We start from the raw sequence: 144,179 nt of genomic DNA, 5'->3' as shown, positions 1-144,179 counted from the left end.
TTCTCCTTGCTAGTTCTTGGGCATGTTTTAAACCATATAGATATCCATCCATTTTTCCCCTTCCAGGCAGCATGTGTAGTGGAGAAAGTATAATCATTTGGATTTAGACTGAACCTGGCTTGACTTCTACATCAACCACTTTCCATCTAGATGACCTTGTGTAAACGACATTCTTCCTTGAACTTCATGTTCCCATCCATAAAATGGGCACAGTAATAGCTGTTCTGAAAGAATTTTTGAAGGATTAGAAATAGTATAATTCATATACCTCTCACAGAAGGAAAACAGGCTTTTACAGTCAGCAGATCACCAGGAACAGAAAAATACATTTCTGGAAGTTTCTAAGGAAAAAAATGAAATTTGTGCCTGGCCCCTACCTTAAACAAACTACACCAATATGAGTAGGTTTTTAAAACTTTTTGTATTTCATATTAAATCTGATTATGCAAAAGGACAGATTTGCCAAACAAAAGTATGTTGCCTCCTTTTTAAATTCTCTTTATAAAAATGAATGCAGTCTGACTACTTGAAAGAAGGAGTCCATTTTCAGTTTTGTTTGTTGCTTTTCCAAGGAAACATATAGCTCATAATGAAGTCTACCTCTGGATTTTGGATGTGTGCATGTCTCTTACAGAACTGAACATTACTAACAATGATAAAGGTAAAGCGTCTGCAGATGACAAATGAATCAGAGGTGCAGAAACAAAACCAACTGATTAAGTCATATATCACCAGGAAAACTTGGGGCATAGAATAAGAAAAACAAGTCAATACCTCAAACATTCAAAATGGGCCTCAGGGTTCGTTTGTCTAGAGAGGGGAATAAAAAGAAGGACTTAGTTAAATTGGTGAAATGTCAGAGCTCAAAAGGACCTAATGATCACATGGCCCAACCCCCTGGTTGGACATATGGGGAAACTGAGGCCCAGGGAGTCAACAGCTTATTTATGGGGCGATGCTAGTGCCACCACCCATGATTTCTGACACTGGAGATATCTCCATCTTATTCACAGCAACATCAGGTATTTTCCTAAGAGAGCCACATGGTTTTGATGGTATAGGACAGGAATTTCAGGCCTAAATCTTCCTGCTCTGCTGTTGTTCAGGAGAGGTGTGGCCTATGGGAGAGACATTTCCTGTGAGATGGACTCTCCCTCTCCCCAGTTTTCTGTGTGGCTCACCATGTCTTCGTGCTACCATGCTGCTTAGCGCATAGTAGGCAGTTAGTAAATCTTTACTAGATGAACAAATTTTGAGTGTGCACTTTCAAATCTTATTAGGGCAATGATGATGAATATGGACTATTGCTGGTTAGCAAGAAAAGAGAGCAAAGACGAGGGGACAGTATACAGTACACATATAAGTAAAAAGATTAGGGGTTCGGCAGCCAGAAGGACTGATTTTTAATCTTGGCCTTAGCCCACACTGCCAGATGACTCTGTGAACTCGGTTTTTCTCAATTGCAAAATAGGATAGTAATGTCTATTTCACATGGTTTTATGAAGGCTTCCCATGATAATATTTATTAATTGCTTGGCATCATACCTGGCATAGAGTAGAAGCATAAGAAACAATAACTGAGACAGGAAGAGAAGAAGATATTGTGGCAAAGTGTCCTATTTAAAAGAATGGTGTGCAGAGAAGTAGCACTGTCTTATAGCATCGTATTCCAACAAATCGGACACATCTCCACATCCAATCGAATCCTTAGGTTTAATATGAAGTGCCCACTCCTACCCACTTCTGGTCTCAAACCACTTCACTTGCTTTCACTTTCTCCTTTCACATCCATCATGATGGCACTTGCAAGCTTGAGTGCTCCATCTGATCAGGTGTCTGGATGTACACCATGCTCACCATGATCAGGGAACAGAGACAAAGCCTGGGTCCTAGGCCTGTCCTGTCCTGAGGACACAGTCATGGTCAAGTCTTGATCCAGAGGAGACTCTTCCCCAAGGCATAACAGTCGCACATCTCTGCTAAGGACTCAGGCTGGGAGAGGCTCAGGGGAAAGTCCACAATGTGGGTACCACTCAGAGGGCAGAGCCACTGGGACAAACATCCAAGCAACTCAGTATTCTTTTCTAGTGTGACCAGGGTAAACCCGAGCCACCAGGCCCACCACAAGCCATCATTCCCACACCCCCCAAGTAGTCATCTACTGCAACGGCTTGTAGATGACTCAAAAGGTAGAACCTCAAAAGGTTCCCTGTTTAAGAACTCAGGTTTGAGAAAGCACTCTAAAAACAAAGCAGAGGGAGTAGCTTGTGGCAGTGAGTGAGCCACAGTGACAGCAGGCCATCTATAATAATAACAGCATAATATGCTAATTAGACCGGACTTTCTTCCGATGACCTCCTTCACGAAGCTGGGTTTGTGAGGGAAGCCCAGGTGCTGGGTGCCTGCCGGCAGCTGGAGGGAAGCCCGGGTCCCAGGTGCCAGAATTGAAGCCGGTGTCAGCAGCCAGGGGAAGGAAGGCCTACTCTTGCATGAATTTCATGCATCGGGCCTCTAGTAAGTCTATACTTGCATAGTACCAGCCACTCTGATGAACATGCTCAGGGAAGACACAAACCACAGCTGGTAATACCACACGCCTGGCCTGAGAAACCACATTGGAATGGAAGGAGAGGCTTGCCATGAAACCCACCCTAGCATAACAACATACAAGCAAGGGGGGCTCACAACTCCCGCTTCTTCTGAGTTATAAGGATTTGGACCCAACATCTAATGCCCCAACTTTTAAGAGTTCCACTTGAGGGAAGGGCCCCCCAAACACCTTGCTCTGAAAGCCAGTGGGACTTATGTCCATGAGACCAGAAAACTACAGCAAACATCACAGAATTCATGGCTAGCAAAGCTAGAATTTAAACCCAGGTCTGACCGACTCCCCGGTTCACATTGTCATCACAATACTGGGCCTTCTCCATTTCCTTGGACTTAATTTTTATTCTCAGCAACAGGGGGCAGCTGTAGTATAGGTGTTTGAATGGTGGCTCCCCCAAATAATATGTCCACTGGAACCTTTGATTATGACCTTACTGGAGAAGAAGGTCATTGCAGATGCAATGAAGTTAAGGATCTTGAGATGAGATCATCCTGGTTTCTCCTGACTCCTAAGTCCAAAGACAAATGTCCTTACAAGAGAAAGGCGGAGGGTGATTTGAGACAGACAGGAGAGGTGAAGACACACAGAAAGTAGTGTGGAGATGGAGACAAAGGTTGGACTGATGCAGCCACAAGTCAAGGAATGCCTGGAGCTGGAAAAGACAAGGACGGATCCTCCCCTGGGGCCTCCAGGTAGAGCCTGAACCTGCTGACATGGATTCAGATTTCCAGCCACCCTCACTGTGAGAGATAAATTTCTGTTGCTTTAAGCCACCCCATTTGTGATAGTCTGCTACAGCAGCCACAGGCAAGTGAGAAAGCTCAGGGTTTCCACTCCCCGTTTTGTACATGCTCAGGCCTCAGGCACAGAATGAATGCAGGGCCCACTGGGCCACCAGCTTCTAGACCAGCGATGGCGAACCTATGACACGCGTGTCAGAGGTGACACGCGAACTCATTATTTTGGTTGATTTTTCTTTGTTAAATGGCATTTAAATATATAAAATAAATATCAAAAATATACATCTTTGTTTTACTATGGTTGCAAATATCAAAAAATTTCCCTATGTGACATGGCACCAGAGTTAAGTTAGGGTTTTTCAAATGCTGACACGCCGAGCTCAAAAGGTTCGCCATCACTGTTCTAGACTAAGCTGACCCCTGAGTAAGCCCGGTGTTGTCATCGGCAATGTTGCCTGGAGAGAAAGCTCTCTGTGGGTGGGGCAGGTAGGGGCGAGGTGGCCCATCCATGGCCCTGGCCTAGGGCTGCGCCGTGGCTAGGACTGGACAGATCTGGGTTGTTCACAATTGCACAGACTCTTCAAGGACCAACTGACCAGAGAAAGGAGCCATGGAGACTTAGGGAGAGAGAAAGCACAGGATGGCCAGCAGCACCTGGATGCTTCTCAGGAATGCCCAGCTTGTCCCCTGCTGGCGTGTGCACTCTGGATAGGCCCTGCTCTCTGCTGTTTGGTGGAGAGTTCACAGCGGCCAAGCAAGTCTCTTTCTGTAAGAGAACACCTCAGAAACCAGGGGACTGCCTGCGTTGCCAATGGCATCCTGTTGGAAAGATCCACAGCTCTTGGCAGAGAAGCACTGGAAATGCCTGTGAGAACGAGGGCCCTCACGCCAGAGCTCTGTTATTTCTCAAAATCCACAAGGGAGCCCTGTTTCCAGACCCAGGGCTCAAGTGCTGGCTGCAGCTGAGCGTGGCCCAGTTCCCCGGCAACCCCAGAGCGTGGATCCGCGTTTCTCTATAGTGTGTGCTCTTTATATGACTAATGGTCCTCAGCTTTTCTGTGCATTCATAAGCAGAGGCACCCCGTCTCATATTCGAGTTCATCTTTCCTTTTTAAAGCTCTCCCCTCAGCACTGTGTGGTCCTCATTCAGACTCACAGTCACCCTGGCAATAACAAGGTGGCAGCGGGGAAGAGCTATGGTTTAATAAAGCCCAGGCCCAGCGTCCTCCCGGTGCCCACACTCAGGGCTCTAATAAAGCCCTTTCATCATCCCAGGGCTGCTGTCTCCACCCCGGTGCTGGGAATGGCTTTCCCAACTGCCAGGATATGCTTTATTAGGATTCAGGACACAGCTGAGAGGGGCCACAGATTCCAGCCACCCTGAGCACGGTGGGAAAGGGCATCGGTGTGGTGTGGGATTGCACTCTGAGAACCTCCAACCTAATCAAGTGGAAGGACTTCCTGGCAATCATGAAGGTTCTAGAAGTTTCTAGGGTGGCTCCTGTCCAAATTTGCCTCCAGTCAGTAGTCTAGGCGGGCTTCATCACTCCCTTTAAAACATAGCTAACTTGTTTCTCCAACTCTCTTTCTGTGCAGAGAACAGTCTATTCCCTCCCCCTCTGAAATCAGTAGACTGGAAAGGAGCCCCCCAGGGGCGTACCTTTCTCCAGATCCCACAGCATTTTATAGGATGCGAGCCAAGAGCTTTCATCGCCCTTGTATATATTTACTCAGGGAGTCGCTTGTGCTATTACTATGTATGTTTTTGTGAAGTGTTTTTATGCTGTTTTTATAAAGTGTTACTTTTTAAATTACAAAGTCATTCATCACATTGGTTAAAAATTCAAGTGTTCATGAAATGTTATGAGTTAGAGACTGAAAGAACCCTATAATCACACACTCTGGAGGTCTGTGAGGTTTTAATTTTAATTTTCCATCTTAGTCATGGGGAAAACAAAGGGATGGCTGCCGGATGGGAAATGGACAGGAAATCCACACCAGAACCAGGTAATTCTCTTTAGCACAGCAGGCTGAGCCTGGGTTCCTGCAAAGGAGGTGGGTCCTGATTCCTGTAAATACTTTACCCGCCAGGTAACACCACCTGCCTTCAGCTAGCAGGACCCCCAGGTTCTTGGCAGGAGTGAAAGAAGGTCAGTGTAGTGTTAGATTGTGTGCTGAAATTGGGGTACTACAGACTGAATTATGTTCCCTCACATTCACACGTTGGAGCCCTAACTCTTATGTGACTGTGTTTGGCGATAAGGCCTTTATAGAAGTAATCAAGGTTAAATGAAGTCATAAGTGAAGGGCCCTGATCCGACAGGGTCAGTGTCCTTATAACAAGACACACCAGAGAGCTCGCTCACTCTCTCTTCACTATGTGAGCGCCCGGGAGAAGGCGGCCGTCTTCCCCCAGGAAGAGGGCTTTCACTAAAACCTGACCGTGCTGGCATCCTGACCTTGGACTTCCAGCCTTCAGAACTGTGAGAAAATAAATGTCTAGTGTTGAAGCCACACAATCTATGGTGCTTTGTTACAGCAGCCGAGCTGACAAAGACAGAACAGGAGAGAAAGCATTGCACTCAGCTTAGCTGTGCCTCAGCCCAGCCTCTGCTGTTATTGGTCCACTCACATGTCCTTCCTGTGGCCACCACGGGGACTCTGAAAATGGGACTGAGGAATGGGAGTGTCCTCTTACAGACACGTATGTCTCTGGACTAAATCTCCTCCTCCCAGTGGAGGCTTCAGCTTCTCCTTTCTCTGCTGCAGTCCAGGGGCCAGATGGTCCCCATGTGACACGGAACCTGACTCCAAGGGGAGACAAAACATACACCAGACACCTCTGAATTGTATCCACAGTGGGTTCCGTGTTCTCAGCCAGCTTAGCTCTGATATACATTCACTCAGCAAAGCCAATTCCCATAGTGGCCTTCGTTTAAAGTTTAAAAGTTCTCCTTCTAACTCTTGAAAATTCCAAGCCTGTTCCAAGACCAAATTATTGATTTATTAATTATTAATTATTTAGCTTCTCCACCTCCCTCTTGTTCTCACAGGATCAGTTGTGGGCTCCAGTTTGCCCCATCAACTTTGGATCATGCAAACTCTACAACCAGCTCCTACAACGGGGAGCCCACATGGAATTTAGAAAAGGAAGTAAATTAAAGCCCAGGAGGCATATAGAATTGAAAGAAAGGTTTCTAGCTTTTGCTGTCAATCTCTAGTAAACACATCACCAGTACCATCTAGGTGTATTCCAAGATGCAGGGTATCTTTCTGAAGTGTCAATGAGTGGAAGAAACTCAAGAAAGTTGAGTAACAGCAAGGAAAGGCCCCTAAATTGGTGCTGCTCAGGCTTTCTGCTGTGACCCACAAAAATAGACTTTATATCACCATCCAGTAGTATGTACACACCACAACAACAACATGTTTCACAAAACCTTACTACCTTTATTGCCTGGGATGAAGTCTAATATCTACTCTAATTTAGTCTAGTCCAGTGGTCGGCAAACTGCGGCTCGCAAGCCACATGCGGCTCTTTGGCCCCTTGAGTGTGGCTCTTCCGCAAAATACCACGTTCGGGCGCACATGTACAGTGCGATTGAAACTTCGTGGCTCATGCGCAGAAGTCAGTATTTTGTGGAAGAGCCACACTCAAGGGGCCAAACAGCTGCATGTAACTCATGAGCCACATTTTGCCGACCATTGGTCTAGTCTATTCTTGAAAATGTTAGGTGGAAACTAAATTGATGTGATAGCTAATTTTATGTCAACTTGACTGGCTAAGGAATGCCCAGGTAGCTGGTAAAACATTATTTCTGGGTGTGTCTGTGAGGGTGTCTCAGGAAGAGGTTAGCATTTGAATTGGTAGACTGAGTGGAGAAGATCGCCCTCATCAACATGTGTAGGCATCCATCAACCTGTTGAAAGCCCAAATAGAACAAAAGGTGAAGGGCAAATTCCTCCTCTTTGTTGAGCTGGATGTCCATCATCTCCTGCCCTTATACATTGATGCACTCAGTCCTGGGGTCTTTTGGACTCAGACATCACCCCATAGACTCCCCGGGTTCTCAGGCCTTTGGACTCAGACTAAATTACACTGCTGCTTTCCTGAGTCTCCGTCTTGCCGATGGTGGGTTGTGGGCTTTCTCGGCTTCCATAACTGCACAAGCCATTCCTATAATAAAGGCCTTCTTGTGTATCTCTCTATATACCCTATTTGCACTGTTTCTCTGGAGAACCCTAACTATTATGAGATTTTATCCATAGACAGCAGCACTGGTTAGCATTTGCAAGGATGTGGAAAAGAACTGGTGTACATTTTAGGGACATACTTTGGTCAGAGGGAGCATAGTGCAGTAAGTTAAGACCCCTTTCTTTGGAAGCTAGTGGTGGCTCTGGGTTTGAGTCTCAGCTTTGCCCTTTCATCAGCTGCACAGACTTGGTTGGGTCCTCTAACATCTATGTTCAATATTTCCTCACAAGGCTGTGATAAGATTTTGAAAGATAAATTACCCAAAATGCTTAGTACAGCTCCCCACAAACCACCTGTGGGCAAACTATGGCCTGCGGGCTGGATCCGGCCCGTTTGAAATGAATAAAACTATTGAAAAAAAAAGACCGTACCCTTTCATGTAATGATGTTTACTTTGAATTTATATTAGTTCACACAAACACTCCATCCATGCTTTTGTTCCGGCCCTCCGGTCCAGTTTAAGAACCCATTGTGGCCCTCGAGTCAAAAAGTTTGCCCACCCCTGCCATAAACAGTAAACTCCTGGTGAAATAATTATTATTATTAACTAGAGGTCCAGTGCATGGATTCGTGCACAGGTGGGGTCCCTCGGCCTGGCCAGCAATCAGGGCTGATTGGCCAGACTCCAGCAGCAAGCTAACCTATTGGTCGGAGTGCCTGCCCCCTGGTGGTCAGTGCGCATCATAGTAACTGGTTGAGTGGTCGTACACCTAGCATAATATGCTTTTTTTATATAGAATGGGCAAATGCCTCCTGGGTCATTCAGACATTTGTGGTGTACCGACTCCTACAGGCTCCAAGTTTCTGCTGCAGGCCATTAGGTCCCATGTGACAGGGCAGGCAGTGAAGTCTCTTATAGATGGGCTCCCAGGATGTGGGTGCTGCAATGCTTATTAATAATAATAAATAGATTGCCATTTTGTTCGCTGCTAAGAGACTCGAGAACATGTGAGTCTTAACTCTTGGCTCCTGCTCTGCCATTTTGGGTCCTTTTCAGATACATGATCTCGTGGAGAATGGACATCAGGAGGCTGAATTCTAATTTCTCTCAGATGCTAATGTGTTACGTGAGCTTGAACAGGTGTTTTGTTTTTCTGTCGGTTTTTACAATAAACGGAATCTCAATACCTGCCTACCCTCTCTCACAGACAGTCTGAGAGGCATGATGAGTACATTTGAAAATACGGAAAAAGGCATTGAACCGCTCATGGACAGGCATATTATCAATACAAAGGTTTTGCTATTTATCACTACTGTCTGTCTTTCCTGGGGATTCCATTGTGAAGATTTGTGGTTGGTACTTCATCTTTTCTTTTTCCTTTTTAAAGGATAAAATTCATTTCTAACTACCTTTTGAAAGCCAATTTATGCTTTAGCCCTTTGATTAATAGGAGTGGGAAGACCAGCTTTCCAATCAAAGTGCTTGTGAATAATTCAATGCCTGATATTAAAAGAGGGGCGTTGCTGCCTGACACGGTTTACATATTTGTGGAGCAAATATGAGCTGCCCTTCTACCCAGAGGGATGCCTGGCCCAGCCTCTCCACCTTCATTCTCTCCCTCTCACTCGTCCTGAACTCTCTCCCAGTCCCACAGATGGCTGTGCAGTTTGTGCATAAAAAAGAGAGAACAGTCAGGGCTACCCCAAAACCTGTGCCCTGCCTGAGGCTCGGGTCACAGATCCCAAGGAAGGGGAGTCTTTCTCTAAGTGGTCCACCCAGAGGGGGTACCTTTTACAAATTGGCACAAAGTCACTCTATAGAGTAGCAGAGGCCCAGCTACTAAGTGAGAAACTTTGGGAAAATGCAAGTCCAGGCAGTTGCCTGCATAGACTCGATGGGTCATGACCACAGATGCCTGCATGGAAGGGACCATGTACACTGCAGAGTCCTCTTGCCCACAGGTATCCCCCAGGCCTCAGGAGAAGAGGGCAGAACTGCTCTCCCCTTTGCCTTTCACAGGGCAGTGCCTGCAGCGGGTCAGACTGTGGCCTCAGGTATGGAGCCCATCTAGGTGTCAATCGGGTTCAGCTCTCACTGGACTTGGAAGTTTAGCGCTTCAGTGTCTTCATTTCAAAGCGTGTTGTGTAGATTGAGTGAGCGATGTGTGTCAATTACTTTCCATCAGTGACTACAGTGCTTAAGAAGTGCTAATGGTTGTTTCTTTCCCTGGAGACACTCCCTGTCCATTCTCAACACTTCCCACACCAGTTCCTTTGCCACTTTTCTGCCTTCCTCTTCCTGTTCTTCCTCCTCTTCTCTCCTTCCCATGCTCAGGCCGCTGAAAAGTTCACATAGACTGCAGCTGGGTCCTGCATCTATAATGATATTTGTACCTCAATATTGTAACTTACTTCATCCTCCCTAAGTTTTCTGGCTTTCTCTCTCTCTCTCTCTCTCTCTCTCTCTCTCTCTCTCTCTCTCTTCCCCTAACTTCCTTTAGTTTTAAGGAATAAATGAGAGTACAGATGGTGATTTTTTTTCTCCTCCTATTGCGAGTGCTTCAGTGGATAATATCCCAGGGTATTCAGTATATTTTCCTAAGATTAGGTCAAGGTCTCCAAAGCCACACATAGGGTGATGTTGGTGATGGTGGCACCAGGCCTTCTATGGCTGTGGAATCCCCAAATCTGGCTGGGCCACTCTGGAAGCTGGTGATGAAGTTCCGATAACACTAAGCCAACTTGGAAACAGGAGGGTTAGTCATGGTCGAAATCTTAGTCTTCAATATCGTATGTTTTGAGGCATAGCTAGAAGTCTGCTCTTGTCATTGAGTTCTTCCATGACAATTAAAGATTGTCATAGAGTGTCTTGTTTTACAATTAAAATAATCTATCACACTTTACTTTGGCTTCCTCATTCATCAGATTGTAGAGATTGGGACAGACACTTCAGTCTAACGATGACCTATTTTACCAGAGTGTAAACTCCTAAGGGCAAACACTACTATCTTTTCCACAGTTGTCTTAGCAGTATCTAGCAGAATACTAGATATCTAGCAGAAAGCCAGCACATATAGCTTCTTAACAAATGCTTGTAGAATAAGTGAATGAATCAATCAATGGGTGAATGGACATTTTGTGCTTAAAATGGTGCTGAACACCATGGTGTACCAAGATAAGGAGGCTCAGAGTCCTCTTAAGCCAGCAATGGAGGCCACACAGACACACACCCACAGTCTGTTATAATAACTGCTGTGATTGTGTATATGAGTCTTATGGGAACATGAACGAGGATACTAAATTAAGTTGTGTGTGGAGTGGAGAGAGAGGAGGGGGCTTAAATAGTCCATCTTTACAAGTCACATATAAATTTTTTAACTGAAAGAAAAAACATTTTAATTTGGAGGGTAAGTTATTTACAACACAATTCTATTCTCAAAATACAGGTAAAAGCCGGAAAACCAACCCTGTGCCATACCTTGTTGATATGAACAGGGAAAGGCTGCTCCGTATGGCTGTAGACCTCTGTCCATTGTCAGGCCTCAGGGCCAGCTCCTGGGTCCCAGCCTCATGATGGAAGTTACACTCTGCTGCACTGACATCCCAGTGAAAATACACTCCACACTTCCTCTCCCATTCTCCTTCATTAAAACTGCAGCAAGACTTCAGGAATCAGCATTGTTAATCAGATGGGTATGGATGGATTTTTCTTTCTTCTTTTTTTAATTTTAAATATATTTTCTTTTTCCCCCCTCCCCCCTCCCCTTTCAATTGTAATTTACTTTCAATATTGTTTTGTATTGGTTTCAGGTGTACAGCGTAGTGGTTAAACTGGTTAGATTTTCTCAGATTGTTATTCGAGCCTGTGGTAACCCAAAGCATCAGAATCACTCAGGATGCTTAATAAGAATGAAACTTACTGAATTAGAAGCCCTGGACACAGAACCTCAGAATCTACATTTTATTAACTCAAGTGCCCTAGATGAGGTTCTTAAATTAATGGACTTCATGTTTAGATTAAAAAACAAAACAAAACTGAACAGATAGCACTGAGTTTCCATATAACGAAACTGGTGAAGAACATTTAAATAGTTTATCTTTTTTTTTTTTTCTGTTTTGCTATTACAGATTTGCTAGGAATACTTCCCTCTGCATATTTGTGACTGTTTCTTGCAGGCATTGTGTTCATGTGCTCAGGCAAAGAACCACAGTAGAACACTATTGTCTGACCGCTCTGGAGGCAGAAAGTCCAAGATCACGGTGTCAGTGGCAAGGCCATGCTCCCTCTGAAGCCGCAGCCCTAGCCTCTGGCAGTTCCTTGGCTGTGGTAGCACAAGATCAATACGGACGCGGTGTTCTCCCTGATTGTCTCTGTGTCCAAATTTCCCTTTTATAAGGACGCCAGTCATGTTGGGTTGGGGGCTACCCAAGTCCAGTATCACCTCATCCTAATCACATCTGCAATGACCCTATTTCCAAACAAGGTTACATTCTGAGCGACTAAGGGATTAGAACTTGAACATATGAATTTGGAGAACACAACTCACCTCATAATAGGCCTTGATCTCTAAACGGACATGACCATGCAATCCTATCATACATGTACCAAAATAAATGTGCACTTAAGTATCTTAACATTATATGTATGTGCTTATGTGCTAATGTGGTCCCTCTGAAACTTCCCTAGGTCAGTTCCCCAGGAAACGGACACCGAGGCTCTAAGGTTTGCATGAAGAACTTTCCCAGGGAAAGCAGGATGGAGCCTAGAGAGGGAGAACTGCAATGTGGTGGCCCGAGGGGGCTCAGCTGGTTCCTCAGGAGTTCGGGAATTGGGAAGGCCCGTTAGAGCTTTCTAGAATTTAAGCGAGGGGTAGGCTGAGTATGTCCACACTGACCAGTCGCTGGATACAGTTTGCTCAGGGTGGATGAGGCAGCTCTCCTGGGCCGAAGACAATCCCCTGGGAGTTTTGAGCAGTGGGTCCTGCCTGCTGGGGAACCGGTGCCTCTGCCCTGACAGAGCATCCAGGTGGCTCTACAGCACCCTCCACACAGACTCTCCAGAAGAAATTTAAAAGGGTGGCATAAAGTTAAATATAAATAGAAGTTATCGTATTTTCCTTAATATTCAATGAGTCTTACATATCCCCTGGGCTATACAGACTCTGTCTTCTAGATCACTGCTGGGTCATAGAGAATATGTGTTTTAAACTAATAGACACTGACTACTGTCTTCCTAACTGGCTATACCATGTTAGACTCTCATCAAAAGTATACGATGGTACCTGGTTCATTTCCTCATATTCTCACCAAAACTTGATAGTATAAAACTTCTTGAATTTTTACCAATGTGGGACATAAGAAAACATCTCATCAGTTTAATTTGTGTTTTCCTGATTCCCAGAAAGTTGGAAATCTTTCTCTCTTGTAAGTTGTACCTTCTCTCTATCTCTCTGTCTCTGTCTCTCTGTCTCTCTGTCTCTCTGTCTCTCTCTCTCTCTCTCTCTCTCTCTCTGTTCTGTGTCTTGTTCTTACTGCTTTATAGGCATTACTTAGATTCCTTAACATCGTACCTTAAGTCATTCTTAAGCATAGTAATATCTGATAGCCACCCTCCTGTTCTTTCCCTCTCTACCCTCTTCCCGGATTTGTGTGACACTTTTCTCCATGAGTCTGACCAGACAACTCTGGTATCGTCTACATGGAGCTTAAAGACTAGGAATCTCAGTCCTAGTTTTGTCATATACGAGTTGTGTGCACTTGGGTGGTTAATTTGATATTTGAATCTCAGTTTTCATATAAGAAAAATGGGAATAATTCCACCTCGCAGGGTTGTTTGGGGGATTTAATGACATTCTATATGTGAAAGTCTTTTTTATTATGGTTTATTTTTATTTTCCTATCTAATAATAGACAAACATGGTGATTGACGGTACCTTCGCTAAGCCTCCCATTGGCTAATCAGTGCAATATGCAAATTAACTGCCAAAAAAAGATGGCAGCTAATTTGCATACTGCAGGCAGGATGAGGCAGCGCCAACCGCCAGCGTGCCACATTCCAGGGCAGGCCAGCCGCCCGGGAAGGCATGCCCACCCCAGAAGCCCCAGCAGCCGGCTGTGCCTTGCCGCCCCGGGACCCAAGATTAGCAGGTCCCGGGGCGACAAGGCACGCCAGCCCCAGAAGCCCCAGCAGCTGCCTGATATGGTAGTAACTCTATCAGTAAGCACCCTGAAAGTCAGTGGCATAAATGCACCAATTAAAAGACAGATTATGAGGGTGAATCAAAAACAAAACCCACTTTAAATATAAAGACACATATAGATTAAAAGTAAATGAATTAAGCTGCAGCCTGTTTTGCTCAGTGGATAGAGCATTAGCATGAGGACTGAAGGGTCCCAGGTTCGATTCCAGTCAAGGGCATGTACCTCAGTTGCTGGCTTGATCCCCAGTCCCTATCAAAGCATGTGCAGGAGGCAACCAATCAATGTGTCTCTCCCTTTCCCTTCACTCTCTCTAAAATGCAATGGAAAAATATCCTTGGGTGAAGATTAACAAAAACAAAGTAAATGGATTAAGTAACATTAAAGAGATTATAAGAAAAATATATTCCAAATTTTGTTAGTTGTATAATGGTTATGTTTAAATTATTAACACCTAAGAAATTGGGTGAAGGGTACATATAATATGCTGTAGTATTTTATAGGTTTTTTTTTTACATGTATGAGATTATTTTAAATTAAAATATTAAAAAATTGAAAATTAATAAAATATTAATTGAAATGTGTATGCAGTACATGAAAAATCCCCTTATCGCTTCTAGCATAATTTATTAAATTGTGCTAAAATTTACAAGTGTTCAATTAAAAAATATCTTAATTCTAAATGATATAATAGAAAATATATAATAGTGCAGTTATAAGCACTTATCTGAAAATAAAAATTTAAAGAAGTGAATTTAAAGGGATTAGCCAAAGAAAATATATGCACAACCCATGGATACAGACAACAGTATGGTGGTGGCCAGAGAGAGTGGGAGGCAAGAGCTGGGTAGAGGGGGCAAAGGTGGGGAAATAGGGACATCCTATATAATAATAATAAAAGGCTAATATGCATATTGACTGAACGGCAGAATGACCGGTTGCTATGATGTGTACTGGCCACCAGGGGTCAGAAACTCAATGCAGGAGCTGCCCCCTGGTGGTCAGTGCACTTCCATATGGGGAGTGCCACTCAGCCAGAACCTGGCTCATGGCTGGCCAGCGCAGTGGTGGTGGCAGGAGCCTCTCCCACCTCCGTGGCAGCACTAAGAATGTCCAACTAATGGTTTAGACCCGATCCCTTGGGGGCCTAAGCCTTTAGTTGGACATCCCCCAAGGGCTCCCTGGCTGCCAGAAGGATGTCTGACTGCAAGCTTAGGCCTGATCCCCCGGGGAGTGGGCCTAAGTTGACAGGTGGACATCCCCCAAGGGGTCCTGGACTGTGAATGAGCACAGGCTGGGCTGAGGGACCCCCCCCTCCCCACAAGTGCACAAATTTTTGTGCACCGGGCCTCTAGTAAAAATATAAAAGTCATACATTCTCTCCTCTCTGCCTAGGATTCATTCATTCATTCATTCATTCATTCCTGTATTACTCACTAAATGGAAATTATTATGGCTAACCACTGTTGTATTAAGCATTGGTAGATAATATGTTTCCCATTCTGATGGAGAGAGATATGGAAAATATAAAAAATAGAGTCCACTTGTTAAGGATAATGGGGAAACTCTGCATTTCTTTTCATGTTTTACTCTTTGACTCAAAGGAAGATACTTTCATCCTTCCAGTCTCGGGCTGGAGGAAGGGGGGCATATTCACACATGCCTTCAGCATTGTGATGAATCAAAACTTGAAACATTCCCCGAGCTATGCCTTAGCCCTGGGCAGGGTTACTGTGCTATCAAAGGCATATAGGGAACGCTTAACACTTCTCAAACATCCAGTCTCCCTGTAGCTAACAGTTGAGGTAGATTGGCCATCTTTCCAGCTCTCTCTTCCCTTTTCTGCCAATAGATAGGTGGAGAAGGACACTGACTGTGCCTGGACAGCTGGCTGCTTAAGGGGTTCTGGCATCTGCTCTGCAGGTCCAACCTTATCCTCTCTCTGTACGTGCCCCTGGGTGTGAAAGCCATACATCAGGTATTTGTGATGGAAGGGAGCACAGATTCAGCCCTGAAAGGAAACCTTATATTCTAACAATGCTTGTATCAGAGAGCCTTGCCTTTTTGGTGAGCAGGGTTTTGTCCATCTCTTACTAAAGGATTGCTTTCCCATTTCTCTATCGGTCTTACATTAGTGCTCCACTGGCTATAAAGGCATGGTCTGTTCAGGAAATGGTGAGGAAATCCATGAAACTGAAGGTTCAATAGGGCCCACAGGGTGAAAGTACTAGACAGGTAAGTTTCGACCCAATTGTGGATGCATTCGTATGCCAAACAATATAGTAGTGGAAATCAAAGTGTTTGCAAATGAGGTTTATGCGTAGGTTTATTTTTTGAGAAGAGAAAGACAGCATTAGTGTCATGAGTGACAGGTGGCCAAAGCTTCTATTGTCAACTTGTTCTGCTCCCCTCTCTGAGCCCCCTTCTCTAGCTGACCACAACCTTCTCCTCGGTTGAGCAAGCCCAGGCATATTGAAACTGTGCAAATAAGCCTGCCAACTCTTGCCAGCATTCTGCCCACAAGGTTAGAAATAGGAAATCACACATAACAAACTAAATGGCAAGAAAAGAAGTGCAAAACCTGTTTTCCTATGCAGCCGAGGGTCTAGTTTTCAAATGTCTTTCCCTTCACTCACAGTGGCTGAAGCCCGGAGCTGAGCTGTGCGGGCAGCTCTCAGGGCCTCTGTCCCACACTCTCTCCAACTGCACTGTTAAACTCCTGCCACTCCTCTGAGATTTCAGTCTCTTCTGTTTTATTTTCCTTCTGGTCTGTTATAATCTTCCATTGATACATGTATGTTGGAGATTACAGATTTGAGTGACATTTAAAAAACAATCACTATGATAGTTTATTTAAAATGCTGATTTTATTATTATTCAGGTATGGTGAGGCCAACAGATTGGGAGACTGCCATTGAAAAAATTGCTTATTATTCACAGCTCCCAAGAGGGGTGAGGCAGGGCCTTCCCTGCCACAAGGCAGGGAGGGGGCACAGGGAAGCACCAGGGTCTGAAGGAGCCAGAGAGAGAAAGAGAAAAACCTGGGCAAAAGTCCTCATTGTGGTTTCTGTGGGAAGAAATGGGCGAGGCAAGGTAAGCAACCTGGCTGTCTTAGTTTGAACTGCTGCAACACAACACCATAAACTGGGTGGCTTACACAACAAACATTTCTTTCTCACAGTCCTGGAGGCCAGGCGTCAGGGATCAGGATGCCAGCCTCCTGAGTTCTAGGAGAGCCCTTTTCCAGGGCTGCAACTTTTCCTTGTATCCCCACGTGGCAGAAAGAGGGCAAGCTGGCACCCTGTACTCTTCTTGACGGGCATTAATTTCATTCCCGTGGGCTCTACTTCATGACCTGATTCCCTTGCCAAAGCCCCTCCAAATATCACATTGGGATTAGAATTTCAATATATGAACTTGGGGAGGGGAACACAAGCATTTAGTTCATGGCACTTGTCATGGGGTGATTAGGGCACGGGATAGCAGCCCAGAGCGTGAGATCACCAAAAAGGAGGTGGTTGGGGATGGGGTCTGGACTGCTTGGTTTGCATATGAAAAGTGTACCCCCAGGAGAGTCCTTTACTATCTCTGGAAATTGGCTAGACCTAGACCAGGGAGGGACAGTGAGGCCCCAAGATGACAATGCATTAGAATAAAAAGAAATTACTATACCCTTCTTATGATTACTACACTCAGATTCTTAATGGAATGGAGTTAAAGGGCAAGTACTTTTGTTTATTTGACACTGTTTCTCCTTATGGGCCACTATCTTTCCTTTCTTAATTTTTTTTCTTTATCAGCCACAAAGTTAATTCTCTTTTAGAGGGTCCCTTTCCAACCAGCTCACGGCCTCCATCTCAGTACCATCTCTGTGCTGACTGTCTCATGTGACAAGACATGAGCTTGCTGGGTATATCTGTTTATGACTGTCGTTAACAACCATTTTTTTATGCATTTGCCTTTCTCTAGATTAAGGGCAGAAGCCATGACTTGTTGATTTTGGTAACTCCAGCACTCTCCACAATACCTTGCATGTAGTCAGGGCTCAATAAAATTGGTTAAAATAAATGTTGATTAAATAATACGTCATATAGTATCAGGCAAAGTTTCTTTTTTTTCTTTCTTTTTTTTTTTTTTTGACCAATCCTCTAGCATTATTATTGAAAATAAAGTCTTGGAAAACACTGGCTCAAGGTTGTACAGCAGACGATGAGAGGTGATCGTAGTAACCCATGTCTGTTGGAGATTACAGATTGGAGTGACATTAAAAATGATCTTGCCCTGGCTGGTTTGGCTCAGTGGATGGAGCATCAGCCTGCAGACTGAGGGGTCCCAGGTTCAATTCCAGTCAAGGGCATGTACCTTGGTTGCAGGCACATCCCCAGTGGTGGGGGTGTGGGAGGCAGCTGATCGATGTTTCTTTCTCATCGATGTTTCTGACTCTCTACCTCTCTCCCTTCCTCTCTGTAAAAAATCAATAAAATATATTTAAAAAATAAATGATCTCTATGGTAGTTTATTTAAGTATTTTTATAGTGTTTTAGCCAGACGTTTTTAGAATACGCAAGTTCTGTCCTCAAGTAGTCTTACCTCTCTACACGGCATGGAAAAATGATATGCAAAGCTAAGCAACACTTTGTTTTCAGCTGAGATTTTAGTCCCCAAACCACAGTGTACCGCGATGGGCTGGGCCAAATCCTGCCTAAGTGCACTCTGCCTGGAACCACAGCAGACAGAGAGAGGCCTGGTGTCATTGTTTCTTTCCCTAAGCCTAAACGGCCCTAGGTCAGCCAGAGTTCTGCTCCGGGCGGAAGAAAAAACATCTAAGTTGACAGTAAAAGAGGGATCATTTCACAGTAGTCCAGTGACAAGTCCATCTTTTACATGCAATGCCTCCATTCATTATACGCACCGCCACATTGGCCAATGAAATATCACAAAATGTGACCAATGACAGTAACAACTCCTTTTGAGGGTGAAGTTCTCTTTACCCCAACCCCAACCTGAGGAAAGCCAGGAAAAGAAAGAGAGGCTTGAGTTCTTTTTTCTAGAAGCCAAGAATCCAGTGTTTCTCCCAGCTCACCCCACTGGGCCCCACCATATCACCTCAGGTTAGGAGTTTTAATTTCACTTCTGCCATGACTTACCTGGCACTCAGATTACCTCCTTTGTAATCAAGTTTTTCCGTTGATCAAAATAGGTGGCAGTGTTAAGGTTTTCATCTCCATAAAGAATGGAACATGTGTAGAAAAAAGCTGATGGTAAAAATTAATCATAATGCATACAATGTGGTATTGAGATTCTTTAGCAACTGTTTATTCTGTGAGGCAGAAAATATCCTTAGATCTGGAAAATTAATGTTTGCTCTAGCCTATATATGTGATTCCACACTATGTGAAACACATCGGTCCTTACTTCTGAAAGGCATTGGAAATTTATATTTCCCCTAGGGCAGTAGTTCTCAACCTTCCTAATGCCTCGATTCTTTAATACAGTTCCTCATGTTGTGGTGACCCCCAACCATAAAATTATTTTCATTGCTACGTCATAACTGTAATTTTGCTACTGTTATGAATCGTAATGTAAATATCTGATATGCTGGATGTGTTTTCATTGTTCGTGACCCACAGGATGAGAACCGCTGTCCTAGGGTGCAGCACCTACTGTTTGTTTGTTTGTTTGTTTGTTTTGTTTGTATAAAGTTAACTTTCAGTCATTTCCTTTAGTTGTAAGGCTCCTACCCTCTCTTCAATATTTACTCTATTGGACTTCCCCAGAAAACCTTTTGACTAGCTCCCTCAGACTCACTTCATACAGCTATGCCAATCTCCTTCACCCACCTGTTGTTTTTTTCCTCTTCTGAATCTGGTCTTAACCCTAATGTATGTACTTTAATCCCACTGTAGAAATTTGAGTAACTAATTCCAGATTTTACTCCTTTGTACGTATACCCCACACAATTTAGGTCTCTTCTTGTTTTCTCCTTAGAGTAGATGTTTCTAAAGACAGAGATCATTTCTGGGGCTTTGGTTAGATGCAGCGGTTCTCAACCTGTGGGTCACGACCCCTTTGGGGGTAGAACGACCCTTTCACAGGGGTCGCCTAAGACCATTGGAAAACACATATATAATTACATATTGCTTTTGTGATTAATCACTATGCTTTAATTATGTTCAATTTGTAACAATGAAATTGGGGTCACCACAGCATGAGGAACTATATTAAATGGTCACAGCATTAGGAAGGTTGAGAACCACTGGTTAGAGACACCTAGTCAAGAGCAGTTATATGCAGAGTAAGCATTCAGTAAACATTAACGACTCATGGTGACAAAGTAAGTCAAGGTGCACTTATAATTGGTAGAAAACAAAGATTAATTCTCCTCTTTACTTTTTCTACATATTAAAACCCTAGTTGCTTAAGTTATTTTTTTCCAAGTTATTTTCTAGGAATCTTCCCTTAGGCAATATATTTTAAAGCTTAAATACTTTCTTCAGATGTTGGAAATTATTGGACATGTAAAAACATATATGACCCTGAGCTAATTAAACAGCCTATTATAATAAGAAGCCAATTATTCTGCCCAATACAACTATATATTAATTTTGTACTATGTGTAAATATTTAGTTATGGGTCTATGTACATATACTTTGATTAAGTAGTCAAATGCCTAAATTAAAAATGGCAAGCTGAAAAAATTCTGAGTGCAAAGGTGTGATTGCTTTGAAAATAGCCCATTTAGAAAAGAGTTTGGCCTTTAATTGGCTAAGTTAAACAAGGTGCAATTACTACTAACTTGGTCCCCAAAGATTGGGTCTAATCGTGTCATGTTTAACTTGGCTGGTTAAGTTGCAAATAGTGTTCTCCTTTTCTCATTTGGTTCATTTGGCTAGTATAATGCCTTTCTATGGCTGACATTTTCTTTCCTAACTTAGCCCTTCCTGCCAATGGAAACTTCACAGATTAAGAAATACTGTAACTTTTTATTTTCTCCAGAAAAAAAACACAGCAAAATGTATGTGTGGCTGTTGTTTTTTAAAGAATTTCTGATGCAGTTTTATGAGTGCATAGTTGTTCAAATGTCAAAGGTTCATCATAAAATTTGTGTGTGTATGTCAAAGCTCTTTATAAATCTAATGTCTCAAAATACTCTTGCAGAATTTTGTTTTGCTTTATGTTAATTTTGAAGAAGAAGAATGTTCTATTTGCACCAACTTTAACGTCCTGTGTACTGAGAAATGAGAAGTTTAACATATATATTCAGTGTTCAATTAGCCAGCTCAAGGACTCCCCCATGGATCCACAAGTGCATAGGGAAGGATGATAAAATATTAATTTCAACTTCTAAGAGAATCAGAATTCAGAGAAGGCCAATTTGTTTGCTCAGGACATTTAGTTCCATACATGGTACATAAAAATAGCATCTACCATGGAATGTATCAACCTAACAAAAAAGGAAAACTTTTTCTCCGGTAGAGAAACATATGCACACATGTATGTATGTTAAATTTTCATTTATTTACTGGAAAACAATAAACATTTAAGGAGTGATTAAATATCTAGGTTCTATATTAGTCACCAGATATGTAGAAATTAGTAAGACATAAATCTTGCCTTTAAGAAGCCTTTTATATACACTACTAGAGGCCCAATGCACAGAATTCTTGCAAGAGTAGACCTTCTGTTCCCCGGCTGCTGGCACCAGCTTCCCTCTGGCTGTGGAGAGCAGCTACAGTGTTCGGACAGGATCAAGCCTCAGACTGACTTATGGCAAAGCCACATACAAGTCCCAGCTTAGAGGGCAAAGCCTTCCCAGAACAATTATAGCCAAAAGGCTATGGTTGTAAGCTTGACCTTAGAGTCCAATCCTGCAGTCCTAGGTAGCTAAGGGATGTGGACTGCAGGGGGTGCAGCAAGTGCAGCCTAAACAAAGCTTGATAGAGTTCAGAGAATGGCAACAACAGTAAAGAAGCAGATATGAAATTCACAAGAACATTGTAAACATCTTGATCTTGTTTTGCTTTGTGTGATCTGACTATAAAATAAAGCTTCAGTTTATAGGCTGTGTCACTGTTTCCTCATCCAGACACAGTTATCCACCTGGCCTCAACTGTATTCTATTGTCTGTTTTCTTTCATCCTTTACTGCCCCTCCTCAGGTTCACCCCTGTCTGTGCTGGATGCAGTTCATCTGGCACCCAGGACCTGGGCTTTGCTTTGTCCCCAGCTTTGTCTAGAAGGACATGCAGAATGATGTCCAGAATGACGTCTGGTCTAATTAGCATATTACCCTTTTATTATTGTAGATATGTTTTTATTGTGCTATTTACAAGTTAACAAGTCAGGGACAAAATGGCTTCAGATTCCAAGTTTTAGCTTTTTAATTCTCATTTTCATTTAAAATATAGGTTCAGTTTGTTTTCAGCATCTTTCCTGAATATCACCATGCTATTCTGTTTGCTGTCTCTCCTCAGTAACACTTCATCTTTCACTTCAGGTCCCACTAATCTCATGATCTCTCCAATCTCAAAAGGACTCTTAGGAAAAAGCTAAGCAGTCTACCTTGTTAGAGCAAATCATCTAGTAAGAACTCTCTGTATTACCTCTCTGTGGTAATTTATCTCAAGGCAGAGCCAGCAAAACCTTATGCTTATGAGAAATATTTTTCAGGTACCTTCAAGTATACTATTTTACTTAAAAATAATTTACCTTTGCCCTGGTTGGAACATCATCCCATACACCAAAAGATTTTGGGTTTGATTCCCTGTTATGGCACATACCTAGGTTGCCAGTTTGATCCCCAGTCAGGGAGCATATGGGAGGCAACAAATCAATGTTTCTCACATCAATGTTTTTCTCTCCCTCTCCCCCTTCCTCTCTATCTCTCTCTAAAGTCAACAAATGAGAGAGAGAGAGAATAAAGTACCTTCATCAGTCATTTTAATCTAAATTTATGACTAAAATTCTGACGCTTTCCACATTTTCTGTTCCACCAAGTCAGGACCTGCTTTCAGAACAGAAAGTGGGTGGGAGATGCCCAGCTACAGATTGGGCATTGGGATGGTCTAATCTGTTTATTATCAAAAGTAATATCCTGATGTGGCTTTATCTGATGTGTCATTTCTGAAGGATCCAGGCTTATGGTCTAAAATGATAAATTCTCTGCATCAACATATTGCTCTATTGTAATGCTTTGACTTTCAGTAATGCATGAACAATAATATGCATCTGAGTATATAAGTCTGTTAGCCACATTGATCATTAAACATACCAGCAAGTGAGCCAACAAATAAAAGTCAGCCACCACATAATGAATGGAGTCTGTGGACTAGAAAGCACAGCATTACAGAAGTGTCAGTGATATAGGCTCTGTGCCATAAAGAATAATTTACAATTAAAACAGAATGCTTTCTCTGGATTCAGGAGAAGGTATCTGTGTAACAGGAATGCCTGCCATCACAGCTATTTCTTTATTGCTTTTGGAACAAACTCTTACCAGAAGCCCGCTATGTAAGTAGGTAAAGAAGCGAGTGATCTTATCAAAGTTGGAAAAGAAGATGCCATACACCCCGCCCCCCAAATATACCCTATTTGCGTACATGAGCCACATGTGTACACACGTATGCACACACTCACAAGCTGTGGCCCCCGAGGAGCTTGACAGAGCATAGTCAGAAGATCTCTGTTTCTGTTTACCCTGATAGACCCTGAAGTAATCATAATTGGGCTTGGCTTTGCTTCTAAACTGTAAATTTGTAATTAGTTCCAGAAGAAAATGATACTCAAAGCAAGAATGAGCTTGGGAGAGAGAGAGAGATCTGATTTGGAATGTCTATATGTATTTATAAAATCATATGTGGAATACTGAGAATCTTGAGTCCTGGATTTTAGCTTTGGCCCTGACTAATCTGCATACCTTGAACAAGTCATGTAAGCTCTCTGTCCTTCAGTTTTCTCCTATTTATAATGAAGAATTGTAGGAAAATATTTCTGCCTGCAATCCTTCATGTGTGCTACCATATGTAGGAAAATACATTCCAAAGACAAATATTAGGGTGTCTAAAATTTCATTCCCATGAACATTCAGTTTATTGGGCAATAAATAAAAGAAGAAAACAAGATTATTCTGCAAAATTCAGCCTGTCATTTTGAATGACTCTGACCCATCTTTCATCAAGTATTCCCTCTGGTGGTAGAACTAATTCTTGGATTTAGAAGAAACTTACCACATGGTGCTTCAACTTCATCAAATGTCTTAAGCCGCCATCCATATAGAAAAGGGGTCCAGGAATGGAGCCAACAGCGCAGTCTGATGCTACACGTTCTGGCCATTCACTCCATGTGTGGGAGTAGATTCCACCCCTTTTCTGGATTTCCAAGTGGATCAATCATACAGCATGAGTGAAGGCAGTATTGGACAAGGGCAACATGCCATCGGAATGGACCGAAACAAGACAGTGCTAATTTAGAGCTCCAAGTGCATCAAGCATTCAACACAACTAGAGGCCCACTGGACAAAATTTGTGCACTGGGGGTGGGGGTTGTCCCTCAGCCCAGCCTGCACCCTCTCCAATCTGGGACCCCTTGGGGGATGTAAACCGGCAGTCGGACATCCCTCTCACAATCCGGGACTGCTGACTTCTATCCACTGGCCTGCCTGCCTGATTGCCCCTAACCACTTCTGCCTGCCAGCCTGATCACCTCCTAACTGCTCCCCTGTTGGCCTGATTGACACCTAACTGCCCTCCCTTGCAGTCCATCTTGTGACAACGTGGGGGTGGCCATCTTGTGATGACACGAGGGTGTGAGGGTCAATTTGCATATTACTTCTTTATTATATAGGATGATGTAAAACAACTTTAAAGCACGGAACCCCTGGGAAGGCCACAAACCATACTCAATTACCTTCTGCCCAAAGTTATCTGTCCAACTCCTATTGGAACTCTCTACCTTCATCACTCCTATTTGTTTGGCTGCTGCCTTTTTACTCCAGCCTTTGTTTTCCTCCAATAGAATAAAATGTTTGAAATGTTGTTATCACAGAAAATACTGACTATGTGTTCTGAATAAAAAATGAAATCCATATATATAAAAGACACACAGTCAACAAGTACATTGAAACATGCTTCAAGACGATTCCAAATATGTGTATACTAGAGGCCCAATGCACGAAATTTGTGCAAGGGGCTCGGCCCTCACAGCCACGGTGGCTGCCTCAGCCCTCACAGCTCCAGCTTCGTCTGGAAGGTCGTCCGGAAGGTTGTTCGGCTGTCCGGTCTAATTAGCATATTACTCTTTTATTATTATAGATACGCAATTTGACTCACTTTCAACTAAACCACTCCTTTTGGGAAAGATCTTTTCAGACATTCTATTATAACAATGCTGGTACTATTAATTTTGGAAATTATTTGAGAATCATCCCTACTTAATTAGCTTGGCTAATTGAAATTTTATATATAAGGTTAAGAATATTTCACCTTGACATTATTTTTTTTTTAGGTTTGTAGATTTAAATGAATAATCAGGTTGTTTTATGTAATTTAAGATCATGCTGTATTTAAGAAAGAAGGAAAACTTAGGGTTTTCTTTTTTCAAAAAAATATTGAAACCAATCAATCATTTATTTAGTATTTCTCTAGCAACTATGTGCCAGGCATTGTGCTCGGCAGTGAGTAGACAGAAAGGAATAAAACAGTCTATCCTTGTGAATCTTCTTTAGATGGATATTTTGTTAATATGCAACATGTTGTAGAGAAGTATAGATTTGCGAAGCTGTATTTAGTCATGCCTTCTCTAAGTTTTAGTGCCACTGAAATTCTATGTGATGGAAACAAGAACTCTATTTTATTAGAAATTATCAGTACAGCAAAAATGGGCTAAATTTCCCCCCACTGTGGATGGAGGAAATTGTCTAGATTTAATAAATAAATTCCTACAGTATTTTTTATTTTTATAACAAATTCTCCTCTGAACTTACATTTTTGTGACAAAGAAGTGTTATCTAATAAAATAATCAAGTTGATACTATATGCCCTAAGAAATAGAATGACATAATAAAAAAGGCAATAGCTCATTCTTCTATTCTGGGCATGAAGAATTATCCCCAAATCTCAGTGATAATCTTATTTTTCTCTTCAGTAAAAAAGAAGAAAGCTTGCTGTTTCGCCTTAGAATTAAGTAACATTTCTAATTACTGTATTTTTCCAAGACAGGCTAAATTTGTGAGGTCAGAGACCATATCTGTTGGCTCTCCCATGTTATCCTAGGACCTAGGGGACAACATGGATAATTTTGCTGAAAGACAGATTTTTAAAAATTCGTGTGAGGTTGAGATGAGAAAACATATGACAAGTTATTTTAACATCTTGAAACGTTATTTTTAAGTTAAATAACTCACTTTGAGACTTGGAGATTTTACAGTTTGGGCAAATGCTTGACCTCTATTTGGGGATAACTAAGTTACTTACTAGGAAGACCTTTGGACCCAAACTTTGAGAACAAGATCTGGCTAACTGCACCAGCAGTTTTACAGTCTTGTCCTGAGATGATCTCCCAGTCATCTTAAAACAAGGTTTTAAAGTGAAGCTTTACCCAAACTGGCACTGAGATAGGATTTTACGATGTACAGTGGCCAAGGTACATGCCCCAGGAGGTTTGTTGAGTTTGGCTTTGAAACAAACTGTCTTTATGTGATGAATGGCCAGGATGCAAATCCACACAGACCCAAATTAAGAAAAGATCTGGACCACATCCTCAGAACTCACTCGCAGAGGTCATGTAGCTTGAACCAGTCGCCAATCCCACCCTGTTGCTATTGAGGAAAAACCAGCTGTTTCCCCAGCTACCTAGAACAGCATGTCTTCACCCAAGTCCACTGTGGTTGGTTTCCTCCTAGTGGGGTGTTCATCACTGTCCCCACCACCCTTCCAGCAGAAGACCCTATTATTAATCACTCACAGCTCCCAGTGAGCTCAGCATTTCAAGGAAAAGCATTTACTTGAAAGGTCCCTTCAAAACACCTGGCCTCACAAACACCTGTGACATCTCTGGCCCCCTACTGCCTGCCTATTCCCCTCACCCCAGAGGGTGCCTCGTGTCTGTGAATCCCACATCTCTGTTTATAGAAGACCAAGTCACCACCAGCCAGCAGGCTTTGCCTCATGACTTAGCCAGTTCCCAGACATGATCATCTCTCCACCAATTCCATCTCAAGGCAAATCTCATGCAGACAGTGACCTGTCCGATTCTCATCACCAAGTCTCTGCGGCTTGCTCAGGACAGTTCCACATCTGCCCAAAGCAAACCATGTGGGACAGCAGTGTGATGACCACGCAGCCTGGTCTCATGGCTCAAGTGTTTCCTTGATTTCCCTTCGGGGACATCAAAATGTATATTTTCCTACTCTAAGAATGCCCTATTGAAAACCCTCAGGGGAGACAACTATCTGTGAAGGACTTTGACCACCAGCATTCATCTTCCAAAGTTTGATGATGTGTCTGAAAGAACCAGTCACAGATATCTTACATAGTCACCTCTAACTTCCTGAGAACCAGCATTGCCCTGCTCACACCTAGAGCCCTGCCAAGTATTCCACCCCCTGCCCCCATGCACAAATTTCGTGCACCGGGCCTCTAGTGTCCTTATAAATAGAGCAGGGTCACACAGACTGAGGAGAGATCCATGTGAAGACAGAGGTAAAGATTGGACTTACATTGCCACAAGTCAGGGGACACCTTGGGGCCCCCAGAGCTGGAAAGGCAAGAAAGGATTAGCCTTTGGAGCCTCCAGGGAAAGTATGTCTTACTGACATCTTGATTTCAGACATATGGCTTCCAGAACTGTGTGTGGGGAAAAAATCCCTATTGTTGTAAGCCATGTAGTTTATGATACTTTGCTATGGCAGCCAAAGGAAACTAATACAGCTCCCTTCCTGAGGCATTATTCATCTTCGACTCAGGTAAGGGGGGCTGTCTTGGTACCCTTGTTTTGGAGCCCCTATCTTGAGATCCATGCTGTACCCCACTATCATTCAAGCCCTTCTAAGAGGGGCTAAGGCAGTGGTTCTCAACCTTCTGGCCCTTCAAATACAGTTCCTCATGTTGTGACCCAACCATAAAATTATTTTTGTTGCTACTTCATCACTGTAATGTTGCTACTGTTATGAATCGTAATGTAGATATCTGATATGCAGGATGGTCTTAGGCGACCCCTGTGAAAGGGTCATTCGACTGCCAAAGAGGTCGCAACCCACAGGTTGAGAACTGCTGGGCTAAGGGATGTGCCATCTGAAATCCTTACTCTCCCTTTCTGAACAACACTCCAGGTAACTAGGCCCCTTAAATTCCCATCCCAAATGTCCCAAGCCCACCTGAGGGCCTCAGTGAACCCCTTCCTGGGTCTGTCCTCTCAAAGTACATTCACTCCTAGATCCAAAGAGCAGGCTAGCGTGCTTGTTTTCAGGTGAGGATGAACTTGAATGGGTGGGCTGGTGAGGTCCCTCAAAACACAGGATACACCAGGAGGTGAAAAGAAAAAGGGTGAGTCAAGGCCAGGGGCCAAGGGGCCTGCAATTAGAGTGTGGCTCTCCCTGGCCTCATTTTCTGGCACAAAACTCTGAGAAGCCTAGCACTGCAGATTGTTTTCAAGGTGCGCTTGTCAAGGTAGGACACCAGCACATTATGTTTGACCATTTGTTAGCGCGGTGTATCGCTTTTAAATATGTAGACAGCCAGAATATAGACCTTTATTCGTCCTTTTGTCCCAAGCCACAAATGTCAAAGGCAGGCTGCCAGGTTGTGTTTCTAACCTCAGTCCCATGAGACATGTTCATCTTTGTATCACCAACCCTCCTCCTTTCCCAAGGCAGGTTTGTCTTGGCTTCTTTCCTCTATAAAATTTTAATGCCACTCTTTAAAATATTAGGTCATTTTCAGTTTTTGGTCATTATAAACTACACTGGAGTGAATCTCAGTATGAATACTTTTGTGCATATCCACAACTATTTCATTAAGGTAAAGTATTAGAAAGGGAATGACTAAATCAGGGGGTATACAGATTAAGACTTTAATACACCAAATTCTACCCATAGGCAACATAAAAGAGAATACCTATTCTCTCCATCCCTGTCAATAATTAAAAAAATATCTTTCATGGGTTTTCTCTTTGAATTTCAGATGCATTAAGTTCTTAGTGTAAATGAGTTCATCTAATCATTCTTCCGCTTAATGGAAGATTCTAGAAAATATTAGGCCCTGAGTTTGGGCCATGCCAGATTTGCTTCAAGGGTTTGGAAGGAGTACATAGGTGTTCACAGATGGTGATACTGAGGGCAATGAAGAGAAACCGCCCCCCCCTCACTGCGCAGGCACAGCACTGGCCTTCCGACTTGAGGGCGTCAGAGTCCCCACTCTCCTTTCATACATGACTGAAGTATCTTTCAAACACCACTTTGAAGGAAGAATATCAGGGGCCCCTCTACATGGCCTGGATATCTGGTTTATGTTTTCTGGGGAGGTATGGGGGGAATGAATGAGCAAGGATGGAGCAGCAGGTGTATAGCTGATGGGTGATGTCACAGTCACCAGCTTCGGGAGCTCAGGACTCTTGAAAGGGGTTGACAAGGGCTGTAAAAGCACGCAGGTTAGAAGGGGGAAAGATTCATTATTTCAAGATGAAGGGGAGTTGAAAACCTAAGATATTAATCATTAAGCTTTTCTGGGCAGTTAAGACTCACCCTATATTTTCCTAAATTCACACACACACACGTGCTCACACACACAAATGAACTGTATGCAATTCTTCAGCCTCTGCCTGTGGAAACAAAATCAATATTTTGTTGCCCATAAAGCACCTATTTAATTTGAAATTGCATTTTATAGTCCATTTACCCCACTGGAGTAGCCCAAAGTCAGTTACTTCTCTCTGTTCATTTCCAAGCGGCAGCTCACTTTCCATTGTTCTCCTTGTCAGTGTTAAACTTGTGAAGGGGGCTTTGAAATAGGCAAGAAAGGCTCCAAGCGGGAAACTGCAGCTATGAGACCCTGGGTGAGAAAAGGAGCTTGCAGGCGTGCACACACACAACACACACACACACACACACACCACTTCTGAGGCTATTATTTCGTTTCTTCCTTCTTTCTTCATGCTACAGTGAACTGAAAGAAGACAAAAGCTAAAGATATATGCAGCTTAGCACCACGAGTGTGTGTGTGTGTGTGTGTGTGTGTGTGTGTGTGTGTGTGTTCATGTGGTCATGTTGGGCAACTGGGTTATGATATCAAAACTGCAGACACATAATCATAGTGTTGTCATAAAGTCTATTCTCTCCCAAAGGGGCCTATGTTTAACTTAAACAATCTTCCTCCCCACAGTCAGTTGATTCCGTCCTTGCAGGGTGTATCACAGCACAGTTCCTTCTCCAAGGAAAAGAACACTTCAACAAAACAGTAATTATGCTGTGCTACAACAGACATTACAAACACCTGTCGTCCGAAGCATCCACGCTCAGAGGTGTTTAAAAGATTTTGTTCATTGTTACTACATGCGGCAGCAACAAACTCAGCCCATATCATGTAGATAAGAAATTTAATTGTCTTTCATTTCCTTGAACTTGATTTGAGTTCTGAGCCCCATTTGTCCAGGAACTTGGAACATATTCTTGGTCAGTTCAGGGTCCTCAGGGTCCTCAGGGTCCTGAGGTTGCATGTAAATTCCAGGGTGACAATGTTCTCCCACCAAGATGTCAGACAGGGTATGGGTTCCCATTGCTCTGTATTCACACTGGCATCCACTGGGGATGCCCACTGACTGACCCGGCCCCAGATATCCATGTGCACAGATGGCTGCATCCTCCCGTTACCCCATTGCTCTGTCTTCTCCCATTCGCAGGCTTGTTCTGCTGCCCCTGCGACACTAAGAACCCAAAAACTCCAGCTGCCTCCCTGCCTCTCCAGGTCCACAGCATACCACCCCCTCTGGACACCCTACATAGCCCTCTCTGCTCTGGAGCCCACCTTCCTTGCCAGGCTCTCCTGAAAGGGAGGCACAGGTTCTCTTTCCCATCCCTCAGGCTAACCTGAGGCTCAGGGCTCTCTTAGCAGATGCAGGACCCTTTCTGAGCGGCCCCATCTCTCTTCTCACACTTACCTCCAGCTTCGGGAATCCTTTCAGATGTATAGAAGTTGTAGTGGATGCCGTGGGTGTCTCAGCCAGATCAGAGGGATCCTTCAACTGTCCCTTTGGGCCCATCCCCTGGTTCTGCAGGCATTTGCATTTAATGCCCTACTCCTGCCCCTCTCTTCTGATCCCACCCTGGCAGTTGGAGTGTTTTGTCTTTGTTCATGCTGAGCCTGAAGTGTCTGGGAGCCTGAAGTGTCTGGGAGGCTATATCCAACCTTCTCACTCCCAGAGTGATCTTTAGCCAGACGGATGGGGGAAGAAGTATAAAAGCCCAGCTCTCTTATTTTGAGTTGGCACAAACTCTGAAACAAATTATACTCAGAGCTCCCTTGTGGGATGAGGCCAAGGCTATCAATCACACCCCCCTGGACATCTTCATTTGTGGACACTGGTGTGCCACCCATACTGCCTCCGGGGCTGCAGGGCTTGTCTCCAGCTACTGAGAGTGCTGTGGGCAGATAGCTCCAGCTGGGGACCCTCATGGGAAGTTTCTCAGCTAAAGAGAGTTGCCTCAACTCAAAGTCATGCCCCTTCTGAGGGCAGCCCTCATCCAATGACTGGTCAATGAAGGAATATAAAGACCCAAACACTTTGCCCCAACTTGGGACAATGTTGAGGGGCTGTTCCACCTTCAGAGCTCTTCCTGTGGTCTGCTTAGGCCTTCGCTGAGATGGCCACACAGCCAACTCCTTCTCCCACCCTTCCTTCTAGAGTCCCTTCCTTTCCACAGGGGTCGCACTGAGTGCATTCCCCAGTGAACATCCTGCACAGGACTCCACAGGTTGGTGCAGTGGTCAGGAAGATGAGCTCTGGAGACCCACTCCTGAATTGGTGAGTCAGCTCTGCTCTTTGCCAGATGACTCAGGCTGCTAGGGCTGCTGTAACAAAAGAGCCTGGGTGGTTTATAAACAATGAATACTTATGTCTCACAGCTGTGGGGGCTGTAGATTTCAGTGTCTGGTGAGGGCCTGTTTCCTATAGGGTCGTCTTTTTGCTGCAAACTCACATGGCAGAAGGAGTGAGAGATCGCTGCTGAGTGTATTTTATAGGGACACCAACCTTATTCATGAGGGCTCTACTCCCACGATCTAATCACCCCTAGAGACCCCACCTCCCAGTACCATCATCACCTTAGTTAGGGGTTAGGATTCCAAAATATGAATTTGGCAGGGGGCAGGGGGGGGGGCACAAACATTCAGCCCCAGAGGTGACACCTGGGGCCAACTACTCCATTTCTCTGTACATTGGTTTTCTCATCTGTAAAGTAGGGATGATAATAGTGCCCATCTGACTGGCTTTCAATAAAAATTAAGGTAAAAACATGCTTCAGTAGTGCCTGGCACATAGAAAGTTTCCAGGAAATGCAACCTATATGATAATGCATACAAAGTCTTTGCTTTTTTTTTTTTTTTTTTTTTTTTTGCTTTTTTCTGAGAGCAAGACTTTTGAAGTTCAGAGGCCTGGAAAATAACACAAGCTTTTCTGATGGCATTGCTTCTTGAGATGTTTCTAGAGTGAAACAGTCTAGTTTGCGAGAGAGGGGGAAAAAACAGGTAAAGGAAGAAGAGGCAGAGGAAAAGGAGAGAAACTTGTTAATAGAAGGATTCTCCTACCATGTAGGTACTTAGAACCTTTTGCCTTGGAATAAGCTCAGGCAGGTGCCCTGGAAAAAGTCACGTAGCTACCCGGAGATCAGAGTCTTTATAATCAGAAAGTATAATGTTTGATGACCATGTTCAGGTCTTTGACATGGTTTCTCTTGTGCTCTTCAGTCAAACATAGAGCTCAGAATTTCCAGTTAAAGCAGCCTCATTCTGAACAGGAAGAGGACACCATCCAATTAGTGGGAGGGAGGAGGAAGCAGGGGTCAGTTCTGACAATGCGACCTCCCCACAACTAGGTGGTGTCAGGGTAGAGGGCTGCTGCGGACTCTACAGATGTCAGCAAGGAGGCTTTTTCCCTCCCATGGAAGATATCACAGCGCTCAGCCCTGGGCTCGGAAGAAATCCTTCCTCGCTGGTCTGAAACCACCGCTGCAGGAATTCTCTGCTGATTGAAAAACAGGACAAAGACATTCACCCTTTCTAACCTTCTCTGCTGTGGAAATCATCCAGGTCTAAAGCCAATAACTTTGGGGGTTGGCGGGGGGTGCACCTTATTGATAATAGCTCTGGAAGCACCGCTTGGATTTGGGATAAAATATTTATAATTCCTCTCTGGGGGCAGTGAGCTTAGCACAATGAATCCGTGGGCTTTGGCTCTCCCGAGGTATTTTTCTCATTCTCCCTGGCACGAATAAAATCTAAACTGTACTTAAGAAACGGTGTTAAATGTGTTAGTTGACTGAATCTGGCATTTATAATGCAATTTAGCAAAGTTTTATATTGACAGCATGACATTTTTAAAGGGCCCTTTCTGATTAACAAGGTTCGGAATCGCTCCCTTGATTATGCTTGCAGAGTGAGCATAAAACGCCACGGGCTCTGGAAGCGATGAATCGGGCTCTGTTAGCATGAGGCGCATGTGCTTTCTTAGTGACCATTTCGGGGGAGGATCGGGCTGGGGCTACATTTTTCAGGACAGAAGAAAAGCTGTTTTCTCGTTTCGGGGAACTTTCTGTGCGAAAAGGGCCTCTGAGGGCAGAGCAGTGGCTGTGGATTTCAAGCCCAAACTGAAGAAGTGGTCTTCTCGGCGCGCAGACACTACCCGCCATCTCCTTGTCTGGATAAAGCCCGGGTGTGCAGTTTGGGGTGGCTGGGAGAGGGATGGAAACCCTCTTTCCCAAGAGCAATTGGAGAAAGCTCTTGATTTCTCTTAGCGTTGTTGCTGTCCTGTTACATTAAACGTATCCTGGATATCTGCTCTGTATCCAACAGTCTTCTTTGGATCTCAGGGAGGAGAGAAGGGAGACACATCAGCATCTGTTGCAAATGGAGCCATGCAGCTCCCAGTGGGATGAAGATTGTCCCAGCTGGGTCTCAGGGCAGCCAGATGACAACTGAAATTAGCGACCATTTGCTGAGCATCTGCCCACACCATGCTAATGTGCTCTCCACTTAGGATAATTGTGGTAGACTCTATATAACCTAAAATATACCATTTTTAAGTGGATAGTTCAGTGGCATTAAATACATTCACATTGTGCAACCATCCATCTCCAGAACGCCTTCATCTTCCCAAACTGAAATTCTGTACCATTAAACAGTAACTCCCCGCCCTCCTGCTTTCTCAGCCCCTGACAACCACCATTTTACTTTCTGTCTATATCAATCTAACTAGTCTAGAGAGCTCATATAAGTGGAATTATACAGGACTTGTCCCTTGTATCCAGCTTCTTTTGCTCAGCATAATGTCTTTAAGGTGTTGTAGTGTGGGTCAGAATGACCTTCCTTTTTAAGGCTGGACAGTATTCCATTATATGGACATACCACACTGTGTTTATCCACTCATCCATCAGTGGACATTTAGATTGCTTCCACCTTTTGACTTTTGCAATTAATGCTGCTGTGAACAGGGTTGTGCGAGTATGTGCCACCTCATTTCTAGGATGCCCCAGGAGCAGAGGTGTTGTCTCCATTTTACAGGTGATAAAACTGACACTCAGAGAAGTGACCTGCCTAAGGCTGTACTCCTCCTGAGTGGTGATGCTGGGACGTGAAGTCACATCCATCTGCCTCCTCCCCACCTCCATCGCCTGGTTCACTTCAACCCATGGGCTATGTCCCCAGCATCAGCACTTCTGACAGACAACAAGTGTCTTCTGGGACAGTCTCTCTTCATCATCATCAGTTGTGACATGTTTTCCATTTTACGGAGTGATCAGAACCTGGCAAGAATCCCATAGCACAGGGGTCCTCAAACTACAGCCCGCAGGTCACATGCAAATACAAATATTGTATTTGTGTCCGTTTTGTTTTTTTACTTCAAAATAAGATATGTGCAGTGTGCATAGGAATTTGTTCATAGTTTTTTTTTTAAACTATAGTCTGGCCCTCCAACGGTCTGAGGGACAATGAACTGGCCCCCTGTTTAAAAAGTTTGAGGACCCCTGCCATAGCAGATCCTCAGAGTTCAGAGATGCCAGGTGCCCCCTCCTCTGCATGCAGGGAAGAGTTGAGGCGTTGGAGAACTTCGGAGATACTTCCAGAGTGTGCTGGTCCCCTGGGATCCATCTGGGCAGAGGAGGGAGAGCCGGGAGACCCAGAGAGGAGAGACCTGACTCAGCAGGTGGCACAGGTATCTAATTCTCATCCCTGCACTTCGAGCTACCAAAGCCTTAGGGAAACGGATAGTGAAAGCAGGGCAAAAAATAAAGATGTTTCTGACACCTAAGATTACGTTTCAACCTCTGGGCCTTTGACTGCCTACTGGTGTTACAAGGAATGCTATTTCTAACCAAACAGAGAGCGTGGCATGTATAATTACTGGTAGACAAGTCCAAAATGATCTGATTTGCAGAGTCTGACTTGCATAGGCTTTGTTTTGAATTAAGGAGAAGGCAGGAGGTTAGCCAGTGCCCAAGGGATGGAGACAAGAGTCAGTGTGCTAGCAGGCTGCTGCCCAGCCCACCGCTCACAGCCTTGCAGTTTGGTAGTTCCATCAGCTCACTCAGCAGTGCGATAAAGAGAGGGACCTGTCATTGTGAAGGGGCACAGGGCACACGCCCACCCTGTGATCCATGTTCCCAGGTGACTGGAGAGGGAGGAGTGGAAAGAGATCCCACTCTAGTATCCCAAGCCATGTGGGCATTTCCCAGGGAGCATGGGGCAACTTATCACCAAGTGGGGTGACTGGAAAGGAAGACAATGGCTAGATGAGGAGTAGCTAACAGATGGGGTCCCTGGGGGTGCGGGGGCTTTGTTGGTGATCTTACATGAGCGAGGGGACAAGAGTCAGAGAAACCAAGGCTGCTGGGTTGTCCCATTGGGCCCCTGTTCCCTGCAGCCTGCAGCCAGGCTTTTAGAAATGAGATGACCTTTGAGATTTCTTCCACCTCTAACACTCAGACTCTAAGCAGCTACTCGAACAGTGTGCCACAGAGTCAAACAAAGACTCAGAAGCCACCTGGGAGGCAAGAAATCAGCCAGAGCACAGGCCATAAACACCAGGACAATGTCAGTGCCATGAAACAAGTTTTACAACATGTTGTTTCTGACGAGCCCAGGACACATGGCTCCGTGCTGCTGATTACAGTGCTAATGTGAGACCCCTGGGCCCGGGCCCAGCGTCTGAGCTCAGCGGCCCCTCCCGTCCCATCCCGTCATCCTGACGCGTGGCATCCAGCCCCCAGGCACCTTATCTCTCCATGTCAAAGCCGTGCCTGGCAGCATGTCACAATTAAGGGGCCCAGCTGCATTTCCACTCTAAATACCTCTTTTGGAAGAATTTATTATTTTTAAGTTAAAATAAACTGAAGCCTTGATAGAACACTCAGCCTTAGCATGTAAACAATTTGTTGGAGGTGGGGTGTATTTTGGGGTGTGTGTCTGTAAGGTAAGACTATAAGACTAGGTGCAAACCTAATTTATTTGTAAGCTTACAGAAAACACCATCAAAGGAAGAGCCAACAATCGATAAACTAGAAATAGTAGCAAATGACAGTCAAGGAGTACAAACCCAACCTGGAAACGGACTCTGGGCACTTTTCCTCTTCCCAGTACCAAAGCCTGCTCTCCGTGGGGCTCAGCCCCAATGAATTGACCAATTGATTATCTAAATAGCAAAGCAGCTGCAGATGGCGCCTGGCCCAGCCCTTTCTCGGGGAGCTCTGGGATGGGCTAAAACCCCTGGTTCTGGTGACAGTAAGACCACCTTCAGCACAAACTTCTCCATCAGAATCTCCTGCCAGCCACAGCCCCTTCCTCCTCTGCGGTTATTATTGGGGAGGACAGCTCAGACCCGAACCATACATCACCCACAAATCACCCTCAGGCCTCAATGCCTGCTTCCAAGTGATTTCGGGGGGAGGTTTGGGCTGGTCCTTTTGTTTGTGTTTGAAACTGAAAATGTGACTTTGCCACCGCAGAGCAGGAAGGGAGACTTCTGCTAGGAATTTCCAAGGATTGTCGTCAGTACAGTTTCTTGGCAGAAGTCGGCAGGACCAAGAGCTGAGATGCGAAGGGAGGGCATCCTGGCGGGAGGGAAGTCAGGGGCTCACCCAGAAGTGGCTGGGTGAGGTAAGGACAGCCAACACATAGCCTTTCCCCCCTGTTCTAGGAGCATCCTAGGTATTATCGCAGGCAGTCCTACCAAGGCCTGTGAGGGACCACTATTCCCCCATGTCACTGAGAAGGAGCCTGAGGCCTGAGAGGCCGCGTGGCTTCACCAAAGACACATGTGTAGGCGGAGGAGGCACAGGGCTGGGGGCCTAGGTGCTCACACACCACACTCCCCTCCAGCAAGCCCCGCCCACTCCCTTTCCGGGCCCCAGAGATGCTCAAAGAAAGGGCAGTCCCAGCAGACTTTAGAGAAAGGGTGGTCTGAGCCTTTAATTTCCACCTTGAAAACGAGTCTGTCCCTTACTTGGGCACTCAGAGAAGGTGTGTGTGTGTCTAGTGTGTGCGTGTAACGGCACAAGGGTGTGTGTCACTTAACACTGTGGCCGTTAGAGCTGGACAGAATGGGCTGTGGGGAGGGCTCACCTGCTAGAAGCACCAGGCGTCCTGTCCACAGCCACCTCACAGCCTGTCGGTGGCACAGCGGGGCCTGGCCCCCAGCTCTCCACCTCAGTCCACACGCTTCTGACCGCAGGCGTGCCTTTGGCCAAGAGAAGGTGGAGGCAGAGTGTGTCTGAGTGTTAGGGAGGACCAGGTGAGACCAGTCCAGGAGGGAATTAGCACTGGCTGATGATCTTTGCAGCTGGGCTTTCCACAGTCTTCCAGAAAATTCTAATCCTCATGCAGGAAACACACTTGTTACTTTTAGCAAATGATGGAACATAAGGGGGACGGGGGGTCATGCTTCACTAGCTGTGAGCCCCCATCATTACCTATGATGGACCACCCCCCCTGCTTGTTTCTCCCTTACAAACACTCTTGTTTTTAAAAGAGGCTTAATTAGGAGAAAATGACGTCAACAAATATTGCCTAGGCAGTGCTCCAAGGTGCCTGACAGTCCCGCTCCTTGCCAGCTCCTTAGAGCCCAAGAATGAATGTCCCCTCCTACCCTCCACTCTTCCCTCCCCTCCTCCCAGGCTCACCCAGGTCCCCCAAGAGGGAGCAGAAAACCTGCTCTGCCCCAGCACCCATGATCTCTAACACCAAGCCCCTCCCTCAGATATTGCTGGGTTGGATAAATCTTAAGATATTAGAAATCGACATCTTCCCCAAATTCATTTTCTTTTTTCTTTTTTAGAAAGAGGAAGGGAAAGGGATAGGGCACTAGAAACACTGATGAGAGAGAAACATCATCGATCAGCTGCCCCCTGCACACCCCCTACTGGGGACTGAACCTTCAACCCGGGCATGTACCCTGACCGGAATCAGACTGTGACCTCTTGGTTCCTAGGTCAACGCTCAACCACTGAGCCACATCAGCCTGGCTGCAGTTCATTTTCTTAGTTATTCTGACTAGTAAACACCTGCAACTGTTCTTTTTTACTTCCTCTGTCTTGGGGGGCGGGGGGGAAGGGAGTACTTTTTCATATCACGTTAGGGACCACTAGCACCCACAGTTTTTCCAAAGCAAAAAAGGGAAATCCCTTTCTTACCGGTCTCGCCTCTCCGTTCCCTCTCTGGTTCCCATTGAAGTCGTCACCACCTGTGTCCTTTTCAGGGGAACTGCACCCTGAGGTGGAGGAGGGCAGGGTGACTGCTCACCATTTTCCCCGAGTTCCCCTGCCCAGGTGAGGAGGGCCAGAGGCAGTCCGGCTGTGGGGTGAGACAGGCCAGGGTCAGATTCCCATTCCAGCAAATACTGTGGAATCTATGTGGGTGTATTAACCAGCCTCTCCTCAGTTTCCTCGTTTAGAAATTACCTACAGTGCCCACTGCGTTAGGGCCTCTGTGAGGGTGAAGTGAGATGACGCATAGAACCTGCCTGGTATGGAAGGTCCTAATAGGTCCTCAGGAGCTGTGGCTCCATTAGTAACCTAAGCAGAGGGAGGGGGCAAGGCTGCATCCAGGGTTGCGGACGCCAGTCATCTCTCTTTCTCTTTCCATCGGAGTCACAATAAATGACTTTTCTTGCCCCAAGAAGAGACTGAAGGCCAGTTGTCACAACCATTTGCTATTTCCCTCAATTTGCAAAAGCTACCGACTGCAAGCTACCGACTGCCTCCCTTTTTGTATTCAAAGTGCTAAGTAGCTAGCACCCCCAATTTTGCAGGAAAGAGAGATATAAGCCCACTGTGGACACCTCTAGAGAGCATGTTGACCCAAGCAGACTCATGGGCGGAGCTCTGAGCTAGCCTGCAACAGGCATTCAAGGATTCCTCGCTGCATCACACACTTTCCAAGAGAGACTGAAAGATAGGCTCCCATGGGACAGAGGTCTGTGCCTGTTCAGGTCACTGGTATATAGAAAAGTGCCCGGCAGATGGTAGGTCCTCGAAAATTCGTGCTGCATGACTCAATGTTGCTGACAATGAATACTTCAGGGGCAGAAGGGCCGCAGAGGCAGCCAGCCTCAGATCTGACCCCCGCCCCCCTTCTTAGCACTGAGGCTTCTCGAAGGTCATGTATCCCACTCCACCCTGCTCTCTTACAGTAGAGAGAAGCCCACCCACATTGGGTAGCCGCATGGATTCGGGAAGTACAAGGAAAATGTAGCATGTGAAGAAGAAACCAGAGAGGCTTGGCAGCCTTAGACAGTATTCTAAGTTCTGATGCTGGTGACTTCGAGGTGCTGCACATCCTTCAACCCCTCACCTCCAAACAGAGAAAAAAGCCTACAGTCCATGATTCTTAGCCCCAGACAGTGTTTCTCAAGGAAGACTACGTTCTTTTTTTTAAAAGAAATTTAATATTTTTATTGATTTCAGAGAGGAAGGGAGAGGGAGAGAGAGAAACATCAACAATGAGACAGGATCACCAATCAGCTGCCTCCTGCACACACCCCTCTCTTCCCCCAATGGCGATCAAGCTCACAACCTGGACATGTGCCCTGACCGGAAATTGAACTGTGACCTCCTGGTTCATAGGTCCATTCTCAACCACCGAGTCATGCCAGATGGGCAAGACCATGCTGTTGTCATGAAACAACTCATCCTCCTGCCCGGTGGCCCTTGTGATAAATGCGCCACAGCTGGCCAGACCCTGTCCTCATTCTTGCTGGTCTGTACTCACAGTTGGTTACCTAGACATTAACTTCCACCTCAGCTCCTCCTCTCTCTTTCCAGATTGGGTGGTTCAAGGCCAGAGCTACGAAGGAGGGTCATATGTACCCTCGGTGAGGACTACTTGGCTACGTTATGGACTCTGAACCTGCAAAGCAATTTGGCCAACTATATCCCAACAGGATATCTCACTTCTAGGAAAATATGCCCGCAAGATCAAATTACTCCCAACGTATCAACATTCACAGTCTGTTTGCACTAATAGGGTTTCGATAGAACTTGTATCAGTATAAATATTACTTTAGCTTTTAACTGCTAATTATATCAACATAAACTTAATTTATAGTGATAATCACAGTCATAATGTGCTACTGCCAAACATCCCCACTGATGCTTTGAGGCATCGTATAAACTCAGCCATTAGCAATCATGTAAATGCTCGCATCACTCATTATGAGACTGGCTAAAGAACTTCTCTAATTGACTTCTTCCCGAAGTCCATAGTAAGCAAGAACAACAGAAGACAAGGCAACGTTGATCAATTTATTACAACAAACTCATTTCTTACAACAGCCCGTACTGGAAAATACAAAGTTGCAAAGAAAGACCTCAGTCTGGCAGGAACATATTCTCAGTTTGAACTTAGTTTTGTCACATTATATCAACTGAGTCATAACACTCTCACTCAGACCAATGCCAGATAACACTTAGTTCAGACGACATGCTACTTCTACTGCTCCATGTCAAAGTTGTAAAAAAGAAAATTTTGCTGCATCTTGTAAATTCATACAGCTTTTTAATTAAAGCAATTCGAAGTGCTCAGCTATTGCTCCTTTTTCTGGCACAGTTTAGTGGCTATCTGTTGTTTATGCCACCCAGTACCCACTCCCACCCCAATTTTATTTGGACAACCCCCTACCCAGCACTCTCACTTTATTGTTCTCATAAAGAAGACCAACCCAGGCTCCATCTGGGAGGGAAGCCTGTAATCTAGGATCATCCAATCAGCATATTCCACCAGCATGCTGTCCACAGTGATTGGTTCAGAGGAGAGTACATGACCCAAGTCTGTCCTGTCAAGGTCAATGAGACTCAAGTCCAGGAATCGCACTTTCTCTTCTCTCCATTGGATACGAGGCTCAGAGGAAGGCCCTGTGGGCACAGCCCAATCCACTGACACCCCCACCCCCAAGGGAGATCCCAGCTAAGAATGAGCAGCTCTGAAGAGAACACCGCTAAATTGAGAGTAGGAGAAAAACAAGGGCCCATGACACTTAAGCTTCTGAATCGTGATGTCTGAAACCAACCCTTTCCCCAGTCTTTTCAATTATATGAATCAAGAATCTCTTTTTTGCTGAACCCCGTTGGGCTGTCCACTGTCATTTGCAGCCAAAAAATCTTAATTGCTACAGGCAGCGGGTGGACACAGGGCGCGATTATATTCATTCTAGGATAAAGAAATGGGAGCACAGAGAAATGGCATCCCGTCAGCAATAGAGCCTGTACATTAGATACAGAAAGTGGCCAGATCCCGAGTATTCCAAAGCCAAAGTGCCAGCAAATACAAAAGAGTTTTTAACACAATTTAAAAATCAGACACTAGAGCTGCAGACACAACAACCTATGTTTTTCCTTTTCAAATATTTCTGATTCTCCAGTTGGCTCCACGCAAAAGAAAGCAGACTCTCTGGAGAGACTAAGAGAAGCTTCAGAAGAGATGTGGGGAACTCAGGGGAGCTGCAGGGAGGGGGTAGTTTATGTGGAGTTAGAGAAATGATCAATCCCAAATTCACAGAAGTTGGTGAGGGACTGAAGTCAAATGGGAGAAGCTAGATATGTAAGATCCTCTCGTACTGGGAAATCTGGTTTGGTGTGCACAGCCCAGCAAGTGTGAGGAAAATCGGGTCCTCGGGGCTTTTGAAGATGCAGTTTTTCATCTCCGAATCGCATGCATCCCAGCACCCCACCTACTGCTCTCTGCGGTGCCGGGGCATGTTATCTGTCAGGGTCCCTCCAATTAGCACTTTGGATGCAATCACAACAATGAAGTCCATGCCCTCATCTGCCAGGGGCGGGCTGGCTTCTGCAATTAAGCTAAAGTTCAGGTTTTGGCTAATAACAGGAGAGGAATGTGACAGGGAAGGGAATGCTTACTCATTAACTCATGCTAATGGGTGCAATAAGCAACCAGCCACCAGCCCGCCAGTGTGGGAGCCAGGCAGGCCGTGTCACTCTGATCTCGGAGTGTTTGCGGGTTTATTTCGCAACATTACTGAGGTCTGGCAGTGATCTAATAGGCAGCGGTTTTAAGGGAAAAGAAAAGGATAATCTTGTTTTAAGTGCCAGTCTTAGGTCTCAATATTTTATGAAATAGTCATTAAGTTTCAGTACAAGGCTGACGGTGATGTTATGGGGCCATCATGTGTATGCAGAAAACGTTCCCTGGATATGCCTAAGAGTTTGGTCAACGTGAGGAAAACAATTAGCTCTTATTTATGTAAGGCAAGTGGTAATTATCACCTCAGTCCAAGTTGTCTGAGAAGATCGGTCACTGCAAGAAGGGGACAGACTGACTATGACTCCGGGAAATAAATAGCACGAAGCATTTTCGCTTGTAGCAGAAACCACAGAATCCATTTGTTTAATCATTTCTTGAACACAAATGTACTACTAAGGGTGTAGTGCACTTAGTAGGGTGTACCTACTAAGTGCACCCTGCCCTATTCCAGGTTCAGCTCAGCAGAAACAGCCTTGCCCTCTGGGGGTTTGCATTGTTCTAACCACAGGAAAGTAGGTCTCAGGACACCCTCGTGGGTCCTGTCTACAGGAAAGGTGTCATGGATCAACTTTGGCGACCCATCCAAGTCTCTTACCACTTCTGGCTCTGGCATCACCCAGTTTTAGGCATGGTGACCTAGAAAAGTGCGGCCGTTCATGTACACATTATGTTTGAGCATTTGGGACCTCAGGGATTAACCTACAGCATTGGTGCAGACTTTTCTTTTTAGGTCAGTCGGATAAAACGGGCATGTGGACCGGGCCCCCTAAGTCCCCGTTAAACCGTCTCCCTCATCTGGTCACGGACAGTGCTTCCCCCAGCCCCGCTCAGCGGCCTTGCAGGTCTGCAGAGAGAAACACACAAAGGAAGTGAGTGGATCAGACCATTGTTGACACGACTAAAGGATAAACAGCTTAAAACGGATACTCCAAACGCAACGGATCATTTGTCAAAAATGATAATGTCTGTGGAAAACCATTGCAGAGTTTTAAGGACTACACAGATCTGCAGTGCGATCAGGGTCATCTGCCAGGGGGGGTCGGGGGGGTCATCTCGGTTGGACTCTCTGTGACAACAGCGGCAGATGTGATCCTAAATTGATGCTTCCATTTTAACTATTAATAACATGAAGGCAAGTCCCAACTTCCCTCCAGAGCACCATCTATTCAAAATTAATTTATTAAAAATGCATCCTAGTCATTAGTGCTAAGCAGATTTATGAAAAGCGCATCATCCAGGATACATAAATGTGTGAGCCCTCACGCTGATGTCTGCACCACGTTTTCTATCACTCATGTGGAATCCTGGCCCTGCGTGTCAATATTTGCAGACTACCACTTTGGAGGTTATTTATTTCCCGTGGTCTATTTCTCATGGTGACATGATTTGCAGCATCATCTGACAGGTGGTAGTTGACACCAATCTGTATTAACTTCAGTTTACGCTGAAAATATTCTGCTAAGTGAAGGCAATGTTCATATTACAGTCTGGATGTATGTTGAATGCTAGGGGGAGTCTTAAAATTTCTCATCTTTTAAAAATAATGACCATTTTGGCTTCTAACTTTTTCACTAGTGCTTTTATTGTTTTCTTTTTATTTGTTTAGATTGTCAGTTGATTTGGTGACAGCTGGTAACATCGGTCACAAGATATAGGCTTTAAAGAAAGATCTTTAATAAGAACTCAGGTAAAGTCTTGTGTAGAATTTCTCTATTAACCACATCATCAGTGAGGGAATGGATTGTGTTAGTGGGAAGTAGAAGGGAAAAAAACCAAAGACCTTTTTGCTTTAAGAGTAATCAAAAAAGGTTGATTTAGGGGCTAGCCCTTTAGGCTGCAATTGTGTTTTCCTTAAGATTGTATAATTCCTTGACTTAAGAATTAAGAAACATGTAAGCCAGTTTCTAATTTTCGAAAGAAAATTATGTTCGCCTAGTCATTGAATTTTAGTTCTAAGGAAGTTAAGGTGTGTGGCTCATGAGTTTCCTAGTTCTAGTGGTGCAAGCCATACTCAATCCCAGATCTTTCTGTAACATCACAGCCTCCTGGCTTCCTACTCATCATCCTTTGTGAGTCTAAACTTTCTATTACCTTCGCTCACTGCTTATCGATCGGCAGGGGAGAAATACAGGATTTTAGAGTTAAAAAGGACTCATTCACAGATACATGTTGCATAGAGACTGATTTAGCTAGTCCCTGTGGAGTGCCAGGCATTACATCAGCTATCGTGGAAGCTAACATGAGTGTGTGTGTGTGTGTGTGTGTGTGTGTGTGTGTGTTGGTGCTGGGACAGTTGCCAAGGAAGAAAAGCAATCCAGAATGTGCCCTAAGTTTTGTAAGGGATGTGATGCCACGTCTGTCCTGGATACGGGAGCCTGGGAGAGAACAAGCTTTCCACTGTGGTCCGCAGCCCAGGCTTCAGAATCATCCAGTCTTAGTTTGAAAAGTCCAGCTTCCAGGGTACACCCAGAGCCACCGAATTGGAATTTCCAGAGTTGGGACCCAAAGTTGCATTTTTAAATGCTTTCTACATTGTTCTGCTGATCGGCCAAGTTTGCCAACCATTATTCCATTCTATCCAGGGGGAGGAGGTTGGCCAGGACTGATGTACAAGAGTAGTGTCTCTTACACTAAAACTTGAAAGTGGAGGGACTTTCCAACAGTCAGGGAGGACCGGTTAGTGCAGAGTGCCTCGCTAGCCATTGTCTCCACCATCTCTGACCTCCCTGGAAGAACAGACGCCGATGGGTCGCTGTACCCAACGCCTACGTATTCAAGCTGCACACTCCTTTCACCAGCAAACTGATGCCTCTTGGGGCAGAGCGCATGTAAGCAAGGTGCATGGTGGCAATAGCTCTCTAAAACATTGATCTCACTGGGATGGACGGAGGCCACCCTGAAGCCTAAAGCAATTCCGAAGTGATGGTTTGCATTCCAAAATTGTTCCCTAAAGTGAGAAAGCAAAGGACCAGGAAGTAAGTTTTCCCTAAAGCCAAGCTTACTCGATTTTCCAAACTCTGTTTAGAGTATGCAAATAGTGGTAAATAACATCTTTTAACATGTCCGTATTTGGAAAAATAAAGAGCTGTCAACCGCATGTCAGCCCCTGAAACTTACAAAAGGTGGGACTGGTCTCTGAAGTCCAGAAGTCCGGGAACAGCCCCCCAGGCCTGTTTTTCACACCACCCTTTGTCCTTGTATCCACTGAGGCCACACAGCAGATAGCCCTGCAGCTTCACAATGCGCTTCTTTGGGGGGTTCTGTATTAACACAATTTTATAACAGTCCAACTTATCGTATTCACTATTCCCGTGCCTCCTGAGATCAATTTAAAATGCAGGCATATCTGAAACGGCTTATTTAAAATTTCATTAGGAATGTGGCCATTTATTTGAACCCCTAAAAACACTGGACAGCATTTTAGGGAGAGTGAAGTTTTGTTCTCACCAGGGGAGGTCAGAAGTCGCTGTTCCTTCTGCCCAAACCAGTTTTCCCTGGAGAGTTTCTTTTTTTCAGTCATAATATTTGATGTCATCCACCGCTCTGGAATTCCAGATCAGTGAGAGGTGCTTGTCTCCCTCGTGGCTAGCGGCTCCATTTGTGTGAATCTGAATAAGATTTATGGTGTGTAATAAACATTACTAAAACGTGACAAAAGAGTGAAGATTTAAAGACGCTTACTAATTTAAGATGACATTTTAAATATTCATAGTCCTTAGAGCAATACATATTTCAGGTCTCTATACAGGTTTCCAGGCAGAATGCCTGTTAGGAAATGAAAATCATCTGTGTACTTTTCTCTGTCTGTGCACAGCCCCCACCCCTATTTATTGCTCCCCAGTAGCTACCCTATCCATCAGTGTTTAGTGGTGCCTTTATGCTCAGCACCTTGATGTTAAACAAATTAGAATCTTAATATATGAGGTGTGACTATGAGGTCCAAAAGGAAACAGGGAAGAAAAAAATATGTATATTTGTTTTTTCTTTTTTTTTTTCTTTTAAAGGCTAGCCTCCAGGACTTCAGTCACGGATGCCCCGTTAGAACTCTAAGTTTTAAAGGACTGAAATTGACACGGTGCCAGTCTTTTGGAAAATGCTGCCAAAGCTATTTTTCCTCTTACATGGGAAATTATACAAGTAAGTCTACTGAGAAAACATGCCATGGGTTTGGAAAGTTGGTGCTTGGCCAATTTTCTCACCTCTGGTTTGCCGGGAAGTCTCCCCTCATCAGCTAATAAGGACTCTGTGAGCCCAGCCCCTTGATCCACACTTGATCTCACCTGGACGCTGGCCCTCTGCTCCAGCCTGGCCCTCTCCATTCAGGGCCCCTTTTATTTCCAACACAAAATGGTCTTGTGTTGTTAAATGGTCTCTAATTTTTCTAATAGCAGACAGTAGAGATTCTTGCTGGTTTTCAGTAAGTGTGCTTTATTTTGCCTCCCTAATTTGCTCCCAGTTGAATCTGATTGAATTTACTTGGGCAAAAGGGAGGAGCAGTGGCTACCCTGAAAGCCCTGGGCTTGAAGTAGTCCTAATGATCTCATGGGGTGTGTGTGTAACGCAAACCCTAGGTCCCCTCCACTCTGTGTAGATGCCAGTCTCGCTGACTGACACGCACTTAAGCACTCAGGGCTGTTTTTCAGGGTGTGATTTACTCCCTTCTTCTAATTACCCTGGAGGTGGCAAGCCGAGGATATTTGAGGCTTGGTTTTCAGGGTGCAGAGTGTTCACTGGAACAGGTCGCAAACGGCACCTTGCCCCTTCGGGATCTGGACTAATTCAGGGAGCAACGCCGTGCCAGGTGCCAGGCTGGACCTATCTCTGGTCTGCTGGCAACTTCAAAACTGTCTGTCTAGTAGAGGAACTGCAGTCATGAATTACGGTCAGTCACAGAAGAGAATTGAACTCATTCTGAGGTAGTCCATAATGTTCAACAACCCATATTATAGAGAGCTATTTTTCTTTTCTCAACAGTGGCCGCCAGTACCCCACGCATAGAGGGGCTTAGGGTGGCTCACGTTCCTGCATCAGTATCATCTGCTCTAGGGGACGTCCAGGTGCTGCCACACCTTTATGAACACATGAAAGGTCCTGGAATTAAAACGGGCATGGTTCAAACTTGGAGGCACAAGAAGCGAGTGAGGCTACGGAGCTTGCATAGGTGATTTCTTACAGCTGGGGGCATACCCATACCTGTGAATGTTTTATATAGAGGGAGCTTATTTCCTTTCATCTTTGTAGATGCTGCACCTTACATAGATACATGCCTGGAATTATTTTTCCACCAGCGGGGAAAGAGTTATGTCTTTCAAGGCCTGCCTTCCATCCTCCCCCCCCCCCCAGAGGTGCAGGGGAGGGGGAGGAGGAAGGGAAGGGGAGTGGGAGAGAGGGAGAGGCTCGGGCCCTCCGACTTCATCATGGCCCCACTCCCACCTCTGACCTAACCATGCCTTTTCCTTGAAAGGGGTAATTTCCCTATTTCACAGACAGGTCTGTGCTCTGATCTAGTAGGTATGTGGTGCCAACTTACTATGGATTGGTTACAGACGAAGCACATGTTTTCCTTGAAGATAACTTCAGCAGTTAAAGAGGCTTAGGGCGAGGCTCACCCTCTGCCAAGTTCTCGGGAAGATCACTCACCATCTCAGTGTTGTCGTCAGCATTTGGATGCAGTGTATAGAGTGGCGAACTACTCAGGCTTCTGCATCAGAAAGCAAGCTGTGTGATTAAGTAATTTTCTTAAGGGAACATATCTCTGGATCTAAATAACATCCTCTGGTGAGGGTGTTGAGTCAAACAGTCTCCAAAGTCCTTTATCGTACTGAAAATCTGTGATTCAACGCTGACAATGGTTGGTGAGCAACTTAGGACATGCTGGACAATGAACGGTATCTCAATGTTTGGGAACTTTCCCTCGGTTTTTAAATTGTGTTCATCTTTGCTCAATGACCTTTAGTTACGCACATCTGACTGTTTTTTCTTTTGTTCATTCAAAATGTTGACCGGCTCCTTTTGCTTTTCTCTCAAAGCAAAACAAGCTATTTGGCTCATTCTTAAATGGAGCTGCACAAACCAGATCCTCCAAGCAAACTTAATATGAACCACCGAGAAGGAATCGTGAAAATCACCACCCAGATTGATTTTCCCAATGGCACTCAGGGAACCTAGCACACATGGCCAGGTCCCTGTTCTTGTGTCTAACTGCCACTTAAAATGTTAACTCTTGTAAGTATTTAGGAGTAAAATGATATCTTCAACAAACAAAGAAAAACAGCAAAATGGAGGGGGAAGGGAAATTGATTAGGTACAATAATAGTAATTATTGAAACTGAGTAGTGGATGGTGAGTACATGGGGTAATTGTTCTCTGTAATTATGTACATACTAGAGGCCCGGTGCACAGATTCGTGCACTGGTAGGGTCCCTTGGCCTGGCCTGCAGGGATCAGGCCAAAACTGGCAGATGTAGTAGTGCACGAAGCAGCAGGTAGCAGGGGAGGAGCCTGAGCCTTGGGTGGGCACTGCACCACTCCTGCTCATTCCAGCCCGGCTGCCACTGCCACTCAGTAGGCTCCCTGCCACTCCGCTGCAGTCTCTGCATGCCCGTCCTCGGGCAATATCAGTGTGCCCATGACTGAGAAGTGGCTGCAGGCTCGCACTCAGTCAGTCCCAATGTCGGTACTGATCCTGGTCCGGGTCCAGATGGGGGAGGGGCACGCAGTGGGAATGTCTGTGGGAGAGGTTCATGGGACCATAGCAGTGCTCGCCAGACATGAGCCCAGCGTCTGGTGCCCATTGGTAAGGTGAGCGGCGCTCCCACTGTGGGAGCACACTGACCACCAGGGGGCAGCCCCTGCTTTGAGCATGCATCTTCCCCCTGGTGGTCAGTGTGTGTCATAGTGACCGATCGAATGGTCAGATGGTCACTTAGGTTTTTATATGTATAGATTTAATTTTTTCTAAGGTAAAAAGTTAAAATATAATTCAGCCCTATGGCAGGTCCTACTCAAGAACTAAGTTAGAGGCTGCAGAAGGAAGGGTGGGGCTCTGGAATCAATCTGGCTGAAGTCCCTGAAGGCAGCAAAGAGAGCAGATGCTGAGTGCCTGTTCTTCTTCCATTGACTGCGTTGGAAATTCCAGAACAGCCCCATAATGATTCTACTGACATCAGAGCTCCCCGTTAGAGAATGGGAATCATGGCTGGATCACATGTAAAGGTGGAGCACAAACCTTGGTTAAACAAATTAGAGAAGGACAGGAAATTCTTTGTCTCTGCTTCATATAAATTTACGTGACTCACTTGCCCGCACTGGGCAACAGTTTGTATGCATGCTGTGGGTTTTCCCACAGACGTTTCTCATACGGGTCTTGAATGTTCTTAGCAAAGTTAAATTGGATAAAGAATGAAGACTTATTGCTAAATATTCCTTTGATTGCCTGTTTCCTTGAGTAAACTGTGAGCTACTCATCTCCATATCCCCTGACCTAACATGGGCCTGGTTCATGGCAGTGGCAAAAAGAATGCTGCTTGAATGGAATTATAATGACACTAAAGAATGAGGTTTACCAGATGTTCCTGAAGGAAACTAAAATTTCAATGCAGCAGTTCAATCAATGAGCACACCCTTTGGAGTCAGACAGGCTCAGCTTCAATCCTGTTTTGCCATGAGAGAGCCTGGTGGCACTGAGCTGTGACTGGTTTCTGCATGGAAGTGAAGGGGCTGGTAACTTTGCTGAACTACATCATGGGGGCTTTGGGTTACCATGAACCAGAATATGAATGTACTTTGGGAATAAAGTTACTTCTTTTTAATTAATTAATTTAGAGAGAGGAAGGAAGGGAGCACATCAAGTGGTTGCTATAATTATTTATGCATTCATTGGTTGATTCTTGTATGTGCCCTGAGTGGGGATCGAACCTACAACTTTGGCATATCGGGTCAGTGCTCTAACCAACTGAGCTACCTGACCAGGGCAATGAAGTTATATTTTAATGCATTATGTAATTACAAACATTTGAATGGCACAGATGCTTTAAATAATGCAAGCAATTTGTTTCAAAGCAGCAAATGTCCAAGTACTTTTAACCAAAAGTCTTGCTGCTCTTTAAGTTCAAAAGCCTTAAAATTGCTTAAAAGTAAAGGTTAATTGCTCTTTCTTCCCAATTCAGTTTAGAATGGACAGGTGCATCCGAGTACTTGATGGGAGGTGCAAAGTCTGATGACACAGCTGGGAGCACTTGAGGTCCATGGTCAGCATGAATTGCAAAAGTAATGCGATATTTTTCTGACTACATATATACATTTTATCTACCTCTCCTATACCATGGGGAAGCTCTAGATGCCCATCCTTTTGCTAAAGAAAGAAGGGTTGATCTCGTCCAGTCCCTTGCCAGGATTTCCCTGGGTCAACACCATTCCTCTCCTTGGAAGAACTTCAGATGGGCCTGAGTTTAAAGTCATTGCCCTGGTCCTTGTCCACCCTGGTCCTTGTCCTCCCAAGCCTCCTGGGCCTCGGTCAGTCCTGTGTGAGACCAATTGGTACACAGCGTTTGCTGAAGCCACCACCGGGCAAGGGCGGGCCTCAGAGACACTGAGTCTCTTGCTTTCTGTTACCATCTTTGAAATAAATGAGGCAGATCCAGGGTGTTGTTGGCCATGAAACAAGGTGGCTAAATATGACCTCTTCGCTGGAGAAAGAGGATACTAAGAGAAGTAGAAGGCTGAGCTCATGGCTATCCATTGTGTATTGACCTTGGACACAGCTGTAGCATGCCCCATGCGGCCCCTACTTCAGAGGTGGGCCACCCTCTTTTAGCCCCTCACCCTTGATTTTGTAAGAGGGCAGAAGAATCCTGACCCAGGCTGGCAGCTCCCAGCCATTTGAAGAGAGGAGCACAGTGCTGTGAATGAGCTTTTCCCACGTTTACAACCTCCCAGCCAGACCTCCCACGTGAGCCTCGGGCAGTGCTGCAGACACAGAAGGAGCCTGAGGCCAGCTCAGCCTCTCCCAGGCAGTTGGGAGGACCTCCACTGGAGTAGGCAGTAGGTCTCTGCCTCAAGTTCTTCCTCTTCAATATCTTGTCAGTCATTTTATCCATCCACAGGCTCCATTTATCTGTGAATAAAAGATTTAATCGTTTACTCACTCATTGACTTACTATCTATTAAGCACTTTCTATGTGTCCAGTCTCTGAGAGAACAATAATAGCACAGGAGATGCCACTGTAGCTTCATGATCTTTCCAGGACAGGAATGTTTGGGTGCATTTTTATTTTGTTTTGGTTTTGGTTCCATTTGGTTTAAATTATATGTTTCAAGATGCCTCTTTGCCACCATCTTGCCAGGCCAGGGATTTTGTCGGTTGTTTCCATTCTGTTTCAATGCCCAGAATAGTAGCTGGCCCTTAGTGGTTGTGCAGTGTGCCCCTGCTATCTATAATAATAAAAGCATAATATGCTAATTAGACCTGATGGCCGAACAACCTTCCAGACATCCTTCTGGATGACCTTCCAAACGAAGCCAGGGCTGTGAGGGCCGAGCCCCTTGCATGAATTTCATTCATTGTGCCTCTAGTTACTAACAAAAGTGTCCAGGGCCACCTACAGGGAGCAATGGACCCAGGAAGAGCCACACCTGACAAGTGTGTTTCTCTGTCTCCTTCACTTTTCCCAGAAGGTAACATCTAATTAAACGGGAAAACAGGAAAACCATGGGAAAGAAGCAGAAGGAAATTTCCCAAAACGGCAACTGGCAGCCTGAAGTTCAGGTGGCAGGGCATGGGGTGGGGAAGGGGCAGGAAGATATAATTGGTGGGCCAGTGCGGACAGTCCTTGTTCTGGGTATGGAAACTTCTAAAACCTTTTAACAGATTTTCAAGTAGAACCGCCCCGTCCCTTTCCCCATTCGCCGCATCACAAAGTAGTTCTAGCTACCTGATTAAAAACATCACAGGGCCCCTCCATCACCAGGCCAGGACTGAACACCCCCATGCACTTATTGTACTCTAAATACCATCTGAGCAAGGACCCATGAGCCAAAGAGGCGAGGAGGTCCCTCTTCTCTCTGCCATTGGAAGCAGTAAATCTTCACTCTCTGGTTCTCCAAGTGAGAGCTGCTGGCAGAAAGCCAGACCTGGAGATTAACACCATATCGTTGTGCCCTGGCCAGTGCGGCCCAGGTGGTTGGGTGTCGAGAGGTCACAGGTTTGACTCCTGGCCAGGGCACATGCCTGGGTTTCAGGCTTGATCCCCGGTGGTCAACGTTTCTCTCTCTCTTTCCCTCTCCCTTCCTCTCTTTCTAAAACAAATAAAATTATGTTTAAAAAATAAAAATAAATTTTAAAAACATATAATTGGCAAAAAAAAAAAACAGAGGTAAATGACAAAACAGGGTGAAGAGAAAAAAAATCCACTGGGCAAACAGGCAAGACTGCTCTTGAGTAGTTGAGCCCTTGAGATCTCTCCTAACTTTTCTCTATTGTGTTCCCCACCCCAACCCACGGGGGATTCATGAAGAAAAGGGAAATAATAGATGTGAAAAGCATTTCAGTAGTTTGTTTCTGCCTTAACCTTTCATCTGTAAAATGGGTATAGGAATAGCACCTACCTCACAAGGTTATTGCAAAGATTAAAGTTAGTACTCATAAAGCGTAGAATAGTGGCAAAGATAGAGTAAGCATTTATACAAATGTTTGCTATTTTAACAGTCAGGTCTGGGCAGGACACGGATGGTACAAAAACTTTAACTGACAAGCTACTGAAAGTCAGTACTGTTTACAGAGGTGATGGCAGGTTTCAGGAGTCATGGGAGGGGGAGAAATGAGCAAAGTTATCAACAGTCTGAAGCTGGAGCTGTGGAATAGGGAAGGCAGGGGTTGAGGAAATGGGCACACTGACCTTTCTCTCCTCCCGCTCTGGTCTCCTGCTTCTGTCTCCATCTCCCAAACCAACTGGAAGCAGAGGGCAGGTTCAGGTGATGCAGCCCGTTCAGTCAGACCCTGGGGCCACAGAGCATAGATCTGAGGGAGGAGACTAACCATGCATAATTAGCACAGCTGTTTTCAGTAGTTGATTTGGTATTGGTATTTTTTTTTTAAATTTTTTAAAAATATATTTTATTGATTTTTTACAGAGAGAAAGGGAGAGAGATAGAGAGCTAGAAACATCGATGAGAGAGAAACATCAATCAGCTGCCTCCTGCACATCTCCTACTGGGGATGTGCCCGCAACCCAGGTACATGCCCTTGACCGGAATCGAACCTGGGACCTTTCAGTCCACAGGCTGACGCTCTATCCACTGAGCCAAACCGGTTTCGGCTGGTATTGGTATTAATAGTGGTATTGAGCAGTGCAAATTATTGTTATTAACATTGGTTTTCTCTAATAACAGGACTTGTTTCTGTTGTTATAGATTTGAGTTTTGTTCTTAAATGGCTTTAAATTTTGTTGTTACTTGTTTTTTTGTAATGGGGCCGGACTTTCTGTTTGAAGGATGTGTTGATGTCACTGCTGTCATTTGGGCAGCTGTCCTCCATGAGCACCCTGAGCCCAGTGGGATTGGAGTTTGGTCCTGATTTGGAATCTCAAGCGCTCGTCTGCTTGCGGCCCATTTCCCATCCTCAGGAGCCTCAATTTCCCTTAACATAGGAAGGAAATAAGAATACCCTGCCAGGACTGTGCAAATACGAGGAGCTGTCCATAAAAACAACTCTAACATTTTGTCCTTATAATATACATGAGCTCTGACTTAAGGAGCTTGGCATATTGTAGCAACCCTGTTTTTAAAAAATCCGCTGATCACTTTTCACAACTTATTTATTCTTGGCTCCTTCCTTTCCAAGGAAGGAAAGGGTAGAGAAGAACTTTTATATTTTTTCTTTACGTTATTCCTGAAAATCATTTCCACACAAAGAATATATTCAGGAGGTTTGCCTTCCAATTAAAAAACAAATCTAAATTATTTCCTATAAACTTGTTAAGCGTTTTTGCTCACTAAATGTGTGTATTCTGCTCTAATTGAAATTCCTAAATAGTCACTTTCTGAACTGTCAAAATTGTAAAGCTGTTGATGGGCACAGCATTGGGGTTTCCATGGCAACTACTTTCATTGCCTAGGCGACGCTTGTCTGGTGATATCACCACTGAACTGGCTCAACTCTTTAAAACTTGGTGGTACCCAAAAAATGCGCAAGCATGTCCTGAAACTGTAACGGGCTTTTATTTTTAATGGCTGGCGTCAAGCTTGGATCCACCAGGACTTGGAAAGTGGCAGCTCTGTTCTGAGGTTCTGTGTTGTGTCGGGGATGAGAGATTTGACAGGCATGCTAATACTACCACGTTCTATTTGGATGGTGACTTTTTATGTGAAATGCTCCCAAACAACATTACCATCAGTCATTGCGGCTGGGATGGAAGTGGAGTTAAGGGACAGAATCTTAGTTCACACGTGAGAACATGTTTCTGAATATAAGTCAAAATTGGAATATAGACTGTCATAACTACATTTTTTCTTTTCCTTTTCCTCTCTCTCTTTTTTTCTTCTCCTCTCTTTCTTCCTCTTTCTCTTTTCTAAAGAGACCAGGGATGCTGGAAGCTGGAACCATGATAATTTGTTCTCTTTGAATGTCTGTTTGAATGTGGTGTGTCATTCCCAAACTACGTCCTGTTACACTGCTTGTGGGAAAGTTGCATTAAAAGCAAATCATTTCTTGATAAGCAGTTTTACTGGTGTCTGGTCAACATGTACTCAGGGAGCAAGAGATCGTTTAGTTCACCTTCCCCCGCCCCTGTCCCCATATCATTGAAACTCAAGCTTTCTCTAATTACATGCAGAGGATCATTTAAACAGGGTGGTCCATTTTAAAGCTGCCACATTTAAATGTACTTCACAGTAAATGAGCTTGCTATAAGATGAGTTTGGCTGGCTCAAAAATACATCACAAAATGCAAATCTGATGATAAATAAAGCTTTGGCTACATCATGGAAATGGGGAGCATTTCAAAAAATGATGTTAGCACTGACTGCTAAGTGAAATGGCATCCCTTGAACACGCCTCATATTTTAAACATTTAAATGTATGCCGCTGAATCAAATATGTCCATTTGCTATGTGGTAATTTGTAAGTAACACAAAATAAGAAGATGAGGTGCAAGCTTTCCTTCACAACTTAACACCAGTGAAAATACAAGGGTGGAAAAGGGCTGTGAGAAGTCAAGAAAAGGAGGAAATGGCCCTGCACACTTATTTGAGGAGTCATTTTAAAGTAACTAGGAGGCAGAATGTGAACTGCTGTGTGCCAATTACTCCACGGCTCCTTGGGACCAGAAGTGGTTGAGCTGTTGCCACTCTTGGCTCTCAGAAGATAGAGTTAATGAAAAGGGTAGAATATTAGGTATGACTAGAAATAATTTAATGAGCTTTTAAAACAAATATTTCAGACTTTACACATACAAGAAAGGATTGCAGTCCCTTAAACATATCAGCCTTGTCCATAGTCAATCCAATCATTACAATGTTGCTGCTATTATTCAATTCTTTTTAATGCCTTTTTTTGAGATTGTCATCAAATACTGCAAGACATCTGTGGCACATATTTCTAATTATTTACCAAAACCCATTCTTTCTTCTCCTGTAGAAGTCAAGTATGTGGCTTCCACAGTAATAAAATGGCCTCTCGGTATATGGCTACCCATCTGATATCTACCAGGTGTGGGCACATGACAAAGTTCTCAGTGGGAAATGGAAGTGCTATGGCTTCATTTCCAGACCTTGGTTTAAAATATTGCACACACAAACTTCTCCTGACTTTTGCCATCCTTCAGGAACCATAGAACCCAGCATTGACCCAATAGGATATGGCAAGGCAGCATAATGGAAGAACCTGGTTTCCTGAATGACTGCGTGGAGTAAATGTGCCCTGCCAACTGAGTAAGTGAGTTCTCTCCTCTTGAACTTGTTAGAAAAATTGCCGAAACCGGTTTGGCTCAGTGGATAGAGTGTCGGCCTGCGGACTGAAAGGTCCCGGGTTTGATTCCGGTCAAGGGCATGTACCTGGGTTGTGGGCACTTCCCCAGTGGGGGATGTGCAGGAGGCAGCTGATTGATGTTTCTCTCTCATCGATGTTTCTAACTCTCTATCTCTCTCTCTCTTCCTCTCTGTAAAAAATCAATAAAATATATTTTTAAAAAAAGAAAAATTACATATATATATATTTAAATACCACTGCTTTGGTAGGTCTTTGGTTATAGGTTCTACAAAAATGGACTCTGAAAATGGTGCTAATAATGAGTAACAAAACCTACTTGGATAAGTAAGTCCTTCCATGGGTGTTTAGGAAGAAGCTTCATTAGTTTACTGTTGTCCTTGTATTAGACTCACCACGTGAATGAACTGGAAGGACACAGAAAAGTGCATGGAAGGCAACAACAGGAAGACAGATAAAGGAAACACTGGAGGGAGCACAATTACACTTAATCAGGTGCAATACTATAATTTTTAAATATAGGACATGATTCCCTACATTTTTCTTACATTGACCTCACTCTAACATTCCTCGCTGTATAACAGAATTCTGCATAACTGAGATGCTTCTGGAAAGGACATTTTGTGAGATTTTTTGCCAAAATGCTAGAGTATCAGAAGGATCTCAGTGGGTCCATGTTTGTACATCTGCAACTGTGTAACAAACTACCCAAAACCTTAATGGCTTATAACTACAAAAATGCGTGATTTCTCACAATGCTGTAAATTTGCTTGGATTATCTGGGAGGTTCTTCCTCTCTGCCCGAGGTAGCTGGGTAGCTGGCATGGCTGCATTCAGCCAGGAGATTGGCAGGAGCAGGAACATTCAAGGTGGCCTCTCATCCCCCAAAGTCTCACTCAGTGTAGTGTCCGGCCATGCAAACATCTAACCTGAGCTTTCTAAAAGCACAGCCGCTGACTTCCACAATTAATGTTCTAAGAGAGAAAAAGTGGTAGCTATCCCTGAGCTTGGGCTCAGAAGTTCTAGAATATTACTTTCTTTGCTTTCTGTCAGTCATAACATGTCACGTGGTCAGCCCACATTCAAAGGAGGGAAATAGATTCACCTCTTGAGGTTGGAGGCAGCTTGATCTTCAAGGGTGCGGGGGAGGTGTTACGTAGCCCTAGTTGAAACCTACTACTTATAGGCCATTGTGATCTTGCACTGCTGGTGGGAATGTAGACTGGTGCTGCCACTGTGGAAAACAGTATGGTGTTTCTTCAAAAAGTTAACAATGGAACTGCCATTTGACCCAGTAATACCACTTCTAGGAAATATCCCAAGAAAACAGAAACACCAATCAGAAAGGATGCATGCACCCCTATGTTCATAGCAGCACAATTTACAATAGCTAAGATTGGGAATCAGCCTAAACGCCCATCAGCAGATGAGTGGATTAGAAAACTCTGGTACATCTACACAATGGAATACTACACTGCGGTAAAAAAGAAGGAATTCTTGCCATTTGCAAAGCATGGATGGAACTAGAGAGCATTATGCTAAGTGAAATAAGGCAGTCAGAGAAAGGTAAATACCACATGCTCTCACTCATTTGTGGAATATAATGAACCTCATAAACTGATGAACAAAAATAGATACAGAGACAAAGAAGCATCGAGCAGACTGTCAAACTACAATGGGAAGGCAGGGGAGGGGTGGAGGGAGGGGGGTAAGAGATCAACCGAAGGACCTGTATGCATGCATATAAGCATAACCAATGGACACAGACACTGACGGGGGAGAGGGGGGTTGGTGATGAAGGCATGTGCCAGGGAGTAGAGGAGGCCACGGGGAGGTCAATAGAGAAAAAACGAGACATATGTACTACTATTGTAATACTTTGTATTACTATATGTAATACTTTGAACAAAAATAAATAAATAAATAAATAAATAAATAAATAAATAAATAAATAAATGAACTGCTCTTTGTCCCCAGTTTCTGGCACAGAGCTTCAAAAGCCCTTGGAAGATCCTGGGTGATCTGAGTGTCTTTTGATGTTCATAATCAGCACCTTTCAGCCATATCTAAGTTTATGCTGATGAGGTGACTTGTTATAAGGCCTCTAGATAGCTTCAGAATGGGGGTGATGGACAGAAAAACTAACCACATAATTAGAAGGTTAGAATTTCACCCCACCCTCTGACCCCTGTGGAGGTAAGAGGGACTAGAGATAGAGGTTAGTCACATAACCAATGATTTAATCAATTGTACCTACATAATGAAGCTTTGAGTTAAAAAAAAAAAAAGAAAAGCTGAAATAAGGAGGCTCAGAGAGCTTCCTGGTTTGTGAACACATCAGTGCACTGGGAGGGGATATATCTGGATCCGTGAGTAGAGGGCATGGAATCTGACTTACCTCCCTATCCCCCAAGACCCTGCCCTATATGTCTCCTCATCTAGATGTTCATTTGTGTCTTTTACAAAAAGACGGTCATTGTAAGCACAGCACTTTCCTGAGTTCTGTGAGTCATTCTGTGAATTCTCAATTCAGAGGGGGTGTGGGAAATCCCAAATTTGTAGCCAGGTCAGACAGAAATGTGGGTAGGCTGGGATCCCACCTATGACTGGTGTTTGAAGGAAGAGCAGTCTTGTTGGGAACCTTGCTCTTGAACTTGTGGGATCTGATGCAAACTCTGTATAGTGTGGGAATTGAGTAGGATAGTGGATACCCAGTGGTGTTGGAGAATTGGTGTAGGATCATAACAAGTCACCTTGTGGCTGAAACAAAGGTCCCAGTATGCAGAGGGCTTGGGCTAAATTGCTTATACTGTCCATGTGACCTCTCATAAAGATTTAATTTTCTCATCAGCTAATAATGCCAGAGGAAAAAATACCTACATTCAGGGCTAATATGAAGTTTAAATATATAGGAAAGCACTTTATGAACTGAGGAACACAAAGCAAATATTAGCTACTATTATGGCTCAGACTCTAATGCATAATCAAACATCTTATTTACACCTCAACATGAGCTTTGTGGTCAGATTTTCACCTTTTTTTTTTCAAGCCAAGTGAGAGAAATAATGAATGTAGATCCCCAAAGCTAAAGATATAAATTTGGTTCTATGTGTCTTTTGTGTGCATGACTGGGATTTTTTCAACCAAATTTTTTTTTTCCATTCAGTTCCAGGCAGAAACTTGACAATTCCTTCTCATGAATCATCTTTCTATGGCACTATTCCACACCCAGCAGAAAAATTATGTGAGGCCACGGTCTTTGCTGGCCTGAACTCAAAGAAAACATGAAAAACTGAACTCCATGTGGTCTTTGAGTCATTCCTCAGATCCTGAATTCTCTCAGCCCTGGAGTCGGAGTTGGTTTAGTGGGAATGCCAGCTGGATGCTGTGGAAATGGTTGCTCTCAAGACTCAGCAGAAAGATGTGACGTGGTGATGTGAGTAAATAAAAGGCATCTGCTCATGAAAACGACACTCTTATCTCCCAAAGGTAAACGGAAGCTGCATGGCTTTTAACAATTCAAGGCTCTGGTCAGAAGAGTGCTGCTTTCCAGGTCAGCTATGCCCAGTCCAAGGATGGTCACAGACAGGTAAGATTTTACAAGACTGTGGACATGAATATATGGGGAATAGACTGTGTACCCAGTACTATGGGGTTAGGAAAGATGAAGAAAATATCCAAAAACTGAATTCAAATATATATTGAGTACTTTTTTCCCACCAGCACTGGGAAGAATGAAATACTACAGTTTCTGGCTTCAAATTTTCTATGTATGTACACACACACATTTCAGAAGAGACAATAGACAATGAGCATGTTGGTATTTTACATGATCACCAAGGTCTTATGAAGGACATCCAAAAATAGTTCTTCAACATTCCCAGCACTGGCTTCTCTTCTCCGACAGACCCCGGGACCTCAGTTGCTGGGCTTGCAAACACTGACCCAGATGAATTGGTATGCACAGAAAACTACTCCTCTCTTGTTCCACGACCTGGCCTCATCATGGAGCTGGAAAAAGAAAGCTTCCAGATTATTTGTCTCCATAAAAAACTTATAAAAATGAGATTTTTTTTAAAAAAAAAGTTAAATTATTTTGGCCCGGAAGTTTCACATGGGGTTGTATATTTCCCTAAAGGGTCAAAAATAGAACATGTATTAAATGGCAAGTTATTCAAAAACCAGCACAGGCCCCAGTTGTCTTTCTAAAGCTCTGATTTACTACATATTTCTCCCTTGAGAAAGGCCCTTTTTAAAATGTTCATTTCCATTTTAAGAGACTCGGGGCTTTGCTCTGTTGGGAGCGTTCCTTTTCTTTCCCTGACGGGGCCTGTCGACAGGCAGAGTTGGGGCCTTGCTCTGAGGGCCTGTATCTTTCCATGGCCTTCCCTGGCACCCACACAGCATCTCTTGCATCTGCAGTCACCCTGGTTAATTTGGGGGTCAGAACTGGTGAGTCCCTACACCAGGGGGCATGAGCCACGTTGGTTCATCACAACTCAACGAAGACCCTGCTTCCAGGATGTAAGAGCAAGGCAGGATGGACTTTGGAGTCCTTATAGCCCATGGAAGCTGTCAGGCCTTCCTTTAATCTCCTTAGTCCCATAAAGTCAATTTGCTACTATTGTAAAGTGAGTGTAGTTTCCTTTTGAAAGGTTTGTGGCTTTTAGTTAGTTACTAATCTGTTTAGTTTACTCTGCGTGGGTGATACCAGTATGTGTCTGGAGCCATGAGTTTTTCTGTTCCACACAGGTTGGAAGATAAAGGGCAATGTGGGTCACTTTTAGTACCAAACCCGTTGCCCTGCTTTGTTTTTAAGTGACACCACTCTTCTCCCTGACAGACCACCTCCGGCCCCCACTGTACCTTAGAGCAAGTTAGAGAAAGCCTTTCCTTACTGGGCCGATTCCCATCCCTGCCAGGCTGCCCATGTTGGAGACCTTCTCAACGCTGGTTTTGAGCTCCCACTCACTTTACAGCCGTAGGCAACTGCCTGACTTCCATTTAGATTCCCCTGCCCACATCTGCCTCAAACACACTCGCGTTCCCACACGCGCACACACCATACTGACATCACTGGAGTAGCACCAGATGTTCCTTCCAGTGCCAAACAATTAATTCATTATTCTACCCTTCCTCCTGTCTTTACTCTTCTCCTTTTTTCTCTCCCATTCTCTCTCTTCTGCAATAATACAGTGAAACTTCATATAAGCTTGCAATCCAGCCAACCTGAAGTTTCACCTCCAATAGTTCAGGGTTGGGCCACACTCGGAGGTAATTTTCACTCAGCATTTTATCACCAGGCTGTTCCATTCGAGTCTATTCCATATGCTAAGTGATTGTTAGTAGAAATAGGATTCCGGGGATGCGGAGACAGAATGAGCAATTGATGGAGTTGGGCCCGCCTGCCACGGGCTCCCGCTGCCATCCTTCACAGGTAAATGACACACACAGGCTGAAAAAAAAAACACTCTCCCATTTTCTTGTAGCACATTTTTGTTTGTTTGTTTGTCAGATTACATGTTCAATCAATTGTGTCAAGAGCTGCACTATACATGGCATCGCACAATCCAGTGTAAACCCTGGGCTCGCGGCAATGCTGCTTCCCGCTGCGGTGGGGAAAAAATGGTAGCAGGGTTCTTTCTAGCTGACTTTCCATGGCGGGGGGGTGGGGGGGATTGTGTTCCCCAAGAGAAAGTGGTTAATTTTATATTTTATTTTATTTTTGTAGCTGCAGGCAGTCTGTGGATACGTGGGTATTACAATCCTGGTACATCTCTAATTAATAAGATCAATTGCCACTGTATTTTCTTTTACAAACTCATTTAGATATGTCAGGGCTGCAATTATTTTGAAAATGATCTGGCTTTACGCTTATTCATCTTTTCTCTTCCTGAAGGAGAAAATAAAACTGTCAGCCTAAATGCCCTTTGAAGTCTGTTTTAGATCCTTGATTGAAAATTTAAAACAAAGTCTCTAGCCTAGTGCCATTTACAGGGGCAAAGTTCCCGTCCTTACATCGTGTGTGTGTGTGTGTGTGTGTGTGTGTTTGTGTGTGAATTCTTATTTTTAAAGGGTCACACGTTGGCTTTCAAATAACATGTTACACCCCTTTGCTTCAATCTCCTTCGATCTGCAAGAATTCCGAAATCTTTTCAAACTGAGGAGCACTGGGCAGTCATTTTGCTTATGCGCTGTTTTTCGATTTGGAGAAAGAATGATCTCCAAATGGACATTATGACTGTTATAAACCTGGGGGATAGTTCAGGAAGCTTCGCTCACCATGTCCAGGCCTCCTGCTTTAATTACCACCAATTGAATGTGCAGAAATCCATCCTCACTCCTAGGGACCCAGACATCATCTCACCCCGTCTGCATGCCCAGTTCCAGCAGCTTCGCCGCAGAAAGGCCCGGAACCTGTCTGGCTGTTCCGAGCTCTGGGAGAAGCTCCCGCGGGGCAGGCAGGAGGAATGCTTCCAGACAGACGCTCCATCTGGGGAGGGGGAACCCAACTGCTGCAAAGGAGATTTAAACCTTTCCTTGGAGAAGGCCAAGGGTGGCACGAGGCTAACAAATCAGAGAAACTGCGCTGAGCCAAAGCGGCCACCTCTTCTTGCCTCCTGTCTGATTTCTTTCAGGTTTTAGCATTATCCCTCTGTTGACAAATGAATGCTTTTCTGGAAGATGAGGTATTTCCAGAAGCTGGCCGACACTGACTGGAGCGCAGTAAGCTCCGCAGCACTCTGGCTCCCTCGATTCATTATTTGAACCGAGAGGCCTGGAGGTTTTGCACGAGCATTACATTCAAGGTGATGATAAATGTAGTCTGGCTGGGGTGGTAATAAGGGAATTTCTAGCCAGGTCCTGTCTAGACCACGGTTTGTTATGGAGTGAAACCCACAAAGGGGGGCTATGGTACCAGCTCCTTGGAGAAATGGTCCTCAGGGAGCTCCAGGCACATTTCAGAGCCGAACCCCCGTCCGGCCTCTACGCGGGGCTGCTGTAAATAACATCAGCCTGTCTTTCAGCAGGCTCGGGGAAGCTTATAAGCTGAACACGATTTCTGTTGTCTGTACTTGTGCATTAAGCTCAATACTGTCAACTCTAATTATTCTCATTAAGGTCTGAAAGTTTTAGAGATTAATTAAGCAGAGAGCAACAGCTTATGCAGAACAGCAATATTTCCCCCCTCAAGGATTAGCTCGTCATCCTGGTGGGGTTTTCCTTGAGCATTGCCCATTACTTTATAAGATAGTAGAGTGTGGAGCTCATATAATATGGATTAAAAATAGCCTACATTTCACATGTGCTATTCAGCCATGAAAATAAGTTCTGGCCCTTGTGCCCATAACCCAGAAGGCTCGCTAATGAGAACCAGGCAGTGGGGCTAATGAGAAATTCAATACGTGCTGTCTCTCCTTCCATTTCCTTTCAATTTACTTTCTACAGGATCCGATGTGTGTAGGAGGAGTCTGAGTCGATGCCGGCATTCTTCTCTTTACTTGTAGGGGACCTTAGAGACTATCTAATTCTATCCCCTTCGGCTACAGATGTGGAAACTGGAATTTAGTGACTTGCTTAAAGGGCCATTGTTATTGACAACATTCCTCCAAGGGAAGCTACTTCTGGAAGCATTGACAATCTTCAGGTATATTAGAAAGGTGTGTCCTTAGCTCTTAGGGTTTGATGTGACCCCCAATTCAGCAGAAATGAGATGGCCCCACAATAAAGAGAGGCTGGACTTCATTTGCATGGAGCCCTGGGGAACTCTGGGACACCAGTAAGTGCCATCAGGCTTCCTGTTTGCTAAAGGATTTCAAGGCTTCCTGAAGAAATGGGGGAAAGTGGATGGTTATGCCCTGGCACCACAAGAAGTAAAAAGGAGAGACAAGTGTGGGTAATCACCCTGGCCTCATTCCATTAGCTCAAGTTTGCAGCAAGACAAATGTTCAGGGGGCTATTTCTGCCATTCATCGCTGACACATCACATAAAGGCACCACTTGAATTTGATGACTGGAAATGAAGCATTCCTACCTCCTACATTCACAAATTCATTCATTTACTTATCTTTTCAGATTGGACCCCTGATGCATGCCTGGGCCTGGACTGGACCAGTGCCAGAACCCTGGGGCTTGTCTGTGTTGAGTTATGGCTTCTACCCAGTGGAGGCAGGAGTGCCATCTTCACCCCAGCATTCTTCCGTCAGGCACACCCAAAGACTGCCAGTGTCCTGAAGATGGCCGGAGAGAGCACCCTCTGTAGACACGTCAGAATATAACATGGACTTCCCGCTGCAGTTCGACAATCAGTTTGAGGCAGCTCTGCCTCTGTATCTATCATTGTTCATAAGTTCACAATGGTCTTTATTATCCATGAATGAGTGAGATCATGTGGGCCAGGGAGGATTGGGGGGCAGGAGGGAGGGGGGTAGGGGATCAACTGAAGGACTTGTATGCATGCATATGGGCATAACCAGTGGACATAGGACACTGGGGAGTGGGGGAGGCCAGGATATTGTTGAAGGCGGGGGGAAAAAAAAGGACACATATGTAATACCCTTTGTAATACTTTAAGCAATAAAACAATTAAAAAAAAGAATATAACACGGAGGAATGAGGGTGGCTGCTATACTGGGTCAGGCACCTCAACATACCCTCCTGTCTTGTCTCTGGGGAACCAAGAGGACTAGTCAGTGATGCTGGGTGTGACAGCAAAAGTGGGAACAGTAACTCAACAGCTGAAGGGCCCAAGGGAGCAGCGGCCACCACTGCTGCCGTCAGATGGACAGCACATCCTGAATGTGGCATATCTCCCTACCCCTTCGCTCATCAAGCTCTGTCATTCCCACCACAATTTTCCAGGGCATTTTGCATGTAATTCTTTTTGTTTTCTAAGTGCTGTTCTTGTTTATATGTTCATCTCTGAACTGTGAGTCCCAGAGGGTCTCGTTGCCTCATTTATCTTTGCTTCCCCATAGCCTAGGCTAGGCACTGAGTGTTTGTATCCCCATAAAATTCATAGGTTAAAGCCCACATCCCCTGCGTGATGGTATTTAAAGGTGGAGCCTTTGGGAGGTAATTGGGGTTAGATGAGGTCATGAGGATAGAGCCCTCGAGTTGGCATTAGTGTCCTTAAAAGAAGAGGATGAGACAGGAGTTCTTGCCCTATTTTTCTGCCTGCACTCACCAAGGAAAGGCCACATGAGGTCATAACCAGGAAGAGGGTTCTCAACAGGAACCAAATCAGCTAGCACCCGGATCTCAGACTTCCAGATTGTGCGAAATAAATGTTTGTTATTTACCCACCCAGGCTGTGGTCATTTATTATAGCAGCCCAAGCTGGCTAAGACAGCCTGGCCCATTGATTGTTACAAAATAGATGCTCTGCAAACATGTTGACCGGCCAAGGTCTCTCTCACCTGCAAATAAACAGTGGTCCAATAATTAGTCTGGAAATACATTTTCAGCATCTATTGTAGGAAACACAATATGCTGAGCAGTGTGAAAGGATAACTTCTTTGGAGAACCAGACTAAAGGTTCAAGGAGCTTAACACAGTATTAGATTTTTTCAAATGGGTGCATGTCATTATGCATGTAAGTCTAATTAATTCTTTTTTCAGTGTTACTTTGAATAACCTGAGAGAGGAAATCAATCACAGAAATTCATGTTACTCATAATTGGAGGTGTTTGCATCTCAAGGTTTTGCTTCTAAATCAACCATCTAGCATGAGGGGTGGCAGGGATGTGTGCTTTTTCAATTTTAGAGAAACATAAGGGTGAGGGACATAGTAATTTGTATGTGTTAATAGGTTATTTCCGCATCTTTTTAATGTTGTGAGCATAACAGTGGAAAGAGAAGTATTTGTAGATAATAGAACTAATGAACAAATCTTCTGTTATTTCCAAATCTACTAACAGGAACTGTTGATTTAGTACCTCTGCCTCCGCTCTTCCAAAGGCAAAGCTATGTGCATCGAAGCAGGAGTGAGGAAAGGACATGATATAGGAGGATATAATGAATGCTGGGTGAGGAACAGTACTGTTATTTTCCCTGTTGCTTGTTAATCACAATAGCTCGTAAGATGCTGGAAGCTTATGCCTTCTTGTCTTTTTTCTCCTTCTTTAATTGGTTCTGTTCAGTGGGCACCTAGCAGATGCGTGGAAGACATGCTCAGGTGTTCCTAATCAACGACACTATAGGTTTGCCCAGTTTAGCAAAACTGGTGCTTTATGGCTGCTTTCCACTTCTAATGTGTGTAGAGAGGCATGCGCACTTTGCCAGTAGGTATGTTTTCCTTTCTGTTTTAAGCTGTATCTTCTTGACCACCTACCTTCCAGGCTGCCGTTGCTAAGGACCTAGGATGTGAAAAAGGGCTCTGCAGCTCAAAGATCAGAGGGACCAGGAAGCTGGGAGCAGCAGCCAGTGGGACTCTGGCAGCTAAATGCCAGGGACTCTCTTCCCTCATTGGTAGAGCCACATCTGGGACCTGCGCTGGTGCTGCCCCTACTTCCCCACCCCATGCCCCCATCTCCTCCTCCTCCGCAGACTTACCCAGGGCTGGATAAGTGAGGGAAGTGGGAGAGGGTGTCCATCAAAGTGCTCAGTGGTGGCGACTGCTTAGCTTCACTCATTATTGTCAGGAGGAGGGAGACATATCTGATCTTCCCACGTGTTTCGGCGATGCCAGTTATCTGGATTTTATGTGAAGTCACCAATTTTTTAATGGTCGGTAATTAAAGCATTTTTAAAATACACTGAGCAAGTGAAAGAGAATGCCTTATGGGCTTCTAGGCTGCACCTCTGGTTTAAGAGAAACCCAGAAGGTGTTGCTCCCCTGGCACCATCCTGAGGCCTTCCACTGACTCATTCAACTCTTAATTTTGGACACCAACTTGGTGCCAGGCACTGTTCTGTGTGAACATGTGGCAGGTAGAACTCTGAGAAATGCCTACCCTCAATAGGCCACATTCCCTGAGGAGAGGCAGACAGTAAACAAAATGAGTAGGAAAAATGCATAATATCTGAGAAGTTCTCTGGAGGAAAAGAAAACAGGATAAGGACCACAGGGAGTAGGGGTTGGGGTCCACTTTTGAAGAGGGAAATTGGTGAGAAGGCAACATGTTAGCAGGGACCTGAGGAGGCGAGAGAGTGAACCATGTAGATAACTGGGGGGAACATTCTAGAGAGAGAGAGCAAACATCGAATACATAGACTCTGAGTTATGTAGCAAAAGGATCAGTCCAGCAGGAGAGGTGTGAGTGAGTGAGTGGAAAGTAAAAAAAGAGAAGCAGAGAGATGTGGTGAGGGCAGCTCACTCAGCAGCCTCTGTGAGACACAAAGCCATGAGAGGGCTCTGAGCAGAGCGGAGACTGAATCTTGCTTGTTCTACCAGGGTGCGGTGGCCACTATGCTCAGAGTGGGCCAGGGAGGCTGTGACAGTGGCCCAGGTGGGAGATGACAGTGGCTTACACTAGGACACCACGGAGGTGGAGAGTAATGGTTGGATCCATTGAAAGAGAATATTTGATAGGCCACGCCCAGAAATCCCAAGTGTGAAATGCCCTACCTCCTGGATTTTTTCAGTCACCTAATAAAAATAAAATGTAGCATCATTTAAAACAGATTTTAAGTTGAAAAAAAAAAAAAGCCCAACTGTCCACTTAGCTGCCTTAACAACTCTTAATGCCTTTACAGTCTGGTTCCCTCTCTATTCATGGAGAGCTCAATTTAGGAGAGTGAAGTAAGCATCTTATCTAATAAAGAGGGAATATGCAAATTGACCATCACACTGTAATGGTCAAGATGGCTGCACCCACATCAGAGGCAGGGATTCTGTAACACAAGATGGCTGCACCCACAGCAGAGGCTGAGTTCCCGTAACGAGCCTTAACAAGCAATCAGCATGGACCTGAGGCTGCATGGTGTGGGGCCGGGCCAGGGGGCCTGAGGCCGAACCCCACACCCTGGCACCAGGCTGTGGGACCTGAGGCCATGCCTCCCGCCCATCAGGGCTTGACAGGGGACCTCAGGCTGTGCCCCCTGCCCAGCGGGACTTGATGGGGGACCTCAGGGTGCACTCCCCTCACAGTGGTGCTTGACAGGGAACCTCAGGCCATGTCCCCCACCATGGGGCTTGATGGGGAACCTCAAGGCATGTCCCTGCCCTGGCATGGGCCAGGGGACCTCAGCCCGCACACCCTGTCCCAGGCTGGGGGACCTGAGGCTGTGCCCCCTGCCTGGCAGGGCTTGATGGGGGTCCTCCGGCCACGCCTCCTGCCCTGGCACCTGGTCAGGCAACCTGAGATGGTGCCCCCACCTGGTGGGGCTAGAGGGGTGGGGCTGGCCAGGTCTGGATATCACCCAATGGGAGTGGGGCTGGCTGGGTCTGGGTCTCCTGCAATTTCGAGGCACATGTGGGTGGGCGGGGACTTGATTCTGGTTCCTGTGGCACGCCCCAGACTCTGATAGGAGGAAGATTTTCATATACATTTTACTAATTTTTCATCTCTGGCACTTCTATTATTAGAAAGGGCAAATAGCAATAACAAAATATTTCCTCTAATTAATTTCCTTTTAATGTGCACAAATTTCATGTACCGGGTCAATAGTGTATGTTATAAGATACATAATGCAGAAGGGACAGAGCTGAAAATAATACTGACTCCTGCATCCAGAACCTAAGACAAATAAAAATAAACCGTACCCCCACTTGTTTATTTTTTTAATAAACTTATGTTTTTGTTGTTGTCATTGCATTTTTTTTTTAGTAAATTTCCGTTTTAGAGATGGCAACCAGTCTGAAGAAAGAGAAAGAAGGGAAAAAGGAGGGGGGGAGGAGGAGGAGGGAGAAGAGCAGGAGAAGCAGCAAGGGGGAGGAGGAGGAGGAGGAGGAGGAGGAGGAGGAGGAGGAGGAGGAGGAGGAGGAGGAGGAGGAGGAGGGGCAAGAGGATGATTCTGGGAGCCCAGAGCCTTGGGACAATTCCCAGCCCTTGCCTTTGACTTCACCAGTGGCTGTTGGTATGCAGAGTGGGAAGTGCAGATCTGAACTGCTCAGAACCTCCAAATGTCTCTAATGAGTTACAGACTTCACATCTGATATCTGTGCCATGTGCTACATACAGCATTTCCTGTTAATTAAAATGTATCCCATAACTATAAGTAACAGGACATATTCAATATTCCAGATATTCCTTGGAGTGCTTAGAATGAGTGAGAGAATGTGCTAGTCTGCTTGGGCCGCCATAAAAAAACACCACAGACTGTGGGGTCTGAACAACAGACATTATTTTCACAGCACAGAGTCTAGGAGTCCATGGAGGTGCTAGCAAATTCCACTTCAGGTGAGAGCTCTCTCCTTGGCTTATGGCTTTTTTTCTGTGCGTCCACAGAGAGTAAGCTCTCTGGTGTCTCTTTCTCTTTGTATAAGGACACTAGTCCTGTAGAATTAGGGCCCAACTCTATAACCTCACTTAACCTTATTTACCTCCTCACAGGCCTGATCTCCAAGCAAGGTGTGATTTGGGGAGACATAGTTCAGTCCATAATAGGACAGAAAGGCAATTGTCCTGCTTCTCCCCTTCAGATCAGAGTGACTAGTCACATTACCTGGTCAGGTGACACCTCCTTGCTACCCACACCAGAGGCTCAGGTACCCCATTAAAAAGTAAGTACCTATCTTCACTCAACTCAGGGGATTCCTCCATGCTCCACCTTCTACTCACACCCTCTCTGGGCTTCCAGTCTGGCCTAGCTCAGCCAGCAGTACCATATTTGGATTGTCTAACTTTTCTGAGAGGCCTTTGACCCTCCGCCCATGTCCCCTCTGCATCTGGTCACTACAAACCCTGTGACTCCACTTTTTTCTGGCTCTGTGAACCCTCCAGACCACATGCAGGGAAAGCAGACGGGCCTGAAGATCAATGACTCAGAAAGCACCTGTCAATCATTGATGAGCAGGGAGCTGTTAGATATGCCCAGCTTCCTTGCCCTCAGCTGGAGTCAATCTGAGGAATGGTCTAAACCAGTGGTTCTCAACCTTGGCTGCACATTAGAATCACCTGGGAATCTTTTTAAAATCCTGATTTCTGGGCCTCATCATTAGTAACAAAGAAACAGAATTTCCAGAGGATGAGGCCCAGAAATCAGGATTTTAAAAAGATTCCCAGGTGATTCTAATGTGCAGCCAAGGTTGAGAACCACTGGAAACTCTAATGAGTTTCCTGGTGGGATTAAGCTCCAGTCGTTCACAGAGGCAAATGGTGTAATAAAGCCCCCTATTGGCTTCCTTCCCTTCTGTCTCCCTTCCCACTCCATGCTCCCTGGCATCACCTCCTAAATAAACTGTTCACTCTTGACGTCTTACCTCAGCATCTGCATCCAGAGAGACCTGTACCAAGGCACCCCTCTGACTGATGATGAGGCACTAAGACCAGCCCAGCCTCCTCAAGAGAAACTTCTCCATGGCAGTTCCCTGACTCTACACTGATCATCAGGCTCCCCAACCCAGCCACACAGTCTCATCCTTATTACTGAGACAGGGTATGTGTTGAAACTGCTGTAACCGATAAGGGCTACAAGGACTATTATAGAGATAATAAGACTAACTACCCAAAGGATTTATAGCTTAGAACCAGCAGAAGATCTGCTTGATGGAACAGGGATACTAATTTCACCTCGCAGTGACCCCAGTCTCATTATACGCTCATTGTAATATATTAGCCTACTAAACCACACCCCTGAACCACCATGAATGGGAAACGGAAGTCCACATAAGGATACAACATGGTCGACGACAAAGCTCTTTGGAGAAGTCTCCACCCTTTTCCTGGAAAAATCCTGAATATTCCTCCTTTTTATCAATTAAATGAGCCTCAATAAAAGACATAAATCCCATTGGGGTGGGGCTGCTCTGCCTGTGGAATAGCCATGCTTTATCTCACCTCTTCACTAATAAACTCACTTTTATTTTAAACACTGTTCTGGCTGGAGTTTGAATTCTTTCCTGCACGAAGCCAACAACCCACAGTGGGTTGTAGACTTTCAAGTCACTGGAATGCCTACTTCATTATGGCAGAGTCAGACATCATTCCCTCATCTCCCACCCTCCCCTGGGCTCACACTCAACCGTCTGTCTCTGCCGTCTTATTACCAGCTGCCTCTAGCAATAGGAGAGATCCCTGGGCCTCCCCAGATGGGCTGGCCTTGCCAAGCTGGCTGCTGCTGAGGTAAGCAAGGAGCCGAAGTTTGGAGATTTTGAATTTCTAGAAGCCCTAAAGTATCCTTGGCTGCTGAATTCCCCATGCAACTGAGGTCCAATGGTGGCAAAAAGCTCCTTCAAAAGTGACAAGGTGGGGTCTTGAAATCAAACATTATTTGAATGTTCAAGGCAATGCAGCCTTCCTACGCACTGGCAATGCCTGGGCAGATTGCCTACATTTAAAGCTGTTCTGGTTGGGCCTCAAGTGGTTGCCATAGCAGCACCTTTGACCCAAGCCTGGCACAGTGGGTTTAGAGCTCTGAGGTAAAATCCAGGCCACACCATCTGGCAAGCTATCCAACATGGGAGCCAAGGCATCCAGAGATTTCTAGAAACACCCTTGGGTTCTTTTAGTGCACCGTTCTTCACATTCCTCTCTGACAGCCCCTAAAACCAACCTCAACAAGAAAAGAGGCACCTTTGTTTCAGTAGCAGGGGTTTTCTTCACCTCCATCCCTGACACCACGTGGACCCATCCCCTCAGCCCTTCTGGCGCAGGTTCCTTGGTGATGGTCAACCTTTCCCAGGAGAACCCCAACCTTAGATCCCACTGCCAAGTGCCTGATTTTTATAGAAGCTGGTCCACAGCAAAGCAAGTTCCAGGAGGGCCAGGGTGGGTTTGTGTTCAGCACTGTATCTCCAATGCCTAGAACACTGTCTCCACATAACAGGTGCTTAATAAAATTTTCTGCCTGAATGAATCATAAAGTGACCCATCAATAAGGTTCAAAGCAGTGGCCGGCCAGTCCCCAGAGTGGGCTCCACCCACTTCACATCCCCTAGACTGGCTGGACACTTCTCAGTTTCCTCTTGTGTAAAGTGAGACCCAGTGGAGGTTGTGGAATGAGAGTGATGTGATTGGGTTTGGGGGAAGAAAGCCAAATCTGGAAGAATCAAGGGGGCTGAACTGAACCAAGGAAAGAACAGAAGGCAGGAGAGGTGAATGCATTTATCAGGGAGAGGGAAGCTGTGGTGAAGACTGGGAGGTGTGACCTGAAAAGAAGTCAGGACCAGGTGACCAGCTGGTTGTGGGGGGTGAGGGAGGGGACAGAGTTATGGACTGTTTCAGATTTCCCCAGATTGGAAGACAATACTACTAAGTGAAATCAGAATGATACCAAAAATAGTTAGCAGAGCACTTAGCCCTGAAGTACAAGACTCAGCGATGGGATAGCCTGACTCCTTCAGTAACAAGTCCTACATGACCTATTTATCTCTCTGAGAAATTTGACTGAGACCTACAGATACATGTGGCCATTATGGCTAAATCAGGCCATGAAACATATACCCTATTATATAATTCATAAAATATATACCTGGTGTTCAGGTATAGAAATATGTGTGACCTTTATAAGCACACAGAATGCACTTGGAACAAGCTAGAGGTCATGGTTGTGTAGGGTTTCTTGTCTTCTACCAGTTGTCATAGGGCCACGTGGACCAGACCAGGCTCTGGTCTGACAGCAGTTGCTTTTCAAAGGCACTGTAAATTCCAGCTCATTGTTTATCCCTTTTTCCATTCAGAGGCCCAGCAAGAGGTGTTGTTGGGAGTCATGAATAAAGCCACATGTGTTCTACATCCTTTTAGGGTGGGTCTTTATCTTGCTCTTTCATTTTCCCTCACTTTCTCTTCCCACCCTTGGAGTTTTTCAACGTTTCTCCCCTTTTCATTTTGGTTCTTGATTTTTTTAATAACATAGTGTGGCTTTGTGTAATGGTACATTGTTCTTTGGAAAGGGCTGTTTCCACAACATGTGGAGATGTGACATAGATTGTCCAGGTCCAAACAAATTTCAATCCTGATTCTGTAGATATGGTGTGAAGAAAGAATAGAGGGAAGAGGAAGGATGGCAGGGCTAGAAGGAGCCACTGGACAAATTCGCTGGACAAGCTCCTAACATGCTGGGTGCTAGGGTTTCAGCAAGAACAAGGAAGGCACTGTCCTCCAGGTTAGAGTCCAGTGGGCCATGCTCGGCCCGATGTCATCTCCCTGGGAAGAGAGTGTTGTCGCTGCTGTGCCAAGATATGCAGGCTCAGGTGTGCAGCAGTGACTGTGTTCCTTAGCATTTAAACCTAATAAGTGGCCAAATTCTCCAGTCTCCAGACTCTGCCCTCTTTGTCATGACTGCCTACTGGCCCTACAGGGAAAAGTCTGTCAAAGATTTTAAATGAATCTTATTACCTCGTAAGCAGGAAAAAACATTTTTAAGAGCCAGCTATCCAGTTGAATGCCACTTTCCAGTTTCCTTTAAGTTCAAGATTGTGGTTGCCTACAATAACTTAGAGATTCAACCTGTTATTGAATAGCCCTTGTGACAAGACAGTATGCCTTTAATTCTAAACATCCTATTATGCCAACACAAAGGAAGTGAAGCTCTTAAACAAGTTTAGTACATGACAGATCCAACATTTGAGAAGGCCCATAGATGCCATATAGAGTTTTGGTTACTAGTCCCTCCTCTTGTCCAATATCTGCCTTCCTCTAATTGTTGTGTAAATTTTGTCACACTGTGGTCAAATCCCACACCCCAATCTCAGAAATGAATGGTTGGCAATATTACCGGTAGGCTGTTCCGAAGAAACTTATTCCAAAGTTGCCAGGCAAGGAGGGCAGACTGCACGAGAAGGTTGGCACCTTTGACATTCAAATGCATTTCCTTAAGACTTAAGAAATTCCAGTCCAGCTTCTTCTGGGCAGGAAAGACGTGGAGGATGGGAGTGATTGGGTTCTCCGGGAAGCCGTTGTGAGCTGAGTCGAATGTGGGCAAAACCCACTGAGAAATCATGCCCAAAGCCCTCACCACGCAGTGCTTTCACATGGGGATGTCAGCACAAACCACCCTGCCTTGGGCTATCCCCAGATGAGTGGCTGCCTGGATCAAACGCAATGTGCCGCCTGCTGGAGGGGCAAGAGGCAAAGCCACAAGTAGTGACTTTGAGAAAGTAGCATCACCATAAGTCAGAGTGGAATCTTTCCAAGTGTGTAGTCTGGGGAAAAGACCAGCTTGGCCACATCCAGCCACAGGGTAATGGGAACCACTGCACAGGAAGGCAGGTCAGCTTCCTGCTCTGTGGGGAGAGAACCAGCCAGGCTTAGCGTTGACCTACAAACAATGTCTGTGGAATGAATGGGCCTTGAGTGAAGCTGACCCAGGTTTGAATGGAGGCCCATGACTTTGGGCAACTCTCTGGACCTCTCTGAGACTCACTTTCCTCATGAAATGATATGTACACACACACACACACACACACACACACACACACACACACACACACTCTGACACATAGTAGGGTCCCAATTAATGTTGGTTTTCTTGTTTCATCCTGCATCCTACTCACACATTCTGTGAAAGCCATTTGAGGCAGGAATTTCTGCCAGAGAGACCTTCATTTCTAGGTTAACTGTATTAAGCACACATCTGAACCCTACCCAACCATTTAGAAGGAAGGAAAGAAATAGTTAATTCCATGCATGTCCATTCATTGCAAAGACACACTCTGCTTTCCCAGGCTCTATCAGCACTCACCCACGTGACGCAGACCAGAGCCTCAGAGCCTTGATGCTCTTTGCTAAACAACCCCACCCTTTTACCTGCCCCTACTTCCCTGAGGACTATGGTCTAAGACTCCCACATGGTTCTGTCAGGTTTTTTTGCACGTGGTTTACCTCTTATTCCACCTTTGAGTCTTGCCTCCCAAGATCTGGTCTTTGCTTAGATGCCCTTGTCACCCACATGGAAAACTTGTTCCTCCTGTTGGCCATGGCTCCTCCCTGTGAATGGAAGCCCAGAATCTGCCTCTCCCAGAGGATTTTTCCACAGCGATGCTGTCCCTCAATTGAAAGTACTGAAACACAAGTATTGAAATTGTGTTTCATATAGTTTTCATGTGTATGCGAAGCCTATGACAGCCGTCCTTCTTTTCTTACCTTTTCATCTTCCCCAAGTTTAATACATATACAGTTGCCCCTTGAACAATGTGGGGTTAGTGGCACCACCCCTCTGCAAAGTTAAAAATCCACATCTAACTTTTGACTCCTCAAAAACTTACCTATAACAGCTTACATTGACCAGAAGTCTTACCATTAACATAAATACTTGATTAACACATATTTTATATGCTTACATATTATATACAATATTCTTATAACAAAGTAAGCTAGGGAAAAATTACATTTTGCAAAAACTAAAAATTAAAGGCTTCAATTAAACTGGGCCTGTGAAAAAGGTAGTTAAAGGAACTGTATATGCTAAGAAAGCCCCTCAACACTAGCCTTGCGCTGTCTTTAATGGGGTTCCCTTCTCATGGCTATTTCCTTTCCCTCCACCTTCCAGTTTGATGACTTTGATTCAGGAAATTGTGTTTGACTGCAGGCAAAGAGCTTGGTTTTGGAACTCTGATTCAATGGCCACCTGACTCATCTGTCAGGCTAAACATCTCTTAGACTCTAACCTTAAAAGTCAAAGATTCTCTCTTCTCTGTGCCCTAAAACCCCGTGTGTGGATTCTTTCTTTGCCTTTCTGCTCTTAATCAGCACATCTTGATTTTTCTTTTTTTAATAAGTCTTTTTTAATTGATTTCAGAGAGCACGAGAAGGAGAGAGATAGAAACATCAGTGATGAGAGAGAATCATCAGGTCAGCTGCCTGCTGCTCCCCCCTCCGACCCCCATTGGGGATCGAGCCCACAACCAGAGCATGTGCCATGACCGGGAATAGAACTGTGACCTCCTGGTTCATAGTCAACATTCAGTCACTGAGCAACAGCAACTGGGCTGCACATTCTGCATTTTCTAAACAACCTCTTCTATCTTGGTCTTCCCTAAGCCTTTAGCTTTTCACCTTTTATGTACCTAGAGCTGCAAGCAGGGTCATAGAAGGTATTAACTGAAGCAATCATTAGATATTTGTACACAAGAAATACAAGTTGATACAAAAAAACAGAAATAACTTGTCAGTTGAACTCCTTGGACTACATTGGGAAGGATAATCTAGAGTCTCTGACACGTGGTATTTGTTGTGAATGCGTTGTGAAAGAGGATTGAAATTACCCAGCAACTGCTTCAAGAACTAGGTTGTAAAAACACCTTGTATATAAATAAGTATCTCTTCTTTATGGGGAGGTGCCAAGTCCAGATCAGGGCATATATGTGGTTAGATTTAATGCTATGTAAACATTCTGCAACCTGTCATTTTCTCAGCTGGATATGTGCTTCGCCCTCATAAGCCAGTAAGCAGAGAGCGGCAGAGAGGCACTGAAGTCTGGAGGAAAGCAACTGGGGCAAAGAAAAGAAGGAAAAAGGAAATAGTCTTAAAGAGATAACATTCTCCTTCACATAAGAGGTTGTGTTTGGGAAGATGTTAAAGAGATTTAGAAAAAGGCATTAGACGCTGTAAAAGCAGCAATAAGCATGTTTTATCTTATTTGAATTTTTAGAAAGACAGCAATTTGCATGCCGCACCTGTAGTAATCAGGTACTTGATTGAGCAGAAGCTTCCCTTTCCTTCCCTCCATCAAACTGTCTAGATGGGGAACTGACTGATGTTCAAACAAGTAGCAGGGAGGGGAGTCTGAAGTCACCACTCAATGAAGTAATTTGGCACTTTTATTAGGAAATCATTATATTTACCGAAGGAAAGCCTCATTTTGACTGCAAACAGAAAAATCAAGCCAGTAATTTCAAAGGCTGCATGGGAAAGGTTAGTCAAGTACATATCTGTCCCCAACGCAAGACAAGCTGAACAGGTAAATCCAACTCTTGATTACTCAGAGTTGTAGGTGGATTAAACACCGTTGCATCTGGTTGTTCTTCTGAATGCCTGCTTGCTGGCACTGTTGGCTGTCTTTGCAAAAGCTACTCTGAACTACCAGACACTCACTCTCCAGAGTGCCAGTGTGACTTGGTGCAGGCCATGGAGACACAAGAAAGTTTGCTGAGAATGAGGGTGGGGGTATGGAAGACTTTCTGTCCTGAAAAAAGATCCAGGTAAGGAAAGGGTGAGCTTTACTGTCTGTTCCCCTTGTTTCTGCCCTGCACCTGGTTTTGATGCTTTGAGCTTTAGTAGCCATATTGATGCAAGGATAAGGACAAAAAGCCAACAACTGAGGATTTCAGAGTGAACAGAGAGAAAACACCTGGCTTCCTGAAGACTCAACTGAGCAGCTGAACCAACACCAGCCTCCACCTACCTCTAGATTTCTTAAAGGAAAAGCAAATGCCTAAGGTTCTGTTGGCTGGGATTTCTGTGACTGGCATCCCAGAACATTCCCATCTGACACACCACAGTGGGTCCCAGTGGGCCAAAGCAGGAGTTAGAAGCTGGGTGTCTGATGAATCAGGGTCACAAGTAGCCTGCAGGCATCTGTTTGCACTTAGAGGAGAAGGATGACAGGTGCCCAGGGGCAAAGACAGAGGTGGGAGGACAGCACGGGGTCATGGCCTTGGTCCATGGAGAGAGGGCCAGCAGGCAGCAGCAGTGTTTTAAAAGCCAAGGGGTTTTGTGAGAATGGGGCACAAGCAGAACCGCTTTGGGGCCTCGGTTACAAAGTACACCACACACTGGGGGGCACACTTGGGAGGCTCCCCATGTCTGTGAGAAACTCAACTTGCTCAGACCCAGTTAAGATGGTAGGAAATGCAGCACTATTGGGTCACCAGGAGGGTGTGCAGCTTTGCAAGTCCCAGGAGATGGTACCTACACAGAGAATGGCCACAACGAGGCCGGGAGCACTGGATGCCCATTTACATGGGAGCAGAACTGAGACCGCAAGTGAGAGAGGGCTGCCAGCAAACACTGGTAGCAGAGCCGCTGAGTCATGTGGCATGTGTAGGTTCAGCTTTTAGTAGATACTAACTGACATGTTGTTTTTCAAGGTGTTGCACCAATTTAAACTGCATGACACTACAAATAGGAAAAGGAGAATTTCAGTTGTACCACCCATCCTCACCACACTTCATATAGTCCGTCTGTTTAATTTTAGCTATTATGGTGGATGTGTAGCACTGTCACATTATGGTTTAAATTCCCTAAAGACAAGATTTAATACTTTTACATACGTATATTTGCCATTTGGATGTGTTCTTTTTTAAGTGCCTGCTTATGACTTTTGCCCACTAATCTATTGGGTTGCTTGTCTTTTTCTCTTTTTTTAAAATATATTTTTTATTGATTTCAGAGAGGAAGGGAGAGGGAGAGAGATAGAAACATCAATGATGAGAGAGAATCATTGATCAGCTGCCTTCTGCACACCCCACACTGGGGATCAAGCCCACAACCCAGGCATGTGCCCTTGACCAGAATCGAACCCGGGACCCTTCAGTCCACAGGCCAATGCTCTATCCATTGAGCCAAATCAGCCAGGGCTTACTAATTAATACAATTTCTTTATCTACTCTGGATAGAAGATTTTTGTCAGATAAATATATTGCCAATATCTTTCCATTCCATGGGTTGATTTTCGGTCCCTTAATGTTTTCTATTTATGAATAGAAATTCTTATTTTTTTATATAGTTAAATGTATCAATCCTTTATTTTATTGTTATTATTTTTTGTGTCCTGTTTGAGAAACAATTGCTACCTTTAGGTCATAAAGTAGACCCCTATTTTCATTTAAAGTTGAATTGCTTTATCTATCATATTTAAATCTATAATTTTCCTGGAACTGATTTTTTTAAAATATCATAAATGATCTAATTTTATTGTTTTTATCCAATGAGTACTTGGCTATTATCTTTAGCATTTTCATATAAATTTAAAGTCAGCCTATCACTTTCCTAAACAAGAAAAAAAAAAGCAAAACACCCTAAATATCCTAAATCCTCAGCTTCTTTGTAATATTGAAACTTCTAATCCATGAATACAGTTTATTCCTTCTTTATTTAGACCTTTAATTGCTTTCATACTGTTTTCTTGCATATTTTTTCATTAGCTTGATTCTAAATGTGTGATGTGTTGGAATGCTATTGTAAATTATATGGTTTTTATTTCTTTTGTAATTATTGCTAGTATAGAGGAATGCATGGATTGCTGTATACTAGCATTGTATTCAGTGTCATTGATGAGTTAATGATTCAAATAGATTCTCTATAAATTCTTTTGTCTTTTCTAAGTGCACAATCATATCATCTACAAATACCAATAGTACTATAGCTTCCTTTTGAAATATAACTGCTTTTATTTCTCTTTTCTTTCTTTAAATTCTAAAGCACTGAAGAAAATTCAGGCATTTTTTTCTCATTCACAATCTCAGAGGATGGTTTTCAGTGTCTTATTGTTAAGCATTATATTTGCAGTAGGTTTTTTTTTATAGATGCCCTTTATCAGGTTAAGAAAATGCCCTCCAATTTTAATTTGATAACTAAGGATTTTATCAGGAATGCATATTGAATTTTATCAAATGCTTTTCTACATCTATTTAGATGGTCACACACCTGTATTCTATTTCTATTATCCTACATACTCTATATTATTCTATATTCAATTTTTATTTCTCCTTCATTCTATTAATGTAATAAATTAAAATTGCTGCCTTTCAATTATTAAATCACTCCCACATCTCTGGAATTAACCTAAATTGGATGTGACTGTTTTTTTTTATATATATCACTTGAATTGACTTTCAAATATATTGATAAAGAATTTATATTTATATTCATGAAAAAGATTCACCTGTAATTTTTGTCTTCTTATGTCCTTGCATTATTTTAAATTATATCTGCCATTTTATAAAACAAGTTTTAAATGTTGTTGTTCTTTTATTCTTTGGAAGAATTTTATGGGATCAGTGTGATTTATTAAAGTTTGGAAACATTTATTGGTGAAACCATCTGGGCCTGGAGTTGTCTTGAGGGAAAGATTTTTAATAATGGATCCAATTTTAATAGATATTGGACTATTTGGAATTCCTATTTCTCTCCGTAATTCATTTTGATAAGAAAGGTTTTTATAAATTATCAAATGTATTGGCAAAAAGTTGTTCATAATACCTTTTTAATGTAAAAAGAACCTGTAATAATATCCATTTTTCATTACTGTTAATTTATATATTTGTAATCTTGCTCTATCTCTCTCACACATACAATACATAGTCTTTTATCTTCCTTTTCTTATTCTTAAAAATACAACTTTTGGTTTTATTCATTTTCTCTATTACACATTTGTCATCTATTTCATTAAATCCTTGTCTCTGTTATGTTAGGGCCTACTTGTGTTTTATTTTTTTAACTTATTTTTAGGAACACTTAAATCATTATTTTTCAGTCTTTTTTTCTTTCCTAGCATATGCATTTAAGGTTATATGCTTCCTGTAAACACACATGTTAACAGGCCATATTTCACTATCATCTCATTCATTTTTGTTTTTTATTTCTAGCTCCATTCCACTCTTGCCAAAGACTATGATTTCAATCCTTTAAAATTTGCTGCAACTCACTCTGTGGCCCAGCCCAGGATCAGTCTTGGAAGCGTTCTGTGTGCACTGGAAAGCAGGCATGCTCTGCCCTTGCTGGGTGAGGCTTCTCTCTGTGTTAATAAGTCAAATTGTTGGACCTGTTGCTCAGACGATCTGGAGTCTTAACTTTTGATTGATTGCTTAGTATGTACTTACACTGTTAACATCTCCACAATGATTATGGAATTTTAAGGACATTTTATTATCTTCTGACCTCCACCATTACTGTAGAGAATTCAGGTATGTTAGTCTTAGTTTGCTCCTTTGAAAGTAATATGTCTTTTTTTTATTATTATTGGCTACTTTTAAGATTCTCTCTGTCTTTGTTCTTGGCAGTGATGTATCAGACCAAGATATACCTAGATTCGTTTGCCTTGCATTTATCCTATGGGGTTTATTAAGCTTCTAGAATCTGTGCCCGGATATCTTTCTTCAGCTTAGGGAAATTCTTGGCTATTATCTCTTCCAATTTTGCTTCTGTTTCATGCTCTTTCTCCTCTCTTCTGGGATTAATTATAATTTGGGGCTTCAGTTCCAAGATTATTAGGCCTTTTTCCTATGCCCCATAGTCTACATCTGGAAAAGATCCAGGGTCTCTAGCTGCCCCAAGAGAGCAATGCCTGTTGGCGAACTTGTGGCCCATTTACCATGTACATGACTTGGAAAGTTTTGACGTCAAGTTTCCATCTGCTTCACCCAATTCCCATCGTCTGTCTTTCTCCTTAAACACATTCTGAGATGTTTCCTTGTGCCAAAGACAGTGACCATTCTGCTCTCTCTTTCCTTGACCTTGCAACCCTAGCTTACAGTTTTTTCCAAGAGGGCTCCCTGAATAGCCAGGGAGGGTCCCAGGTCAGGGCTCTGCTGTTCCCAGCTTTGGGCTGTCCCAGCAGCAGGCTTGGGAAAAGGAATGCATCTCACAGGGAGGATAAGATAATGCAGCTCTGGAGTTAAATACCTGACCTTTTTTCTCCATGGGAGGATAAGACAGCCAAAATCCTTGCTGGTCTTCAGGAATGTTTCATCTTTGTCTTCCAACGATGCCAAAAATGATTTGATTTAAAGAAAGAAAGAAAAAAGCTTTGTCTTAACCCTCCGCCCTGCCCTGCCCCAACAAAAGAAAAAGGAAATCCCATGTACTTTGTATATAGTCCCTTGTGTTTGCCTCATAATCCATTGAGATATTATCTCTGTTTCAAAGTAGGGTGACCGGCTCAATAACTGAGGCAGTAAATGGAACAGGCAGGATCTGAACCCAGGATTGCCTGTCACTTTTCAAATCTGGCACTTGCAGAGGTATGAAAATTCCACCTCCTGATTGCTGGCCCTTATCTGCCTGTTCTCTATTTCCTTTCAAAAATACATTGTAGATGTAATGAAAATCAGGTGCCACAGGTCCCGTATCCCATCAGCTCCAAGATCCCTCACGTAGGTCTGACTTGTGCAAGCAGCACAAGGTGAACAGTAGCTGGGCTCACCTAACAATCCGGAGTCGAAGCTTCGCCTGGCTTTGCGCCGCTGGGCTGCTGGGCTCCTCCGGTCCTCCCACCCTTCTCCTCCTCAGGGAGTCACTGAGATTTCTGCAGCCATGATCTTCCTGGCCTTTTCTTTTTCTCCTGCAACAATGTACCTTCCGTGAGGGCAAGGGCCAAGACACTTGTTTAGTGAAAATGGAGACGCTTAAAAACTAAAAACAGAAAAGGAAGGTGGAGAAAGGCCCTAGGTGTCCTGAAGAACACGGGTGGTTTTGTGTGTGTGCTCAGCCGCCACTGGAAGTGTGTGGCCGTGAGCTCCTGTGTTATTGTTGGCTTTGAGCGTGGACAAAGGGGCTGCGCGGGTTTGACAGGAGAGTGGGGAGAGAAGGGGTCCCGGGTGGGAGGGGAGTGGGCTGTCTCAGTGGCAATGCGGGGAGCTGTTCCGGAGCCCGCTGGCTGACATGATTCTGTGCAGGCCGTCACCCGCGTGCTCATCATCCTGCCACTCAGCCTTAGGAGACGCTCCGTGCTCGCTGGTCCGTAAGGCCCGGCGCAGGCGGGCCTCTGCCGCATTGGGCAGGCTGTCACAGCCGTCAGCGTCATCATTCCAGCGGCCTGCCACGCGGCCCCACACCCACCAACATTCCTGGGAACTTGAGAGGCACCACATTCCTCCCGGCACACCCAGGATTCACGCAGGAGGCCAGCGCCTGTTTGCTCCTTCCTGCCGCTCCCCCAGCTCCCACCAGCTGCCCACCACCCACTAGTGACTAGTCACTAGCCTCTGACAGAACCGGGAGCCCAGACGCCCAGCAGCCAGGGATTCTGCTTCCACTGCTGCTGCCTCCAAGTCAGGTGTGAGGGTGGGGGCTGTGGGGTGAGGCTGTTAATCAGTTATGAAACCCTGATTGCATCTTAATAACAAATGCAAAGCACCCAAGAGCAGCAATTTGCAGTAATGGGAGAAATCAGCAGGTCCCTGGAGGTTGACAGGAAGTAAACACTCTCCAGGCTCAAATTGGGGGGAGGGAAAATCATTTGTGAGAGCGCCTTGCAATGCTGAGAGCTGGCAGTGCTTCCAGTCCTGAGAGGGGAGAGGGACACGGACTAAGCAGAGACCAAGACTGGACCCTTCCCGCCTCCCTGCTGGGGGATCCCCACATGAGAATATTGCACTTTCTCTGTCTCTTTTGTCAAATGCAAACAGAAAACACCACCACTAGCAAAATCTAGCCAACCAGTGTATTCAACTCAGAGCATCCCTGCTTGAGGGGGGACCAGGAAAAGGCTCATTTTTCCTACCAGCCTGGGCTGGGACCTCGCCATATCCTTTGGGGGCATTCGTTTTCCTTACAATTTCCTTGGAATGGAAAGAGCACTTATCCCCAGTAGAAGGTGAAATGTTTTTCACAGCGCCAATTTTTCTTCCTCTTTGAAAATGTTTCCAGCACTGAACGCGCATATTTTTCTTACATGTAATTTGATTTGGATGGTTTCTTGACCTGCATCCAAATCTAGCTGTGGGTAATTATTACTGTCACTATTGTTATTAATACTGATATTTATCATAATCTCACATGCCGGGGACAGCCCTTAATCTTGTTGTTTTATTGGGTTGAAAGGAAAATGTGACGCACTGGCTGCCCTCCCAGTTTACCCTCTTGTATTCACTTTTACCCAACTCCTTCTATGTGAATAATTAGTCCCGTTACCAGTGATCTCTCCTCAGCTATAAGTCTAAATTGCATTCAGAGGATAGAGCCAAGGCTAGAAGGGAGTGACAAGAAAACAGATTTATCTCATAACAAGAAAATATCTAATTGTTAGGACTTCTAACCAGATGTCTCCTGAAGTAATGAGCTCCCTGTCACCAGAAATATTCAAGCAGAGGCCACAAAAGCATGCTTCAGGTATGCTATTTTGGGAAGTAAGGAATTAACCCTTCTCTAATTTTAGGTCTGTGAGAATCACCTGGAAGGCTTGTTCACTGATTGCTGGGTCCATCCCCAGAGTTGTGAATTCAGTGAGTCGGAGGCAGCACCCAAGAACTTGCATTTTTACAAGTGTCCAGAGGATGCTCTGATGTGCTGGCTCAACAGCACATTTTGAAATCCACCAAACTAAGGGCAAGGACAGATTAGATCACTTATAGCTTTCTTCAGAGTCTAAGATTTTATGATACTACAAATCAGAATTATTTAAGAAGCAACCAAGACTGGCTCAGGGTAAAGGGATATATGTGACAATTCCCTAATGAACTTAATATGGATGTTTAACGGGAGGACAACTTCAGCCTTCACCTGCTAGTACTCCTGTCCCCATAGGTCATGGGGTTTATCCCACAAATGCTCAAATCTTGGCTCAGCATAGTGCTGGAAACTTTTCACTGCCTCACGTAGTGCAGGTGGAGATCCTCCTATAATAAAAAAGATAATCCCCTGGGAAAATTAAATTAAAAAAATAAAACCCTATTTTTTACTCTCCCAGTAATAATCATGCATCTCCTAGCTTCAATGGTTTAACAACAAAAATAAAAGAATTTTAAAAAGTCCTTTTCCCTGACATGTGATGAACACAACAGGTAACACAACCTTATCTTGTGATTTCTGTTATTCTGTTTCTTTCAGGAGCATGAAATCCCCTGGAACAATGCTTTGTATAAGCCATAAATGAGCCCCATGGCACCTATAAAAGGGAATAAGAAAAGAAGAGTGGTTTCAATAATATTTCACAAAACATGACCTTGCATGACGGGTTCCTGGCTGCAGAGCATTGTCCATGGCCATTATTATATTTGACCCCCACAAAACCATGCAAGGTAGACAAGACAGGTATCATCAACTCAATTTTACTGATAAGGAATTGTACACTTTGAGAGTTTCTGAATTGCCCAAAGGTTACCCAATGCACAACAAATATTGTAGAAGAAAAATTCTGCTTTTCTAACTCCTAGAGTGATCTTTTCAACTACCTCACCAATATGCTCTTTAAACAAAGCAGTAGGCAAAAAGGTGGGGCAGGGAAGATGACCAGGAAAATGGCAAATTTGCAGCACTTGGATAGGACTCTTAGAGCACCTGGACAGCCACCAGCTCTCCTTTCTCCTTCTCCCCAAACTGTCTGGCAAGCTTCCTCACCTACCTATCCATCTATCCATCCACTCATCCACCTATCCACCCACCCATCCTTCCATTTGTCCATTCATCCATCCACAATCCATACATTCATCCATCAATCCACCTAACCATATACCTATCCATCCATCATCTCATTTTAACACATTGTTTGCGGGTAGTTTTTATCGCGCGCTAACAGGTGGCGTGGTCCATTTTTGCTAATTTTTTGCCGCAAATGGCAACGTTCAGTAAAATTACGATAACTTTAGTTTACGTATTTATACGTTACCTGCATTCTACCGCTAGTCTATAAAAAACATATTAATACGTGTCCTGTGCTCTACTACACTGGTAGAACGTATAAATACGTAAAACGTATAAATACGTTTCCCGCATACAATGTGTTAAAGACAAAAAACAGGCCCAGAGATGTGAAGTGTCTTTCCCAAGATCACATAACTAGTTAGTAGCAGAGTCCAGACTATCTACACCAATAAAAGAGAAAGATGCAAATTGACCATACCTTCATGACCCTCACCAGCCAATCAGGAGTGAGTATGCAAATTAACCCAACAAAGATGGTGGGTTAATATGCATATGCAGGTGCCAAGCAGCCGGGGGTGGGGCAGGATGCTTGCATCGTTGCCATGGCAATGACTCAGGTGTTCTGCACCACCCCAGCTGCTCTGGGCCTCTGGGCAGCATGGGAAGGTGGAAAGGAGGCTCCGGCCAGAGCAAAGGCAGTGCTGGCAACCAGGGGAAGGAAGGCCCATTCTTTCATGAATCTTCTGACACAGTACAAACTACATGCTATGCTACTTTTCATGAAAAGGGTAGCATAATATTCAGAAAGGTTTACTGATGGGCTTTTCCCCTGTGTTTGTTCTTACCCCTGTGTCCTTCTCTTTATCCTGAAAGGAAGAGATGCAAAAACAAAGTCACCCTTAGGGTATGTGGGGTGCCTGGCAAATATTTTTGCAGGAGTTGGGGAACTGTCCATACAACAATTTGAGCCACTCAAAATCAGCATGTCCACAGCATCAACATGGTAGTCCAGTCGCTTGTAATCCCGAAAAAAAAAGAAAATACTGCTTCATTCAGTGAAAGTGATCTTCTCACCAGGCTACTATTCTAGAACCCAAGCTCAGCACTGGGTGCTTTGACTGATCCTATAGGTAAAAGATCCAGGGCTCCCACATGGAGTAGAGGGGCAGAGAGTTCTCAAAGGAGACACAGATGAGGGTGGGTTCCACATACCTTTCAGGGAGAATTTAGAAAAGTTTGAAGAAGACACTTTAAAGCACAGGGTTCCCTGAGGTGTGTGGCCTGGGGCAGGAGTCCTGCTTATCCAGGCCTAAGGACAGTACTTCTCCAGACCAACAGGAGAGAAAGAATCCTCCTGGAAAATGCAAATGGACAAGAGTCCCAGGGAGCCATTTTGTCTTTGAGACGCGGGCGAGGGCTGGCAGGAGAGAATGGATTCTGAAAATTGTTTGATGTTCCATTTGTAGCATGGGATTCTCCGTCCCGGACTCCTGCATCTCCCAGGGCCTTGAAGTGGAGAGACCACAAAGAAGGAACAAACTCTTGCTGTTTGGATGAGGCTCTTGGTCCCCTCTCCCTCAGGCTAGCCTCTTACAAAAGGATGTGAAAAGCATGTAAAAATGGTTCTAAGGATCTCTCCTCGGGGAAATAAGCAGCACTAGTTGGTCTCAAAGGCTATGGGGTCATTGGCTTTGTTCTGGTCTTGGCATTGTGGAGCAGGAAGCCAAAGCCGGGCCACACTGCCCCCCCCCCCCACCTCTGTCCCGAGCAGGAAGTTTCTCAGGAAGCTCTGGATAGGACATGCCAGCAACAGGGACTGCGAGGTCAGGGGACTTTCCCGAGGCACCTGCTGAAGTCATTTCATAACCTGGCATGAATGAAGCATGTCATCCTCCACTGTTTTCAGCAGGGAGGACATGCCTATTTTCTCAGGACAAAGCCTGAGTCACTTGAGGACACTTGTTTTAGAGATCCAGCTGGCCGGTATCTTTCTGCCACCCGGTTCTCTATGTTCCCTCCAGGGGAGATGGCCAGCTTTTTCACTGTAACAAATACACTGTAACTGAACTAGTTAGGATAAAAAATCTTTGTAATCTGCTAAATAATGCCTTGATCCCCTGTCCTCTTTCAGAAAAGAAACAGAGCAAATACATCCCAACAGGGTTTAACCGAGGCTTACCAAAAAGAAACACATTTTTAAAGAAAATAAAAACGTAATATGAACCAGCCATACATACAAATATTTCATCTACAGGTTAAAAAAAAAAATGTGTCTCCAAAAATAAAATTGGGGGAAAGAGCATTATTATAAACATAATTATAATATAATAATCACCTGTTTATTATGTAAATTGTATATGGAGAGGCCCATCAACTCACCTACAATCACTTATTCAGCAGTTATTGATATTGTCGCCAATCTCCAGCACCTCCCTAAGAACAGTGGGATGGATACATAAAAAGAATACACAAACTATCTTCACTCTCACAAAAACGACAATCTAATTTGGGACTCAAGTTTTTACCAAGAGACAAAAATTAGAGAACAACACAAAATAGTGGATGACATGCATTAAGTCCCAGGTCCTTTGTTAAGCATTTTACATATGTTATCTCATCCAATCCTTAGGGAAACAGATGAGAGCTGTTATTAGACCAACTTAATAGAAACAAAGATTGAGAAATTTGAACTGGCCCAAGGTCCTGTGGTCAGGAAGGCAGGATTTGAACTTAAGTCTGCTTGACTTCAAAGCACATAAGCACTTCCCATTCCTGTTTGTGTGACAATGAGAGGAACAGCGTGAATGCTGTGGTCATCCATGGGCGACAGAGCACTGAGCGCCAGACTGCCAAGAAGTTCGCAGGCTAAGGGCTGCACTGCAGGGTACCCGGCATGCCCTGCTGGGCCTGAACTGGAACCAAGGTAAAAACAACCTCAGGCAACTGCACTCTGGTGGGCAGTGTGGGAGAATTGTGAGTTCTGAGCAACTTGAGCTCCATTCCCAGGTCTAAGACCTAAACTAAAAAGGTCAGCCATTTTTGCAATGTCACACAGATCCCTTCGCTGTGAAAGGTGATAATTAAACAAGGTGCTGTCCAACTCTTGTATTGGGGACCAAGTTCAGAGGAGGACACTGTATAGCTCAGGCTACAACTTGCACCATTCTGGAAGCTTATCTCCTTTGTAAGAACCTGTTTGATTGGTTGTATTTGTGCACCTTGAGTATCATCAGATTGGCACACATTCTGACTCCCAAAACCACATGAGGTGGGTACATTTCACTTGCTCTGTGAATGGATGCTAAGGTTCCATGCTTTGTTATTTAAGGCTTTAAGCTATCTTAAAGTAACCCAGATCTCAATGATATGTAAAAGTGTTGCATCTCAATTGTGTGAAATGTGAACCTGAGAACCTCTCCCTTCTTAAGGAGGTAAAGTTAGAGGTGAGACTAAAAGATAGAGTTGGGAGTAGAGGTGAAAATAATCTTGTGGAAGGATGAGAGATGTGAATCCTGGAGACCATATTCTTTTTCTTTACTGTACACTAATTTACTCATTTAGTGGGAAAAACATTGAAGAAAATCTTTCTTGGGAACTTTTAGATGAATTTCTAAATGAAATTACCACATCCTTTAGAGAATTATATATCTACTAGAGGCTGGGAGCATGAAATTTGTGCATGAGGAGGGGTTCCTAGGCCCGACCTGCACCCTCTCACAATCCGGAACCCCTCGGGGGATGTCTAACTGCCAGTTTAGGCCCGATCCCTTCTGGATCGGGCCTAATCTGGCAGTTGGACATCCCTCTTGCAATCTGGGACCATTTGCTCCTAACCACTCACCTGCCTGCCTGCCTGATTGCCCCTAAGCACTCTGTCTGCCTGCCTCAGCACCCCTAACTGCCTCTGCCTTGACCCCCGCTGCTGTGACTTCGTGTGGAAGGACGCCCAGAATGACCTCTGGAAGGTCGTTCAGCTGTCTGGTCTAATTAGCATATTATGCTTTTATTATTATTACTAGAGGCCCGGTGCACAAAAATTTGTGCACTCGGGGGGGAGGGGGAGTCCCTCAGCCCAGCCTGTGCCCTCTCACAATCTGGGACCCTTTGGGAGATAACGCCCTGCTGGCTTAGGCCTGCTCCCAGGTGGCAGAGGGCAGGCCCAATCCCTAGGTGCAACCCCTGGTCGGGCTCAGAGCAGGGCTGATTGGGGAGTTGGGGCACTGCCCCTGTCATGCACAGAACAGGGTGGATCGGGAGGTTGCGATGCCACCCTCAGGCACGCTCAGAGTAGGGCCAATTGGGGGGTTGGGGCACCGCCCCCTGTCGCACTCAAGGCAGGGTCGATGGGCAGGTTGCGGCGCCACCCCCTGTCACTCACAGAGCAGGGCCCATCAGGGGGGTTGGGGCTCTGTACCCTGTCACGCACATAGCAGGGTCGATCAGGGAATTGGGGAGCTCCCCCCGTCACTCACAGAGTAGGGCCAATAGGGGAGTTGGGGCACCGCCCCCTGTCACACACAGAGCAGGGCGGATCAGGGGGTTGGGGCGCCACACCCTGTCACACTCAGGGCAGGGTCCATGGGGAGGTTATGGCTCTACCCCGTCACACACAGAGCAGGGCCTGTGGGGGGCGGTTGGGGGGTCGCCCTCTATCACCCACAGAGCAGGGCCGATCAGGGGGTTGGGGCAGCACCACTGTCACACTCAGTACAGGGCTGATGGGAAGGTTATGGCTCTACCCCCTCACACACAGAGCAGGGCCCGTGGGGGGCGGGGTTGGGGCACCGCACCCTGTCACACACAGAGCAGGGCCAATCAGGGGGTTGGGGCGCCGCACCCTGTCACACACAAAGCAGGGCCGATCAGGGGGTTGGGGCACTGCAGCCTGTCACACACAGAGACTCAGGGCAATCAGGGGGTTGGGGAGCTCCCCACTATCAGGCATAGAGCAGGGCTGATCAGGGGGTTGGGGTGCCTTCCCCTGTCACAAACAGAGCAGGGCTGATAGGGAGGTTGTGGCCCCGCCCCCTGTCACACACAGAGCCGCAGGGTGATCAGGGGGTTTGGGTGCTGCCCCCTGTCACGCTGATCCCAGTGCTGGGAGGCATATTACCCTTTTACTATATAGGACAAAGGCCTGGTGCATGTGTGGGGGCCTGCTGGTTTGCCCTGAAGGGTGTCCTGGATCAGGGTGGGAGTCCCCACTGGGGTGCCTGGCCAGCCTGGATGAGGGGATGAGAGCTGTTTGCAGCTGGTCACACACCCTTCAGGGTGGGGGTCCTCACTGGGGTGTAGGTTGCCTGGCCAGTCTGGGTGAGGGGCTGAGGGCTGTTTTCAGGCTGGCGGGTGACTGGAGCTCCCAACTGCTCCTTTTTTTCTTTTTCTTTTTTTTATTCTGGGCCAGCTTTAGCTCTCAGGCTTGGCTCCAGCTCTTAGGCCTCCGCTGCCGAAAGCAGGTTTCTGGCCTTTGTTTACCTTCTGTATTTGAAATAATGTTGTGATCCTGCTGGCTAAAGCCCGGCGGACTAAAGCTGGTTTCTGGGGTTTTGTTTAGCTTCTATATTTGTTACAATGTTGCTTAGAGTTGCAGCTCAGAGGCCGGCAACACAGGCGGGGAAGCTTGGCTTCCTCCGTCACTGAAGCAAGCAAGCCTCCCTGTTCGCGTCAGCTGCCTGGCTACCGGCCACCATCTTGGTTGGCAGTTAATTTGCATATCACACTTATTAGCCAATGGGAAGGGTAGCGGATGTACGGCTAATTTCCATGTTTCTCTTTTATTAGATAGGATAGATACTAAAAGCAATCCCCATTTTATTCCTAATATTATTAGAAGACACCGTGCTAACAATCAGTGTTCATTTTCTTATCTGATCTCCTAATAACTCTGTGAGGGAGGCTTTATGACTCTGGTCTACAGGTGAGAAACTAAGGGGACAAGAAGCTTAATGATTTACCCAAAGTCAAATGGTGGAACCAGGGTTCAAACCTGAATCTGCCTGAACCCAAAGCCTCAGCTCTGACTAGCTCTGCTTTTGCTTTGATGGCAGTGTAATTATCAAGTCATTTTGCTCCCCCATGCATAATGAGATGTGTCCATAATGAAACAAGACTGGGTTGCCCAAGTGACCCCTCTGCATAATAGGATGCACAATTTTATGTACAACTTAGTGTTTGTTCTTAAGAGTTTCTTTTTCAAACCAAAAGACCAGAAAGAGCAACAGCAACAGCAACAAACATAAAACATGAAGTATTTAAGCAAGAGTTAAAAAGGAGGTGTTTAGAATCAATAGCTATTTTTTAGGTACATTTTATATATAGTGAAACATGCAGACCATAAGTGTACAATTTTGTGAGTTTGGGCAAAATTATATGCCTATATAACCACTACCCAAACAAGATGCAGAATATTTCCATCACCCTAGAAATTTCTATTTTCCTATCCCACTGGCACCACTGTTCTGATTTTAGAGATTGTTTTGCCTATTATAGAATTCTTATACTGAGAATCATACAGTGTGTACCCTTTTCTGTATTGCTTTTAGGCTCAGCATGTTTTTGAAATTCATCTAGATTGTTTCAGGTATCTGTTGTTCATTCTTTTTAATGCTGAGTAGTATTCCCTTTTATGAATATACCACACTTTCTTTATACCTTCTCCTATTGATCAGTGTGCATTTTCTTATCTGATTTTGGGTTATATCCAATTTTTTGCTATCTATAGTATATAAAAGCCTAATATGCAAAGTGTCCCCTTGGTAGTTCGACTGACCTGGAGTTCCATCGCTCACTATGACATGTGCTTACCACCAGGGGCCAGCACAGAATGAAGGAAGGCCAGCAGCTGGCAGCTGCTAGGGATTGTACCCATGCACGAATTTCATGCACTGGGCCTCTAGTTATGAATAAAGCTGACATATCACTCCTGTACAAGTCTTTTTATGGATATATGCTTTCATTTTTCTCAAGTTAATATCTAGCAGTGAAAGGCTGACTTGTTGGGAAGGTATTGTTTAAGTTAAATGATACTGCCAAAGAGTTTTCCAAAGTGATTTTACAACAAGAATTTCAGTCACTTGACATCCTTACCTACATCTAATGTCAGATTTTAATTTTAGTCATTGTAGTGAAATGGTGTCTCATAGTGGTTTTACTTTGTGTTTCTTTAATGACTAATAATGTACTTGTTTGCCATCTCTATATCTTTTTTGATGAAATATCTGTTCAAACCTTTTGTGCATTTGTTGTTGGGTTGTTTGTTTTTTATTATTGAGTTTTGACTATTCTTTATATATACTGGGTAAAAGTCTTTCCTCAGATGTGTAACTTGTGTTTTTTCTATATAGCTTGTCTTTTCATTCTCTCAGTAGTATTTTTCTAAAAGCAGAATTTTAATGTTGATGAAGTTCAATTTGTCATTTTTTCCCTTTATAAGTTGGGCTTTGGTTGTTGTAGCTAAAAAACATCTTTTTCTAAATCAAAGTTGCAAAGACTTCATCCTGTTTTGTCCTAAAAGTTTAATAGTCTTAGAGATTTTATTTAGGTGTATGATTCAATTTGAGTTGATTTTTGTCTATGACATGAAGTGTAGCTCAAAGTTAATTTTTTTATTTTGCATATGATATCCAATTGTACCTTTTATTGAAATAACATTCATTCTCTACTGAATTTGCTTGGCACTTTAAAAAAAAAAATGGACTGACCATGTATGCTGTGGGTCTATTTCTGAACTTCATTCAATTCTACTGATCTATTTTATCTATCATAATATAAGTATCTTAATAATACAGCTTTACAATAAATCTAAATCTTGAAGTCAGATGGTGTAAGTCTTCTAACTTTGTTCTTCTTTTTAAAGTTGTTTTGGTTATTCTAGGCAATTCACATTTACATATGAATTTTAGAACCAGTTTGTCAATTTCTACCCCCCAAAAAAGTTATCTGGGATTTTAATTGGGAATGCATCTATTTGTAGAGAATTGACATCTTACAACACTGAGTCTTGAGTCAAGAAATAAAGTTCCTGAAACTGTTTATCTCTACATTAATTTAAAACTTCTTAAATATTTCTTAGCATTATTTTGTAATTTTGTTAAATTTATTCCTAAGTATTTAATGTTGGTGGAATTGTAAATTAATTTTTAATTTTATTTTTTAAATTGTTCACTATTTAGTATATCAAAATAAAATTGATTTTTATATATTGACCTATATCCTGAAAATTTGATAAACATTTGTTATTTCTAACTGTTATTTTGTAGATTTCTTAAAACTTTTTATGTATACAATCATGTCATTTGTATTTAATCACCTTTTTCTTCTTTTTCAATCTTTATACTTTTGTTTCTTTTTCTTGCCTTATTACATTGGCCAGGACCCCCAGTACAATGTTGAATAAAAGTGATGAAAGCAGATGTTCTTATGTTAGACAGAATGTGTTCAAAAGTTCTTTATTAAGTGCAATGTTAGCTGTAGGTATTTTATTTTTGTCTTTGCCTGTTTTCAGATTTAAGAAATTCTCATCTTATTTTACTAAGAATTTTTAAAATCTATAAATGATTGTTTAATTTTGTCAAATGCTTTTTCTTCATTTCATTAGCTTTTTAAGATTGTGTTTAAGCATGCTATTTAGCATGCTGCCAACTATTTAGCATGCTGTAATATGTGTGGCCTCCTAGGCAATTTTTGCCCAACACCACATGAAGCTGGATTAATATGATATGACTGAAATCTAGTATTTCCTGACAGCTGTACTTTTGTGTGGTAGCTTTTGTTTTTATTCAAATACTGTTCAGTATGGGAATGTTCTTGATTTTGAGCCAAATCATTCTAGAATTACATATTCAACAAGTACTAGAAATAGTTACTGCTGAGTTTCTTTCACCTACCACATTTCTTGAGATACATATAGCCAAAGCCTCAGAATTTGGCTTGGTTATATGAATAAATTTTAATAAGAAATGCAGAAGTATTGCAGGCCCTCCCACTATATCAAAAGCAACGCAGGCAAGAATGATCGGAAAGGAAAGGGTACCAACTACCGTGTTATCTTGGATCAACCTGACCAAACCACATGCATTAGAAAGGAAGTTAATCCTTGCCAGACTAGATCTGGCTAGGAAAAATAACTACCTTATTCCCAAGGATTGCCAGAAACTTCCTATACTATTATACTATTTCCTTAACAATTGGACTCAATTTCAAAAAGAGTTATCCACCATATCATAACTCATGACAATTTAAATAAGTGAATTTCAACTTTTTTCATCTCATGGCACACATAAACTAATTACTAAAATTCTGTGGCACACCCCCCTAAAAAAAATATCTGATCTGACAAAAAAAATAGGTCTAATTTTAATTGATTTACCAAAAAGAATAATAATAGTAATTACCCACTCTTTTTGTGCCAAAGTGATTTTTTTAAAAAATCAGGTGCCCATACTTTTATATGAAGATTTCTGGTACCAAGAATTAATCAATCAGATGCAACATAACCAATTAGATGGAACTCTATTATTTGACCTTTATATTTATGGCTCAAGACAGGACATTCACACCAGACGGCTATTGTGTTAGCTGTTGTCATTTTTGTATTTGACAATCTAAGGGAAAATAGGTCAGTGCCCCATCTAAATAATTAAGTATTTCATGTTTTAAAAATTCTTGAGGCATATAAGGTTGAAAATCACTGATTTAAATGATTGAAGTCAAGTCTAGTTCAGATTAAGAGTTAGGTTTTTTTCTCTCTATGGCTTCATACTTTATATGAATTTTTTATTGCCTTGTTTTCTTTACTTCCAAACTTATCTGTCAATAAACATACCCATCTACAAAGTAACTTTTGTTGATGACTACACAGAACATGTACTCAAATTAGGCTTGCTTTTCATGGTCAACTTGGGAACATTCTTACTATACTGATACTTTCGATTCTCAAAATATTCTGAAATAAGCATTCCTTTGAAATTATCTTCAGGGTAAGTCACCCATGAAAACCAGATTTAGTACTTTAGGGCTGAATTTTGTGTCCAGTGAGAAAACCCTGCCAAACCAAAGGGAGCTGGTGTCAAACAAGTCTAGGAAGTCTGATGTATTATTACATCCTCCTGGCAAGTCCCAAGACACACTTGCATATCAAAAGCTCACAGATCTACCCTAATTCAGCATTGCCCTCAACTTTTTTAACCTTGGGAACTATTGTTTTAACAAATTTAAAGTTAACTAACTATATGGCTAGTGGTTACTCTACTGGAGCTCTACTGATGTGGATGCTCGACCTTTGAGGATAAAAGAAATAATCCTTATCATGCAGCTTTGGGACGGCTGCACATTTTCAATCCTGTAAAATCTGATAACGCTATTAACATCTTCCTTAATTTCAGACTAACTTGTGCATGCTATAATTTTCTGCAGTGTCCATGTGTTTGTATACACAAGGACTGTTTCCCTCACTATTTGACTTTTAAAATACATAGGAGGTTGTGTGTATAGTAAATCTAAAAGGGCTTTGTAGTCAGAGAGACCTGGGTTAGAATCCTCATTCTATCACTTTTCATCTCTAATGACACTTTGCAGGGTCAACCCCCTTTACCCACTTTCTATCTGCAAGGTTGCAGCAGGAACTGCCCATGCCTATAAAGTAGCCTTTCTCCCGCTGCAGTTGATTTATTTAGAGAGGACAGATATCCCGAATGGGCTAACATGTCCCTTCCCTAAGAATTTGGGAAAGGAGTGAAATCAGATGCTCGATGTGGCTGAATCTATACCATTCATATTGAGCAGCACTGGTGTCCTAGTTTTCAGCATGTGAACCACATAATTCAAGGGAGCCAGGGTGCAAGAGAGAGAAGAATTAAATAGACAGGCAGAATGGGGCACAAATAAGAGATGGAACAAGGACAGTGAGGATGACTTAACCGCTCTCTGGCTGACATTACAGTGTTCACCAATATCTGGTTCTCTTCTGCTTTTCTGACATATGGAAAGATTGCATTTCCCAGCTCCCAGCATTTAAGCAGGGCCATCAAGCCAGAAGTAGCATGTGTCACCTCCTGGCCTAAGGCAGTAGAAGTCCCTGTGAGATTCTGCAGGGGCACATTTAGAAGCTTAGTGCGGAATGACAGGTGGGACAGGAGCAAAGCAGCCTGGATCTCTGAGTTACCCTGTAGAGAACAACTGCCCTGGAGAGCCCCCAGACCTGCAGCCTGGGGGGAGTTCATTGTCATAAGCCACTGAGGTTTTGAGATTGTTATGACAGCATCACGTGGCTTAGTCTGACTAATATTCTCTCTGAGCCATAGTTTCCTCAACTATCAAGTGGGGGTAAGACTGTTCTATTAAGGCTGTTGTCACGAATGCATGGAGATATATCTATTAGATGCCTCCATAGTACTGTCCCAGAGAAGGCTCATTAAAGAAGCATAATTTCTTTACTCTTAAGCAGCTAAGGTCTCTAGGTCTATGTTCTTGTACAGTCTAGACCTGCAGGCACTATAGTCAGAGGGATGCAATCAGTGCAAATCCCATGTCTTCCAAATACACTGAATCAACCTGCGTATTTGAAACCAATCTCAAGAGGCTGCAGAGGCTGGATTGTCCATATTGGGGGATCAGTGCGGGTGCAGGCCTGAGACAGCTTGTTCTACCGTGGGCGGCTGCAGACCGCATGCCATGCTCACAACCTATTGGGGCAGCCTGCAGACCGCATGCCATGCTCACACCCCATTGGGACAGCCTGCAGACCGCATGCCATACTCACACCCCATTGGGGCAGCGGCCAGGCCTTCGTGGGATGCTCTCTGCTTTCTTCTTGCAGCTGCAGGTAGGCAGAGACTCACAGAGCCAGCCTTCCAAAGACGGAATGGGCTCTGCCAGCGGGGGCTCTGCTGGCAGCACCAGGCAGGCACTGGGCATCCTTCCCCCCTCAGCACACATATATACCAGGGGGACCTGTGTCTGCATTTCTGCCTAACTTCACATCTGTGGGAAATTTTAAACATTCGTGTGTGTGTGTGTGTGTGTGTGCGTGCGTGTGTAAGAAAATTCACTTTGGGGATGCAGCAAAGGGAGCCCATTGACATCCTTTTCTAAAGTTCTGCCTGGTCCTTCCTGCCTTTGGTGCTCACTGTTGCAAAGATCTACTGTCATGGTGACAGCCTCGCTCCCCCAGGCCCAGCGTGTCTGACCAGTGCAACAGACACATTTACGAGGTGCAAGTTTGAAAATGAGATCCGCTTGAGTTAAAACCTGTGGAAACAACCTCGTTATTCTCTAGTCATCGCTAGTGGCTGAGTTCAGAGAGCAGTTCCTGGTGGCTAAGAGGCGGACCTTTCTTTCTGAAGTGGCTGTAGGCTGGTGGTTCAGTCAGGAGCTATCGCACTGTGTACAGGAGGTGGCACACCTTCTTATGCAGGCGATGACTGCTTTCAGCCTTCACTCAGGTGGAAAGCGAGGGCTGCGCGAGGACTGGCCAACCTTCAGAGGAAGAGAAGTATCAGGGCTGGAGAGGAGGTGCTCTGTCCTGGGGAGGCTCCGGGCTCCACCCAAGCAGATGTGCTGGCTGCAGGCTGGCGCCCCTCACATGCACTGGCCACTCCCACAGGACAGGCAGAAATGGATCAAGAGAATAAGAATTGATGAGTCCTCACCTTTGGTCATTCCTTGTCTGACTTCCCTGTCGTTGGTTCTTTCACTGAGTGGGGAGGAGGTGGGATCTTCTGGGATATTTTTTTTCAAATCCTGATCCCCAAAGCTCAGAGTCTGAGACCAGAAATGTGTGTGTGCATAAGCCTTCTTCAAAGGAAGCCTGGCCCTTGAAGGCTGTGTCTCGAAGACTGAACCGAAACCAAACTGAAAAGAGAATTTGTGTATCTGTTTGTGGTTGAGAAGGTCAGAGACTCTGTTTCCTTCCTCTGGCGCTTGAAAAGGGCGTCCTGCGCCTCTCTCAAGGAGCGTTTCATTTGTGGGCCAGATGCAGTTGCTTGTGTTAAGGGCAGCCTATAAAACTGAGTGGCTGCTTATTTCGTTTCCAGCACATCGAAATTCTTCTTCTACAGTGCAGTTATTCACAACGTTAATTTTCTTATTTGTTTTCTTTTTAATCTCAAGGGGGTTTTAACGAGGTTAGCTCTCAGTTATTCAGGTTATTGAGTTTGTTTGCTGGCAGCAGAGTTGGGCCTGGAGTAGAGAGTAGCTGGAGGCAGGGGATAAGGAAGGTGCTGGGACAGAGGAAAGGGCTTGTCTGGACCAGCGCAACTCAGGAAAAGAAGATGAAAGATAAAGGGCCATGGACCAGGTGCCAGGGCTGCTGGACAGATTTGGTATAAAATTCCAAGAGCAAGAAAATAAAGGACCACTCCATGGCTGCAGTCTAGAGTAGCCTTCGTACAACTGAGATGTAAGGCAATCTGCATAGGTCATTAGAAATTTCCTGGTAGCCATATTTTAAAAAGAAAAGAGAAAAAAAAGAATAATATTACTATTTTAATATTTTTATGTAACTCAATATGTCCAAAATATCATCCTTTAAAGTTAATATTTTACTTACTTTGTTTTTATACTAAATGTCCCAAATCCAGTGTATACTTTCTTTTGCACTCAGGACAGACTAGCCACACTGGGAGTGTTTAAGAGTCGCACGTGGCTGGTGGCTACCGCGATGGTCAACAAAAGTAGAGAGGATTAGAAGGATGTAATGACAGGTAAATGGAAAAGGATCCTTTGTTCAGAGAATTTGATAAACTCTTGTTGTGTTTTAGATCATTGTGGGCTGCCCAAGAGATGGCCAGTAGAAAATTAAAGACGATTGGCATGGGGGTGGATAAGAGTGACTGGCCGGGTAGGTTTGAGGTAATAAACATGATGTTACTGTTTTCTGAAATAATTGTGTGAATGCCCATAGATGGCTTTTATTATGATTCAGCCCATTGCTGGATGCTCCCACAAGAATAAAGGCTAAGCCTGTGGTGATCAAGCTTCCCTTCCCCTGAAGCTTTTGAATCTCAAAGTATTTGGAGAAATCACTGCCTGTCTGCCAACCTCCAAGTCATTCCCCAGTGCACATCAGCAATCAGGTACCAGTGCTTGGTGCATAAATCATCTGACACTCCAGCTGTGGTTCCTGACTTTCTTGTTGCCAATGATTGTCACCATTTCCAAGTCTTCTGGAAGGAATCTCCATTGTGTTACTTTTCTGTCTCACAAACATTATTTTAATTTCTAAATGACATGCCCACACATATATACATGCATACATGCAAGAAATCTATAACAGTTCCCTAATACTATTTTCAAAATAGGTATATTTTTCTATTATAAAATACTAGAGGCCCGGTGCACAAAAATTTGTGCACTCGGGGGGAGGGGGGGTCCCTCAGCCCGGCCTGTGCCCTCTCACAGTCTGGGACCCCTTGGGAGATAAGGACCTGCTGGCTTAGGCCTGATCCTGGGTGGCAGAGGGCAGGCCCAATCCCTAGGTGCAGCCCCTGGTTGGGCTCAGAGCAGGGCCGATTGGGGAGTTGGGGCGCCTTCCCCTGTCATGCACAGAGCAGGGCAGATTGGGAGTTTGCGATGCCGCCCTCAGTCACACTCAGGGTAGGGCCGATTCGGGGGTTGGGGTACCACCCCCGTCACACTCAAGGCAGGATTGATGGGGAGGTTGCGGCGCCACCCCCTGTCACGCACAGAGCAGGGCCCATCAGGGGGGTTGGGGCTCCATACCCTGTCATGCACAGAGCAGGGCCAATCAGGGGGTTGGGGTGTTGCCCCCTGTCACGCACAGAGCAGGGCCCATCAGGGGGGTTGGGGCTCCATACCCTGTCATGCACAGAGCAGGGCCAATCAGGGGGTTGGGGCGTTGCCCCCTGTCATGCACAGAGCAGGGCCCATCAGGGGGGTTGGGGCGCTGCCCCCTGTCACGCACAGAGCAGGGCCCATCAGGGGGGTTGGGGCTCCGTACCCTGTCACGCACAGAGCAGGGTCAATCAGGGGGTTGAGGAGCTCCCCCCTGTCACTCACAGAGTAGGGCAGATAGGGGAGTTGGGCACCGCCCCCTGTCACACTCAGGGCAGGGTGGATCAGGAGGTTGGGGCTCCACCCTCTATCACCCACAGAGCAGGGCTGATCAGGGGGTTGGGGCGCCACCACTGTCACATTCAGGGCAGGGCTGATGGGGAGGTTATGGCTTTACCCCGTCACACACAGAGTAGGGCCCATGAGGGTGGGGGTTGGGGTGCCACACCCTGTCACACACAGAGCAGGGCTGATCAGGGGGTTGAGGCCCTGCACCCTGTCACACACAGACCCGCAGGGCGATCAGGGGATTGGGGAGCTCCCCCCTATCAGGCACAGAGCAGGGCTGATCAGGGGGTTGGGGCGCCTTCCCCTGTCACGAACAGAGCAGGGCTGATAGGGAGGTTGTGGCCCCGCTCCCTGTCACACACAGAGCCGCAGGGCGATCAGGGGGTTTGGGCGCTGCCCTCTGTCACGCTGATCCCGGTGCTGGGAGGCATATTACCCTTTTACTATATAGGATAGAGGCCTGGTGCATGGGGGGGCTGGCTGGTTTGCCCTGAAGGGTGTCCTGGATCAGGGTGGGGGTCCCCACTGGGGTGCCTGGCCAGCCTGGGTGAGGGGCTAAGGGCTGTTTTCAGGCCAACTGAAGCTCCCAACTGCTCCTTTTTTTCTTTTTTATTCTGGGCCAGCTTTAGCTCTGGCTCCAGCTCTGAGGCCTCTGCTGCTGAAAGTAGGTATCTGGTTTGTTTGGGTTCTATAATCGAAACTCTGTATCAACTCCAGCTCTGAGATCCTGGCCGGCTGAAAGCAGGTTTCTGGGGTTTTGTTTAGCTTCTATATTTGTTACAATATTTCTTAAACTGCAAGCTCAGAGGCCGGCAAGGCAGGCAGGGAATGTTGGAGTCCTCCATCACTGAAGCAAGCAAGCCTCATGTTCGCTTCCAGCTGCCTGGCTGCCGGCCACCATCTTGGCTTGCAGTTAATTTGCATATCGCCCTGATTAGCCAATGGGAAGGGTAGTGGTTGTACGCTAATTGCCATGTTTCTCTTTTATTAGATAGGATGTGTTAAGATATACCTGTTAAAATATCAAAAAGTGTAGATGTGTAAAACCAGAGAATAAATATATTCTCAACTACTCTCAGCTATTTTCTATGTTGTTGTTGTTGTTGTTTTGTAAAATAAGCATACATCATACCATATCATATTCTATCTGCTTTTTTTCTTAAGTGCCTATTGTGGACACATACTTCCACCTCATTATTTTTTGTGGCTGCATAGGACTTTGTTTTATGGGTATTCCATTATTTATTTAACTAATATCTCATCGATGGAGATCTATGTAGTTCCTGGTTTCTTTTTTGCTATTATAAATAATACTACACTGGCTGTCCTGTGTACATCTTTGTACAATTTTCAGTTTTATTCCTTAGGAATGCATTTTTAAAGTTAATTGTATCGTTATTAGTATCAACATTTTAAAAGTCCCCAATTAACATTGCTAAATTGCTCCATGAGGCTAATACTTATGTATAATCCTTACAACTGCTTCTGGCAAGTTCCATTTCCAAAACCACGCTAATACTGGTTCCTGTTACTTTCATTCTTCTCAACCTTGTCAATCCGGTAGGAAAAGAATATCTCATTACATTTTACACTTTCACCTTTTTGATTGCTAGTGAAGTGGAGCAGCTTTTAAACATCGGTGGAACACTCTCTTGTATTTTGTGAATTACCTGTGCCTATTATTTTCCCCATTTCTCTACTGGGTTTTTGTCTTTGCCTTAATAACTTACTGATACTAACATTTTTTCATCAATATACCCTGCAGGTATTCTCCCAATTGATTACTTTTGACTTTGTTTGTGATGCCTTTGCTTATTATTTCCATTGTAGGAAAAACCAAGTTAAAGTACTTATATGGAGAAGTTGGAGTTGGGAATTAAAGGAAGGTGTGACAATGGAAAGAAATAATTCAGTGCTTTTCCTTAGTGACAAAACTGGCCTGAGGGCAATATATAGGAGCAACAGAAATCTCTTAATTACCTGTACACTTGTGTTATCTCATTTAGTTAAAACAAAGTATGAGTTTGTACAATATTTTATTTTAGTAAATAAACTGAATATCTAAACTCAAATAAGAGAAAAATAAACAAGCTATTTTATTTTATAGAATTAACTAGAGGCCCAGTGCACGAATTCGTGTATGGGTGGGATCCCACAGGGTGGCCTGCAGGGATTGGGCCCCAGTTCGTGCCCCAGGCTCACAGCCCCACAGTCCCACCCGGCACCCCACCATGGCCTGGCGCCACCCCCTCACCTGCTCCAACATCCAGTCTGTGGGCGATCGGTTGGGGCTGGGCCCCCAGCCCGGCTCCCTCAGCACCCCGCCCCCCACTGCCATGCTGGTTGCCATCTATGGGGCAATCAGCCAGATGATCGGGCCCCTTCTCGCACCCACCTTGGCCTGGAACCGCCTGCTCACCTGCTCCACCATCCGGTTTCACTCTCATTGGGGCCCATTGGGGCCCATTTGGGCCAGCAGCACATCCACTGCCGCCCACCATGTTTCATGCCGCCCCCTATTGGTCAGCGCATGTCATAGTGAGCGATCGAACTCCCGGTCTAACTCCTAGTCGAACAATTTGCACATTAGGCTTTTATTATATAGGTTCTGATTTTTCTTCAGAGAAATGACATTTTGGATACAGAAAAGGAAGCAATCTTTAATTTTGCTAACTTCAGAATTAACAAAAATAGTCATTTGGAAATACTTTTTCAGTTTCAACAAGTTTCTCCAACATCAGCATTTTTTTTTTCTGTCACAAATGCAGATACTAGACAGGTTAAGCATAGCATTTATTCAAAAAATATGTTCAAGCACCCACTCTGTGCTAAGTGCTTCTGAGAAAAAAATACTTTCTTGCCAGTGGCAGTGGGCAAGAGCAAGAAATGGGAGCTACTCTAAATGTTCCTGGGTCCCCAAAATATAGAAAAACAGATGAGCATGTCCCTGTGCCAGGGCGGTGGAGACTCATGGGGCATGAGGATATTGATGCCCAGGCAGTGAGGTGCTCTGCGTGGATCAGGTGTTATGGTGTGGTGATGGATTCTACCTGGGAGGATCCTGGACATTTCTGAAGAGGCAATTCTCAAGTCAAGTCTGGAGAGAAAGTATGTAGGTAAACTATTCAGAACCTAAGAAAACAGATTTCAAATAGCACAGAGGAAAGATAGATGTGATTCCATCTTTCAGATCAGAAATTCTAAAAGTACCTACCATATTCAAGATGCTCTGCTAGGGGGTAGTTTGAGATACAAAAATATAAATAACGCGAACTCTCAGTGCACAAACCATCTGATAATGAGGAGTGTGGGAACTGGCATGCTGGTGTCCATAGATCCAATATGGGCCAACCTTTGATGTGACTCCCTTTAAAATTAAGATGCACTTTTAAGCTATAATAATAGCCCTCACTTATACGGCCCTTTTAACTTTCCAAACTCTGTTCTAAGCACCTTATAAGAACTCCCTTTTGCAGATAAGGAACTGAGGCAGAGAGAGTTTAAGCCACTTACCCAAGGCCTTTCAGAGCAAAAATTTGAACTTGAGCTGGGATGTGAACCCAGCCATTTATGTCTCATCATCTGTGTTCATGATCGCTGTTATCCAAGCAAGCACATTTATTGAGCATTTACTATGTTGTCAGTCTGTGCTAAGTACCTATACGTACCATCTCAACTGCTGTAGCCTGTGAGCCTATGAGGTTGATAATATAATTAGCCCCCTTTAATAGATGAGGAAACTTAGCATGAAAGAGTTTAGTTGCTTGCATGAGGGTCACAAAATAGAAAGTGCAGAGCCCGGATTTGAACCCAGGGAGAATGACCCTGGAGAGAGCCAGCACTCACAGGCACTCCTGCAGAAGGAAGGAGGCGACGGTCCCATGGCGTTTGGAGCTGGGTTATCACATCTGCTGTCATTGCTCTCTTTGGAGAGATGGTCTGCAAACATTTGAGGAAGTGCTCAGGAGCTAGAGATGACAGGCTTTGCTAAAAGGAAGCCGGGGTGGGGACGGGGGTATGTAAATATCTTCATTATCCAGGGAACTGGGAAGCAGAGAGATGGACTTCATTCTCTATGGCTTCAGAGGTGAAAATTATAAAGGAATTTTCTAATAGTTAACTCATAAATGGAATGGACTTGTGAGCTCCTGCTACCAGATAATTTTGAGAAAAGGCAGGAAAAGTTGTCAGGAAGTTTATAGAGGGGAATTCTGTGTCCGATGCAGAGTCTGAGTTGCTACGAAGGTCACTTTCTTGTATTAGCTTTTTATTGGATCTTAATCGTCCTCAAACATACTCAGTGTCTTTTGAGAAAATTAATACATGACCGAAGCAAGATGGGAAATTCATTAAGAAGCTGCTTATCCAGCATTCTATTAACTAACATTTGCATGTTTTACCAATTCTTTGGAGCACGGGGTTCATAATAATGTTCCTAAGGAAATAAACGTGCCTTTAGAATTTTCAGAGACACATTGGATTGTGTTCCTTGTAATTTACTATTCAGAGCGTTTTGTAGCATTCTAACTCATTTGAAAAGTTGTGCTCCAAGAATGATAGCTAATATCTGATTATGCAGGATAACCCACCCCCTCACCTTGACGAACAGCAAGCCTTCTGGAACAGTCTTCGAATGAAAACACTGAGCTGGGCAGTGCACGGAGCAGCGTCCCAGTGGGAATCCAGGCACAGCGATCCCTGTGCATTCCCACGCTGGCCGAGCCCTGGCCCCAGAGATCATTACTGACATGCTGGCCGTTTGGTTTATTCGGCTATTTCAGGAATAGGAGCTTTGCTGCTTGGAAGTTGGACTGCCTGAAGCATCCAAAAACACCTAGTGCTTGCAAGGAGTACACTCTCCAAAGCAAAAAGCAGATTCTTACTCAGGACTGTCTGGGGGCCTGGACATGAATGCCAAGAGAGGTGATTACAGCCTCAAAGGTAATCCCCACCAACCCCCGCCAGATACCCCAGATGGAATCCTTCCATGGTAGCTCACTCCGCTCATTTAGGGAGCTGCTAACACCACTGGCAGCATGTGAGGCAGCGTGCCCACAGCCAGCACTGCATATTTCAAATCCCTATTCATTACCGGCCTCTCTTGTCTGGTTTATCTAATCACTGACTATTAACTTTGAGGATTCACCTTGTTAGGCTGGCCGCTCCTACAGCTCTCTGTGTCACCCAGCTCCTGGCATTGGCCTGGCAAAATCCCTGTGTCCCAGAGGGAAAGTGAGCTGTCCTGGTAAGAGGAGCCCTACTGCCTGGATGGGCCCGGAGTGAGCTTGTTGCCAGGTCCTCTGGCACCCCTGGCCTTTCCTCCACTCCTGTCCTGTCACTGACGTGTCGCTGGCCCTGTTCTCTCTCAGAGGTCTCCTGCCCCTTCGCCTATGTGGGCAGCAGCTGTGGATGAGGAATGTGGAATGCACAATTGTGCAAGTCATCTGCACATACAGCCGTGCACCAGGGAGCGTGCAGTGGACCAGAGACCAGGAGCCTAGATTCTGGTCCCAGGCCTGGCTTTCTGAGTGGTCCCAAGACTGCAAGGCTTGCATCCTCAGCTGCAACCTGGGAGTAACAGCCACTCCCTGGCTGCAATATGGAGAAAGTGAGGGTAAAAGGGAATAATGGGTATGAAAGGGCTTCGGAACTGAGAAACATGCCACAATGTAAAATGGGAGATGTGCAGCCTTAAAAGGAAGGGAATTCTGACATATGCTACAACACGAATGAACCGTGACATTATGCTAATGAAATAAGACAGTCACAAAAGTAATAGTTCCCTATGGCTACCAGTTCAGGCGATGAATAAGAAAATAAATGCCTTGATGAGTAGAAAAGTATTCCAGAGGAATATTTCAGTTTTTCAGAATTCTCTCACAAAAGCTTCCCGTAGGTTTCAGAGGTCCCAGGTAATACAATATGGAAAAGAAGTAATGCATGCCCTAAGCTAAAAATATAATTTAAAAACCTTGCAGTCGGAGGGTGGCAGACTGGCTGACTGCCCAGGGTCTGCTCAGGAGATGAGCACCAGGCATGGCAGCTGTGAGACTGCAGGCAACACTGGGCACTGGCTGCTGTGTCCAGGCCACTGTGGCCAGCGAGCCACCTGGTCCTCACCCTCCTGCTCTGGCTGTGGGTCTTGGATCCTGGTGCCTACCGACCTGACAGGTGGGCGGTGAGCTCAGTTTTCACCTGTGCATTATTTACCAGGGTCTTTGGCGACTGGTGCATGCCCTCATGTCCCCAGAGGTCTGCAGTCTCCTGGTCCCAGGGCCACCTACACCAACAGCATGATCAGCCTACACGATGCTGAGGTCTCACTGCAACTGAGGCCTTCAACGCCACCATGTGTGGCATCCTGATTGAGTACCAACAGTTCCCAGAGGAAATTCAGAAGTATGAACACAGCCTCAGCGTTGACATCCATGGCTTCCGTGGGACATTCAGAAAGAGCCTCTGATAAAGACTGGCACCTTCTGCCGTGTGCAGCTGGGGATGGCCCGCAGGGGCCTCCAGCCCATGCCAGAGGAGGCGCTCTACCTATACGGGACATCTAGCCCATCCCACTGTATCAGATAAGACACTTCTGGCAAGAGTCCCTCCAGCAAGCAGGTCATGGGCATCCTGCTCCCGGAGGTGGCCCTGCTGTCCTGTGTGATGGACCACTTCCTGGGTGTCTATAAGGTTGTGACAGGCGTCATTCCAGACATACATGTGAAGGGCCTCATGTGCCAGTGGATGGAGCGGGCCATGGAGAAGTACATCCTGAGACGGAGCGAGACATTTGCTTCCTGAGCCACCTGGAGGCCCGTGGGAAACAGCTCCTCATCACCAACGTCCTTTTAGCTCCATAGACAAGGGGATTCGCACGTGGTGGGTCCCGACTGGCGCCAGCTCTTTGCAGTAGTCATCATCCAGGAATACAAGCCCAGCTTTTTCACTGACCCGGAAAGCCTTTCAGAAAACTCCAAGAAGGGCTTGGGTCAGTGAGACAACATCACCACCTGGTAAGGCAAGATCTACTGACAGGGAAACCTGCTTCCTTCCCGCACCTGACAGAATGGCTAGGCCCAGCGTGCTCTATTTCGGGGACACCTCTCAGGGACCTGGAGGATCTCAGGCTTCGGAAGGGCTGCCACGTGGTACCTCATCCCCCAGCTGGAGCTGTCACCCACGTCCTCAACATGTGCTCAGTGATGTGGCAGCAGGTGCTCCCGGGGCTGCTGGGGTGAGTGCAGGTGGATCTGCAGGTGCGGGGTGCAGATCTGCAGGTGCTGGCTGCTTGAGAGAAAAAGCAGGGGCTGATAGGGATGTATTACCAAGACCCTATTCAAGGCTCAATTTGAGAGCATCTTCCACACCTTCCACAGCCCCCCTACTTCTCAGGGTGCCTCATGCACTTCTCAGATCTCTACATGGCTTCTCTCTCAGCAAACCTCAGCTCTCATTTCACAGAGAACCACAAACCACAACACACCAGACCCCCTCTTCTCCCTTCAGTTACCAATTCACCTGCACATGAACCTTTCCTTGCGTCTCCAGGGACTCTGTTGAAATGGCTTTTTCCAAGGCCCACTAGGTCAGCCATGGCTTTGCTCTTGAACCCAATGGCACTTCTCTGCATTCATGTCTGCAGTCACAGCTCGTACTTTCCTACTTCCTCAGCCTCTCTTCCCTCAGTTCGTAAAGCATCGCAGCCTCATGCTTTTCCTCCTCATTCTCAGACAGTGGATTCTCAGACTCCAGTCCATGAGCCCAGCCCTTTGAGTATCTCTTCCTCAGGGCGGCTGTCTCACTTTCCTTCTCTTCTCTCTCTGCCTATTGTTTTTAACACCTAGGTATCTTTGGAATCCATTGACTTTCTCCTGCCACCTCACACCATCACTGGTCCCTGGGTGGCTCGCACTGCTCCAGCCACAGTCCTCTGGGTCAGGGGTGGGACCTGCCTGTCACACACTGCCCTGGGTACTTGAAGAGTCCTTGTTTACAAAGATCCTTTAAGGCAGCGGTTCTCAACCTGTGGGTCACGACCCCTTTAGGGGTGGAACCACCCTTTCTTTCACAGGGGTCACCTAAGACCATTGGAAAACACATATATAATTACATATTGTTTTGTGATTAACCACTATGCTTTAATTATGTTTAATTTGTAACAATGAAATTGGGGGTCACCACAACATGAGGAACTGTATTAAAGGGTTGCAGCATTAGGAAGGTTGAGAACCACTGCTTTAAGGTAAACCAACAAGGGATGGAGAAGCACCCTGAGACTAGCAACAGTGGGGAGCCTTGGATGCCTGGAGCTGAAGGGGGCAGTTACTATATAGCCTAGAGAGGGAGCCAGGATACTAGGCAGGAGCTATGGCTATGGCAGGGAACACAGCCACCGGCAGTCTGAGGCCATGGTAGGGAGGCAGCTGGGGAGCAGATAACCTGATTTCTCTCTTCTCTGGCCTTCCATCTCCCACTCCTGTCCACTACGGGCTAAACCCACCCGGAAACCAGAGAACAGAGCAGCCTGTTGATAGAGTCCTGGGGCACAGAAGGGCAGCAAGTGGGTGTGGAGGGGCAAATGGGAAATAGCCAGCATATACTTCCTCATTAAATTTCCACCTGCAGCTTAAGTGACTTTTCTGCAGCACAAATCTGAGTTTGATCCCTTCACTTAAAAGTATTCCAAGTCTCCACATTGCCCCAGGATGATTGCATCTCTTGCCACCATTCAGACAAGCCGTGACTGCCTAAATCCCCAGGCATGCACCCACCAACCACCCTACCCCTTACCCTCACTACTCTTCCTCTCTCCCGCCATTCTGAACCAATGGGCAATGCCCTCTCCCATCTGTGCACCCGTTTCCCTGACAACTTCTTCCAAAGGTCAGTTCTTACTTCAGTTGTGGCCTCCTCCAGGCAGCCTTCCCTAACCAGCCTGGATGGGACTCCTGTAACTCATTTCTCTCCCCCCTCCCTCTCCTCACTCTTACTGTAGCATATTGTACTCATGCATCGAACACTATTGTTTTTGCCTATTTCCTCTCCATTTATCCCCCAAACTGGAACCATATTGAAAGCAAAGACTGATGACCCCACCACCTAGCACAGTGCTTGACATGCAAACACTCGATACGTATTGGCTGGGTAAATAAATGAATTCTCACAAAAATCCTGTGACATTGATATTCTTACCTCATTTTTTTTAAAGCATATGTTTTTATTAAAAACTAGAGGCCTGGTGCACGAAATTTGTGCACAGGGTGGCGGGGCAGGGGAGGAGGTCCCCTCAGCCCAGCCTGCTCACTCTCTAATCCAGGACCCCTCGGATATCCATCTCACAATCCAGACTGTTGGCTCCTAACTGCTTACCTGCCTGCCTGCCTGATCATCCCTAACTGACCCCCTGCCAGCTTGATCACACCTAACCACCTCTGCCTGCTGGCCTGATTGCCCCTAACTGCCCCCCCCTGCTGGCCTGGCCACCCCTAGCTGTCCCCTTGCTGGCCTGGTCCTCCCCAACTGCCACCCCCCTGCCGGCCTGGTCTCCCCTCACTGCCCCTCCTGCCATCCTGGTTGCCCCCAACTGCCCCTGCTTCTGGTCTGGTTGCCCCACGCAGCCTGCTGTTTGGTTGTCCGTCCAACTGTTTCAGTTGTGATGGCCCCTGGCTTTTTATATATTAGAATTGTTTTTAGAATGAGAGGAAAGGAAAGAGAGATAGAAACATCAATGAAAGATAAACATCAACAGACTAGCTCCTGCACACCTTCTACTGGGGATCAACCCCGCAACCCAGGCATGTGCCCTGACCAGGAATTGAACCAGTGACTTCTTGGTTCATGGGTCGACACTCAACCACAGAGCCACATGGGCCAGGCTTATCTCATTTTTTTTATAACTGAGAACACTGGGTTCTGAAGATATTTAGTGATAAGTCACAAAGTAGGCTCAAGATGACGCCCATATTAAAAAACCTGTGTTTTTTTTTTATTATGGGTACCCATTCTACCTCCCTGGGTTGCCTGCCAAGGATACTCCCATGCTGCCAGAAAAGGGTGTTGTATCTCCACGCTGGCCAGTGAGCTAGCCCAGCAAGCCTGGCCAGCCCTGCAGTGCTTCTCAGATCAACCTACCTGTGCAAAACTCCGACTCCCCTTGCAGCTGACGCCCATGCTCCTGATTTATTTTCTCAAAGCATCTGAGGCTGACGTTCCCGATGGTAAGACAGGAGTGGGAACACTGAGAAGCAAAAGACTACCGCCTGCTTTTTGTGAGGCGTTATTGGATTCCTGCTCTTCCCTGTTTCCCTCCTTCTTCCCGTTGAATAGAGAGTGTTTAACCGAGCATTGGCAGGCTTTCATCTGCAGGAACAAACAGCTAGCAAGGCTGGCTCTCAAAACACTGCTAGGATGTCAACATGGGAGCCTCAGAGAAATTCTTCCTGAAGAGCACTTAAGTCAATAATACTGGGGAGAATGCCGAGGGTGCGGAGCGGGCAGAAGTGCATGTGCCTTTCTGAGAATAATGAGAGCCACGGCGTGCCCTGCACATTCTGCGCGCCAAATCGGGGGCTCCAAGTGTTACAGAAACGCACAGAAGCCTCCTGCACTCCCATTACAAGGAAAAGGGTCATTACATCCATTTTGTAAATGGGGTGCAGAGAGGCAGAAGTGCTGTGCCCCAGATCGTAGCACAAGGAGACAGCGAAGCGAGGCAGAGTCCCGCCTCCCACGCTCTCCTACCTGGGAGGGTCTTCCTAGCCCACACAGAGGGGGCGGGGACGGGGCACCTGGTTATAGGACTTGGTTCCAAGCACCCCACTTTCCCAAGTAAACTCACAGATGTAAAAGCCTCCAAAAAGGGGCAGCAGAAAGGTGCACGTCCTTTTGGTGTGAGGGGAAGTAGAAAATAGATCACAAAAGACATCCATGAACACAGCAGCCAGAGCCTGGGGCTCGGTCAGCTGAGCAGCGACAGCTTCGGATGCTTGAGCCCCTCGGAGAGGAGACTTCTTTGGCTTGAATCTTGCTTTAGGGATTTGCAAGGACTTTACTTTTTTAAAAATGAAATTCTAAAGTAATTTATGCTTAGGGCTTTAAAAAAAAAAAGGGTGCCCCTGATGGAACAAGTTCCATAATAACCTGATGCTGCTGTAAGTCCCTTAGGGAGGGAGCCGGGGCTTCTGTATTTGTGCCCACGTGCCCAATGGGGTTGAGGTAGAGTAAGTGTGGGAGGGAGGGTGGGGAAGACTGACTGATAGGGACCATTAGTTAATGTCTCTGAATGAGGATGATCATGTTTACTGGGCAAGGTTGTTTCAAGGCTGAGATAACATTAGGCACCCAGTAAGAGCCCGACAATAGAATATGCATTTTTCGGGCATGAACTTCCTTTCTCTTCCTTTAAGACAAACACCCAGCCCTCGCCTTTCTGAAGAAGATGAGGGCCATGATGAACTTCCAGCCCATCACCAGGGTCCAGCCTCCCAAGCCACCTGACCTGGCAGCGTGGGTGGCCTTTGAAGAAGATGCTTTATCAGCCCAGAGCTGGAGGAGAAGCACGTGCCTCCGGGTGTGACGCAGCCTTGGCTAACCACTGCCAGGCCTGCCCGCCGAGGACACCCTCGGGACACCATGTGTTCTACCTTAGCGAGGAAGGCTGCAGACGCCCTCTGGCCCTGGGCTCTCTGCCTCCAGGCGGCGGTATGAGAATCCACTCATCCTGCTGGGCGAGGCCTCCCTTTGCAGATGGCACTTTACTAATCACAGTCAACCACCTCCACTCTCAGTCATTAGAGCATCTGAACCACTGGTTATCATTGGAAAGGGCTCATCAAATCTCCAAAGAAAATCCAGCTCATTTTCTCTGTCATGCCGTTCTCTCCATGAGTACGTGTGAGGACGCGCCACGTGGCAGCTGGAGGCCGAGGTGGACAGGAAGCACATCACAGTAAGACCCGTCTCCTGCAGGTGCTCGGAGTGAGAGCAGGAAGCTGGGCCTGCTGCTGTCATGCGCCAGCTCTGTGTGGACGAAAGCTGCCGAGGGAACAAATCACGTGTATGGTGACCGTGTTCCAGAGAATGACAGCCACGTGGAGAGAAGTGGTTGAAGTTGTCTTCGTGGAAGCAGAAGAGTAGGGGACACGGGCATGATTTTTCAAGGTTTCAGCGAATCTGTCCCGACCAGGGACTTCCTGGTTTGGGCCACATTAGAGTGTGAACTGGATCATAACCAGGCTGCTCTTAGCCTGATGTTTGCTTATTACTTTCATATGGCTGTCCCCGTACTTGTCTTATCAACCTGTTCAGGCCCTGTGTTTGCCTTTGAGCAGCTCGTTGTTTTCCCATCACCCCTGTATTTGCTATTCTTTTTACTCTCCTAATCGTTGTTATAACAATAACTATCATGTTCAACTTACAAAGGACAGTTAATCGTTCATGGGTAAACGTGCCCGACCACCCTTTCATGTTTCATCCGGCCCATTAATTCAGGGTCCTGCGATCTCCTGTCATGCTTCCAGGTGCTGTAACAAATTAACAAGAAGCAGGGGAAATTATAGGGTGGCGTGTTCTGTTCTGTTTTAAAACATGTAATGCGTGGGGTTCTTTTAAACATAGTTTTATGTAGTGAATCTTCTAGGCAGGGAAATACATTTTTATTGGTGTCTCTGCCATTCACACATTAAATATTTACACGGATATGATGAAATTAGGACTATAGCAAGAGCTCCTTCGAGTCATCCAACAAATTTTACTATGCACCTACTATGTGGCAGTTGCTGTTCTTCGCGCCAGGGATAAAACAGTGAGTGAAATGACGTACCTGCTCTTTTGGCGATGACTATCTAGTGAAAGGAAGAGAGAATGAGCAGGTATATGGTGTCAGGTGATGAAATATGCTAAGGAAAATATAATAAAACAGGGCAAAGGGGTCAGAGACAGTGTAGGTGCTGTTTTAAATGAGGGGGTCAGGGAAGGCCTCTTTGATAAAGCAAAATAATGAGCAATGTGGATTTCCAGAATCAAAGTGCTCCAAGAAGAGGGAACAGCCAGCAAAGGCCCTGAGTCAGCAAGAGGCGTGGTTAGAGGAAGAGGCAGGAGGCCAGGGTGGCTGCAGTGGGATTAGGGAGGAGGTGAGTAGTGGGAGAGGAGGGCGGAAAGGTGGTTGGAGGTCACCACAGAAAGAACTTTGGGTCTCCTTGGTGGGCTCTGTGCAGATTCTCAGCAGGATATGATATACTCCAAGTCCTTGAAGGCCCACTCTGGCCACTGTGTGGAGAATAGACTTGGGGAGGGAAGGGCCCACTGCAAGAACGGCTGACTCTTAGCAAGGCAAGAACTCATGAATCCTTAACTATGTAACCTATAGTTGATGTTTGGCATATATTTTCCTTGACTAGCATAAGCTATTTTTTTTCCCTTCTGGGTGAAAATAAAGTTTCATATTCCATAGCTAACCACACATAATCCAGACTTTCTTAAGTGGGACATAATGTTGACTGAACTTATGTTGTCAATGTATCCTTTCCATCCCATTCACCCTAACTTAAAGAAAGAAATGCAAGAGTCTTTCCTTTCTTTTTCTGCATAAAAGAAAGATTGACTGTCCTCCTAATAGTCAATCTCGGATTTCTGAGAGATTGGCATAAAACTAGCCTAGGAATGGAGAACTCTGCTTTATTAAATATTCTTTTCTTTTCGTAAAATTGTGCTTAATCATTTCTAAACTGTTCATATCAGACTTGCAGACGTTATGCTTGAAAAGGAATGTTTGTGATGATATGTTCAGGGACTGAATCGGATTCAGAATTACAGTATCTGAAAGCTTTCAACTTGATTAAAGTAAGGTTGTTACTGAATTTCCACTTTAAAGTTGGCAAAAACTAAAGAAAACCAAAATGGCATTGTTATACATTGTTTTACTTGTTTATAATATTCAGTGCCCCTCCCTACAGACCAGTTCCTGGGAAACAATTACACCTCCCTTCCTGCTCACATGGGGCTTGAGCATTTGACTTGCTTTGGTCAGTGAAACGAGAATGCAGTGGCAGTGTCACTCCTGCCAGAAGCTTTGAACGCTAGAGCAGGTCTTGCCCTTGCTCTTCCCCTCTGCCATGAGGCTGGCCTGCAACCTGTGGCTCGAGGGAGAAAAATACCTTGTTTTTTTAAAGATTGGGAGTTGATAAAGGTATATACCTCTATTTTACGCTTTTTGAAATATATATATATATATATATATATATAATTGATATCAGAGAAGAAGGCAGAGGGAGAGAAAGATAGAACATCAATGGTGAGAGAAAATCATTGATTGGCTTCCTCCTGCACACCCCACACTGGGGATCGAGCCCGCAACCCCAACCGTGAATAGAACAGTGACCGCCTGGTTCATAGGTCGACAATCAACCACTGAGCCATGCCTGCCAGACTACACTTCTTTTTTTTTTTTTTTGAGTAGGGTCTGCTGTTTTCTTACAGATAAGGGCAGCCAGACCTGACCAGCAGAAAGTGACCTGGAGAGCACTTTAGTGGCATTTTGAAACTACTTGGTCTCAAGTGGTCTCTATGTTCTCTCCAGCTTAGTTACATTTTTGGGATTTTCTAAACCAGAAAATCTCCAAGGTGAAATTTCATTTGTGACCTTCCTCTTCAATAGCTCAACCTGGAGCTAGGGACACAGAGTATGTCCCTGTCTCCTGAAAACAGTAAGCTCAGATTTGAATAAAGACCTGCTGGCACCAGAAGGTGGTGAAGAGAGACTTGTGAAAGGCTGTGCCCTCCAATAGCCTGGGTGATGCTGGGGGTGGGCGGGTCCCTATTATCCTGCTACCTCCCAGATTCTGGGTTGAATACTGATGAGGACTATTGATAGCTTCTCATTTCAGGGAGTGTCCTGATGTTACCTAGAGCTCTCCCTAAATGTGAGTATATATCAGATCATTTCTACTTGCCCAGCTTAAAGGTCTTCTGTGGCTCACCAAGGCGCTTACAGTAACAGTCTGAGCTGATTGGCAGGAACCAGCCCTGCCTGGCTCTCTTACCTACTGCCTGCCTCTCTCCCCCTCCCTTTGCTCTGCCTTCTCCATTCATACTGCTCTCCATTCAGTTTCCCTAACACTACAAAATATTTCTGACGTTAGAGGCTGCAATTGCTATGTCTTCCTCCTAGAACGTTCCTGATTCTTTACCTATTATTTTCCAAAGCATAACACCCTTCCTGAATAGTTGGGGCTCCTGAGAAAGTGCTCTGAACACTGTGCTCTCAGCAGTCCACGTGCTGTGCTTACCCGCTCTCAGGAGGGACAGCAAAGCAGTCAGGCCATTCCTCCCCACCAGGCCTGCAGGCTACGCCATGCTCACGCCTTGTAGCTGCGGCCTGAGCAATGCCACTGAAAGCCACCTCCCGAGCCAGAGGCGCTAACTCCAGGCACCATTAATAACACTCCTCTTTGTTTTCCAACGTCTCTGTCCCTTCCGCTTCCGTTTCCTGTGCAGCGCTAAGTGCTGTCTGTTTAGCCAAAGTGAGAGGTCTGCAGTCAGAAGGCCAGCCTCTTTATGACGCTGGGTGGAGACGGTGACTTCCTTCAAGGGGCTGGGATGGCCACCCGTGTAATTTCTTTTCCCTCACGTGTAGCTATTTTAGGCCACACATATGATTACTGTCACTGTTCCCTACGCAGATCTTACAGGACGGATCTTGGTTTCCTTTATTTCTGCAGGCCCTCGCTCCCGAGGGGGAAAAAGGATAAGTTATTTTATTTCTCATTTACTTTTCCAGTTTCCTGGGCACCATATTGAGAGCAAGCCAAAAAGAAGAAAAGAGTGTTGTTGGAGGGCTGTCAGCCCCAATGCCTTTACCTGGCTTTCAGGTGAAGAAAAAGGGGCCTTCTGGAGGGCTGGGGTCCATTGCAAAGGACGGAAGAGAAATCTTTTTTCTGGTGACATTCACATTCCACAGCCTATAATGCCTCTCTCTACATTTTGCAAAAGTGTACTAGATGGAGCAATATGCATATGTACACACACATACCTGCATATGTGCCAACCAAAGTGGAAGGGCTCCTCCAGTGAGCTGGCAATATATCTTATTAGAGCTAAATACTGGGATAATGCCTATAAAGGATTAAGCAAATACTTCATTCCCAGTTATTATCCAGAACTTGGGGATGTTTTATACTTTTCAAAACTTTTGCTGTCGTCAGCATTTTCTTTATTTTATGTACTATGCATCTTCCAAACTATACAAAAATATTAGTATTACTATTACTAATAACAAAATATAGCATTTTGACTGCTTATTTAGTGCCAGATACTAAACAATTTACACGAATTATGTGCTTTGATTTTTAAAATAACCCTATGAGATAGACGTGATCGCTGTTGTTGTTATTGTTATTATTAGAGATGTTATTATTATTAGGGATGTAAATAACTTCTGCTGGTGTCTCACAGCTAGGAAGGAGTGGAGCTGGGTTCAAATCCCAGTCACCTGACCCCAGGACCCAAGCTCTTAAATAGAAATTAGGTTGCCTTGCTATGGAAGCCATGTGGAAGAGCAGAAAGCAGGGGAGCCAAAAGGTCACCATTTAAGCAGGGCTAAAAGTAGTAACCATTTTGCCTAATAAACCCAATTCTATCTAGCAGCCTCTCCCTCTCATGGCAATGTAGGCTGGGACAATTTCCCAAAATTATTTCCTCATTTCTTGGCTACACCGTAACCAAATTACGTCACTTGAGCCCCGACCCACAGACACATTCTATAAGTGGCTCGGTCTTCTAATGAAATCCTTTGGGTAATCCCCTAAAACTCACTGGCTGGAGTCCCAGAAGGAAACTTCTTATACTAAATTCCACTCTAAATTAAATAATATTTTAGTAGGGAACCAGTTTACTTATAGTGTGTGCACATGGTCCCCTCCCCACTTACAAAAGTGATGGGAATTCTGGATGAGCCATTGCCACCAGGACAGACCACCTTCTCCACAGCAGCACCGAGGAACCCAAGAAATGTCACGACGTGTTGCGGAGGAACAAAATGCAAACCAGCGCCTCAGAAAACACCTCGTGAATACTCACTCAGAAAAACGCACTCGCGGCTTAGTCCCTAAACCCGCAAAGACCGGGGTGGAAATGATTTATATTTGATATCCACATAGCAGGGATCAGAGAATTCAGCCGTAAATATTAGAAAAGCAGACAAGTGTTTTTCATGGGACTGCAAGATGACAGCCGGGCACGAGATCAGCCCTAATGTGGTCAGACACCTGTGCGATCAGCTGCAAAAATCACCGCAGGCCCGGGGCTCCAGGCAGCCTCCCGGAAAATGTGACAAATCGTCCAGCGGCCCGCCCTGGGACAAGCTGCGTGCACCGGGATGCAGTTCTGCCCAGTGAGTATATGAATAATTTCCAAGGCCTGGCAATAACTCTTAGGATTTCTAGAACACAATATTCAGGGCAGCACTGGGAACCCTGTAGGAAGAGGCAGACGGGCTGTGGGGACTAGGAATTCCCCACATGTGGCCCTAGGGGCACCTCCACCTTCCATTTCTTTAGCCACCCTTAAATAATGTCTAAGCTGGGCTGAAAGGGGGAAATAAAATAATTCAGTCACTTCCTTGAATGGGTCCCCAAACATGTACTCGTCACTGCAGTATTCCCAGCACCGGAACTCCATCACGCTCTCCTCATGCCGTCTCTTCCCTCTTCCCTCGGGGAAGCCTCTACCCCAGGTAAGTCCACCTCTCCTCCGCTCTTCCTCTGTACCACATGTCCGTTCCCACCTCCTGGCTTTGGGGATGTTTTCTCCCTGCCTAGCTGCTGGGGTCCAACCCCAGCAGGTCCAGGGGTCCCCAAAGGTGTAGACGGAGTCGGCGAAGAAGGAAGGATACGGAGACAGTGTTCAGTTGATCAGCAGCCTAGCCAGGATCTCCAGCCAAGTTCTGGTCTCGATCTCCAGAGAGGTTCTGCTTAGGATCTCCAGTCAGGTTCTGTGTCCATGTTCTCTTGCTAGGTTCTCCAGATTCTCCAGCCAGGTTCTGTAGCCATGTTCCCTCGCTAGGTTCTCCAGCCAGGTTCTGTCCAGGTTCTCCAGCCAGGTTCAGTCACCAGGTTCTAGTCAGGTTCTCTTGCCAATTTCTGTAGTCAGGTTCAGTCCAGGATCTTTTGCCATGTTCTCCTGCTAGGTTCTGTCTCTAGGTTCTGAGGCCAGTTTCTGTCCAGGATCTTTTGCCATGTTCTCTCCAGCAAAGTTCTTCTGTCTCTAGAGAACGTTCTGTGTAGGTTCTGTGCCTAGGTTCTGTCTCTCTCTCTCTCCTTCTGTCTCTTGCTGTCTTGTTACAACTGTATTTATACCAGTTGATTCAATCCTATCAATCTCTACTACAAAGGTTAGGGCGTTTCTTATCTCCATTCCAGGTAGTAAAGATTATGTAGCTTAAGCATGATTGTTTGTAGTTAAAGTGATTAACTACCCGCCTGGCACTTAGTTAAGGAGTTTCATCCCCTCCCTAACTTCAGGGAAAAATCCCTACATGGGGAAACAACCTTTCTCAGAGAGGAGACCTTGGTTAAAACACATAGTGCCAAGAAGGTGAGCAAACATTTTAAGAACAGTATGCCATATATGCCAGGTCCCTTGAAACAGCAAGGATGGACCGGCTCCCAGCACCTAGCCCCCCCAGCTCACAGCCTGGCCCTTCATTAGATTCCGTTAGACCCTGAGGTCGGCTGAGTACAGATGAGAGGTCAGCTGTCTGTCCTCTTTATCCTACTCAACCCTTTCACCAGGTGAGTCAACGTCAGGCTGTGGGAGGTACCTGTCATTAGAAAGAGAAAGCTTCCTTGTCTTGCGGATGCTCATCTCTGAAGACTGGTGAGCAAAGGTGAGTGCAGGGCGGTGTGTGAGGGACTAGGAAGGGTGTGAATCTCCGGGAAGAGTTTAGGACGTGGGTCTCCACCGCTGGACCATTCCGGGTGCTGGCACAAAAGGTGGGCAAGTGGGGAACATGGGACTCCCCCGAGGCAGCTCTAGATCGACGAAAGGCGGCCAGTGGGAAAGGAGAGGACTGTTTCACACCTGGAATGTTGTGCTAGGGGCTGCCTGCAGCACGGTGATTGTCTTACTTCCTCCGCAGCCTTTTAGACACGGTAGGTCCATACAGCAGCGTTCAGAAGAAGCTCAGCGGCTCCAGCCCTTCTTGATCTGACCTGGTTCCTACCTTCCCGGAGCTTGTTATCAGTGCTGCACACGTTTGCCCTTAGATAGACATTTTTCTCTTGCTTGCCTCACGGGTGTGCACCTTTTCTTCCCAGCGAGTTTCTTAGTTTCTTGAAAGGTGGGCTGTACCCCTGGGCTTGTGTGCCTGAGACTTCAGCATGTGCTAAATTTATATATTGTTCTCTAGTAAGATGTAGCTTCTTCATTTGTTATTGTATCAGATAAAAACAGCAGGGTGGATTTTCATCATCGTTGCAGATTTTTTTTTTCCTTAAAACAACACTCATTTTATTATCTGACCATTCTGGAGGCCACAGGTACAAAATGGTTCTCACTGGGCTAAAATCTAGGTGTCAGCAGGGTTTCACTCCTGGAGCCTCTCAGGGTAGGGATCGGTTTTCTTGTCTCTTCCAGCTGCTAGAGGCTGCCCACTTTCCTTAGCTCAAGGCCCCTTCCTCCTTCTTCAAAGCCAGCAGCATAGCACTCTCAGATCCCTATCCAACTCTGACTCTTCCTCATCAGGGCACATCTGAGAAATCCAGGATAATCTATTCTTCTCAAGACCTTTAACTTAGTCACATCTATGAAGTGCTTTCCGCCATAATCACAGGTTCCCGGGACGAGGATGAACGTCTAAGGGGGCCATTACTCTGCCTGTCACACAGTGGGAGCTGTTACTATCCCCAGGTCTGAAGAGGCCTGCAAGAGGATGGGTTCTGGCGCCCAGAATGAGGGAAGGCAGGGGGGAGGTCTAAAACGGGACTCAGGGTGGTAGTGGTGATAAATACCAGACCTCAGTCCTGCCCTACTTCGCAGAGTGGTTTTGAAATATTCTGACTTAAAGCAGAAGCTACACAGCATACATATAAGCTTGACTTCAGGAATCTTGGGTGGAGAGAGTCTCCCTGAAGGGAGAGGCACTTAGCAGAGTGGAGAGAGCAGACTCCCTGGGTTCAGGTCCCAGTACTGGCTAGGTGACCTTGGGCAAATGCCTTCAGCCTTTGGTGTCCCCATCTGTACAATAGGGAGAATGATGAGAACACCTGGTTGTGAGGATTTAATGAATTTGTATTCATGGAACACTTCGCATGGCTAGCAGTGAGCATTGCTGTCATTCTTCTTTAGAGAGGTTGCAAATGGATTTCAGTGTCAAAATAGAGGGTACAAGGTCCAACACCCAAAACCACAGGTCCTGATTTCAGACAACTTCTTTCTCATATTGGGCAATTGCATGTAGGCTTCTTACACTGTAAGGCTTACAGAGCACAGAGCAAGCAGGGTTTACGCATTTAACATGCGCATCTGGAAAGGCCACATAGTGTTCAAAACATAATTTTCGAATTGAAGCAACAACTCTGTGACGGGTATACAGTATGTCCACAAAGTCTTCGATGCTTCTCCCTTCAAGAGGCAAAGCCTGATTCCCCTCCCCTCGAATATTGGCTGGACTTAGGGATTCACTTCTGCGGAACAGAATAAAGGAGAAGTGATGGTGGGCAACTTTAGAGACGGGCACTGTGGTATCTCCTTGCTCCTCCTGTTGGGTCACCCACTAGGGCAGTGATGGCGAACCTTTTGAGCTCGGCGTGGCAGCATTTTGAAAAACCCTAACTTAACTCTGGTGCCGTGTCACATATAGAATTTTTTTGATATTTGCAACCATAGTAAAACAAAGACTTATATTTTTGATATTTATTTTATATATTTAAATGCTATTTAACAAAGAAAAATCAACCCAAAAAATGAGTTCATGTGTCACCTCTGACATGCGTGTCATAGGTTCACCATCACTGCACTAGGGGCAAGTGAACGCCACATCTTGAGGACACTCAGGCAGCATATGGAGAGGCCTATGTCCTAAGGAACTAAGGCTTCTTGACAAGAGCCATGTGAGTGCACTATCTTGACGGCATGTCTTCTAGCCACAGCCAAATCTTCAGATGAATGCAGCCTCTGTTGACATTCTGCCTGCAGCCTCATGAGAGACTGAGCCAGACCACCTCCAGAAGCCAAGCCCAGACTCCTGACACTCAGAAAATGAGATAATAAATTTTGTTGTATTCAATTACTAAGTTTTTGTTTGTTTGGTTTTTTGTTGTTTTTTTTTTGGGGGGGGGGTGGTGTAACTTGTTATGCAACAATAGAAAACCAATGGGAGTTCTTTTGTTAATAAGGTACCAATCAGTCTGTTCTTTTACCGTTACAATCTTGAAACTTGGGCCACCATCATGCATATATGAGTGCTTGTGCACATTGATCAGTGAGCCTGAATCCTCTGAAGTTTGTAAGGTATTTTCGATGTGTGCATGTGTATGTCCCGTGAGCTGAAGAGACATTTAGGGGGGTTCCTTTGCACAGTCCCTTTGCAGATACGCAAGACATGCCTTGGGATAGTACTGGTATAGCTCGCCCTGTTACTGCATGTGGTCAGCAGACCCTTTGCCATTTTCGAGGGTCCTACCACAACCTTAAGAGAATTTTCCTAATTCATTTTGAAACAAATCCCAAATTTAACAGAACCTAACTATTACTCTCTGGCAATATACACACACATATTCACACGAACTTACAAAGGACTGAAGTTCATTCATTCATTCATTCATTACTAATAAATACATAATTTGTAATGGATTTGCCAGGCACCAATCTTTACAAAGATGAAAAAGCATGACCTGTGCCCTCTGGGACCTACAAGACAATCACCATAATGTGGGTGTGTCTGGACGGTAGCGGAGCAGCCTTATGACACTCCTGCAGGACGGCGGGGAGACTGCATGGCTTTAAAAAAGAGCGAGAGTTTGCAGACTCCATTCTAACTTCTAAAAAGGATTTTGTAGCAGCTTCAGGACCCCTACCCTTGCCCTGAGTGGAAATCCAGAAGAAAAAGAGCATGATGTTTCTGATCTGCACCATTATACAGTGCCTAGTGGAGTATTCAAGTTCAACAAAAGTGCCAAATCATAACAACCATAATCCAGGACGTCGGCCCTGAGCACCCCCTCGGTTCCTGTGAAAGGCTGCAGTCAAGTGCTCAGGGCCGGTGGGGTCACCACACGCCTTTCTTTTCCTTGGCAGGCTTTGTTCCAGGTCAGTCTGCAAGGTCCACAATGCTGCCTGGGCTCGGAGGCCGGCAGAACTCCCGTAACAGGTGGAATTATATATCAGTGAGAGCCTCCCAGAGTGTTTATTCACTTGCCAGATTTATTTATCAGGTGTGGGATTGAGAGGATTTCCCCACAGGATATGTAGAGATTAGTGCACAGCGAAAATGCCTTTTCAACAAACGCTTCCACTAATCAGGTCTCAGTTTTCGTATTCTAGCAGAATGTGCCGGCTGCCCTTCGCTGGCATTTCCGGCAGGAACAAACATACACGCTGACAAACAAAGCAGGCTGAAATGTGGACATCTATCCATCACTCTGAAGAGCAGCTGTCACCTGTTACAAGCCCACAGGCATACTTCAATATTATATTAGATTAGTACGTTCACGATGCAACAATTCAAGGTCTTCCTGGGTCTAAAACACCCGAATGGGAAGGAGTATTTCTTTTGCCCACTGCTTTGTCTCCCTGAAACCAATCATCAGATGATTTCCAGAAGCTTCTCAAGCCCATGCTGCGTCTAAGGTGTTCATTAAGAATCAGCCACGTCTAAGCTTAAAAATCTAACTGAACCTTCACAGATCTCTGAAGGGCAAGTCCAGAGCAAGGAGGAGGCCGCTCCAGCACACTTCTTCCACACTCTCTCGTTCACTGCATCTATAGTGAGGCCAAAGCAACCAGATGAAGACTGAAAATGTCATCCCCTCATCTAGCCTGGTTGATGCTAAACATCTGGATGCTACATAATAAGCCATTGGGGTCGTTTCTCTTGCTTTCCTTTGTTCTCTTTTAAAAAATAATAGCCCTAACAGTTAAATCTGTGTTGTTGTTTTTAAACTCTAAATTTCATATATTTTTCCATAAGCTTTTTAAGCAGACTGACCTTGATTGTTCTTTTCCATTTAAAACTGTGTAATAAATCTCAGGGAGGAAATCACTAAAATGAAGCTCATAACCAAACAGGTCATGTCTGATCCTTCCTCGGAGTCCTCAGATTTCCATTCACCACAGCAAATGGCCTCACCACAGTAAGGAAGATACCAACCTGCCAATGGTCATCGAAGACCTACACTTGGAACGACACCTACGTCTGCACAGTGACTCAGTTTTGCACAAAGGGGAATGATAACAACTCAAGGAATTTCCTCTTGTTTGGTTCTTTGTAATTATTCAAAGCACCTGGAGACAGGACAGTGGAAGAGAAAACACTCTCAGGACATAGCTGACCATAAGATTGTCAAGTTCCTGTTCAAATACTCCTGAAGCCAAGCATGAACACCCTGGTTCCCACTGTATCACCCTCTCCCTGTCCACCCTGTTCCAGCCGCCGTTAACTTTTCAGGAACTGGTGTGTCCTTCTTTGCTCCCTGGAGTCTATTTTCATTTCTCTGGCTACTCTCTTTTCTGATTCTTGGTTACTCCTGTGGCTCACTTACTGCCATCCATTCATTTACCCCTAAAGAAACAAGCATGTAAGCAAAGCAGTGACCCACCGTGTCTCAGGCATGGGGGCAGAAACTTTCTCTTGTTGAGGAAGATATTATCTTTAGAATAGTACAGAAAAACTGAGGCTCAAGAAGCCTAAGTAGCTTGTCTGCTAAGTGGACGAGTTGGAATTTGACCTCAGGTCTACAAGTAGAGATGGTAGGGTAAAATTGTGGTTAAGACCTTGGCTTTTGAAGTCAGCAGATTTGGGTGCAAATCTGAACTTAATTGTGTATCACTGAGCAAATCATTAAATTTCTCTGAACCTCGCTTTCCTTATCTGTAAAATGGAGGTCATAATGAAAGTGTCTCCCTAGGATTTTGTGATAATGAGAAAATGATTGTAAAGTACTTTGTACAGAGACGGGCATGCTATAAGCGCTCAATAATTATTGGTCATCATTATTAGTATCCATTAGATTGGCTATATTGCACTCATTGCACAACTTCCACCAAAACACTCTGCCTTTTGCTATTAGGCTTTAAACAAAATATCTTCATTTATTCTACATATAGTGGCAAGTAACAAAAACCCAGTGAAGACTTGCTTAAACCATAGGGATTTTGACTATTTGCTCAGCAAGAGGTCTGAAAGTAGATGGTCCTAAGGTAGGTTTGGAGACTTAAAGATACCAATGAGAAATCAGGCTCATGTATTATATTCCTTATGATTACAATATGGTTGCCACAGCTCCAGACATCATATCCTCATGTGATAGAATGGAAGGCAAGAGGACCAAAATAACTTTCTCCTCACGTTTCTCTTTCTTATCTGGAAGAAAGATGCTTTCAGCAAACATTGCTTTACATTTCTTTGGTCAAAAGTGACTATGTCTACCCTTAATCCTGGCAAAGGAGAATGGGATCGCCTGGATGCCTACAAACTTTTTCTGTTAAGAGCCAGATAGTAAATAATTTAGTCTTTGAGGCTCTCTGTCACAACTACTCAATACTGCTGTTGTAGCATGAAAGCAGCCGTAGATAAGAGGTAAACAAAAGAGTGTCTGTGTTCCAATAAAATTTTATTTACCAAGAGTTGGCAGCTGGATTTGACCAATCCCTGCCTTAGAGCAATCATGATTCAGCGCTGTCATGAGTGCATGGCTGCACAGGTTAATTGGCTCCATTAGCAAGGAAGAAAGGGGAATTGCTGCTGGTAGGGTATCCCACAGCACTCCCGGGAAAGAGGAGAGATTGAAATTATGAAGAGCAGGTCTGGAACTCTCAGGAAGCTGGAGACTGCACTTACATAAAGATCCAAAATGAGCACCCTACCTGAGGGCTTCCTGGTGTCTATACTAATGGTTCAAACTGCTTTGGAAGAACCCGAGGATTCCCCAGAGATACCAGGAGTGTGCACCTCTGGGATCCCATTGAGAGAGCCAGTCCCAGGTCTCCTCACCCATGACTTTAGCCAGAGACCTTTTACTTTTATCTGCTCTACATATTGTGTTTCCGTTTTAGGGTCCTATTTAGGAGGGAGCAGAGAAAAATCTCTAGTGATAAAAAAATTAGAAATGACTGGCCTAGAAGATAAAGATTCAATCTGTTCATCAAACATCCTTTTCTAATTATATCTCCCATGATTTCACTAGATAAACTCTGCCCCCAAGAGACACTCTCTTCAAGTAGGTCAAGTATTTCTCATGTTATTCTTCTCTTGTACTTCTTCAGCCTTGCACCCAGCTTATCTGCATGGCCATGACTCCCCTCTTAATTTTACTCAAGTAGAAAGTTTTCCCAACATACAAGCCTCTTTATCAGGTTAACATACCTATTTTACACTTACTATGTGCAAGTCACCAAGTTACATACTGTATGAAGGGAAATACAAAGAAGCAAAAGAAAGTCTCTCTCTTCACCTTTCAAGTTGTATCAAAAGAATATAAATGAAAGTTGGATATAAAGTGATGAGCATGATTAGAAAATGCATGTATTTTTTAAAAGAACATATACTTTCTGGTGAGTCTTACCCAGCCAAGATTCCTTGGAATACACGCTTTCTAGTAAGGCTGCCATGACTCACCTTTGGGGGAAATTTTCTTCTTTGGACTTACATTTAGATCTAGTTTTTAAACCACTGAAGAAAAACCAGTCTCATTCAGTTAGAATGCACCCTATTTTCTTTTACCAAAAATGGTTTCTCTTAGCTTGATCACTGCTTTTTGACTGAACTCCAAATGACTTTTGGATGGTTACAAACATCATGTCCATCTTCAACAGAGCAGTTGCCAGCATGGAACCAGAAGTGCCACAGGTTATGAAGCTGGTTCCTCAGAAGGTGCCGTCACTGTCCACGGTGATGCTCTCTCTGCACAGGACACACCCCTGGGAGCTCCTCCAGCTGGCACAGCCAGGAAGGTTCTCAGACAGGGCAGTTAGAGTTGGGCCTTCTAGCTACGTAACAGGAAAAACGACTCACAGATGAGGAGGCACTTTAGCTCCACACCTAGACTCCAAAGTCTGGATTCCACCCTGGGTTTGCATTTACAAACTGCAGATCTTGCACTATTTACTTAACCTCAGTGGATCTCAGCCTCCTCATCTACAAAATGGGAATAATAAGACTATCTCTCAAGGCTCTTGTGAGGACTAAATGAGTTAACCCATGTAAAACACCAAGTGTGACGTGAATAATATATTTGCTGCTGTCAGTGTTATTAATTGCCACCTGGGGATGAAGTCTCATGGACAATCTTTCCTGGCAATCTCAGGGATTCACGAATTGCCTCATTTCTCAGATATAAAAAAAGCTTGTTCTAATCAAAATTTAAAACTTGACCATCTCATGTGGGCCAACTGGAGGTGGGCTTAGGCATGGGAATTTGCAGTTGAGAGGACATGATCTGTGTTGGTTCCTTCTCCAATCTTCAGCCTTCTCCAGTCACTGGTTGGTGGTACAGGTCTCTCAGGACCCGAAGTACAAAACTCTTCGAGGGCTCACTTGTAATTAAGGACTGTGGCAAATGTACAAATGCTGATTCTTTCTCTTGTGGGAAAGAATTTCTGTGGGTTTTTTCCATACCCCTCCCCCACTGCTGGAGGTCCCGTCCAGGGCATGGCCACGCCCTGTTCCTCCAGGGGTCCTATTTGTGCTGCTCACCTTGCCCGCCCCTGCCAGGGGAAGTAGGTCCACTTGGTCAACAGGAAGACTAACTAGTTAGTGCATGTGTACCTTGCCAACTCTTGGAAGCAGAGGCTGTTCCGGATACCTCCTTCTGCCACCACTGCAAACAGCCTTCTCTGCCCTCAGGTTGCATAGATCCCTGTGTCCCCCAAACTCCAGGAGACACCGGGCGGGCGGTTCTCTGGAGCCCTCCTCACCGATCTCAAAGGAGATGAAAAAGCACAACACGTAAAATGTTCACTGCTGCCTTCTCCTGGATCCTTAGTCTCCTTCCAATCGCACAGCCTGGGGTGAGGTTTTGAAGGGGGCTTAGGCAGCAGTAGGGGACATAGGTCCAGCCACAACCAAGGAGCAAAAATGAAGGAAGAAAAAAAACATCCCGTGAGCAAGAAAAATGTGGACCCTGCAATGCCTCACTCACTAAATGAGGACGCCTGGCGCCCGCAGCGGTGTCAAATGAGGTCAGAGGAGCTTATCTCTCCGTGTGCCTGGAATTAAGGGCATCCTGGGACAGCTGCAGGGCAGCAGGCTCCCGTGTCCGCCCCTCCTTAAGCCGGCCAGGATCCCATGACACCGGTGCAGGGAAGGATTTCACCACGGAAAGGGAGGCTGTGGGTTGCTTCTCTGGTAAGAAGGCTCTCAAGACACAAAGAATAATTGTCGGATTGCTTGTGTGTCTCTTTAAGAATCAATTCTCAGCATAAGGTCCCTAAAGCAAAACAAACAAAACACTCCTGAAAAACTCAACAGACGTGCTTCAATTACAGACTCAAACCCTGATTCTGATTTGGGGACAAAGGGAGATGCCATCGGGGCCATGAAGACCAGAGGATCCCCGAAATCGGAAGGCTGCGGACCGGCGGCCTGGGAGAGCCCTGGCCCGGCTGTGTTTGCATTCATGAAAACTTTTGCAGGAGGTCCGCGCAGGCAGCTACCAACCCGCGCAGCTGGCGCGGCCCCCGGCCGGGCACAAACAGCGCGGCACTGCCACCTTGTGGGCGGCGGCGGCGCAGTCAGCGGGGCGGGCGGCGGCGGGCCGGGTGTCTCTCTGGATTCGGCGGAGCCCGACGCGGGCGGGGGGAGAGAGGGGGCGAGGTCCGGGGGCGGGGCGCACCGGCGCCGATCACGTGGGTTAGCAACAGGCCGCAGCCAATGGGAGCGCGAGTCAAGTGCTACGTGCGCGCCGCCCTCCGGAGTGGCGGGCTGGGAGTGGAGGCTCCTTCTCGCCGGCGGAGTGGGGCCGGGAAGGGCGGACGGGGTGCCTTTCAGCCGGGAGCCCCTCGCGCGGCGGGGCGAGCAAAGCACTGAAAACAGGAGCGTTTTAAAATAGGACTTTCCCTGTCACTCTCCAAGGCACTGACCCCAGGGCAGCGGGTGGAAGCGGAGGAAGGGCAGGCAGGGGGTCCCCCTCCCCCCTCTTTCCCCCGCCGGTCTCCCCTCCTCCGCCCCCTGCACCAGACACTTGTTGCGGTGCCAGCGACTCGGGGCTGGAACGGCCACTTGGATCCAGTAAGGGGGTTAAAAACAAAAAGAAGAATGCGGCTCCTGGCAGTGGCTGAGCGTGCCGGTAGCGAAGACCTTAGCTCCTCGCAGATGCAAGGCTTGACCCCCCAGAGGCCAAAGCAGCCGACAGTCAGGAATCGAGTCAAAGGAAAAAATCAGCTTCGTAGTTGGTTTTAATTATTGTGCATGGAAAAGCCACATCCAAAAGTACATCTGATGGCTTCTACGGTCATTCCACCGTGTTGACATGAACCAGCCACTCCTGAGCGCAGGGGAGGCGCCCACAGCATCGATGCCAGGGGTACGTCCCAGGACGCGGCCAGCCAGGACCCCCGGGCGGGCATGGTTTCCATCAGACCCGCCCCCTCCGGTCTCATGGTCAGGCACACAGTTCCTCCCATTAATAGGGGGTGTGTGTGGTTGCCTTATAATGCTCTTTTGCTGCTTTTGTTCTTTGAGAGTTCACGTGTTTTCTTTCTCTGAACCCAATCCGAAGAACAGGTGGCCCCAGAAGGGCGTCTCATGCATTGCCCTGCCTCGGGGCTTTTTGAAAGACCATAAACTACCATGCTGTTGTAAAGTGAAATAAGAGTCTCCCAACCTGCGGGATCTAGCCTTCCTCCGCTCAGAGTTCCCCAGGGAAAGACGTTGTGCAGTGCTCTGTGATCATCGACAACAAATGCTGACCACTCTGGGTGAGATGCAATAAAAGGTTTCTGATCCCAGGGTTTATCTGTTCCTGTCTGAGCTCATTCAGGGTCAGGCTACCCCAGAGGGGAATGGAACAGCTGCCCAGCAGCTTATGGGCAGGTTGTGCACTTCTCTCTGTCAGAAACAGAGGTCGGGGTGCCAGCTGCCACTGGGAGCTTCGCCTGGTACCCAGGCACCATGGGAATCGGCCAGGGCAGGGCAGCTTTGAGCAGTGGCCCCCTCTGCACCATGTTTTCTTCCTTCCTTCCAGCGCTGCCACCTGGGTTCTTGGGTTCCGTCAGTGAACAGGCCTGTGCCCTTACTCTGCGTGGGAACAAATCTATATCTGGTAATTATGTTTATGCTAATTTGGCATACACTGGATTTTTAAACGTATACTCTAGTTCTTGACCAGCAAAGGGTTTTTGAAGATGTAATGAGGATTCAACAAATATTTATAGAGCTTTAGCTAGGTGCACACCTTTGTTTGGGCCCTGGAGATACAGCTTTGCAGCAACGGACTTGCATAAAGAAGTGGACTCATGAGGAAAGGAAGGAGAATGGATCAACCTGTTTTCATTGCAGGAGTCAGTCACCTACCCCACATTGGTTGATTATTGCTTTCTCGTTTTCTGCCCCCTCAAACTCCTATCTTTTGGTTCCTCATTCTTTTGGGGACTTATCTGATTGTGGAGCAATAAGGTCACTCACATGTTTAATATGAAATAATGTGATGAGATGGGAAAAGTCATAGGCTAGGAATAAAAAATATATACTTGGTGCCAATCCTGGCTCTGCCACTTGATGAAATCCATAACTTTCTACAAATATCTTAAGATTTGAATCTTGGTTCCCTCATCCCTAAAATGGGAGAGTTCTTGCTTTTCAACCACACAAGGTCATGATTCAAGGGCACCATTTTCTCATCTGTAAATGAAAATGTTTGAATGAGATTTAAGGTTTGCAAACTTCCTATAGAAGTGGATTCATCTTTTCAGATAAAATCTAACTCAAAACCCCAACATATAAAGCCGATGAAGACTGGCTTGCTCCTGTGGCCCTGAGGGAGAAGGCACCAAGTCCTACATACCCTCTTCCCCTAGCTATCGAAGGCCCTTCAGGCACCGTTGCGCCCAAGGGTTCCACTGGACACAGTGTGGCATCACTGTGCTAGATGATTCTTTTATAAAGTGCCTTCCAGTTCTAACTTTCGGTAAATCGGAATTTTCTAACATTGTGTTTTCTATGATGAGATTTAACCCCTATTTTTTCTTCACTTATTAATATGTTGCGGGAGATAGTTACCAGCTTTACTGAAACCAAAACACATTTCATTACTCTCTCCCTGTTTGTGAAGTCAATCTTTCTGCCACAAAATGAAATTAGATTTTGATGGAGTATGGAATTGTGTAATGAGAAAAACACCAGACTGGGAGTATCAAGACAGTTCTAACCCTGGCCCTGCTTTTAACTATCTTCACAACCTTGATAAAATCAAGGAACTTTACTAAACTATCCAAATCTTTTAAATTAGGAGGTTCAGTGACTTAGTAATCATAGACACTGGGTCATTTATGGACGAGAATAATTTTCTTTAAATTAAATAACTCTCAAATTTCACCCTGCCTACATGCCCAGTTATTCCATCATATATATATATCTCCTATTTGAAGAGGAGGTAAAGGCAAATTAGGTTGTAAATGACACCACGTGGACATGAAGCTAGAAATATCAACTGGACCATTGTTTTGTTTGCACAGGTGGTTGGAGCCCACAGTGTGCCTTGACCCCAACTCACCAAGCAGGAGCCACATCTCCATAATCAGGGTTCTGCCAGGCATTAAACACAGTACGGCCATTCCTACAGACAAACCCAGAAAAATCCCAGTTTGGTGAATATTTAAAGAAACAGTTTGGGTTAAGGACCCAGGGGTTGGACCAAAAGGCGTGACCCCACAAGGGACCAACAGCATGATTCATTGCCTCCAAGTGCGCACGCCCTGGGAAAAGGCAACAGGCCCTGCCTGGGAAGCCAGGAAGCTTTAGGGGTGGACACAAAAACAACAGCTCTGGTCATGGCTGTGACTTGGTTATAAGTTAACTTTATGGGTCACTGAGTGTCTGGAAACAGACTATAAAAGAAGAAAGGGTGGCCCAAGCAGCTTTGTGCTGGAAATGGCTGTGACCAGTTGCTTCTGGAAGGGAGATGTATTGACTGCAGTAAAACTTGATGGGCTCAGCACTTGTCTGTTAAGGCTGGAATCGGAAGTAAACTTTGGACCCAAGTAATTGGTATGAAGCTGTGCTTAAGAGCAGCAGCAGAGGGGGTTTTATGCCAAGCAGTAAACAATATGGTGTCCAACCGATGCAAAGTTCCACCTCCTTGGTGACCTCTAATCCCACAATCCTATCGGCAGGCAGGTCTTCTAGGTTAATCCCACAGTTCAAACAAGTTGGTACAGTTTAACTTTCACTAATCTGACTTCTTAAAAAAAAAAAAATCTCCTTGTGCTTGGAATAGCAAAACATTTAGGGTGAAAATAAACGTCAGCCTTTGAGACTTGCTATTCTTAACTGTGCCTGTTGTGGGAGAAACAATGCATTGTCTTTAATATTAACTGTTATCGAACCATCAACTCTAACTTTAGCTTTCTTCAGTTACTCAACAATTATTTATTAAACACATACTTGCACAGATCTTATGTCATAAGTTGAAGGCAACAAATAAAACAAGATTATATATAAGTTCATTTATCGGAAATATTTTGAAAAATACACACCATTTTTTTCACTTGATTTATTTTTTTCATGTTTTGGGGAGGCACATTTCAAATTTGACTTAAAGTACGATGTAGAAAGGCTTTGAACTGTGTTTCAGGAGGACAAGAGCTAATCTTAAATATCATTACCTATGGTTGTCTGGCAATCAGAACATAACATTCACATCTCTGAGCCTCATGTTTGTTCATCTGAAAAGTGAGGGAAGCTAAACTGGGTCATATTCTATATCACAAAGCTTAACTATAATAACAGCTCATGTTTACTGAGTCAAGAGCTTTGTATTCTTTATCAGTTTTTTATTATAGAAACCCTGTGATATATGTATTATTATTTTCCCCACTTTTCAGATAAGGTAACTGGGCTTAGAGAGGTTTTGAAATTTGTCCGAGGCCACACAGTAAGTGGCAGATCTGACATTTGAACCTAGTTTCTCCAGCTCCCAAGCTGTACTCACCCATTTCATACTAATGAACTGCCTTAGAGTTCATCCAAAAAGGAAAACTTGATTTTTTCCTTATATCAGATTTTCACTTTGCCTTCCTTGGAGCTGCTCACAGAGATCATGCCTACGTTGGTTGCTACTCTCTGATCTTTAGAGAGTCTCCCATAGTGGTTGCTGAGGCAGAAGAGGGCAGAAGCATCTACTTGGAGAGAGGGAGATACTTCGCCGACAGCCTGCCCACCCCTGTGAGGACTGAGTAGGAGATTAGACTAGTGAGCATGCCCCAGCATTCAGAATCCAGGAGGCAGCAGCATCCCCAGAAAGTCCCAGCTGGGAGTGACAAGGGGAAATCAATGACGCCTGACCAGGACCTTCCTGTTATATCCTCTCACACATCCCTTAAACCAGTGGTTCTCAACCTGTGGGTCGCGACCCCTTTGGCGGTCGAACGACCCTTTCACAGGGGTCGCCTAAGACCATCCTGCATATCAGATATTTACATTACGATTCATAACAGTAGCAACATTACAGTGATGAGGTAGCAACGAAAATAATTTTATGGTTGGGTCACAACATGAGGAACTGTAGTTAAAGGGCCAGAAGGTTGAGAACCACTGCCTTAAACCAAGCCTGGATTCTAAATCTTCCAATCCTTGCCCAGTTATCATCATGCCATGTACAACTAAGGAGTAGCAATGGAACCTTCTTTCTCAGGAAACTGGAGTGTCCAGAACAGGGCATGGGGAAGCCCGGTTTGGTTTCTGACTTCCCCACACCTGGGGTCATTGCCCCTTCAGAGACACAGTGTGCCCACATTCTCCATCAGATGAAGCACTGCTGAGATAAAACACCACATGCCAGGGGACTGCAGACCAGGAGTCCCTGGAGTGAAACGATCTCGCTGATGCAAACAGAATTTCCACAGACCTTGGGGAATGTTTGGTTTCCACAATGTTTAAGGCTAAAAATGGCAGTTTATACAGCGAGGGACACCCACGGTGGACAGATGGATCACACAGTCCCTGCTCTGGAAAGCTCACTGTCTCCCGGGCCGGCCGGGGCTTTGTCCTTCCCTGAAGCATCTAATGGGTGAGGCCAGTTATCCCAAGACCAGAAAGATAAGAGAGGTAAGTATAATTTTTTTAAAAGTACACAAATGATTAACATTTATTTAATGGATTAAGTAGAAACCAATTGAGGAATGTCAACCTCAAGAAACTGCACATTTTGTCTTGAAAATACTGGAACTGTCAGAAACAATAAAAAATCTTACTCATTTTCAAGAAAGGGGAAGCAATTATACATATTCTCAAGAATAAAGTGGAAGAGTTAATTCTCCATTACTTGTTTATATTAGATTAATCTTGAGTCTGTATGGTGGATATAAATTACACTTCCTCCAATAAATTCAATTTTGCAGAAAAGATGTACTTCTCCTCTGGTCTATTTTTAGTTGCTTAAAAACTGCCCCACATTTTGCTGACCACACATGTATTATACAAACCCCCTGTCAGTTCCCTGAGGTGATAATTACTATTTGGGGAATCCCTCTGGAGGGATGAGTGAATGTTCCAGTGGAAAGAACTCTGACTTAGATGCTCAGAGAGCGAGAATTGATTCCAGCTCTGCCCCTAACTAGATGTGAACTTACAGACAAATTACTTCACCTCTCTAGTTCTGTGAAAAGCAAGGGAGCAAAATTAGATATCTTTCTAAGATTCCTTCCAGCTCTAAAACCAGGTCTTTGTCCAACTCTCATGAACAAAAGCAGGGATTTCTTTCTGTCTGAGAACCCTGAATCTTCTGGGAGGAACGGTAAAGAACACTCAGAATGGGAGGCTGAGCTTGGGACCCTGGAAACAAGTACGTAAAAAACAGGCAAGGGCAAAGGCTGCCACCTAATTCCCAGGAATGTCCTGGGTAGGTTACAGCTAAAAGGAGCTCTTTCTGGTTCCATCTGGAGCGCACATTGAAGACTGGCGCTGTGGGATTCTTGGGGTGTGACATTCATTGAATAGACCCTTTTATTGTCCTCTGATTCAGTCATGAATATTTTCATCAGGAAAAGGGATAGTGCCTGGCTAGAGGGCTCAGTTGGTTGGAATGTCATCCTGTACACTGAAAGGATGCAGGTTCGATTCCTGGTCAGGGCACATACCCAGGTTGCTGGTTCAATACATGTGGGAGAAAACAGATTAATGTTTCACTCTCACATCTATGTTTCTCTCTCTCTCTCTCTCTCTCTCTCTCTCTCTCTCTCTCTCTCTCTCATAAAAGCATGTCCTCGGGTGAAGATTAAAAAAAAAATTAAAGAAAAGAGCTAGTTAAAAATAAAAGCAACAAGAAAGAGAAATTCAATAAAGAATGGTTCCTCTGGTGAGAAGAGACCCATCTTCCATCCCAGTGGCAATGGAGGCTGCTGACAGGGCTCTGTGCCTTGTTTGTGATGAAGGAGCAGAGCGTCAACACATACACCAACAACAGCCGGGCCCCTTGGAAAAGCTTCACCCCTTGGAAATGCATCTCTGCTGAGATGCAAGATGGCAGCAACCATGGGAGCAGCCACACTTTGCTGACCACACGTCTACAAAATGTTCCAGTTTCAAAGGGACTATAGGAGCCCCCCAGATCCCAGGTGCAGAGAAAGAGGAGCCTTTGGGAAGAGGGAAAGGGTGTTCCAGCGTGTCTGCACGTGGATAATTCACATGCATTGCTTGCTCTCCTTTCCCTACAGTTAATGTTCATGATTCTCCTCTGGGTTCCTAGGGCCTGAAAAGGAAGGGATTTACATTAAAACCAAAGTCCCTTGCCTGGTTTGTGTGACTCAGTGGTTGAGCATCATTCCATGCACCGTAAGATTGCTGGTTCAATTCCCTGTCAGGGCACATGCCCTGGTTGTGGGTTCGATCCCCAGTGGCATGCAAGAGGCAGCTGATGGATGTTTCTCTTTCATATAGATGTTTCCCTCTCTCTTCCTTTCTCTCTAAAATCAGTAAAAAACATATTTTTTTAAAAAACCAAACAACAACAGAAAAACAGAGTCCCCACCCGCCACCCACCAACGGGGCCTTGGCATTCACTCTATGGGGCTATTCCTCACAAGGCTTCTCCCTGGCTGCCCACAGTGTAGCAATTATTCTCAAGGTGGGGGATGGGAGGGAGGAGCGAGTGAGAGACTGAAGTCCAAGACAGAAACTGTAGTCCACAGCCTAACCTTAGAAGCGTTATAGCATCACTCCTGCCATATTCTATTTAATCACACAGACCAACTGTGGCACAGTGTGGGAGACAGTCACATCGTGTGAATACTGGGTGTGAACCCCAGGAAGTAAGGATTGCTGGGGACCATCTTGAAGGCTCGCTACCACAACTACCATGGGGCCTTCCTGGCCCTCACTTTCCTAAGTCCAGCCATCTTAGTGGGTTTCCTTCTCTCCTCCTTATTCAACTTTTCTCCTCAAAGCAGTGAACTCTTCCCCTAATCTTTGTTTCTGTCCATTCCTACAGGGTCTCACCAACCCCAAACAGGCATTTCCAGTTCTCTCTCTAAGAGGAATTATTAGTAAATGTTTTTTAAGTGGCAAGTTTTTTTTACCCTGTGTTATAGTTTATGTATGTATTTATTTATCTACTGGCCCATGATAACAAAAGGGAAAACTTTAAATAACCGTAAGGCACTGAATTTTTTTAAATTCTTCCCCCAGCTTTTTCCACTCCCTACCCAGGATCGCAGTGCCCCTTTCCTGTGAGAACTACTTACTCCTTGGAAGCTGGTGAGTTTACTTGTCCCGGTATACATTTCCCCCTCCTGTTTCCCATGCCGCATCTGTCCCAGCTAAGGGGAACAACAGTGTGGCTCTTAAACTGGCTGAATCGGGAGAGAGAAAGCAGAGGGGAACTGCCCACCTGTGCCAGGTGGAGACATCTGTAAGCTTTATTTGCACTAACATAAATGCAGGTGGCTGGACAGGGCCGAGTTATTTTCCTGAGACACTGTTTAATGAAGATGTTGTGAGAATTAAATGAAACAACACAGATAAAGTGCTGAGAACGGCACCTGGTACCAAGTAAGTGCTCGATAGCTGTGAACTGTTGTTCTTAGACAAATGAAGCAGATGTGCATAAGCTTTGGTTATGAACAATTATGTGTCAGTACTAACCATAAACATAGATCGTTACAAAACTCATTTTTCCTTCACTACCTACAATTACCAATATTTTGGTGTAGATTCCAAGGAATACCTCTATTTTCTTAAAACATAAAAAAAAAAATCCCTGAAGAGTGAAAAATATATACAGCGAAAGATCATTGGTCCAGAATGTCCAACCTAATTTTCATGTATGCATATATTTAGCCAATGTTAGTGGGCATCTGCCAGATTCCAGGCACAATTCCAGGGGCCAAGCACCCTGGAACAAACATCCTAAATTCATGCCCTTGCAGGGCTTGTATTCTAGTGGGTACAGACATCAATAAACACAAATACATATGAGGCTAAGAAGAAAAAGAATGCAGTGAGGCAAAGTGACAAGACAGCGTAGTATATTAGGTCTAGTAGTCACAGAAGGCCTTTCAGGTAACCCACCCCTACATCAACTTTACTTCCAGAATTTAGACCTATTGGCTTCAAAGAGTACAATAATTGAAAAAAGATATTTTCCCAGGTTAAAAATGGCACATAATCTGAGAAATAAAAAATGGTAAGAAATAAAGGTGTCAAAAAGGGTATGCCTTAGAAAACTCTTTATATAATACAAGAGGCCTGATGCACAAAATTCGTGCATGGGGGGGGGGGGTGGTGTCCCTCAGCCCAGCCTGCACCCTCTCCAATCTGGGACCCCTCAAGGATGTCCGACTGCCCATTTAGGCCCAATCCACACAGTCAGACATCCCTCTCACAATCCAGGACTGCTGGTTCCCAACTGCTCACCTGCCTGTCTGCCTGATTGTCCCTAACCACTTCTGCCTGCCAGCCTGATCACCCCCTAACCACTCCCCTGTCAGCCTGACCAACACCTAACTGCTCCCCTGCCAGCCTGATTGCCCCTAACTGCCCTCCCCTGCTGGCCCGGTCACCCCCAACTGCCCTCCCCTGCCTGCCTGGTCACCCCTAACTGCTCTCTCTTGCAGGCCTGGGTCCCCTCCAACTGCCCTCCCCTGCAGGCCTGGTCACCCCCAAACTGCTCTCCCCTGCAGGCCTGATTGCCCCCAACTGCCCTCCCCTGCTGGCCATCTTGTGTCCACATGGGGGTGGCCATCTTGTGTGTTGAAGTGGTCAATTTGCATATTACTGCTTTATTAGATAGGATACACATGCCATTTGAATCCACCACAGAATATATTAAAAATCTGTCATCATTCTGTATCCATTGAATACATCTGGGTTTACCTTAAAACAAAAATAACATGCTAAAAAGAAAGCCCAAAATATTTAGTGATGGGAACAAAATGAATATGTAGTTTTTCAATTCTTTTCTAGAAACATTTGGATATTCAATGCACACTCACTTCCTTAAAAAATGGCCTAAACAAACAAAAATGTATGGCATAATAAAAAATATATGAAATTTTTCTTCACTGGGAAATCCTTATTGATTGCACAATGGAATGGCAAATTCGCTTATCCTCAGATGGTATTGTTATGCATTCCTAAACAGAAGGGGAAGGGGGGCAACAGCTCTTTTGCAAAGAACTATCTGTATCATTGGTTGACCCTTGCTCTGCTTTTCTTTTCAGATTTCTCTCAACCTCTTTATCTGATGCGTCTGCTGCACAGTAGGTAATGTGCAGCATTGTTCTCTGAGATCTGTGAGCTTTGCACAAGATTAAATGCCCTCTAAAGTCATTTTGATCTGCCCATTACTACCCACACTGAATCACCATGAGGTTGCTCTTCTGGTGGGAACATCACCACAAACCATGTACCTTAGCAAACTGTTCTTAGTATTGGTATTTAAAAACAAAACAAAACACAAAAACAAATGCATGAGAAACTGAATTTCATCATTTGGAATGTCCCTGTGTGTCCACATCTACGTAAGCACTCAGCTATAGTAATATTTCTACCATGTTTTATGACTAACAAAGCCCTCTCCTGTGCTTTAACTCATGTAATCTCACAGCAGCCCTTGTGAAAAGATGGAGTTTGGAATTTCTAGCCAGTCACCAAAAACATCTCCTTTTGTTCCTGGATACATTTCTAGACTAAATTTCCCAGCACCACTTACACTGAGGTGTGGCCATGGACAGAGCCCCTTCCTGGTCCATAAAAATTCCCACAGGAGCTCCTCCACACTTTTCCTTCCTCGGCAAACCTGTGGAGATGGAGGAGCCATGAGATGGATGTTGGGTCTCTACATTTTCACGTAGAGTGGAGTTCTTGAGGATTAAGAAGTCCCATTTTGGAAAAAAGTTTCTATGGCATTACACTACAGATACGTGGGGGTTATGTGTTACAGTAGTTAGTGTTACCTTAATAATGCATATTCCTCCAGCGTTTCATTACTAACACAACAGCTTCATTATTTTTATCTCATGTTATAAATCTGGGAGCAAGTACTATTTTTATTACCCACCCTTTTGCAAATTGGGTGAACTAAGGCTCAGAGAGGCTAAATAATGTACCCAAAGTCACATAGCTGTTAAGAGTTGGAGTTAGATATCTGATTTAGGTATTTGATTGAGACCCAAACCCTGTGGTCTTTCCACTGAACCACGATAAATTTACAGGATGTTAACCATGATAATTTTACATTGATCTTAAGCTTCTAGGTCATTCTGTAGTACTGTGTTGAGGGTGGTTCTTCATCAGCATGCATTTATTGCTAATACTTGTCTGGGTCTGAATTGAAGAATTAAATCTAGTGTGTAGTACTTGCTCCCTGCCCAGGGGGCTGCATGAACAGTGTTACCCCTGGTCTCTGATAGGATGCCATCTGTCTTCTGGCTAGGCAGTTTCCTGGACTTTTCCCCTAAAGTCCAACAGAAACAAGTCCGCCCTTTTCAGTCTGTCCCACTTTAAAAGAAAATTTTTGATCCTTCAAATAATCATTGAATAAAGATTCAATGCCCATTAGATGTGGAGCACTGTGCATAGCACTGTGAGGGATTTAAAAGTAAGTAAACAAAGCACACAGCTCAGTGGCTGAGAGGATGGACTGTGATAAGTGCCTGAATTTAAATTATGGCCCCACTATTTCCTAACTGTGACCTTGGACAAATGACTTAACTTCTCTGTTTCTGTGTTTGGCCTGTGTAATGGGGATGACATTAGTACCTACCCATGAAGATGACCTGAGGAATCAATGAAACAGGCATATAAAACATTTAGAATGGCAGCTGGCGCCACGTAAGTGTTATTCTCAGATAAATGAAGCAGATGTACCTAAGCCTTGGCAAGGAACAGTTGTGCCATCTACAAACTGAGATAGTAATGAGAGTCCATTTTCCGCCTGCTCTCTATAATAACCGAGATCTTGTGCAGTTTCTCTGAAACCATACAAATCTTTTCCCATCCTGTACTAGTGATTTTCTGCTCTCAAATCTTTTCTGTAATCAGGCTCTAAGGGAAGAAAAACACACAATATCCTTCCCCACCCACCCCACCCCCTGACAGGCACTCCACTACACTTTACCTCTGGGTTTCTTGTTTTGTTGTGTTGTATTTAATTCTCTCAACAACTCAATTTCCAATTGCAGATGACGCTGCCTAGACTTCAGAGAAGATAGTATGAAAGTATCACACCTGGGATTTTAAACCTGGCCTGTCTTCTCCAAAGCCTGAACTCCCAACCTTTGAGCTAATCCCCTCACTGCCCAGCTCTGAATCTCCGCTGGTCTGATTAAAACCCCGGAATTTCACGACCTTCTGAGAATACAGTCCAGAAAGAAAAGATATAATTGTTTTACCCTGCCTCTGAAGCTAGGCAAGGAGAGGCCTTGATATTAACAAGGCAGCTTCTCTCCAAAGTGCAGAGAACCCTTGAAAAGGGTATGTTAATCATGGGTGTCATATTGTATGATTGTGTCTGTTTGTATTTAGTGCACTTGTTATCCTTGATGTTTTCACCCTGAGGACATCCAACTGAACAAAATTGCATACATCTTTATGGATTACCCTTTCTGCATCCATAAGTTATCTGCCCTTTTAAAATAATTTGCACTAAAACACAAAGTGTTTTTTCTAATGGGAATGGACAGCTAGTGTTTTTTGATGCAAATGATTTCTCCCCACTTCCTCCCCAGCCCAGAGCCAAATCTGCAGCAGCAAGGGGGGCGCAGTGCTTCCCGAGCAATTTAAGCACAGCAGCTGGGAGCTGCACAGTGACTTATGCCCCTGCTTGATGTTGGGGGAGGCTCAGTGAGGCACCCCCAGAGGAAGGTGCGGTGTGATGAGCAGGCACATTTTAAGGGCACTTACAATACTCGCCTCCCTTGTTTTTAAGAAACTAGCCACCACTCAGGCAGTTTTGTTTGTGTAAAGATTAAACTGTTAAGCACGTAAATTCCTAAGTACAATGCATTGTGTCACCGGATTTCGTTTTTGGTGTGTTGGTTTTTTTTTCCTGGAGGTGATATGTTGGGCTTTTTCTTTTTAACTTCGATAGTATTTCTGAACTCTATCCATGGTAAAAATCAAGAATTTAATTATAACATATACTTTATCCTGGCACTTAAGTGTATAATGTTATGAGTTTCTAAGTGTGTTTCCTTTATTTCACTACTTTTACCTCAATAAAGAGGCCAAATCCCAGCATAATCATAGACTTGAATATGTAAGTAGAAAAGGGGAATGAGCACCGTACCCAAAACTTGAGTATTGCCACCTCTAGGAGAGAAATAACTGGAGTTCTCACTATAGTCCTTTTTCACATGTAGCTGATTTTGGAAAGAAAAATATGTAGCGGGCGGGGGAGGGGGGGGACTATTAAAAGACTAATGAGATGTTTGAGAAATGAGCTCTGCAGGCAAAAGGCAGCCCACGGGAAGAATTCTGCATGGCCTTCGTTGTTGTTGGGATTACAATGAATAATTACAGCTCGTTCTTAGGCAGTAACTGCTCCAGTGTCACTTCCAGTAAGGTCTGGCCAGAGCACCCAGAGCAGCGGGCTCCCTGCCTGCTCCCAGTTGCACAGCACAGTTCCTCGTGGTGGGAATGGAGAGGAGTTACCCTGGGAACTCTCGCTGGGGGGGATGTTAAGTCATTTGCAAACCACTAAACGATCTGCACACTGGTGGAGCCAGGAGTCCCAGCGCAGCTTTCTCATGCATTCCACACGCCAGCCTCCCATGCATCCCACACTGTCCTCGTGTCCACGCTGGGACCCTGCTGATCCTCCTGAGCTCTGCAACCTGGGCTGCAAGATACAGACCTGCTGCCTGGCAGCTGCTGCTCTGGCAGCGTCTGCCCTCCGTCCTTCTGGGCCCCTGGTAGCCTTCCTCGTTCTACACCCCTGTCTCCTAAGCAAATCCCACTCTGATCTAGTGCTTCTCAAGGTGTGGTCTGCAGAGTGCCCACAGGATGATCACAAGGAGGAATGTTGAAAATGCAAATTCCCCACCCCTGCGCCGGACCTATTGCACTGCACCCTCAATGGACCCTGGGGAAAATGCACATAATGGTCACCTTCCTTAATGAATACACCTGGTTCATTATGCTACATGCTGAATTTTGCAAACACCTTTCTATCTCAGACTTCTCTCACCCCTGCTTTTTCTTCTCCAGCACCTCTTTGTCCATAGCTCACGAGAATTCCCAAAAAGAACAAGATTGAAGGCTCTAATTGTCTCTGGTCCTCCCCTAAAAGCCTCCTTTATGTTCCCCGTCACTCCCTAAACGCTTTCCCATGAGCAGACTCAAGGGTATTTTAAATTCCACGCTTCCCCTCTCCCACTATAAAAGCAAATGCTTGCATCGTTTAAATAATCATCCTTCTGTTCTGTCTCATTGGCCTCTCTTCTAGACCCTTTGGCATGATGACAATCAGAGTACAAACCCAGGCTTTCCCCCTGCTTTCAGGAGGCCCAGGTCCCTGGAGTCAGCCAATATAGCTTCCAACCCAGAGACAATGCCCACACTACACCGCCATGCTTCAGGCGGGGGCCTCAGCTCTCTCTGGGCCATTCCAGGGTATTTCCCCAAAGGAGGAATGGGCTCTGTGTTGGGACCAGCACGCTAGAACACTACATGTGTGATCGTGCCAATCTGATGTCAACTCCCACCTGTGGGCCTGTCTGCGCAGTTACACATGGACTCAGGCAGCGTAAGAAAGTTCTATTGCTGGCAGTGAGAGTTGTGTTCTTCTGGACTCAGACAGCCCGTGTGGGATGGACAGATGCCTTCTCCGTACTGAGTCCCCAGAGAGGCTTCTATCTATATAGGTCAGGAAGACAGAAGAGCAATCTGGCTGGCTGCATCTTCTCAAACACCCACAAGCCTCTGGGTGACAGGGCAATAGAAGTTCAAAGGATGGCCATCAACTTCAAGAGAAACTTCCCGCCTACACATGAATCATGCGCTTTAAGATCAGTATCATTCCCATCCCACTTTTCCCTTTGTTCCCAGGGCTGAGACTCTTCTGGCTCTACCAAATGGAGTCGGAGGAAAGAGCCATCTGCGTTTTGGCACGTCAGGCAGCCCTCGGTGCATTCCATGTGTGGTTTTTTTTTTCCTTTATGGAATAGAATCCTTACTATTTTTCATAGCAGTCCCGTGAGATAAAAAGAAGAAGACTGACAAAAAGGCTGAGGGTCTGAAATTTGACCTCACATTTTATTTGGGATGAGATGAATTATGAAGGAGAGATTTTACAGTGTGCTGTTTCTGACCCAAGTAGCAAACGAATATCCTCCGTTCTTGCTCCCATTGCTTAAGCAAAAAGCAGCTGTGTGCAGCATCTGGAAGAGTGGTTGCAACCTTGTTTTATCCTATTTGATTCCCACTGGCTTTTATGTTTTCCATA

The sequence above is a fragment of the Myotis nattereri genome (assembly GCF_964212035.1).
Source record: "Myotis nattereri genome assembly, chromosome: 3".
In the NCBI taxonomy this organism is placed as follows: domain Eukaryota; kingdom Metazoa; phylum Chordata; class Mammalia; order Chiroptera; family Vespertilionidae; genus Myotis; species Myotis nattereri.
Note: the sequence above shows the minus strand (reverse complement) of the source record.